Genomic DNA, 124,485 nt, shown 5'->3' with positions numbered 1-124,485 from the left:
ATTTTTCTGTGTAACAGCTCTGGCTGCCCTAGACTCGCTTTGTAGCCCAGGCTGGCCTTGTACTCCTGGATCCGCCTGCCTCTGCCTCCAGAGCGCTGGGATTAAAGGTGTGCGCCACCACGCCCCACCTAAATGAAGCCTTTAGCTGCATATTTGGGCATTTAAAAACTTGTTTTTCCAATTGTTAAATTATCTGGCTATTCAGTGTCATGTCTGAGACTGAAGGAGGCTAATGCCCTGAGTTGGGATTGAGTTTGGGGAGGGCGGAAGTGCTGTAGTGGTAGTGATGCTTTTCTTAGCCCTCCGCTTTACACTGATCTGAGGTGGGCAGCTGTGCTGTGTCAGCATTGCCCACTTTACATAGCCGCTCTTGTGTAAGCCTTTTGCAAACATTGAACTTGAATTCTGGTTCTCAAAAATCATTTATTACACAGAAACCTCAACAAAATGTAGGTTTCAATATCTGGGCTTAGATGCTTTGTTGGTGTATTTTACAAATGCTACATGGAAGGAAGTGAAGGTGCTAGCCATGGTGGTGGGCCACACCTTTAATCCCACACAGCGCTAGGGAGGCAGAGGCAGGATTTCTGTGAGTTCCAGGCCAAACTAGACATGGTGGTACACACCCGTAATTTCTTTTAAGTTGTAGAGAGTGCCTTCCTTATAGGGTCTATAGCAAGTTTGAGGTTAGTCTGGTGTACATGACTAGTTAAGGTCAGCCAGCTAAGTAGTAAGGTGTTGTTGTTGTTTTAATATTTTTAATTTATGTGCATTGGTGTGAGGGTGTCAGATCTTGGAGTTACAGACAGTTGTGAGTTGCCATGTGGGTGCTGGGAATTGAACCCGGGTCCTTTCGAAGAGCAGACAGTGCTCTTAACCACTAAGCCATTTCTCTAGCCCCGGTGGTGGTGTTTTTGAGACGGGTTTCTCTGTGTAACTTGCCTTGTGCCCCAGGCTGGCCTTAAACTCAGAGATCCACCTGTCTCTGCCTCCTGAGTGCTGAGATTAAAGTAGTCAGACTCTTGTCTCAGAAAGCCCCAAAATATGTAGCATTATTGAAAATGCTTCAGGATAGCCAGGCATGGTGGCACACGCCTTTAATCACTGAGAGTTTGAGGCCAGCCTGGTCTACAAAGTGAGTTCAGAACAACCCAGGCTACACAGAGAAGCCCTGACTCGAAAAACTAAAAGAAAAAGGAAAAAAAAAATGCTTCAGGATGGTTTGTTGTTGTATTTTTGTTGTACATGTCTTTTGGGCAGTTTAGTGATACTCGGGGCTCTGAATTTAAGGCTGTAGGGAAGTAAAGTAGTCGCGTGAGGTGCAGAAAAGTAGAAAGACAGTCAACTTTTGTTTTTCTTTTTCAAGACAGGATTTCTCTGTTTAAAGCCCTGGGTGTCCTGGAACTCTGTAGACCAGGCTAGTCTTGAACGCAAGAGATCTACCTGCCTCTGCCTCCTAAGCGCTGGGATTAAAGGTGTGCGCCACTGTGCCCACCATGCCTGCACAGTCAACTTTTAAGAGATGAGTTCAGGCCAGGTGTTATTGACAAAGCCCTTTAGTCCCACACTTGGGAGTCAGCAGGAGGAGGATCTTGGGTGAGTTTGAGCCCAGAACAGCCAGGGCTGCCCAGACAAACCCTATCTTGGAAAACCCAGGTGGGGGTGGTGGAGGATGAGTTCAGGAACGGCTGGGCCAGGGAATTGTGAAGGAGGCTTTGGATTGCATGCAGTGAGCAAGACTCCATAAAGAAACTGTTGCTTTTGGATGAGGGACTACTTTCTGATGGGAAAAGAAAGGCCCCTTTTGTTCTATCTTAATGGCAGTACTGTCTTTAACACCAAACAAGATGCCTATTCTTGTAGAGAGAAAATAATCTGGTAGAATTATTTTTTAATTGCTCTGCCTTTAATAAAAATAATACCCAAAGCCCAGTGCAGTGGCATATGCCTGTAAGCCCAGCTTTTGGCTTTGTTGTTGTTGTTAAAGTTGAAATCACTTTAGGTTTTTAAAAATGGCAATAATGAATCTAGAGTAATTTTTTCCCTACACCCATTAGTGCTTTTTACTCCTTGCCAGTCTTCACAATTCTATTAGCCTGGTTTCGGTTGTATGCATATGCTTCTGGAGTTGGAGCCCAGGGCGTCCACAGTGCCAGGTTATAGGCACGGTAGTAAGAGTGTACAGCTGCCACTCAGGTACGCCCATCCTTTACTTCGGCTTCACTGGGGTTCTAGCTTTCTGTGACATGAAGATATGGCTGTGACAATAAGCCCTTTTTAGGGGTTGAGCGTGGTGGCAGATGCCTTTAGTCCCAGCACTTGGGGGGCAAGGCTACCCTGTCTTGAAAAACCAAAATATAAAAATAAAAATCAGCCCTTTTTAGAAATAACTGTCAGTCGTGTTTTGTGTCATTCTATCTCACTGTTCCTGTGCTCACTCATGTCGTTCCAGCGCTGGGAGGCAGAGGCAAGTGAGTCTGAGTTGGAGGCTGTGTAGAGACCTTGTGTTAAGACAACAAAGATACTGGTCGTGGTAGTGCATGCCTAGTCCCGGAGTGGGAGGTGGGTGGCAGAAACTAATGAATCCCTGAGTTTTAGGGAAGGACCATTTATTTATATGACGTTAAGGTTGATGCTGTTTGTGGTCTTGGTTTCTATTAACCTTAAGATAATGATCACATCTTTGAATTGCTCTCTGGTGGTTGAGATGTTTATGGTCATAAGAATATGCAGCATATATGTAAGTTATTCCTGCTAACTCAATTGATCTTGACCCCATCAGCTAGCAGCCATGTTCAGACTTTGTGTATTTTACTGGCTTAACTTAATTGGTTTGGTGTTGAGAGATGTGCTGTGCTAACGGGGACCTGCGACTGTGTGTAGGTCTACTCTAAACACATAAGAATTATTCCTGCCTGAATTCCATCTGTCTCCCCTTTCTTCACTGGGTTAATATTTTTTTTCCTTGTTTCTTCTAGATTATAGTACCTACAGCCAAGCTGCAGCCCAGCAGGGGTAAGTCAACCTTCTGCAACAATACTTTTCTTTGGTTAATATTTTAGAGTATGACACCTTTTGTAATTGTAAAGGTTATAGTAATACAGTCAGTGTGTTCTGTATTCAATTCTTGTGTTTAATTCTTTCTGCAGCTACAGTGCTTATACCGCCCAGCCAACTCAAGGATATGCGCAGACTACCCAGGTAATCCCAAAGACAAGGATGTAAGCATGTGTAGTTAAATCTACAGAGAGATATTTCAGTTGGCCACTGAAACAGTAGCTAGCAGATCTCCCCCCACCCCCACCCCTGAGACAGGGTCTCTCTGTGAAGGCTCAGCTGTCCTGGACTCACTTTGTAGACCAGGCTGACCTCAAACTCACAGAGATCCGCCTGCCTCTGCCTCCCAAGTGCTGGGATTAAAGGCGTGCATCACCACACCTGGCTAAAAACTCAAGAATTTCAATCTTTCAGAATGAGGATTTTAAGTGAAAACCTTTAAAACCTGGAAATGGGCTTTTTTAACTTCTTAGGCTAACAGTAACTACTTCACTGCAGTCTTGATCTTTCTGCATATTTTATTCTTAATTTAATGATCATTGTTCTTCAAAGGAAGATATATTAGGACTTCTAAAAAAATTGCTTTTATGTACATTTGTGTGAAAGAGAGTTGGGTCCACTGGAATTTGAGTTACAGGCCAGACAGTTGTGAGCTGCCATGTGGGTGCTGGGAATTGTACCAGGATCCTCTGGAAAAGCAGCCAATGCTCTTAATCACTGAGCCATCTCTCCTCTCCCATATTAGGACTTTTTTTTTTTTTTTTTTAAGATTTTTTTTTTATTTATTATTTATACAGTATTCTGCCCACATGTGTGCCTGCCCACCACAAGAAGGCACCGGATCTCATTACATACAGATGGCTGTAAACCACCATGTAGTTGCTGGGAAATGAACGTTTGGAAGAGCAGATGGTGCTCTTAACTGCTGAGCCATCTCTCCAGCCCCATATTAGGACCTTTTGCAGATGGAAAAATTGTACTGCATAGCTATTACATAACTTGCACTAGTTAATGTGCAACCAGTCGGTTTTGAAAATTAGTTTCTCAGTTGGGCGTGGTGGCACACACCTTAATCCCAGTACTCAGGAGGCAGAGGCAGGCGGATCTCTGAGTTCATGGCCAGCTTGGTCTACAAAGTGAGTCTAGGACAGCCATGTCTACACTGAGAAATCCTGTCTTGAAAAATCAAAAGAAAAGAAAATTAGTGTCTCAGCTCTTGCCAATATGTAAGTCTATGTTTAAAGACCTAGGCCAGTGACTAGAGAGATGGCCTGAAAAAAAGTTATTGCCACTCAGCCTGACAGCCTGAGTTTGATCCCCAAGTCCCACATGTAGAGAGAACCAACTCCTAAAAATTGTCCTCTAACTCGTACATACATACCATGGTACATGTGCGATTTTCCATCGATCAAATTAGCAATTAAATACTTAATCAGTGATAGAATGTGTACAAGTACTGCAGAAATAATTGAGGGGTGAAAATTGATCAGGAATTGGAAAGTAATCGTTGGTAGAATGTGTGATATGCTGGCTCCAGTCACCAACATCTCAAAAAGCCAAGGATGGCATATTCCAGAAAGTAGTTCCCTGTGTTATCAAGAATTACCTCAGCTGGGTGTAGTAACTTATACCTTTAATTCCGTGGCCAGGAGACAGAGGCAAGTGGCCTCTGATTTTTGAGGACAGCCTGATTTACATAGCAAGTTTCAGGCCAGGAATACACAGTATATATATATATATATATTTTTTTTTTTTTTTTTTAAGAACAAGAAACTCTTAATTCTAAGACAGGCAGGTAGTCATGTTTCTGGTAGGTTTTACTTTTAGTTGGCCTTTCAAATAAATCTATAATAGAAACATGTTAACATTGAAAGAACAGCTTATTCTTTATCTGGTTTTAAATGTGTTGATGTTCAAGTTTAAAAACTATAATCTTGATATGCCAACAATCGTAAGCAAACATGAAGTGCTCTGGGTTTTTTGTTGTTGTTTTGGGTTTTTGTTGTTGTTGTTGTTTCTTGTTTTTTTGTCTTCCAAAATGGAGTTTCTCTGTGTAGCCTTGGCTGTTCTGAAACTTATTCTGTAGACCAGGCTGGCCTTCAACTTATCTCTGCCTCCTGAGTGCTGGGATTAAAGGCGTGCACCACCACTGCTTGGCCTGGTTCATTTCCTTTTTTTGATTTTTGTTTTGTATGTTTGTTGTTTGAGGCAGAGTTTCTCTGTGTAAAGCTGTCCTGGAACTCTCTTTATAGACCAGGCTAGCCTCAAACTCACATCAATCCGCCTGCCTCTGCCTCCTGAGTGCTGGGATTACAGGCGTGCGTCACCACACCAAGCCGCCCTGGTTCATTTTCTTAAAGGAGAGTTAATAGCTTTTATTTTTGTGTCATGCTAAAAATTTGGGTCTCAAATCTGGCAAGATAGCTGGCTAAATCTTCCATTATCCTTCTGTGTTCATTTTGTGCTGCCAAGTTACGTACTTGTGTCCATATTGCTCTTGAGGGCATTTTGGTTTTGGTTTTTCTTTTTCTTTTTTGGTTTTTCGAGACAGGGTTTCTCTGTGTAGCCTTGGCTGTCCTGGACTTGATTTGTACTCTGTGCCTGGCTAAGGGCATTTTTTTAATCTCTCGGTTAACTGAGATTTTGCCTAAGTTTTTTGTTTCTAGGTTTACCAAAACATAAACAAATTTGTATAAACGTTCATAGTTTTTAAGCTAATTTGACTTGTTTTTATGTCTTTGTTCTTGTAATTTTTATACCAGAAAGCAGTATTTTCCACTTTGATTCTCCAGTTTATGAACTAATAAGTCAGTTCCTTAGTTTGCTAAGTTACATAAGTTCTCTTGTGAAGCTACTGTATGCATTTCTTTGGAGCAGGCATATGGGCAGCAAAGCTATGGAACCTATGGACAGCCTACTGATGTCAGCTATACCCAGGCTCAGACCACTGCCACCTACGGGCAGACTGCATATGCGACTTCTTATGGACAGCCTCCCACTGGTAAGGCCAGCCTTCAAGAGACTAGGTGATAATGTTAAGGGGATTTGCTCAAAGGACTATTACTCTTATCATGGTCTGTACATTGACATCTGGAGATCTTTTATTCTAGGAAGTTTTTTAATTTTTCCTTGCTCTTAATTCTGCTTGCAGACTATCCAATATAGTGTGGGTGGAATAAGTTCTAAAAGAGAAAGGCACTAAACTTATACACTGTAATACACAACAAAATTGAACTAATGTAAAATATTGTGCTAATGCTAAGAATGAGCCTTTTAAGTTGAGCTGTTTAAAAATCAAAATGGTTTTCATATGTTTGCTTCATCTGATAGTGTACCCTCTACTTTTTGTTTTGTGCTTTCCACAGTAGAAGGGACCAGTACAGGTTTGACTATCCTGCTCATTCTTGCATGGGAAATGCTTTCCATCTTGTCTTACCCTGTAATGTTAACCCTTAGGTGTTTTCATTTGTTTAAACTCCAGACTTTCTAACATCATACACAAAGGTGCTAATGAAAAAAACTGCTTCAGGTACCATTTGCAGATCCATGCCCTTATAATTTGGGGAAGGTTTTACTGTTGAACTTTACTTTGGTCAAGCCTTAATAATAGTTATTTGCCTTCCCAAAGGTATTACTCCAACTGAATCTCCCTGCTCCCCGAAGACTGGATTGCATGATTAAATTTATTTAAGGGAACAGACTGCCACCCTGCATGTACATGTTTGTCTGTTCTATAGCACAGGCACATTTTATTTTCTGTTTGAGTGTTATGAATTGTCTTAATCCATTTTCTGTTTTAAGTGTTACGAATTTTTTTAATCCATAGTGTTTTAAACATAAATAGCATTCCAAGACACTAAAAAGAGCAACTGGTCCATATATTATATGGAACATGTGGAAAATGTGATAATTTTTGCCTGCAGAGTGCTGTATGATATAAGAAAGTGATAGAAATGTAAAGACTTCATCTTCCAACTATCTGAACTTCTCTGGATTATATTGGTGATAGGAGAAATACATGGCGTGTATCTCATTGTCATGGGTTTCATGGGAAGAACTTGCTAGCCTATCTTAACGACTCTGTAGGAATTAAAGTTTTTATCTAACCTAGTACAGGTGTGGGGAGGAACTAGGACTGTAGATTTAGAGCATCGTGACTTAGATCTAGCTTTTGCTATCCCTAACCCACAATCATAAGAAAGTGGGGTTTTTGTTTTGGATTTTCGAGACAATTTCTCTGTTTGCACTGGCTGTCCTGGACTCACTTTGTAGACTAGGCTGGCCTTGAACTCACAGAGATCCACCTGCCTCTGCCTCCCAAGTGCTGGGATTAAAGGCGTGTGCCACCACTGCCTGGTTGAAAGTGATTTTTTTTTTTTTAAATCAAGAGACAAAGGTCTAGGCACTCACCTTTAATCCCAGCACTCAGGCGGCAGAGAGAGACAGGTTGCTCTCTGAGTTCAAGGATAGCCAGGGCTGCACAGAGATGCCCTGTCTTGAAACCCTCCACCCTGGGAGTGGGGACAGAGTTCAGTCCTGATTGTGAGCTTAGAAAGTGTAGAACATTGTAAGCAAAAATAAGTGTGGCTTTGAGTCAGGGATTTATGTTTCATGGTAATAAGGAGTTTGTGCACACTAAGTGATTCTAAGCACGTCTCATACCTCATGTCTGCCAACTACTTGTAGACTGTAGCAATCAAAATTAAACCTAATGGTTATAAGTAAGAGCCAATGGATAGGAAGCAGGATTAGGCACACTTTGCTGTACCCCTTGCTGCCTTTACAGCTGAAAGTCAGAGGGAATGCATAGAAATAGACTGTTTTCTTCTAGGATTCTAAATGAAGCTCCAGAAGAAAGGTGCTATAAATACATATGCATCTTACTTACACGATTCAGTTGATTTGGGGGGGGGGGGGATATTCCCGTAGATCAGGCTACCTCGAACTCACCGATCAACTACCTCTGCCTCTCCTGTGCGCTGAGATTAGTGTGCACCACCACGCTTGGCAATTCGAATAATTCTTAGGCTGTAACTTCTACTGTTCACTGTAAACAAAATTTCTTTGTGCAATGTTTCTTACCACTCTTTGCTTTGAAGAAATCACATAAATGTGCGTTTAGTATCTTGTCACTATTCTGGTTTTTGTTTGTTTGTTTTGTTTTGTTTTGTTTTTTATTTATTTTTATTTATTTATTTATTATGTTTTGTTTTTTGTTGTTGTTTTTTGTTTGTTTTCATTTTGCTTGGCTCCTTATGTGGATGCTACAGATAAATTAAAAGACTGTTTATTAACCCAGTATCTATTCCTGTGCTATTACTACAACACTGCAGTTTAGAGATAAAAGTTACTGTCTTGATCAGTTTGATTTTGTTTGACTTTTGTGAATCTTACAAGTAGGGGAAGACCTTACAAAGATTAATTGGACAGATGGACTTTAATTGTAGTTTAAATGTGTGCTGTGTATGGTTAACTTTAGAACTTTGCAAAGAACTTAAAAATAAATAGGGCTGGAGGTGTTGCTCATTACTTTGCTACCACGTATGTGAGGCTCTGGGTTCTATACCTAACACTATAAAACAAAAAAATCCCATTTCAAGTGAACAACATGCCAACTCAGTTGTTTTAGAGTTCTTTTGTGAAATATGTTTTTATTAGTTTTCACCAGTTCAGATGGGAAACTGCCTTTGTATATAATTTTATAATCTTTGAATGTTTGAGAAGAGTGGAATGTGCTACAACAAGTGATACTTTAAATTAAAAAAGAAGTTAAGCCAGATGTGCTAGCACAGGCCTTTAATCTTTAATCCTAGTACTTGGGAGGCAGAGACAGGCTTGTCTGTGTGAGTTCAAGGCCACATAGCAAGTTGTAGGAACTTGAAGCTAGTCGTGGTGGTTATATGTCTGTAATCCTAGAAATCTGGCAATTAAAATGAAAAACAAGGGATTGCAGATAAGCTTAGGCAATTTAATGATACTGGTTCTTGAGCTCTCTTTGAGAGTGTGTGTGTTGTTTGTTTGTTTGTTTGTTTTTTAAGATTTATTTATTACATATACAGTGTTCGGCCTGTGTATATGCCTGCATTAGATTCATTATAGATGGCTGTGAGCCACCATGTGGTTGCTGGGAGTTGAACTCAGGATCTTTGGAAGAGCAGTCAGTGCTGTTAACCTCTGATCCATCTCTCTAGCCCTGGAGTGGGGGGGGGGGGTGTGTGTGCGCGCGCATGCGTGATAGTCCTAAATGCAAACTAAATTAAATGGTCTTAGTTCAAGATATGTTTTAAATACTAAAACTCTGTTTTTGTTGGAAAGTTTTGGCTTGTTATTTCAAGACAGGGTTTCTCTGTGTAACAGCCCAGTCTGACCTCAAATTTTACAGAGCTCTACCTGCCTCTGCCTCTGGAGTGCTGGGATTAAAGGTTTGTGCCACTGTTACCCAGCTGATGTTTTTTGGTGGTGGTGGTTGTTGTTGTTTTGAGACAGGGTTTCTCTGTGTAGCCTTGGCTGTCCTAGACTCACTTTATACACCAGACTTGCCTCGAACTCATAGCAATCTGCTTTTGCTTCCCGAGTTCTGGGATTAAAGGCATCACCATGCCCGGCTCTTTTGTTGTTGTTGTTGTTGGGTTTTGTTTTTTTAGTCAGAGTTTCTCAGAGTAATATCCCTGGCTGTCCTTGAACTCACAGAGATCTGCCTGCTTCTGCCTCCCTAGTGATGGAGTAAGGCCCTGCACCACCACACCAGTCTGCCTGCTGATTTTGTTATTGTTGTTTGGTTTGTTTTTGTGTTTTGTTTGTTTAGGTTGGTTTTTTGTTTGTTTGTTTCCAAGACAGAATTTCTCTATGTAGCAGCCCTGGCTGTCCTAGAACTCATTCTGTAGACCAGGCTGCTCTCAAATTTAGAAATCTACCCACTTCTTCTCCCCCAAATGCTGGGATTAAAAGTGTGTGCTGCCACTGCTGCCCAACTGGGTTTGGGGTGGGGAATGAGTGAGTGTGTTTAACAAGATTCTCCTGTGTAGGCCAAATTGGTTTGGAATTTGTGATTCCAGAATGTTGGGATATTTTTTTAGATATTATTTATTTATCACATGTACACAATGTTCTGCACACCAGAAGAGGGCCTCAGATCTCATTTTAGATGGTTATGGGCTACCACATGGTTGTGAGGAATTGAACTCAGGACTTTGGGAAGAGCAGCCGGTGTTCTTAACCTCTGAGCCATGTCTCCAGTCCTAGAGAATACTTTTGTGTGTGCGTGAACTTAGGTTCTTTGTGTGTGGATCTAAGCATCTGAGCCAAGCTTTTTTAGTGCATCGCGTCCTTGTGCCTGTTGATTGTGAAGAAGGCAAAGGCCCAGGTCCAGGAAAAGTGTGACAACGTGCACTAAGTGGCAGACTTTACTGCATAATCTAGTGCTGCTGTTTGCCTTTCCCTCCCTTTCTGGAACATCTTGCTTCTTGTTTTCAGGGGTTTTAATTTATTTTTAGTTAGTTGAGACGACGGCTTTATAATCAGCAAAAACCAACATCGTCTCCTGTCTCCTCCATTCATGTAGGGGCAGAAGGAAGCCTGTTTTCCATGGCAACTTTTGTATAGGGGTAGGGAATGTAGCTTAGTAGGTAGTTCTTGCCTAGTGTTCATGGAGCCCTAGGTTCCCCAGCACCACATAATCCGGGTGTGGCGTGGTGCCTGTATTCCCAAGGCTGGAGGCTTGACGAGGGGATCAGAAATTGAAGGTTATCTTCTGCTGCCTAAGGGATTTGAGGCCAGTCTAGGCTGTATGAGACCTCTGTGAAAACAATAAACTCACTTCACCTGTCTCATAAATACATTTTGAAAGCGGTACTTAAGACCTCAAATACTTGGGGTCAGTGAGATGGCTCGGCACTTGGCGACAAACTTGACCAAAATCCTTGTAGTGGAAGCAGAGAACCAACTCCCACAATTTGTCCTGTGTTTCCATACATGTGCCATGATGAGCTCCCATGTGCACACACTTAGTAAGTCAATGAATGTGGTAAAGATGGTTTAAAGCTGGGCATGGTGGCACACGCCTTTAATCCAAGCACTTGGGAGGCAGAGGCAGGTGGATTGCTGTGAGTTCAAGGCCAGCCTGGTCTACAAAGCGAGTCTAGGACAGCCAAGGCTACAGAGAAACCCTGTCTTGAAAAACCAAAAAAGGAGGGAAAATAATTTAAACTCTCCTTTGTTGCTACTTTTTCTATAAGAATAATATAGATATTCAATTTTGTGATGCTTTAAAGTGGTCAGTTTATACGTTGTTTTGCTGATAAATGACAAGATATTATTCTGACAGAGAAGACCTGGAATCTGATCCAATTCTCCTTTGTTGTAGGTTATACCACTCCAACTGCCCCCCAGGCATACAGCCAGCCTGTCCAAGGATACGGCACTGGTGCTTATGACACCACCACTGCAACAGTCACCACAACCCAGGCTTCATACGCAGCTCAGTCTGCCTATGGCACCCAGCCTGCCTACCCAGCCTATGGCCAGCAGCCAGCAGCCACCGCACCTACAAGGTAAGGCTATGGTTGCCTTTTCCTTTGAAGGCAAAAGTAACTGTACATTTAGATGGCTCTTCACACACACTAGGTAGTGACTGTTCTCACAGTCTTTAAGCATCCAAAGTGCTGGTGCACAGTATACAGGTATTCTGATGAAGAAATGATGCTATCCCAGGGCCAGAAATGAGAAATGTCAATTGCTTGGTTTTAAAACCTACTTTTGGGAGGAGATAGAAGCTGTTTTGCTTTTCTAAACACAAGAAAATTGTTTTTCCACATTGTTTAACTACCAGTAGAATCATACTTTTGAGCTCTCTTTTAGAGAGAGAGAATACTTAATCTTTGCTTTCCTGTAGGAAATGTGTGGTAGTTACTAGATAGTATACAGTGGGCACAAGAAGTAGTGTATGACCCACTTGTTAGTAAAGGATATTTCCTATCTGGAGAGAGTCAAGAATTACTACCTTAGTTGAAGCAGTTGACATGATTTCCCCTACATTATGTAGTGGTTTGGTAACCAAAGTCATGGACAAATAAACTCATAATTAGGTACCCAGCTATGTGGTAAATATTAAGAGTCCAATAAAGTTCATGCTCCATGGCTGATTAGTATGTAAGTGGTATATATTATTACTTCACAGAAGATTTCAGGTCTTTACTTTAGACAGTGCACTTAGGTGGCTTCTGCATACAGTCTTGAAGGAACATTGAATTCTGATTTGAATGAAGACTTTTTAGGGAATAAACGAGATCAGCTTGTAACCTAGACTTTTTATCTACTGTAGAGGTAAGAAATTAGCTCTGGCAAACACTTGTGAAATTACTTCTAAAATGCACAGTGAGTAATCAGAGCCATTTGTAGTTGGTATCCAATATACAGCCTGTACAGTAGCTGTATTTAACTGGCTGGTTCCTAGAAGGCAGTTGACTTAGGTATTGAGAATTTTATCAGATGCACAATGCGATGCTTAGTTAAGAGTAAGCGTAAGGTCAAGGCGGAAGAGTTTCATGTATCAGTTGCTGGGGGTTTGGTTTTTCAAGACAGGGTCTCTCTGTGTAGCCTTGGCTGTCCTGGACTCACTTTGTAGACCAGGCTGTCTTCGAACTCACAGAGATCCGCTGCCTCTGCCTCCCGAGTGCTGGGATTAAAGGCGTGGATATCAGTTGGGTTTTGATAAGTCATTTTGCTTCACCCCTACCCTATCTTACTTTTCTCGGCTGACCACCTGTAAAGCAGCTGGCTGTCTAGATCACCAGTGGTTACTCCTTTCTCATTGTAAAGGGAGTCTGTAACTATAACCCATTTCATCTCAGTGGAGAAACAGTACTTCTGCTTCTGCTTTGGTCACCTGCAGATTGGGCTTTGCTTCAGATAGCCCTAACTTAGCTCTGCCACTGCCTTGGTGTAAGCTGTTGGGGCCAGGAGGAAGTGGGGATTCCTGAATTGTTGGAGTTGGGATTGATTTTTATTGTTTAGTGAGGGTATTCACTCATTTGTCTGATCACAGGGTGGGAGCATCCACATCCCTGTCTTGTGGAGACTGCTGTGGAGGAACCCACAGATACACGCCGTGTATACATCTGTGACCTTACAAATTACTCTAAACTCTAATTTATATTGTTACCAATTTTCTTGTCTTCAGACGCTCACTTTGAAAAAAGGAAGGTGTTGTCTTCCTTCCTCCCCCAGAACTTACTCATTGGCAACACTACCTGATGAAGTCCCTTAGTAGCTGTTAGTTACAGAGCAAGCGAGGAGCATGGGTAACTCCCTTAGTGCTCCCTTCCAGTAAATATGATGGATTGATAGTGGGTTTAATGTACTTTATTGTCAAGTTGGGTCTTAATATTTTACGCTGCTCACAAAACTGTGGGGTTCCTAACTAGATGTTTGAGGGTTGTTGAAACTAAGTCTTACTGTTTTATATTTCTTTTTAGACCACAGGATGGTAACAAGCCCACTGAGACTAGTCAACCTCAATCTAGCACAGGGGGTTATAACCAACCCAGCCTAGGATATGGACAGAGTAACTACAGTTATCCCCAGGTACCTGGGAGCTACCCGATGCAACCAGTCACTGCACCTCCATCCTATCCTCCTACCAGGTCAGTCACTTCTTTGTGGTCACGGATCAGTAATGACAGCATAAGTGTTTTTCAGGTTGTTGATGAGCGAGCATCGGCTCACTTGGGTAAGACTTATTTGTTTTCTGGCCTTTTGTTTTTGTTTTAAGATTTATTTGTTACACATACACTGTTCTGCCTGAATGTATTCCTGTAGTCCAGCAGAGGGCACCAGATCTCATAGATAGATGGTGTGAGCCACCATGTGGTTGCTGGGAATTGAACTCAGGACCTCTGTAAGAGCAGACAGTACTCCTATCCTCTGAGCCATCCCCCAATTTCAGTCAGTGTCTGTCTGTCTCTCTGTCTCTCACACACTCACTCACTCAGAAAACTGCAAGTTTTCTGACCTATGTCTTATTTGAAGTAAGTTTCATATGAACTAACAGAACGGTGTCTTAAAAGATTAGTTTAATTTTAAAATAGATCCTGTTCCCTTGCAGAACAGCTCCAGTACCTATTGTGCTGAACAGTTGTTCTGACGAGTTGAATCAGTGCATGATTGATTTCTAACAGCTGTGGGGCGCTGTAACAAATGCTTAGTTTGGTTCTGCATATTTATGGTTCATCAAGTCTTTTTTTTGGGGGGGGGGTCCTTCCTAGGCAGGGCTTCTCTGGGTGGCCCTAGCTATCCTGGAACTCACTTTATAGATCAGGCTGGCTCTGAACTTAGAGATCCACGTGCCTCTGCCTCCTGGGAGCCAGAGTCCTGGGATTAAAGGCTTGCCACTATGCCTGGCTATCAGGTCTTTTAAGGTTTATTTTTAGTATTATGCATAGACGATCTGCTGGGTAGTTTCACAAAAACTTACCACCTAAGGTTTTGTTACTAGTTTTGTCTTTATTCCTAGAGTCTTAGTGATAAAGTATGTGTTTGAAAGGTTGAAACTGTAACAAAGCGATTTTTGAATCTGAAGGAAAATGCCATGGCATACATACACAGATGTGTTGACTCTGTATTACCAGACAGCCATTTCTCAGGGAATTGTAGTCATCACTCAACTTACTAGATGACTGGAGTAGAACACTGACCTAGCATGTGAAGCTATAGGTTGGAGCCTCAGTACTGCAAAAAGAAAGGAAGGCATTCTTAGAACTGAGTTCCTTCCTTGACTCTTTTTCCTTACTTTTTGGTTTTTTGAGACAGGGTTTCTCTGTGTAACAGCTGTAGCTGTCCTGGACTTGCTTTGTAGACCAGCCTGTCCTCGAACTCACAGATCTGGCTGCCTCTGCCTCCCAAGTGCTAGGGTTACAGGTGTGCACCACCACGCCCAGTGTCCTTACTTTCAATGCGGTTCTCCTCCCCCCTTCATTGGTTTCTCTAAGTGTACATATTCTGCCTGTCTGCATTCCTGTTTGTCTTAATATAGTTGGAAATAAACATTGTTGTAAATGGGAATTCTAAACTGCAACTCTGTGCACATGGGTTGTTTTAATTTTCTCTCTTTCATTTAAAGCTTTATTAATGTAAAAACAAAAATATTGCCTTGCCAGGTAGTAGTGGCATATGTTTTTAGTCCTAGCACTTGGGAGGCAGAGGCAGGCGAATCTCTGAGTTATAGGGCAGCCAGGTCTACACAGAGAAATCCTGCCTCAATGGGAAAAAACACTCCAAAATGTTGCTTTAGCCAGACAGTGGTACACACCTGTAATCCAGCACAAGAAGCTAAGGCAGAAAAGTTGTGTGTAGGTGGAGAGACCCAGCTCAGTTAAAAAAAAAGAAAGAAAGAAAGAAAGAAAGAAACTCTTAGGATGGATACCTGTGAATGTCTCGGATTTGGGGTCTTGACAGAAATAAAGTGCTATTTCTCCTTCCTGAAGACTTTTGTTTTTTCTTTCAGCTACTCCTCGTCACAGCCGACTAGTTACGATCAGAGCAGTTACTCTCAGCAGAACACCTACGGGCAGCCGAGCAGCTATGGACAGCAGAGTAGCTATGGTCAACAAAGCAGCTATGGGCAGCAGCCGCCCACTAGTTACCCCCCTCAGACTGGATCCTACAGCCAGGCTCCAAGTCAATATAGCCAACAGAGCAGCAGCTACGGGCAGCAGAGTGAGTTGCTGAGAGAGACAACCAAGTATGAGTGATTGTGCTTGTAGTTTCTGGAAATGGGGAGTGCGTGCTACCACTGCTTGTTTCTAGAGTCTAGGGTGCAAGTGTGAGCCCAACATCCTGGGTGACAGTGTCAGTGCCCCGGGGGCGGGCTACAGAGAGCAAGGCTGGAGAAAGGGGGAAGGTGGCTATAGAGGGGGCTACTGTGGATTTTGATAGCCAAGGAAAAACTCGGTGCTTTGATTTTTGTGTGACTTCATAAAGCACAGGAAATAGTCCTCCTTACAGAATACTGTAGTTTGGGGGACTTTTTTTTTTTTATATATAACTTTTAAAGATGATTAGGGGTGGAGTTTTTGTTTTCTGCTGAGGATTAAGACCCCTCAGTGCTTAACGTTACATTGGAGTAGTAACTAAAAACCCGGAAATGTTTTCACTTACTGTTTAATTTGTGCCTCGGTTGTTGCACTTTTAAAATTGAATTTCATTAGCCGGGCATGATGGCACAGGGTTTTGACTCAAAAAAAGAAAGAATGCAAGCTAGCTGGGCGTGGTGGTGCACACCTTTAATCCCAACACTTGGGAGACAGGAGTTCGAGGCCAGCCTGGCCTACAAAGCAAGTCTAGGACAGCCAAGACGACACAAACCCTGTCTCGAAAAACAGAAAAAAGAAAAAGAAATTAATCTGTGTGTCTTTTGGGGGGTGTCAACTGGGGTTACTAAGACTACTTGCTGTAACTCAGCTTGTCAGAGCCCTTGGAAATTTGACTCTATTTTTGTTTCTGGGAGGTAGTACAAAGAAGAAGCTTTTGGAAAGCGTGTTTTTCCCAGAGGAAAATCTTTTGGAAGTAGTTATTATAGTCTGGCTGTGGAAGGCTGTGCTTGCTTTGGTGAACCAGTGGTTCTTTAAGAGAGCCTTCTGGCAGAACCACGGCTACATATGTGCAATTGCAGTTGAGAGTTCGGTGATTCTAAGAGAAAGGATGTCAGGCAGTAGTGTAAATGCTGGCCCGCGGTTTACAGATGTGACTCTTTCCTCAGGTTCATTCCGACAGGACCACCCCAGTAGCATGGGTGTTTATGGGCAGGAGTCTGGAGGATTTTCCGGACCAGGAGAGAACCGGAGCATGAGTGGCCCTGATAACCGGGGCAGGGGAAGAGGGGGATTTGATCGAGGAGGCATGAGCAGAGGTGGGCGGGGAGGAGGACGCGGTGGAATGGGGTAAGAGCAAACCTTTTCTCCTTTTACCTAACTGTGTTTCATCCATAGGGTTTTCAATGGAAAGAAGGGACTGAAAGACATAGAAATTTATTCGATATTTCCATGGGCAATCTGTTGAGGTCAAGCCATCTTCTAAAACATGGAAATGTCATTTAAGTGGCAGCTTGCTTTTTTCCCTGCCAGTAACCTTTGTTGGGTTTGGGTGAACAAAGAATTGTTTTGAAACTAGAGCTTTCAGTCTCCTTCATGGTTTTCAGAGGTGAGAGCCTCTTTGGGTAATAGATTTGGGATGGAACACACACAACCCTTCTAACAACCCTAGGTTTTAACTAATGTCCTGAATGGTTGTCTTGAAATACCTGGTGTATGTACTGCAGAGAAAGAATGCAGCTGTTTTCCAGTGTTTGTGCCCAGAATTGTTGAACATGATGAAGACTGGCCCCATAACCCTTAAACCATGGCCTGAGGTGCCCTGATACATAGTTAAGTTATAGCACAGAACAATTTTAGTAACTTCCTTACAGAGTAATGTGTATGAATATAGCATCACTCCCTGTTGCAGGTCTCAAAAGTCTAAATTGGTTTGACCATTGTGATTGATGGCACGATCTGGTTTAGAAAATTGTTTAGATCAGTAATGTGACCCTGCCGCCTCTGCCTACCCTTTCCCCCCTCCCTCCATCCCTCTTCCCTTTCTGGTGTCTAACTTTGATGAAGGTGAGGTATGATGTTGGTGGTTAACATAATCCAGATTTAGTTATGTGTGTGTTCTGTCCCTATATAAACTAGTAAAGAAGTTATGCAGAATGTGGTAGTGACTAAATTTGATTGGGGTAACTGCTAAAAGAAAAACAAGCAATTCTTATTTATAGAAACAAACTTCAAAATATTAAATTGACCTAGTCACTTACTCATAAATTTCTATACTGCTAAAAGATAGTTTTTTTTTATTCTGCATAACTTTAATTAAAAGGTCTTCAGTGAAATCTTTATTGGAAAAAAGTCATTTAATAACATGCAAATTTTATGAGTATTTTTGACAAAGTAAAATTGGTCTTCTGATTTGGAGAATATTGTTCCATTTTATAAAGGTTTCACGATTTTTATGGGTGTTTTAAAATAGACATAGACACTTGAAATTACTATCATCACGTCTCAAATCACCTAGAATTCTTAGTATTTTTCAATTGCAAGAGCAATTTGAAGTTTATTCATCTTAATACTCCAGAAGTAATGATTCTACTGACTTTGTTAGACTGCTATTAGAGGGGCCCATCTTTCTGGATGAGAAGTCTCTCCTGGAGCCATAGAAGAGTTGATGGCCTACCCCATAGGTTGTTAACAGACTGTGAAGCAGTCTGTTGGATCCTGTGGGGACAGGACACGGGGCAGTTCCCTTTCCCCTTTTTATTGTGGTGTGGTGATGGTTTTCAGTGTCTGCTACAGGTAAGGCGCTCAATGTTGTTAACATGCCCTTTTTCATTGCCTCAGTATTTTGATATTTTCATTGGCTGTTAAACGTGGAAACTTTTTAACATGCTTTGTCGCATTTATATGCTACAGGTTACAAAGTGAGAGCCTTGTATACACTTCAATACTTAAAAAGTACCCGTACTCAGTACTCAGCCGGCAGCATAATGAAAAGTGGGACTAGACACGGTGTCCATATGGAGAGGAAAAAATATACATAGAATATTTTAAACAAAATGTATTCATTGTATAAATGGAATCCTTCTGTAACTTTGGTAACTGCATACTTGTTGTTTGGTAATGAACCAGAGGAGGTATAATACTCTAGAATTGTGTAACATTAAAGTGTAAACTTTGTGTTTAAAGAGAGAGAACATTTTATGGTGTGTACTTTTAAAAAGGAAGCAAAGCTGCATGCAACAGCTTGAAAATGTATATTTAGGTATTAAAGGTGCAATACTGGTTACGAAAACCCCAGTTCTTCCCACTGGGGAGCTGCCTTTATTTAATCCTAGGAAATACCCCTTCCCCCCAAAAATAGCCACAATTCATATTCCCTCTCCCCTCTGTATAGTATGTTTATTACCATAGTCTTAACTGGTATGTCTATAAAGTTGCACCCCCAGTCTGCTGAGCCTTGCTATTTATTGTAAATTCTCCTTTCACAGTAACTGTTAAATCTACTAGGGCCCGGGACTGTATGGCTTTATGCTGAAGATTGGCTGGATGCGTCCTCTGCTGTGTGTTGTAGACATTTAATGTGGTTGTCTCCTGCTTTATTTTACTGTGACTTGTTAAGGAAGCCTAGGACCTCATTTGGCTCCCTTGAGAGAGGTTGAGGGTGCACCTTTATGAATATGGAAAGGTTCATCACAGTAATTGTCTCTGCCTTCTCATTTCTACACCAACCTCCCCTGGTGTTGGGATGAATGTTTGGGATCTAGGGGTTTTTTGTTTTGTTTTGTTTTGTTTTGTTTTCCTCTTCCTTAATTTGCCAAGTATTGCACTATTAATACCAGCCCCTGACATGAAAGAAACCAACCACACTGGTGTGTACAATCAGACAAGCAAGGTTGTATATTAAGGAAATTTGAGCAAGCTGCCCTGAAGAAAGGCATAGTGACAAGATGAGAGAGATGCATTGTTTGGAGATGTGTTTAGCCAGTGCCCTTCTTCCCCACGAGCCCTGCCAAGGCTCAGAGCGGTACTGGCTTTTAAAGGGAAAGGCCTTCATTTCTTCGTTTATCCCCCCAGCAGCGCTGGAGAGCGAGGTGGCTTCAATAAGCCTGGTGGTAAGTTTTTGAGTATTACCATGGATAGTGTTTAAAAAAAATACAGTCAGTTTTTTAGAAAACTATAATTTTTACTAGTTTCATAAGTGGTTTAAAAATGACAAAAGACACTAATGGGCACTGCCGGCATTGTCTTAGGGGTAATAAGGTTAACCTATGGTTACAAACGAAGGGTAACAAAGTATTGACCAACTGCTTCTATAATATGGGGGAAGAGTACAGCTTTAATTTGGTTTATGTGGAGGAAAATTTTTGACTTTAATTTAACACTAATTTGGCACATGAAGCATTGAGAGTGTATTTGGTTAATGGTTTAGAAACAAACGAGCAAAGGAAAAAAGAAAACCCTAGCAAACTTCACAAACGCTAAAGGGGCACTGCTCCATTTTAGCAGTGCGGGTCATTTTGAATTAATGAGTCCCCATCAAATGGTGGTCTAGTAGATAGCTGTGTGTGTTTGTAAGGTTTGTAGCTTGCAAGGCTTGCACTGATAATGTTTTATATGATCTTTCCTGGTTGGCAGGACCCATGGATGAAGGACCAGATCTTGATCTAGGTAACTTTAAATTATTTTGGTTTTGGTTTCTGAGAGAGGGTTTCTCTGTGTAGCCTTGGCTGTCCTGGACTCACTTTGTAGATCAAACTGGTCTCAAACTCACAGTGATCACCTGCCTCTGCCTCCCAAGTGCAATAATGCCCAATTGCTTGAGAAGCCCCTATTATTAGTTGGCTCTGATGGGACATGCCTGGGAGGTTGAAAGTGAGAGTTAGGAGTCTGGTTGAAGGGCAGCCTATATCCAAAAAAGCCACTATTAACACAGGGCAGTAAGTAATTCTGTTTTATTTTCTCTGGAAGGCCTTCCTATAGATCCCGATGAAGACTCTGACAACAGTGCAATTTATGTGCAAGGATTAAATGACAATGTGACTCTGGATGATCTGGCAGACTTCTTCAAGCAGTGTGGGGTTGTCAAGGTGAGCTTCCCCTGCTGTTTTCTGGGTGGTGGTGGTGGTTGTTTGTTTTTTGAGACAAGATCTCATGCATTCTGGCTTGACTAGCCATAATAGCAGAGGGTGGCCTGATACTTCTGCCTCCATCTTACAGTCACAGTTTTTATAGATGAGAAATGCTGAGCAAGTCTGCTGTTCTCTTTACTTATAAATAAACTTGTTTTTTTCTGTTGTAAAAAAGGTAGGTTTGTCTAGGTATTCTCTGAATACTTAATACCTTGGAAAGTTTTTTCCCCAAATCATCAGTTGTTAAAATGCTTACTAAAATATATTGTATAACATAGATGTTTATATGTTGATATGTTTATAGATTTCCCAACATAAAAATTGAAGTTTTGTCAGGGGTGGTGGCTCACACTTTTAATCCAGTGCTGAGGGTGGGTGGGTGGTTGGTTGGTTGGTTGAAGACAGGGTTCTTACTATGTAACTCCAGCTGTACTGGAACTCCCATAGATCCACCTGCCTCTGCCTTCCTAATGCTGGGATTAAAAGATGTGTACCATCAGGGCTGGAGAGATGGCTCAGTGGTTAAGAGCACTTGACTGCTCTTGAAGAGGACCAGGTTTCAATTTCCAACACCCACATGGCAGCTCACAAAGATGTGCACCGTCACACCTGATTTGGGAGTATCCTCTAATCACTTGGCATATTACAACTTAATTCATCCTCAGCCTGAATTTTATTTTCATCTCCAAAAGATGTAGTTTTGTTTCATATTTCTATTTAGCAGCCAAATTCTGAGGTTAATACACTAGTGAATAGGGCAGGTATAGTGATTGCTACACCTTTAATCCCAGCTCTCCGGAGGCAGAAGTGGGCAAATCTCTGATTTCAAGGCCAGCCAGCCTGATCTACATACTGAGTTTCAGGACAAACAGACTACACAGTGAGAACCTATCTCAAAAACAACAAAAAGATTTATTATTTTATGTGTATGTGTTGTTTCCTGCATGAATATATGTGTACTCTGTGCATGCCTGGGGGTTAGAAGATGGTGTTAGATCCCTGGGACTAGAGTTACAGACTGTTGTGAGTGGCCATATGGCTGCTGGGTTCTCCAGAAGCATAGCAAGTGCTCTTAACTGATGAACCAACTCCAGCCTGGCATAGATTGGACGCTAATCCTGTGTGTTGGAAGTACCTTCTTCTAGCCTGTACCTTGTTCATGAAGTATTTGTTTTCTTTTATGACTATAATTGTGTTTTTGGTTGGTTGGTTGGTTTGGTATTGTGGTGGTGGTTTGACACAGGGTCTGTATAGTCCTGGGTGGCCTGGTGCCAGTCATATAGACCAGGCTGATTATCCTGTCTCTGTCTCCCCAGTGCTAGAATTAAAGGCATATGGTACCACACCCTGCTGCTCTTGGTTTGGCTGTCTGGGGCACTTGGGGTTGATAAACCCTGCATCTTTATTCTGAGTCTCCATAGCCAGGAAGTCAGGTTCTTCTGTGTTTTTGTTTTCTTTACTTTTTTTTAATGTTTGTGTGAATGTGGGAGGGGTACATACATGATCCACAGAGTGTCTCTGGAGTTCAGAGAGCAACTCGTAAAGAACCAGGTCTCTCCTGTGTGGGTCGGCACACTGATGTGCGTGGCAATTGCCTGACTAACCTTCACACAGCTGCTGTCCACTCTTTGCAGTACAGGTTACTATAAAGCAGCTTGAGAATAAATATTTTCTGATCATTAAAGCCTCAAAGGAGTACAATTGACTGTTAAAAATAGATCTTCTGGGTATGTGTTTCACGCCCGAGGAGGCCAGAAGAGGATGTCAGATCTGTCATAGAACTGGCCCTAGAAGCAGTATTGTAAACTAAGCATAGGTCTTCTGCTAGAATACCAAGTGTTCTGGTTGGTTGGTTGGTTTGGTTTGGTTTTTCGAGACAGGGTTTCTCTGTGTAGCCTTGGCTGTCCTGGACTCACTTTGTAGACCAGGCTGGTCTTGAACTCACAGTGATGCACCTGTCTCTGCCTCCCAAGTGCTGGGACTAAAGGCGTGCGCCACCACACCTGGCTCAAGTGTTCTATAAGACCTTTCTCTACCTGTTTGTGCATACATACACATTTACCATATAGTGTTAGTGATTTTCTATTGCCTTAATTACCCACTCTGGGCAAAAGTGAAACCTCGAATTTCTATTCTTACGTTTTATGCTTAAAATGTTGATTATTGGCTGGGTGTGGTAATATGCATCCTTAATCCCAGGCAGATCTCTTGAGTTGGGGACAGCCTGATCTACGTGGCAGGTTCCAGAACACAGGGAAATCATTTGTGTGGGGGGTGGTGGTGGTGGGTATTGGGGATGGTTTTGTTGTTTAGTTTATTACATTTAGACTGTGTCTCAGTGTGTATATGGAAAACTTGCAAATTGGTTAGTTCTACCATGCTGGAGACCCAACTCAGGTTGTAGGTTTGGTAACAAACATAACCTTTATCTGCTGGAATATCGTGCCAGCCTCTGTGTGTTTTAGGAAGGCCTTTTAACCAAGGCTAACCTGAAACTAACTCTGCTCCCATTCTGGCCTTGAACTAAAAATAATTCTACCTCCACATCCCAAGTACTGGGGTTATATGCATGAACCATCACATCCAGCTGTTTTTTTAAAGATTTGTTTATTTATTTAGTATGTGTGCAATGTTATCTCTGCATGTACACCTGAATACCAGAAGAGGGCACCAGATCTCATTATAGGTCGTTGTGAGCCACCATGTGGTTGCTGGGAATTGATACTGTGCACATGTGTTACGCCCACGCATTTATAAACAAAGTCTTTTTGCTAGTCTTTCCTGCTTGTTTTTATTATTTTTGGTTTTTTTTTTTTTTTTGAGACAGGGCTTCTCTGTGTGATAGTTCTGGCTGTCCTGGATGCTTTGTCGACCAGGCTGACCTCAAACTCAGATCCACCTGCCTCTGCCTCCTGTGGGCTGGGATTAAATGTGTGTGCCACCACCACCCAAATTTTTTTTTTTAAATAGTATTGGTACATGTATCCTTTTAGTTTTGGGTGGTGGGTTGGTTTGTTTTGTTTTGTTTGCGATAGTATTCCACTCTGTACCCAGTCTGTCCTGAAACAAGTGATGATCCTTCTGCCTCACCCTTTTTCTGAGTGCTGGGATTACAAGCATGAGCGACTGCCCAGTTTGTCTCAATATCATAGAGCTGGAGAGGTGGTTCAGTAATGAAGAGCAGTTGCTATTCTTTCAGGTCACCCAGGTTTGTTTCTCAATATCCACGTGGTAGCCTACAGTAGCAATTCAAGTTCCAGGGGGTCTGATACCCTCTAGTCTCTGAAGGCTAACATATACACATATTTTTTTTTTTTAAAGATTTATTTATTATGTATACAGTGTTCTGCTTGCATGTACACCAGAAGAGGGCACCAAATCTCACTATAGATGGTTGTGAGCCACCATGTGTTTGCTGGGAATTGAACTCAGGACTTTTGGAAGAGCAGGCAGTGCTCTTAACCTCTGAGCCATCTCTCCAGCCCTACACATAATCTTTTTAAGTCTTAATGCTAATTGTGTCAAAGGTGACTCAAGATAAAAGTGCTTATTACCACCTAGTCTAACAACATATATGTTAATATATGTGAGTGTTTGGCTCAGAATCTTTTTAGATACTCTCTTCCTTACTTTTGGGTCCTATAAAGAACACTCAGCTATTAGTAGATACTATGCATATGGCTGTATAGATTGCACATTTTTTGTGTGCATGTTTATTATGCAGTGTGATTTCTGGATTCAAGCTGACCACATGTAATGCTCAGCTGAAAAATCAAGAATTTGGGTAGTGCATGAAAAAAGTTTGTATAGTGTATTCACAACCTTATTGTCATTGAGGAAGGATTTTTTTCTTTCTGTGTCAGAGAGCTAGGGAATAAAACTCTGATTCTGTTTGTGTCTTCCAATGAACTGCATCCCTGGGAGTGACTTTTTCTTTTTTTTTTTTTTTTTTTGTTTTTTCGAGACAGGGTTTCTCTGTGTAGCCTTGGCCATCCTGGACTCACTTTGTAGACCAGGCTGGCCTCGAACTCACAGCGATCCGCCTGCCTCTGCCTCCCGAGTGCTGGGATTAAAGGCGTGCGCCACCACGCCCGGCTGACTTTTTCTTTTTTTTAAATAGTAGTTACGGCTCTAGTGAAGCCAGAGCCTGGCTTGTGGGTGCCTTTTAGGGTATATAGCTTGGGACTGCTGCTGCACAGGCACCAAGACCAGGATGGTTTGGGCCAGAGGTAGGGCCTACATTGCTTGCTTTAGATTTTTCTTTTTGTTTGTTTGTTTTTTGGTTTTCGAGACAGGGTTTCTCTGTAGCTTTGGCTGTCCTGGACTCACTTTGTAGACCAGGCTGGCCTCAGACTCACAGTGGTCTGATCCACCTGCCTCTGCCTTCCGAGTGCTGGGATTAAAGGTGTGTGCCACCACTACCCAGCGCTTTTGATTCTTTAATGAGCATGTCTGAGGTGCACAGTTTACCTAAATACCTATTTGTTATAGATGCTGAAGAATTAAGTATTAAATCACTTAAAGTTTTGAGACCCCCCAAGGAAGATTTAGTCTGTGGATGAGACTGTCTTTGGGGGAAAGGGGGAAGTCTTGCTGTGTTGACCTTGGCTGCCCTAGAAATAGATCTGCCTGCAGAGCACTGGGATTAAAGGTGTGAGCCTCCACACTCTGACTGCCTGTGGCATGTGGGAATGACTGTGAGCTTCTTTAAGTTTATATTAGAGTCAGGTATTTAATTGTTGCTTTATGTGTAGATGAACAAGAGAACTGGGCAACCTATGATCCATATCTACCTGGATAAGGAGACAGGAAAGCCTAAAGGTGACGCCACAGTGTCCTATGAAGATCCGCCAACTGCCAAGGCTGCCGTGGAATGGTTTGATGGTAGGATGTGCTCCTTGTCATTCTGAATTCTGCTTACTTAAGGACAGTTAGGAACTTAGAACAGTTGCGTATGTCACCTTCCAAGAAAGATTGTGTCAAAATACTGTTTTTTGCAGTCTTGAAACAAGAAGCAGGCCCACTCTAGAAGGAGGTTGCTCACCTCCTGCCCTTTATTAAGTGTTTTACTGCACAGCCCCCATGCTCAGGCTCTAGGTGCTTCGCTAAGCAGAGAGAAGAAAGTTAGAAAACCTTTCCAAATAAACATGTCAGGAGCCAGGCAGTGGTGGCGCACGCCTTTAATCCTAGCACTCAGGAGGCAGAGGCAGGCGGGTCTCTGTGAGTTTGAGGCCAGCTTGGTCTACAAAAGTGAGTCCAGGACAGCCAAGGCTACACAAGGAAACCCTGACTCTGAAAAACAAAATAAAGAACATCGGGGATAGCTGCGTAGCCAGTGATACAGTACTTACCTAATATGTTCAGTTTCTAGTGGCACAAGGGAAACAAAAACATTTGGTTGTTTTGGGTCCCTCAGCTACCACCAAGTAGCTGGGGCAGTTGTGTGCTAAGCAAGCACTCTACCACTGAGTTATATCCCCAAGCCTTTGTCTTTAAGTAAAGGTTTTATTATATGGGTAGGCTGGTTTCGTATCTTACAGCCCTGCAGAATTCTAGAATTACAGACATCTGCCACATCTGTAGTTTAAATGAATAGCTTTTGTGTTCTGGCCTCACCAGTGAGGTTACTAGGTGTTTTTTTGTTTCATTTTAGTTTTCTGCTTGTTTGGTTTTGAGACAGTCTCATGTAGTCCCCAGGCTGGCCTCAAACTCCAAATGTAGCTAGTGATGGCGTTCTTCTGCTTCCCAAATGTTGAGATTGTAGGCCTTGGCTGATTGGCTACCGTGCCCCGTTTTATGCTTCAGGAGGTGGGATCTGTTGAAAAGCAGCTGCTTGGAGAAGGAGGAGTTAAATGTGAGGGCCACTGACTTTCTGTTATCTTCTAGGGAAAGACTTTCAAGGAAGCAAACTTAAAGTTTCTCTTGCCCGAAAGAAGCCTCCAATGAACAGCATGCGGGGTGGCATGCCACCTCGTGAGGGCAGAGGGATGCCACCACCACTTCGTGGAGGTATTGGGCACTTTCTTCTGGCTGCTTCGGTGTCATTTTTAAAAGGGTTTATTAAAACTGATGTTAGACCATTGAGAACCAACATTGCATTTTTGGGCAATATGGGTAACTGGTTGGTTAGAGCAGGTGGAGACTCCCAGGAACCTCTGCCTGGATGACAATTTCATTCTATGAAAATGTCATAGTTGGAGAACAGTGTGCATGGCAGCATGGAAGAGTTTCCTGTATCAGATGCTAGAAAGAGGTGACTGTTTGTTATTGCAGGTCCTGGTGGCCCAGGAGGTCCTGGAGGACCCATGGGTCGCATGGGAGGCCGTGGAGGAGACAGAGGAGGCTTCCCCCCAAGAGGGCCCCGAGGTTCAAGAGGGAACCCCTCTGGGGGAGGAAATGTCCAACACCGAGCTGGAGACTGGCAGTGTCCCAACCCGTATGTACTTCTCCTGGCAGACTGATAGCATGCTAGTGTCATCACTCCATTCCCACTCTGGGACAGGACTTTGGGGAGTGGGGCTGACTGAGCACGCTGGGTGCTTCTGGGGTGCATTACTGCCTGTGCTTTGTGCCTAGAACCCCATGATCCTTCCTAGAGTGCGATGTGAATCTCTCCACCTTCCACAGTTCTGTTAGTGATTTCTGTTGTGATACAACTTGATGCAGGGGCTGTGGGAACCAGAACTTCGCCTGGAGAACAGAATGCAACCAGTGTAAGGCCCCTAAGCCCGAGGGCTTCCTCCCGCCACCCTTCCCACCTCCGGGTAGGTACAGGTTTTCTGGAGTACCTCAGCTTCCTGGTGATTGAGTAGTGTCTGCTCTAGGAGAAGGCTTAGCAGATCCACCACAGTGTGTCCTCCCGCCTCAGCTCCTACTGCTCTGACTCACCTGCCACTCTTCCCCCGCCTTAGGTGGTGATCGAGGCCGAGGTGGCCCTGGTGGCATGCGAGGAGGAAGAGGTGGACTTATGGACCGTGGCGGTCCTGGAGGAATGTTCAGAGGTGGCAGAGGTGGAGACAGAGGTGGCTTCCGAGGTGGCCGTGGCATGGATCGAGGTGGCTTTGGTGGTGGAAGACGAGGTGGTCCTGGGGGGCCTCCTGGACCTTTGATGGAACAGATGGGAGGAAGAAGAGGCGGACGTGGAGGACCTGGGAAAATGGATAAGTATGTGGTGGGAGAGCACTGCCCCTTCCCAGCCTTTTGGTGCAGTGAGTCCTGGGGCATCTGGAGGCTCTGTCAGGGTTCTCTGTCCTTTCCTCATTCTAACTAAAGAGTTCTTTTGCCTTGCAGAGGCGAGCACCGTCAAGAACGCAGAGACCGGCCCTACTAGAGACCTGCAGAGCTGCATTGACGACCAGATTTATTTTTTAAACCAGAAAATGTTTTAAATTTATAATTCCATATTTATAATGTTGGCCACAACATTATGATTATTCCTTGTCTGTACTTTAGTATTTTCACCATTTGTGAAGAAACATTAAAACAAGTTAAATGGTAGTGTGCTGAGTATTGTTTTCTGGGTTTTTTTTATTTTTGGCTTTTGGTTTTCTTTTTTGGTTTTTCTTTTTTTTTCCTTTTAAAGATGGTTGTTTAAGACTTAACAATGGGAACCCCTTGTGAGCATGCTCAGTATCATTGTGGAGAACCAAGAGGGCCTCTAATTGTAACAATGTTCATGGTTGTGATTTTTTTTTTTTTTTTTTAAATAAAATTCCAAATGTTTATAAACTCTCATCCCTCTCTTCCTTTGTTCTGTCTCGCCCTTGCTGGGTGGATGCAGGGGCTTGATGATGCCCTTGAAGAGGTGGCCCACTGGACACCTGTGCTTTTCATCCACTGGCTCTTCCAGACCGACAGTGAGCTTTACTAGGTTATTTGCTCCCTTCTAGAAGGTTCTGAGCCTGCTTTCAGGCCCTTAGCCATTCTAACTCCACCTATCTCAATGCACAGGGCCACCTTGTGCCTTTACTGAGACAGTAGGCCTCTGCTATGCCAACCAGTCATTCTTGGTTCCTTTGTAGCCCTCTTCCTGGCTCTAAAATGGGCCTTTCCTACCCCAGTGATTTTTGCTTTTTGAGACAGGGTTTCTCTGTGTAGCCTTGATTGTCCTGGACTTGCTTTGTGGACCAGGCTGGCCTCGGAACTCAGCGATCCACCTGCCTCTGCCTCCCGAGTGCTGGGATTAAAGGCGTGCGCCACCACACCCAGCTCCTCATCTCCTATCTTATGCTATTTTTATCTTTGGTTTTTCAGACAGTTTCTCTGTACTCCTGGCTGGCCTGGAACTCAAGCTCTCTGGGCTAGGCTGATCTTGAACTCACAGCCTGCCTCTGCCTCCCAGAGTAAATGCCACCTTGTGCTTTTAGCTGGCACCTTTTCCCAAGAACTGTCTGTTTCAGTTGACAGGAAGTAGGGCTTGGTTCTGTCAACAGCAAACAATATACCAGCCTCCATCTTACTGAGTTTAGTGTCCACTCCTAGATTGGTTTTTTGAGACAGGGTTTCTCTGTGTAGCCTTGGCTGTCCTGGACTGGCTTTGTAGCCCAGGCTGGCCTCGAACTCCGGTCCACCTGCCTCTGCCTCCTGAGAGCTGGAATTACAGGTGTGCACCACCCTTGCCCTGCTTCACTCCTAGACACTGCAAGGCTGACTGCCCTCTTCCCATCCACCATTTTCAGAGGCCAGGGCAGCAGTTGGCTCCCCTGCCATCCCATTCTGCCGCCCCGAGGGTGAGGATGAGCCTTCTGCTGTGCTTTTGTTCTCTTGCACGACATAAACTCATCAGGGTCGTTGGTCCACAGCACCTTGCTGGCTGCTTATCCGGCAGACAGTCTGAAACTTGTGAATTTTTGCCTGGTACTGGACTGCACTCAGCTCAGATACAAGTTGATTCGGCTATTTTATCTTGGATCTGCAAGAAACCCAGGGCTACATGGGGGCCCTAAGCTACTACCTTGGTCATGGTCCTCCTGGGCTTTAGTCACACCAGTGAGGTCTAGTCCCATATGCTGAGCTAGCTGAAAGGAGACTTGAGACCAGAGGACTGGAAGAGGTTTAGGGCAACTGAAGCACCTAGAAAGACTGACATGTTGAGCTGCCTGCAGGCTACGCAGTGTGCTCATGTCCCTAGCTTTGTGAGCTGTCACTTGGTCATTTTTGCAGCTGCAAGTAACTAATAGAAATGGGACTTTGTGGCATCTGTACTTTAGTCATTGTTTTCTTTATCTGGGATGAACAGATGTGTGTGGCATCTTTCCAGGAGGCTTGTCACATAACACCTGTGACCAATAAAGAGAACCTAGAGTCAGCCTTGTCTCATGTGTCCAAGTGCCTGACACCTGGTGGGTATAAGCAGGAGTCAGATACAGCTGCTGGCGGCAATTGCTACCTCAGCCTCCCTGGTTCTTTGTTTCTCTAGATCTACAAAACTATCATATTGGGTTGGCAAAATGGCTCATGGAATATGGGTACTTGCCACCACACTACTATACCCAGGATCCCACATGGTGAAAGACAGAAAAAAAAATCCCAAAAGTCTGCCTTGCATATATACCTTCATATACACAAGCAAATAAATAGATGTCATAAAAAGTACCAGTGTGGGGGCTGGAGAGATGGCTCAGTGGTTAAGAGCACTGCCTGCTCTTCCAGAGGTCCTGAGTTCAATTCCCAGCAACCATATGGTGTGGCTCACAACCATCTATAATGTGATCTGATGTCTTCTTCAGATAAAGCATTCATATACAAAAAATAAAATAAATCTTTTAAGAAAAAGTACCAGTGTGAGATTTTTTTTTTTTTTCCTCCAGGGTTTCCCTTTTTGTTATCTTGGCTGTCCTTGACTCACTTTGTAGACCAGGCTGGCCTTGAACCAGAGTGCTGGGATTAAAGGCGTGCAACACCATGCCCAACCTCTTGAGGATTCTTGCTGGGTATAACAAGCTTATTACTGCTTGTTCCAGGCTAGGTCATTTCTCAGTTCCTTCACTTAGTATTTAGTCTCCATATCCAATTTCCCCAACCTCCTCTACCTCACTCCCTGCTGGGCGTTATTTAGCAGCTCTTCACCACAACAGGCAGAGGAAATCCAGCACCTTTCTCACTACTGACTAAGCCTGACTCTCACTACCTGACTCCCTCTGAGGCTTTCTGCCCCGCCCACCACAGCCGTTATGGAACCCTTAAGACTACTAAGCCATCCTTGCCTGCTCTGAATTCCTCAACAGAGGAAGCAAGAACCTGTAATCCCAGCAGAGAGATCAGGGTAGTAAGTTCAAAGCCAGCCCAGGCTACATACCAAGACTGTCTCAGAATGTAATAAGGGCCAGGCAGGGATGGTGGACCATGTCTTTAATCCCAGCACTCGAGAAGCTGAAACAGGCAAATCTCTATGATTTTTGAGGCCAGCCTGGTCTACATAAGAAATTCCAAGCCAGCCAAGGCAACATAGTGAGATGCTGCCTCAAAAACAACAAAAATCAAAAAACAAAACAAAACAAAAAAAATTCAATGATAGTAATTCAGCAATAATAAATAAGCCTCTCTAGCTTCCACGTTCTTTCAAAAGCATGGTCCGCAAGGCCCTGTGTGACCTGCCCTATTGTCTCCACCACTCCAACCTTGCGAGTCTACTTTTCTTTTTCCTTCTTTCTTCGCTTCATTTTTGAGACAAGATTCCTCAGTGTGGAAAACTCTCCCTCCAGATATGTTCCAGCTTCCTCCTTCACCTCCTTCCTTGATCCGAGTTAACATTACAGTCTTTGCACACACCCACAGATTCCAGACTCGCCCCCTCAGCACCTCATTCCTCTCTCATGCCAGGGTCTGCTTTCCCGACAGACAAACGTAAGCATTGGGCTGGCTTGTTGGGTGAGACTTGGTTCACACAGTAGGTGCTCAATAAGTGTCTCTGGTCCTTAAGAGTGTTCCCATAACCGTCACGATCTGCTCCCTCAATTGCAGTCCTGAAGATGAAGTCTCTCCTAGAGATGATTCTCCAGTCTCTTCAGGTCTAGGGAGCATTGTGCAAGCTCTGAACATCCAAGCAGCTGGCGGTGCCCCGCCCGTCGGGCGTCAGCAGGGGGCAGGATTCCCTAGATCTTCCACACTCTTCCTCGGGCGTGAGGTTGCCCCTGCCACGCCCCCTCCTTTAACCCAACCCGCCTTCCGATCCCTGAGCTTCAACGTCCTTCTCCCCCTAAGCTACTTACTGTCCAAGGGCCATTCTAGAAGAAGAGCACCCGGTTATCTGGCCTGCAGAGGTCCACCCGGGACGGAGGTGACTCTGCAGTCCCCGGCCACTATCGCTTCCGGGAAGGCCACTATCGCGGAGGGAGGACAACCTAAAGGGTCTGAAACCCTTCTCGGAAGATCCAGGCGACTAGTTAAAGGTCTGGGAGAGGCGTCTTCTCCAGGCTCGGAGCCCAAGGCCCAGAAACGCACGGCTCCTTTAAGAGCGCGGCCCCGCCCCTTCCTGGCCGGATCCGAATTCCAGGGGGGCGGGGCGGAGCGGGCGCCGGGATGCAGCGAGCTCGGGCGGCGCCTGTGTGCGGCGGCGCGGCCCGGCTCCGGCCCCGCCGGGGCGATGCTCCCCGAGGCGGCGGGGTGAGCCAGGTGAGCGTGGGGACTCCCGGAATCAGTGTCCAGAGTGCCCGGAGGTGGGCCGGGCGGTGCGGGGTCTCCGCTTCCCAGGGCTGTGTGACCTTGACGGGCCGCGCACCCTCTCTGGACCAGGCCGCGAGCACTGCGGAGGCTCGCGGGGGGCCGTTCGGAGCCCCCGGCCTTGCAGGCACCGGCTGGAGGCGGCTTCTCGCTGAAGGCGGGGCCCGGCTGGGAGACCCGATTCCAACCCCTCCCACTGCTCCGCGACCTTCAGCGAGCCGGTACCCTTTCTGCCCCTCAGTTTCCTCATCTGTAGAATGGAGATGCGGTAGGGAAAGGCGGGGACAGCGGGCTGTGGCCTGAGCAGTGGAAACAGTCCCTCCGTGATCCTGGGCGAGGCTGCTCTCCTGTCCCTCCCTGCCCACGTGTCCTCATGTTTTTAAGTGGCATTTCTTCCTCGTGGGTGCCAACCTGTCCCTAGCCGCCGCCGCCGCCGCCGCCGCCACCCCCACGGGCCAGATGGCAAACATAAACACTTTAAGAGGGTGTAAAATTTATTGAGGCCTTTGAAGCAGGTTACGGCACTGTGAGGACAATGAAGTTTTGCTCACAGCCTGCTCTTAAACTCAGCGTTTGCTCTGTCTGAGGGGCAGGCTGGTAGAGGGTGGACCATTCTGAGCCCTTGCGTGGTCTTCACGGCAATCCTGACCTGTGTCCCCACAGTGATTCCACTGGCTCCGGGCATGGCGGACCCAGTGGCCTGCATCGCAGGCTCCGCGGCCAAGAGTGTGCGACCCTTCCGATCCAGCGAGGCCTACGTGGAGGCCATGAAGGAAGACCTGGCCGATTGGCTCAATGCCCTGTACTGTCTGGGTCTACCCGGCAGTGGTGATGGCTTCCTCACGGGCCTGGCCACAGGCACAGTCCTGTGCCAACATGCCAACGCTGTCACCGAAGCTGCCCGGGCTCTGGCTGCTGCCCGCCCAAGCCGAGGTGTGGCCTTCCAGGCACACAGTGTGGCGCCTGGCTCCTTCATGGCCCGAGACAACGTGGCCACTTTCATCGGCTGGTGCCGGGCAGAGCTGGGCGTGCCTGAAGTGCTCATGTTTGAGACAGAGGACCTGGTGCTACGCAAGAACGAGAAGAGCGTGGTGCTGTGCCTGCTGGAGGTGGCCCGCCGGGGGGCGCGCCTCGGCCTGCTCGCCCCGAGGCTGGTACAGTTTGAGCAGGAGATTGAGCGGGAGCTTCGGGCTACCCCTCAGGTCTCCAGTGTCCCTGCTGCTGAAGAGGATGCCACTGAAATGGCCACTGCACAAGGGGCCGCCACCCGCACACCCCGCATGACACCCAATGACCTCCGAAACCTCGACGAGCTGGTGAGTCTCCTCATGTACACATCGGGGTGTACGCCCTGCCCGCTCCCCCAACCTGGGGGCCGGGTGGCAGAACTGATTCCCACCCCATCCCTTAGCCTCCCGGGGCCCACCCTCTGCAGCCTGCCAAATGTATGCCTGGCCCAGAGAGACAGATAAAACCCCAGCTCTGTAGGAGCTCAGCAACAAAGTTCAGTGCATTCCTTCATTTGGAGGCCAGGAACTTGGGGCGGGTGGGGCGGGCACCTTTTGGCGCGCAGGTGCTAGACAGATGCATTAGCCTGGGCTGCATGGCTGCCACCCCTGAAGGAGACTGGATGTAGGAAGCTCTTGGGAGACCCGATGGAGAAAAGAAAAGCCTAGCCCCATTACCGCTGATCCTGGGAACAGGAAGTGCTGTTGGGAAGATAGGAGGTACAGGCCTCCCGCTCCCTCTGCCTTTCCCGAGACCTAGGTGTCCCTGCCACCCCCGCAGCTGGACCAAGAGTTTCTTTCTTATCAGTAGCTTAGGACTATGATGTGCTTGCCCAAGAGTCACTTGCCTGATGATGTGGGCAGAACGAACACCTTGTCCCCACCCATCCCCAGCCCCGGGCCTCGGTCACCCAAGGCCCCACTTGCTCATTCCTTCTGATGCCACCCCACCGTGGTAGGGAGGCGGGTAGGCATAGTCAGCCTGCCATCTCCTACCTCCGTTGACATGTGTGCAGTAGTGTGCTTGCCACTGGGGAGGGGAGGGGAGACTTTGTAATTGTTGGGGGGGGGGGTGCCTCGGATTTGTATGCTCGGCTGGGAGCATAGGCGCCCTGCACTCATTCTGGACCTGCCTGTTGGTGCTGTGGACCTCAGGGGTGTGAAGAGGTTATGAATGGCTCATGGGCTTAAGACCCTTCAGGGTGGCCGGGCAGTGGTGGCTCACGCCTTTAATCCCAGCACTCGGGAGGCAGAGGCAGGTGGATCACTGTGAGTTCGAGGCCAGCCTGGTCTACAAAGCGAGTCCAGGACATCCAGGACTACACAGAGAAACTCTGTCTCAAAAAACCAAAAAAAAAAAAAACAAAAAAAAAACCTTCAGGGTGTTTCTTCCAGGGGACAGTCCTTGGCTTATCCTCTCATTCTGCTTGGCTTCCAGTGCCCAGTGCTCCTACAATGAACAGGCAAAAGGTCCTGTGTGGGAGGGAGTGGGTGTTTCCTCCTGCCCAGCAGCTGATGTTAAAACCTCTGGAGGAGGAACTTGACCCTTGACCTTCAGCCATCTTTTTCTCTGGCTTCAGGTGAGGGAGATCCTGGGCCATTGCACCTGCCCAGACCAGTTTCCCATGATCAAGGTCTCAGAGGGGAAGTACCGAGTGGGAGATTCCAGCTTGCTCATCTTCGTGAGGGTAAGCGAGGAGAGGAAAGACCCGGTGCAGCCACTCAGGGGTGGGCTAGGTGGCCCACAGTGACCTGCCCTCCTGCCCGCAGGTGCTGAGAAGCCATGTGATGGTGCGTGTAGGTGGCGGTTGGGACACACTGGAGCACTACCTAGACAAACATGACCCTTGCCGCTGCTCCTCCACTGGTAGGTGCCTGGCAGGAGTGTGGGCAGGGCAGGGATGGTCTCTCAGGCCCTGCCCCTCACTGACGGCGTCCATCTCCACAGCCCACCGTCTGTCCCAGCAGAGGGCAGGTACTTTCTCTCCGCAGAGGGGATCACCCACTCCTACCCCCCGCCCTAGTAGCCCAGTCCCTGGGTGTGAGCGCCGCGGCTCCCGGCCTGAAGTGACCCCCATCAGCCTGCGAAGCACAAAGGAGGGGCCTGAGGCCCCACTCAGGTGAGATGTCGGGAGGATCACTTCAGGAGCTACCAGGGCTGGTGGGGGTGGGGCGTCCGCCTGGGCGCGGTGACTCACACCCTGGGAAAAGTTTCGGCGTGTGGGGGCGGGCCTGGCTTTCCTTCTCCATGGCAACCCAGACAAAACCAACAACACAGCTAGGGCGGGCTCCCGGTGGTGGCCTGTCCAACCCTGGCGTCGGAAGCCTGGGGCGGAGAGTCACGGCCTCAGCCTAGACGCTCGGTTGTGCTTGGAAGTCCCCTGGCCGAGCCCACGCCTCACCAGCTCGCTGCACCCGCGCCAGTGATGCACATCTCTCTCGCTCCCCGCCTCAGGCCCCGCGATCAGCTGCCCCCCCTTCCCCGCTCCCGCCGCTCCTCCGGGGACAGTGACTCCTCAGCCTCCTCAGCCCAGAGCGGCACCCTGGGTGCCCGCAGTGACGACGCGGCCTCTGGCTCCCGGAGGGAGCGGCCCAACCACCGGCTGACCTCCGGTGTCCCAGCCTCCCCGAGACGAACGGCCGCCCCTCGCAGCCAGTCTCGAGACCGGCTGGACCGGGGACGGCCCCGCATGGCTCCGGGAGGCCGAGGCGCTCAGCTGTCGGCCTCCAGCCCAGTGCGACGCGCCCGCAGCCAGAGCCGCGATGAACAGGCGGTGCTGGTGGTGCGCAGGGACCGAGACGGGCAACACTCATGGGTGGCCCGGGGCAGGGGTAGTGGTGGACCTGGGGGTTCTGGAAGGAGCACCCCGCAGACTCCACGTGCCCGCAGCCCTGCAGCACCCCGGCCTTCCAGGGTCCCGAGCCCAGGCCCAGAGCTGGCTGCCACACCTGCCAGCGCCTTTCGCACACCCCTGCAGCTTGACCCACAGCAGGAACAGCAACTGTTCAGGCGCCTGGAAGAGGAATTCTTGGCCAATGCCCGCGCCTTGGAGGCTGCTACCAGCCACACCCCCATGGGATCAGCCCCTGACCCTCCAGCTCCGGACTCTGCTTACTGTTCATCCAGCTCCTCATCTTCATCACTCAGTGTCCTGGGTAGCAAGTGTGGACCACCCGGGGAATCAGGCCGCACAGCCAATGGGCTGCCTGGGCCCCGCAGCCAAGCTCTGTCCAGTTCTTCCGATGAAGGCAGCCCCTGCCTTGCAGTAGGGGGGTCACTGGATGCAACCAGGAGCTCTCTGCCTGGCCCAGAACCCTCATTGGCCTGGGCAAGGGGGCGGATAGACACACAGCCAGACCGTAAACCCTCACGCATCCCCACACCTCGGGGACCCCGCCGCCCATCAGGACCCATGGAGCTTGGGGCTTGGCATGCCCTGCAGTCGGTCACCCCAAGGACCGAGCCAGATTCTTCAATGTGATGGACCGGCTCAGCTATACACACACACCCCATTCCATTTTCTTTTGTGGCCTTAACCTACCCTCTGCATCAGGGACGCCCCCCTTCCACCTCTTGAGCACCAGACCTCATGGGCCCAAACCCCGCAGGACCACATGGCACCATGGGAAACCCGTTGTACATTCCGGTTTGGGGGGTGAGCATTGCTATTTAATTACTAATATTATTGAATGCCTTACAGGAGACCGGGCCAGGCCGGTGTCCTGAGGACTTGCGGTCCAGTAAGCAGAACCTCTGACAGTAAAGTTTTGCTCCAGCTCCTGTTTTTGGGGGGGACTGAGCCTTCATTATATGTTGGAATTCTATTTACTGACTTGGAGGGTGCCAGGCCTCCACATTCTCACCTGCCTATTGCCAGAACAAGAAACCTTTCATGTGTGCGTTTAAATTGTTTTTATTACCTGGTAAGGCATGACTTAAAAAGTGTCGAGCAGTGGAGAGGCAGGTGGGTCTTTGTAATTCGATGATAGCCAAGGCTACGTAGTGAGACCTTTTCTCAAAATGTGTCTCCGGTAAAGCTCCAAGGGCTGTACTAACGCTTTCCACCACGCTTATATATCCAAGTCTTCTCCATCCGTGATTGTGACCCAATAAGGTCTCAGATAAAACTGATATTGTCCAATGATTGGGAGTCGGCTGGGTCCAATCAAGGTCAACGAAAGCCCATCCGCACAGATTGTGGGTGGGAGCCTGCTTTCATGAGATTTCTCTGTCCAATCGGGTCACATGAGGCTACAGCGCGCTGGATGCAGCGCCCCCTGCAGGCGCAGGGCCGGGTGCGCAGGGCGCGTGCGCACCAGAGCACACCGCAGAAGCTCTCGGAAGAGACGCAGCACGTGCCAGTTGTATTTGGCTGAACACTCGAGGTAGCCGCAGCGCCAGCCCCGGCGAACTAGAGTTGCCAGTGCACGACGAGGTCCGAAGCGCAGCCGCTGACGGTCCCGCTTGTTGCCTACCACGAGGATGGGTGCCTCTGGCGCGCCCGCCGGCCTGGAGGCCAGATGGATATCAGAGAGACACTGCTGGAGACTCCATGGCCGGAGGAAACCCTCCCCACGTGTACAAATGCAGGTGGGTCCCCTCCTACAGCCAGAGCCTCTTGGGTGTGCCTCAAACCTTACACATCAAGAGACCTTCAGATGGGTACAAAGTATGATCCAGAAGCGCCCAGACCAGACTACAGCATCCCCAGCAAGACCTCCCCCTCTAGCCCAACCCCTCACCTTTTTTCTGCTATGCGCTGTCTCAGGGCTTTCACATAATCGAAACTGTCCGGGCTGCAGATGTCGTAGACCAGCACAAAGGCGTCTGTGTCCTGCAAGCTCCAGTCTTTAGGGTCCGGCCACTCCTAGGGGTAAAGTCTGGGGTTTGCAGCAGACCCTCCTACTCCAAAAACCCGATGGTTCATCCTCAGACCCCATCACCTCTCAGAACTCCACGCTCCCTCCCACAGGCCAGATTTCCCAGCTGTGTCTTGTCAGTCCCTATGTCTTGGGCCTCCTGTCAAACTACTGCCCTCCCAACCTATGCTACTAGCTGCCAGGTACTGGCTCTGCCTTTCACAGGCAGATGGTGACTGTGACTGTCCTGGAGCAGTTGTACAGGCGAAGTCTCTGGCCTAAGCACCTGATACTCTTTCCCCCTTTCAATAGTCTTACAGCTTCTTTTCCCCAAAACTTCATTCAGCCTCCCAGGTGCTGCTCAAATGCCAGCTCCACTGGGAAACCCTCAAAGGCACCCTGTGCCAAAGATTGGGAGTCTGTCTGGACTTTGCACCAATTACTAAGTTTTTGCTCCAGGGCACAGAAATGAGGGCGCAGTGGCCCTCTATAGAAAGGATACTCCTGTCCTGGTCTTGACTGTCACAGCGGTGCAGCTCTGGCAGTGCTGTGCCACAGGCTGGTTCAGACGCCAGCTTAGGCAGGCAAGGAAGACTAGAAACAGCTACAGGACGCCTCCAGGCTAACGTAGAAGCTCGCATGCAATACACCTAAACACACACTCGCCTAATCCCAGAACAGGCTCTGGCGTCCTGGGTCAGTCCACGTGGACACACACGTGGACACCAAGTGCGCACACACACACACTCCACATTTGAACCGCTACCTCGAGACTTCTGGGGCTTGAGCCGGGGCCAGCGCCGTCACCATCGCGGATACTCAGGTCGTAGACAGCGCCGTCGAGCAGCACGGCGGGCCGGTAGAGGCGGGGACCGTCCGTGGGCCGGTGGCGCTCGGGGTAGTCACCGAACAGGAACTGGCGGATGATGGCGGTCTTGCCCACTCCCGGAGCACCCAGAACAGCCACACGCAGGCTGCCGCCCATGGCTGGCCCGCGCTCCCGCGCTCGGCGCCAGGGAGCTTCATGAGCCGGCCCCGCGCCTTGCCTGCCCTGCCCGGGACACCCGCGTCGCGCCGCCTACAGCACCTGGGCCGCAAGAGGCCAGGACCGAGGACCCAGAGAGCGGGCGGCGGCGGACGGACCCGCAGCTCCGCAAGGAGAGCGTACCCGGAGTGGTGCAGACTCGTCCCCGCCCGCAGCTCCGTGTCCTCCTTGCTCAGGCGCCGGGAGCCGCCGCCTCAGCCAGCCGCACGGGGGGGGAGCAAGCGAGCAGGGCCTCCGGGAGGCGGCGATGAGGTAACCATCCGCCCCGCCCCTCCCGGGGAGGGTCGCGGCTCAGTGACTGCCAGGCGCGCCGCCAGCCCGGCTAGTGGCTAGTTCCCCAGGTGGCAGGTGCTCCCCTCAATGGTTCCAAAACAGAAGCCTCTGGGCGCCACTTCCCTGCTCCTCCAATACTGCTGGCTGTTGACCAACTCCAGGACCTTGGAGTCAGGCTATCTGGGGTCAGACCCAGCCCAGGGCGGAGTGACCTTGGGCCAGTCTGCGTGTTGCGCTTTGGGTCTGTGTCCCCTTGTCCAGCTAAGGTCAATGGCTTCAAGGCTTCCTCCTGTTTCGTGAGATCCTAAGCGCCAGGATTCTTTTCTGGGCTTTCCCTGTGTCATCTTTGAACCTGCAGCCTCAGCCTAGTATTCTTGGTTTACGGAGGAGGAAACTGAGGCTGGAAGAGAGGTGTCTCAGAGTGAGAAGGGCGGTGGGACCCTGGCCTGGGCCTCCCTCTCCTCTGGGAACTTTCTCACCTTCATTACAGCCACAAGGACAAATGGCCAGAAGAACTGTCTCAGAGGACCGGCCTGGAGGGGAGGTGGGGGGGGCAATCGGGTGTGAGCTCAGCATCTCAGCCCCAAACCCATGGGTCAGTACATAGAGTCCCTCACAGGACTGCATCACGCCCCTCCCCCTTCCTCTTACAGTTTGGAAAGTCTGGGTTTGCCCAGCTTCCATCTGGTTCTTCTGTCTACTCACTAGGAGGGCTCCCATGCCTCTGCCCTCCACCCAGGTGCTGTGATGTGCAGACATCTGGCTTTGCGCTAACCAAGGCTCTCGTGTATTCATCTGTTCCACAAACACCGCATTTCAGCGTGCTGAAACGAATTTAAGAAGAAAAAGAACTGTCTCCCCCTTAGGAGGGAGGGAAGGCTCTAGGGCTGCTTAGCTCCAGGCCTCTAAAGGCCTGGCCTGGGACTAAGTGGAAGAGAAGGCAGGAGCGTGTGAAGGGGCCAGAAGGCACCCTCCTGCAGGGAGCAGGTGGCAGCGGTGCGGGGGTGGGGGGGGGGGAGGTTGGTGCGGGAGGGGGGGATAGGCCTTGAAGACTGGGTTCTCTTCCTCTTCCCAGAATGGACAAAGAGCCTGGTCTGATTTTATTCCCCACTTCAGCCACGAAAGATATTCTAGGCCTTTAAGTTCAGAGGAGGCAGCTGGCCTTTTTATTTTTATTTTCATTTTTTTCTTTTTCCCCTCTTGCTGAGTTTCCCTAGAATGACTTCTGTTGTTTCCAGGTTCCCAGGCTTCTGAGACTTGGAAGCTGCTTTTCGCCGAAAGGAAACTGCGATTTCACGGTCATTGGGCACCAAGAGTCAACTCAGGCAATGAAATGGGGCCTTGGGGGTCAGACCCTTCCTCCCACAGCCATGTCATCTATGCTGATTGCTTAGATTCTAGAGCCTCTGTTTCCGGTCTCTATAAAAGAGGGGGTACCCAGGCTGGTAGTATAACATGCATGTGTAACCCAGAAGACCAGGGACTGCAGAGCAAGACCTTTTCTCAAAATAATAGTCTGGACCTCATAGGGCGGTTGTGGGATACATGGAGTGACATGGCGAGGAAGACAATGAGGCTGGGAAAGGAAATCTGTAAAGAGGAATAATTTGTTGTTGTTGTTTTGTTTTGTTTATTTATTTATTTATTTATTTTGTTTTTGTTTTTTCGAGACAGGATTTCTCTGTAGCCCTGGCTGTCCTAGACTTGCTTTGTACACCAGGCTAGCCTGGAACTCACAGTGATCTGCCTGCCTCTGTCTCCTGAGTGCTGGGATTACAGGTGTGCACCACCACACCCAGCAATAATTCCATTTTTTAAATTTATTTTTTGTGATTTTTTTGGAGGGTTTTTTTTTGGCGGGGGGGGGGGTGGGTTTGAGGCAGGGTTTTCTGTGTATCCCTGGCAGACCTGGATCTCCCTTCGTAGACCAGGGTAGGCTCGAACTCACATCGATCCACCTGCCCACGCCTCCTGAGTGCTGAGATTAAAGGTGTTCACCATCACTACCTGCCAATAATTTCATTTTCTATGGAAATGAAAAGATGCCATGGTGGGGTAGGTGTGTCCACATTGTAAGCGGGCATATGTGTTTTCTGTGTGTGTCAGCTGTGAGGACTGGAGGAACACCCCTGAATAACAGCAAGTACATTCAAACCCAGGTCTTGGTTTGGGACTCTATGTCCAATGACAGGAACCAGACTCTTTGAGAAATGGCCAGCCGAAAGGTTGGGACAGGACAAACAGCCCAGAATAGCCTGGGCAGCCAGGACAAAGAGGAAATGCCAAAACAAATAAATTAGCACAAGGATGGTGTGTCAGAAGGACAGGAAAAGGGCTTCTGATGGCTGGAGCTGTTCCTGCTGCAGCACTGTTACAGCCTGGTGACAGCAGACCCGCCCGGCCACCGTGGTGTGCTCCTGTAATCCCAGCTCAGAGGCTGAGGCAAAAGGATGGAGCATGAGGCCTGTCTAGGTTGTGTAGTAACCTTGTCTCCAAAGTCAGTAAAGTGCTTGCCTGCTGCGTGATCATGAAGGCCTGAGTTGGGATGCCTGGCACCCACATAGACAGTGCATGGAACCCCAGCTCAGGGAAGGCAGGCATAGGAGGACCCTGAGACGTAGACACACCGGCTCAAAGGAAAAAAAAAGAAAAAAAAAAGAAAAGAAAAAAAAATGGAGCATGACCTTCACATGTATGCATGCTCACCCACATACATGCACACACACAAATGAACATGCACACACACACACACACACACACAACAACCAAAAAAGCACAAAAACTAATCCATAGGTCCAAATTGATAAAAATGATTGAATGCAGAAATAATCCTGGAAGAATAAACAAGAAACGTCTGGGGGCAGAGGACAGAACTTCCCAGGCTAGGGATGGCTCTGCCCACAGCACCTGCCTCCCAAGGGCCAGGCTGTGTCCCGAGCTCTGGAAAGAAAAGAAAAATTCGAAGGAAGCAGGGCACGATGTTGACTCAGGCCTGAATCCCAGCACTGAGGCAGCAGAGGAAAGAAATTCCAGTTCAGGCCCAGCCTGTGGCAAGAAAGGCGGGGGTGGGGAAGGAAGGCGGGAGAGAAGGAAAGTCAGGGCTGGGGATTGCTTGCCTAGCATGTGCCAGGTCCCCGCTTACGCCCCAGTGTGGAAGACTGTATGCATGAATTTATTTATTTATTTGGTTTGAACTCAAAGTGTCCTTTGGCCTTAAACTCATGATCCTAAGCTGGGCGTGGTGGCACACACTTTAATCCCAGCACTCGGGAGGCAGAGGCAGGTGGATCTCTGTGAGTTCGAGACCAGCCTGGTCTATAAAGTGAGTCCAGGACAGCCAAGGCTACACAGAGAGACCCTGTCTTGGAAAAAATTTAAAAAACAAAACAAAAAACCCTTCATGGTCCTCTCGTCTCAGCCTCCTGAAGCTGGAATCAAACGCATGTGCCAGCATATCCAAGAAGTACTTCCTTTTCCCTTTTGAGACAGAGTCTAAATATAGAACATTGACTGGCCTGGAACTCACTATGTAGACCAGGCTAGCCTTGAACTTGTGGAGTCATCTCACCATCTGAATCCTGGAATAAGCAGCATGCGTCCTTTACCAAGCACACTTTTTTTTTTTTTTTTTTGTTTTTTTCGAGACAGGGTTTCTCTGTGTAGCCTTGGCTGTCCTGGACTCGCTTTGTAGACCAGGCTGGCCTCGAACTCACAGTGATCCGCCTGCCTCTGCCTCCCGAGTGCTGGGATTAAAGGCGTGCGCCACCACACCCGGCTTCCAAGCACACTTTTACTTACTTAGGTATATGTGTCGTAGGAGTATTGTATGTGCACACGTGCATGCTAACGTGAGTACCTTACATGTGCACTGGAACCAGAGGAGGATGGAGGAGGTCCTCGCCTCCACTTTCTGAATGACTTTTTTTTTTTTTTTTTTTTTTTTTTTTTGGTTTTTTTGAGACAGGGTCTCTCTGTGTAGCCTTGGCCATCCTGGACTCACTTTGTAGACCAGGCTGGCCTTGAACTCACAGCGATCCACCTGCCTCTGTCTCCCAAGTGCTGGGATTACAGGAGTGTGCCACCGCACCTGGCCACAAGTTTTGAATTTCAAGTGAGACATAGATGGGTGGTTTCTGTGTGTGTGTGGCTTTTTTTTGTTTGTTTTGGGGTTTTTTGTTTGTTTGTTTTTGTTGTTAGGTTTTTATTTGGTTGTTTGGTTGGTTTTGGAGACAGGGTTTCTCTGTGTAGCCCTGGCTGTGCTGGCCTCTAACTGAGAGATCCTTCTGCCTCTACTTAAATTAAGGTGAGCTCTGGCAAGGTACAGTTTGAAAGGGCAGAAGACAAGTAGTGAGGTTCCCTGGTGCAGGATGGAAAGACGTCCAAGTGTATGTGTGGAAGTTTCAGTATGTGGCATAGAGGCGGCTGGGGAGCTAGGGGGAGGGGAGGCTGGATCCTACGCTGTTCCTACACAGCCAGATGGAGTGGGAGTGAGATGCAAACGCTCACATCAGACAAGTACTAGAGAGAAATATAAGAATGTTACATAAAAGCCCAGCAATGGTTGAGAGCCGAGAGCACTGGCTGCTCTGGCATTTTCAGCAACCATGTTTGTCAGCTTACACAGAGAAACCCTGTCTCGAAAAACCAAAAGAAAAAAAAAAAAAAAAAGAAAAGAAAGAAAAACCAAAATAAATAAATAAAATACAGTATTGGGGCCAGATGGGGCCAGCCTGGTCTACATAGTGAGAGATCCTACCTCAAAAACAAAACAAGGGGCTGGAGAGATGGCTCCGAGGTTAAGGGCATCGTCTGCTCTTCCAAAGGTCCTGAGTTCAATTCCCAGCAAACCACATGGTGGCTCAAACCATCTATAACGAAATCTGGTGCCCTCTTCTGGTGTACATGCAGGCAAAACACTATACATAATAAATAAATCTTTAAAAAACAAACAAACAAACAAAAACCAGCCAGGTGGCATTGGCACACACATTTAGCCTAGCACCCCAGAGGCAAAGGCAGGTGGAGCTTCTTAGTTCAAGGTCAGCCTGTCTAACAGAGTGAGTTCCAGGATAGCCAGAGCTACATGGAGAAACCCTGTCTCGAAAAACCAAAACAACAACAAAAATATAATATTGAAGTTGGAGAGATGGCTCAGGGGTTAAGAGCACTTGTGGCAGAGGACCCAGTTTCAGTTCCCAGCACCCAGGTGATGGCTTCCAACCATCTGTGTAGCTCCAGTTTGCAGGAATCCGACACCCTCTTCAGGCCTCCATAGTCCCCACCGGGTGCACATACATACACGCTAGCAAAACACCTTAACAGGTAAAGTAAAATAAACACGTCTAAAAACTGTTTTTAAACACAGTGTTGAGGGCTGGAGAGATGGCTTACTGGGTAAGAGCATCACCTGAGTTCAATTCCCAGCAACCACATGGTGACTCAAAACCATCTATAATGTGATCTGATGCCCTCCTCTGCAGATAAAGCACTCATATGCAATAAATAAAAATAAAAATAAGCAGGGCGGTGGTGGTGCACGCCTTTAATCCCAGCACTCGGGAGGCAGAGGCAGGCAGATCGTTGTGAGTTCGAGGCCAGCCTGGTCTACAAAGTGAGTCTAGGACAGCCAAGGCTACACAGAGAAACCCTGTCTCAAAAAACCAAAATAAATAAATAAATAAATAAAATAAACACAGCGTTGCTGGTTAGCACTTGGCACATGGAGGGACGTGGCTCAGAAGTTCAGCTATTCTTGGCTACATAGTGACTTTGAGGCTAGCCTGATCTATTTGAGACCGTTAGGTCAAAGGTAAAGGAATGTGATCCAAGCCTGAGGACATGAGCTCCACTCCACGTGGTAGGTAAAGAGAAACAACCCCTCTAAGTTGTCCTCTGGCCCCTACACTCACTACACAAACACAATATATTTTTTAAAATTTAATTAAGTAATTAAATGAAAACAAACACAGTAAGATGACATTCTTCACCTGCCAGTTTGGAATAAGCTGTTGCAGGGACATGGAAAGCCTTGCTCCTGGCCAGTGGGAGTGTGCATTGACATTTTAGCTGTAGCTGTCAGAATTTCAAAGGTTCCTGCCTGCGGGGTTGAGATCTATCTACGTGTAGTGCTCTCTGCTCTCTGCAGACATGGCTGCCACTGTTTGTCTCGGTTGGCAGCTTGGCTGGATCTGAATCACCTGAGAGGAGGCCTGGGCACACCTGTGAGGGTTTTCTTTTTTTTTCTTTTTCTTTCTTTCTTTTTCTTTTTTTGTGAGGGTTTTCTTACTTCACTCAACTGAATTGAAAAAAAGCTACCTTAAATGTGGGAGGCCCCGCCCATCGGAGGCCCAGCTGTGAGGAGGCTTTTGCGGTTTGCCTGCACGCTCTCCTCTCTTGCTGGTGAGTACAGACGCAGTCACCCTTTGCCACCATCAGAGCCTAGTTTCCTCAGCTTTCTAATGAAGGCTAGTAGTGCTCCAGGAAGCCTCTAGGCCTGTAGCACCAAGTTGGGCTGCTCAACATTCTTTTATGTTATGTGTTTGGGTGTTTTGTCTGTGCGCCACATTAGTGCCTGGTGACCTCAGAGGCTAGAAAGGGCACCAGGTCCTCTGGGACTAGATTCACAGATGGTTGTGAGCTGCCATGTGGGAAGCAAACCGAGACCCTCTGCAGGAGCAGCCAGTGCTCTCCACTGAGCCACCTCTCCAGCCCCCTAAATCGATTTTTTAAAAAATAAACATCTTTAAATTTGTTTTGTTTGGTTTGGTTTTATGATTTGTTTTGAGACAGGGTTTCTCTGTGTAGCCTTGGCTGTCCTGGACTCCCTTTGTAGACCAGGCTGGCCTTGAACTCATAGAGATCTGCTTGCCTCTGCCTCTTGAGTGCTGGGATTAAAGGCGTGCACCACCGCTGCCCGGCTTGGTTTGGTTTTTTGAGACAGGGTTTCTTGTAGTCTTGGCTGTCCTGGACTCGTTTTGTAGACTAGGCTGTCTTCAGGCTCATAGAGATCCGCCTGCCTCTGCCTCCTGAGTGCTGGGATTAAAGGAGTGCGCCACCACGCCCGGCCACTTTAAATTTTTTAATTTATTTTATGTGTAGTGGTGTTTTATCTGCACTCATGTCTGTGTGAGGGTGTCAGATCTCCTGGAAGTATGGTTACAGACCGTTGTAAGCTGCCTGTGGATGCTGGGGGAACTGAACCTGGATCCTCTGGAAGAGAGCCGGTGCTTTAATCATTGAACCATCTTTCCAGCCCTGGCCCTATGGGAACCAGGCCTGACTGGGCTGCCTGCCTGTCTTGCTGTTGCATGTCCTGGTTTTAGCAGCTTCCGTGTCTATGTTTATGTTGGTCAGCTGGTCATGGTTACTGTCTGAGAACACACCCCCTCCCTTCCTTGGGACCCTCCCTTGTGTGCGCAATCACCTCTTGAGGGATTTCACCTGCGAGTGGCATGCCTGCTTTGCTGCCTATAAAAAGGCTCTTTGGATGCTGACTAAAGGCCACTGCTCTTAGTGCGAAGGACCCGCTGTTTTATTGTGTGTTAAATCCGCAGTCCCTCACTCTTGACTTGGTACCGTGGTGGCGCAGGCACCACAAGTGGAGGTTCCACCAACATCAGGGAAAGAAGGGAGGAAACTGACGATCGCCCGGGGAAGCTGGCCAGCGCCTCACAGAGGTAGGAAACGGGTGTATTGGAAATGGGTGCTGCAAGTTCGTCCACGGTTCTGGTGGATCAAGTAGTGAGATTGTTAGAGGATCAAGGCACCGGGATTAAGCATAAGACTGTTAAAGATTTCATAAAAACAATAGAATTGAGTAGTCCTTGGTTCATGGTATCAGGAGAGCTAAATATCCAAGATTGGGATCAGGTGAAGTCTGGCCTCCAGAGGATTTCACAAAAGGAAGGGTCCAACAGTGTTCCTATGGCTACCTTTTCATTATGGCATCTCGTTAGAGATGCACTTAGAAATGAAGATGAGAAAATAAGAAAGCAGCTAGGAAGTATGGAACTTGCCCTGAATGAAGTGCAGGAGGAGCAATCTGTAAAATCTTTGGCCCCATCTGAGATTGCCTCTGATATATCTTCTTTTAATTCTGAGGAGGAAGAGGCAACTTTAACCCCTGAGATACGGGCCCTAAAGAAGAAGTTGAGGGAGTGTAAGATCAAAGAAAAAGAAACTAGAGGAGAGTGACCCCCGGCGTATAACCCAGATTATCAAAGTAAATTATCTCTGGCAGAGCCTTCTGCTCCCTTTCGGGGAGTAGTCTTTCCAGTAGTTGAAGTGCCTCACCCAACTAACCCAGGGCAAACGCAGAGACAGCATGAAGCCCTCCAGTTTAAAGACATAAAACAGCTTAAGGAGGCAGTTATGGCTTATGGTCCACATGCCCTTTTTACGATTGCCATTTTTGAATCCTTCACAGGACGATTAACACATAGTGATTGGCAACAAATGGGTAGAGCAGTCCTCAGTGGGGGTGACTATTTGCTCTGGCACAGTGATTATCAAGAACAGTGTATTCCGATCGTTGCACGTAATGTGGCAGCTGGGGTTCCACAGAGAAACGTGGATATGCTAGCAGGCATGGGTTTGTATACTGAACTTAGTGCCCAGATACAACATGACCCAGCTGTGTATGCGCAGATTGCAACTTGCGCCCTGAGGGCTTGGAAGTCTTTACCTAATAAGGGGGCAGGAGAGCGGCTGTCTAAAGTGGTCCAGGGACCCTCAGAGCCTTTCCAGGAATTTGTTGATCGCCTTATGCAGTTGGCAGGAAGGATTTTTGGAGATGTGGAAGGAGCCACAATTGGCCTTTGAAAATGCTAATGAGTATTGCCAGGAAGCCCTTAGGCCTTATAAATATAAAAGTGTGAATGACTATCTGAAAATTTGCCGAAGTATAGATATTATTCATATAATGGGACAAGTAATAGCTTCTGCTGTTTGGGGACAGTCACCTTCTGGGGGAGTCCGGCCAAAAACATGTTTCAAATGTGGCCAGACAGGACACTTTAAGAGAGAATGTACTCAGAGGGAGACTGGACAAGCTCGAGATAGAGTTGATCATACTAAGCCAGGTTTGTGTCCTTGTTGCCAACGAGGGTATTGTTGGGGAAACGAGTGCTGCTCTAGGACAGATAGGCAAGGGAGGCCATTGCAGGGAAACGGGCCTCGGGGCCAGCTCTGGGCCCCGTCAAGACAGGTGTGCGGAGCCTTGCAGACACCTGCCCTTCAAGTGATTCAACCTGTGCATTTTATCCCACAACTTTTCCTTTTTGTTGTTACTAATGACTCCCTTGAGGGGGAGACTTTAAATTGTTCCCCGCAGGTTTGCCATTTAAGAAGTTGCTGGGATGAGAAGACTGCCGTGGTGGCACGGCACGGACACCTGGAGTGGTTCCCCTTCTTGTGGCACATGACGGCAGGCAAGGCCCGGTGATCTATTGTAAAAGAAGAGATTTTGGAATTACTGCCGCTGTTACTGTCACCATTGCTGTGGCAACCACTGCTGCGGGCATTGTCATTTCCTAGTCTGTTACTACTGGGCACACGATGGATAAACTCTCAGGCAGGTGGCCAGTGCATTGGTTATTCAGAATTCCCTAAATTCTATGATACAATTGGCTATCCAAAATCTTAACCAGCAAACAGCCTTATTACAGGAGACTAGAGTTCCACCCATTATGGAGGATGCCCTCATAAAGGGCCTACAGATGTGGGAAGCTTGCTAAAAAGCTGAAGTGATGCTATCGCGTGTGACATCCTGCTATGTGGCTTAGGAGGTTTTCTGTTCTGGAGCCTCTGCTGCATAAGAACGCAACAGGCATTTCAACAGTTCCATGCCCCTTTGGCAGGGGATAACCCCACTGCCCAGACTTGGCTGAGCCTTGATAAGTGAGTATCCAATGACAGGTAAGACCATGGAGGTTCCTATGGACCTAAGACAGGAGAGTTTTGAAGAATAAAGCCTTTCCAATGACAGATAAGATAGGAAACCTATGTCCTGGCAACCTAAGACAGGAGCTCATTTGTATTTTATACAAAGGGGGGACCTGTGGGAACCAGGCCCGACTGGGCTGCCTGCCTGTCTTGCTGTTGCATGTCCTGTTTTTAGCAGCTTCTCTGTCTGTGCTTATGTTGGTTAGCTAGTCATGGGTACCAATCTGAGAACGCACCCCTCCCTTCCTTGGGACCCTCCCTTGTGTGCGCAATCACCTCTTGAGGTATTTCACCTGCGAGTGGCATTCCTGCTTTGCTGCCTATAAAAAGGCTCTTTGGATGCTGACTAAAGGCCACTGCTCTCTTAGTGCCAAGGACCCGCTGTTTTATTGTGTGTTAAATCTGCAGCCCCTTGCTCTTGACTCGATACTGGTACCGCGGTGGTGCAGGTGCCACACTGTCCCTAAATCCTTTTAATATGTACTAATTTTATCAGTTGTTTCTTTAGAAAACCTTGGCTAATACAGTTGTCCTGGTGACACCCATGACATTTCAACCTGAGTCACCCTCAGCTGGTGTGTGGTACTACACTGTTCGTCTGGAGAAGGGCACAGGTTACCTTGGTAACGTGTCAGTAACAGGAGAACAGGTTTATTATAGTGTGGAGTAGTGTGTTCCGTTTGTTGTACTTGACTGTTCTGAGCCAAGCAACCTCCACCTGAGTTTAGCTGTGGCCTGCAGAAGGAGGGTCCCAGCTGGGCTGGCTGTTTATACCCTCTCAGGGAGGGGGCGGGGCAGGCGGCCTTCCCAGAGCATCCAGATGCTCTCTGCCGCTAGCTGTTTGCAACTTTTCCTTAGTTGCATGTGGAGGGGCTAGACTGGACAGGCTGGGGAGCACTGGGGGATGCCTCCATTGTGCAGCTATGGGAAACCAAAAGCCTCCAGGGTGGCATTTTAAGGAGGAGCACCCACGCCCCTGAGGGATGCCCATCACCTGTGCTCTGTGAATAAGCACAGTACACTTACTTGTCCCCAGGTTGAGCTTGGCTGAACTGTGCCTCACCTGGTGTGTCATGGGACCCTGGGAGGAGATGTTCTTGCCCTCGCCCAAGGCACTTTAGCAGCACCATTCGTATGCAAGATCAAAAACTAAGCCAGGCTCGGTAGACATTGCTTTAATCCCAGCATTCGGAAGGCAGAGTCAGGCAATCTCTGTGAGTTCAAGGTCAGTCTGGTCTACATAGAGAGTGCCAGTCTGTCCAGGGATACAGAGTGAGACAAAAGAAAAAAAAAGCCAGGTATAGTGGGGCATGTCTTTAGTGCCAACACTCGGATGGCAAAGACTGACAGATATGAGTTTGAGGTCAGCCTAGTCTACATAATGAGTTCTGGGACTACATAGTGAAACCCTATCTCAAAAGACTAAAGGCAATAACAATTTAAATTTAAGTTAAAAAAAGAAAGAAAAAGAAAGAAAAAATTAGATACTAGATAACCAATCCCATTGGTTCCCTCGTCTGAGGAGAGAAATGGTTTCCTGTTTTAGTGCTGTAATGGAACCCAGAGCTTGTGCCTCCCAGTGCACCCGCCTACTTTGCCTCTCCTAGCCCCAAACCACAGTTTCAGATGTAAATTTCATATTCCCTTTATTGCAGGCACCTGGACTGAGACCACATATCTGCATTGTGCCAGTGGCTGTGGGTGTGAATGGTGGGGTGTGGCTGCAGCATCCTTGGGACTCACGCAATACAGGACTATGCCCTCATGTTCATCCGTTGACAGGGACTGGCCCAGGAATCCTGAGGTGAGTTTATCTGCATGTACACGGAATGAGCTCCAGAAATTACTATCAAACAGAAGTAGCACCAGGGGTGTGGAATTACTCAGTGGAAAGGTGCTTGCCTTGTCTAACTCGGGAGGCCGACCCTGAGTTAAAATCTCAGCCTGAGAAACCGACAGCAAAAGCACTGCAGCCAGGAGCCAGCAGTGGTCAAATGCAGGCATTTGTTCGGGGTTTGCTTGGAGACATGAACGCTCTATTCCTGTTAGAAACCCAAATTTTGCTGGGCATTGTGATACACACCTGTAAACTCAGAAGGACTGCTGCAAATTTGAGGCCAGCCTGGGCTATATAGTGAAACTCTGTTTCAAAAAGCAAACAAGCTCCAAACAAGCAACTAATAACAACAGCCAGGCAGTGGTGGCGCACGCCTTTAGTCCCAACACTTGGGAGGCAGAGGCAGGCGGATCGCTGTGAGTTCGAGGCCAGCCTGGTCTACAAAGTGAGTCCAGGATAGACAAGGCTACACAGAGAAACCCTGTCTCGAAAAATAAACAACAACAACCACCCCACTTTATCTTCCAGGAAAGTAAGGCCTGAAAAATACGGGAGGGAACACTGGCATTGGCCTCCCTGGCACAGTGATACGGCAGAGCCCACGTGCATCATGGGAGGCTTGGAGAACTGAGTCCCCTGCCTTAGTTTCTCCCTGTATGATATTAAGCCTCTGCCATTGCAAATATGCCAAGGCCTTTTCTTCCTCCATTTTTTTTTGTTGTTGTTATTTTTAATTTTTTCCTATTAGTTTTAACATTTTTATATGTATAGGTGTTTTGCCTGCATCCGTGCATGGTGCTGTGGAGGCCAGAGGAGGGTGTTAAATCCCCTGAACTGTAGTTACAGATGGTTGTAAGCAGTACGTGCTGCCAGCTAGCTCCCACCCCCGTCTCTGGAGCCCGTTTTTGTTTTTTCATTTTTGGCTTTTTGAGACAGGGTTTCTCTGCGTAACAGCCCTGGCTGTCCTGGACTCGCTTTGTAGACCAGGCTGGCCTCGAACTCAGGTGATCTGCCTGCCTCTGCCTCCCGAGTGCTGGGATTAAAGGTGTGGGCCACCACGCCCTATATATGATGCAGGCTGATACTGTTTGCCCCTACCCTCCTCCCACTTTGTGCCTTTTGTTTAAGTGTTAAGGAGGGCGCACCTGCATGGGTGCAGAGCTGTTCAGCAGAGCAGGCCAACTTAGCAGCTACACACTGAAGACCTGCCTCCCTCCCCGCCCCCCACCTCCATAGCCAATAGTTGTGTGTGTGTGTGGGGGGGGGGTGGGCCCAGGGCAGTTGTACCTCTATCATTCAGGACCAGATGTTAACAGGGCCAGTCTTGTGCGCAGTGTTGGCAATTTCAGCTGCCATGGGTTCAATGATTGCAGCAGTCATGTCTTGCCCAGAACACAACTTCTTGGCCCTCATCGCTATCATCCAACATTTAAAAGAATGATGTTTAAAAACTGTGTGCATGTGTCAGTGTGTGGGTGTGCATGTGTCAGTGTGTGGGTGTGTGCATATGTCAGTGTGTGGGTATGGCATTTGAGTGCAGATGCACATGGAGTCCAGCTCCCCCTGCATCTGGAGTTACCGACAGTTGTGAGTCTCCTGAGAAGGGTTTTAGGAACTAACCTAAGGTCCTTTGGAAGCCCAGCAAGTGTTCTCCAGCCCCCACCACCCTGCTCTTACGGCCTTTCTGCTCCTCCTTTTCTGACAGTCCCTGAGTCATAAGATGTCCCACTCAGAGCTGAGCACTTGACAGTCATTTATCCTCAGTACCCTGAGCAGCCATGCATCTGCATGTATCACTGTTTGCTGTAAAAAGAAGCCCCCGGGCTGGAGAGATGGCTCAAGAGGTTAAGAGCACTGTCTGCCCTTCCAGAGGTCCTGAGTTCAATTCCCAGCAACCACATGGTGGCTCACAGCCATCTATAATGTGATCTGGTGCCCTCTTCTGGTGGGCATTATCATATACATTAAATAAATAAATCTTTAATAAAAAAGTCTCTCTGATCAAGGCTGAGAGCCACACATCCCTGCTGGCTTGGCAATGTACTCTTTTAACAAAACAAAAGCAGTAGGTTCACTCTAGTGCCTGCACCTCCCCAGCCACAGGCTTGTGACTAGGCCCACGGTGCCACGTACATCCATCCTCCTCCTGTGCAGCAGGTCTCAGATCCTAAGTCATGCCACTATCGAAGATCAACCCCTGACAGACTGGCCCACACAGGCCATGAGGTTTATTCAGTTGTTGAATACCCAGGGCCAGGAGACAGGAGAGAACAGGCATTACTGAGGGCGACAACAGTGTGTAAGACCTGGCAAGATTGTGACAACAGGAGAGTCCAGTGGGCTCGGCAGGACTTTGAGCCTTCAGTGGCTTTACTAAACCCACAGCCTTTCAGTCTGGGTCAAAGAGGCCCTGTGTGATCTGGGCTGACAGGTCAGGATCATAAAGTGCTAAAGCAACTGAGAAGGGAAAAGGAAAAAGGCAACATAGAGGCCCATTTGGGCCACTTGAAAGCAAACAGGCCAAGATTTGTGTCAAACTGAAGTTCACAGGGAAAAAAAATGGCCAGAAAGGCAAAATGCAGTGTTCAGGAGGCCCTGAAAGCTCCAGAAAACAGCTCTTATTTCTTTTTTGTTTTTTTGAGACAGGGTTTCTCTGTGTAGCCTTGGCTGTCCTGGACTTGCTTTGTAGACCAGGTTGGCCTTGAACTCACAGTGATCCACCTGCCTCTGCCTCACGAGTGCTGGGATTAAAGGCGTGCACCACTATGCCCAGCTCAGCACTCGCTTCTAATGGGCTAAAGGAACAGTGCAGAAGACTGATGTGCCAGAGAAACACTGGGGTTGGGACCATTCATATGCACATGCGCAGGCACACACACAAAACCTAAATGACATCACCACTAGACATGTCTCTCCACCAAATGAGACCTCCAGTGGCAGGAATTGTTACATCTAAGTGAGCGGTTGACCAAAGGGGCCCCGTGGAAAACTCAACCAACTCAAGCTTTAGTCAAGGCTATTGGTTTATCTGCTTTTTAAATTTTGGCTGTTTGTTTTCTATAGAGAAAGAATGCATGAAGTTGGATGGTGGGGGAGGATCTGAGGAGAGACGAGGGAGGAGAAACCATGATTGGAATATAAAAAAACTAGAAGAAAGGCGAAGAGGAGGAGGAGGCTGAAGAGATGGCTCAGTGGTTAAGAGTACTGTCTATTCTTCCAAAGGACCTAGGCTCAACTCTCGGTACCCACATGGCAGCTCACAACTGTCTCTGTAATTCCAGTTCCAAGGATTCTGACAACTTCATATCAATGCAAATAGAATACAATTTAAAAATTATTAAAAAAGGAAAAGTTACTCTGATACCTTACCACCCCCCATTTTTAAAAAATATAATGCTCACCCCTGAGTTTCTTTCAAATTTAGAGAAGCACCTGAAATAACTTGCTAGGATGAAAAATAAGTTTATCCAGGATGTAGGATCCAGGTGCAGCTACAGAGTTCTTGGGAATTTTTTTTTTCTTTTTTCTTTTTTTTTTTTTGGTTTTTTCGAGACAGGGTTTCTCTGTGTAGCCTTGGCTATCCTGGACTCACTTTGTAGACCAGGCTGGCCTCGAACTCACAGCGATCCGCCTGCCTCTGCCTCCCGAGTGCTGGGATTAAAGGCGTGCGCCACCACGCCCGGCTCAGTTCTTGGGAATTTTATGGTTAAGGCACAGATAATATTCAACAAGATGACAGAAAGCCCTACATCTATAAATGTAAAACGTTAGGGAGTTTAAACGATGAAGGTGGGGAAAGGCACATTCAGAATGTTTTTGGATGAAAATCCCAGTGCCTAGGGATTTTTTTTCTTTTTTGTTTGTTTGTTTTTCGAGACAGGGTTTCTCTTGTAGTCCTGGCTGTCCCGGACTCACCTTGTAGACCAGGCTGGCCTCGAACTCCCAGAGATCCGCCTGCCTCTGCCGGGATTAAAGGTGTGTGCCACCATGGTCGCCAGGGATGTTATTTTTCTGTAAGTTGATGGCCAGGGAGACTCTTGCAGCCTTAGAAATCACAAAGGCAATTGCCATTGTTGCTGATTGCACACTAGAACTGGATGGTAAGTCCTTATTACCAAAGACATGATAAGCTATGTTGTAGAGCATGGAAAAGTATGGCAAAGGTTGGGCTGGCAGGTTCTTCCCTGTTAGCTGGCTTTCATAGCACCAGGTGGTAGGCAGGCGTATAACAAAGTGCTACCAATGGTCTTTCTCAACTGTGTACATAGGCATCATGTTAACATCAGCCTGCCAAGCAAGATTTGCTTGGTGGTACAATCGTGGTACAAATGTTATGGGTGCAACCAGTTGCTTTCTAATTGGATTGAGAGCCTGCTCCATAGCAGGGAACCCTCATTTACTGTAAGACACAAATTTGTGGTTGGTGAGGCCCTAGCCCCTAGTGGGCATGCTATTGCTGCTGAGATTCTTGCTGCTGTAGACCTTGGTTAGGGAAGCTTCTTTTTGCAGTGGGCAGTGCTTCCTGCAGAAGACTCATAATTGGCCATAGTACTGAGAATAAATGAGTATTGCTATGGCCTACTAGCACCAGCTCACCCCCAAAGAGCTGAAGAAAGTGGTAGGTTACCGTGGAACCCTGTTCAGGCATATACCTGACCACTACTGTGCCAGAGTAGTTGTGATTAATGGCACAAGATCATCACAAATTTGGGCCACCAAGTTAATTCATGGAAGCGGACCACAGGAGACCCTTCCCTCTCCAAGGGTAGTAAGAGGTTGGCAATGCTGAGGTGCTGCTATTCTTGGGTGGTAGAACTTTCTGTAAGTAGCTATGTTTCTTGGGTGAACTGTTTCTTTGGTCTATTGTGAGTTCTCTTCCTGGGTGAGTCTCTCCTCAGGAAGAGACATGCAACACTGCCCAGCCCTCTCCTGTGCACCTCACTCAGTCATTCCTATTGTTCCAAGATGACATGAAAGAGGAGGAACCTCAAATGGACAGCGATCCCTTCCTTGGGCCAAAGGGGACACAGCATCAGCTGGGGAGGACTTGACATCAATGACAGGAAGGTGGCAGGGACACCAACAAGCCATAGTAGGGCACAATGAAGAAGGAAAGGCACAGTCCTTGTAGAATCAGAGCAGGGACCACAGTCAGGTATTTATGGCTTCAGCCCGGGACCCGGGACCTGACACAATGGCCAGGGACACCCCTGATGTCATCATTTTTATTCAGTTTCTCTTTTTGAAAATAAGAGTAAACATACAATATATATTTTCTATTTATACGTATTAGATATAATTACTGCAGGGGTCAGACATTATCCCCAGCCATCCAGAAGCAGTTTCTTAGGCTGGTCTGTGTTTGTAGAGGGAAAGAAGTGTGCATGACTGCCAAAAGCAGAATCTCTTTATTATCAAACAGCAGTGACAGGAAAACCTATCACTGTCATACACACTGAGACTGGGAAGCTGGGGAGGGCAGCGGATGCTAGAGAGGCCATGGGAGCCCCACATTGGAAGCATTTCCACTGCCCCTTGCTCCACTTTTCACCCTCTTTCTGTTCTAAGAGTCCTGGACTCACAGAGGGGACACCGAGGAATGTTTTGTAGGCAGTGACCATCCTGCAGGGCATGAGGGAACAGAATTCCAGATGGGCTCTGGACCATGCAGGCGGTCACAGCGCACCAACTGGTGCACACAGGGTGGACGGTGCTTGCTGGCCCAGCTTGCTGCTTTGGGCTCATATCTGCCCATTACCACCTCCAGCCTCTAGAGTCCCAAGACCATGACAGAGCAGTAATATTGGCACCCAGAGGGCTCTACCCAGGACAGGCTAAGTGGGAAGACAGGGCAGGGATTATGGGCTGGGACCCCAAGGGGAGTTCCATGCTCACCCCAGGCAAAGGGAGAAGGAAGAGCACCCTGAGGCCTCTTGTCCAGCTTCTGCTGCTGTGCTGGCGCCATTTCCTTTATCCCACATCAACAGCAATAGAAAAGAGCAGCCACTGGAGATGCACTGAGATTTCACTCCAGAACGGGGCATGGCCCTGCTCTGGGCCCTCAGTTACGACAAGGGAGCCGCCTGGATGGTCAGGAGCCCACCTGGCCTTTCCCTAAAGAAAGGAGGAGGTACTGCTACCCAGAGGGCTTCATTACAGGGCTGGCAGGAGGCTGGGGTGGATGCTGGAGGGACTTCAGTTCTTGAGGATAGTCTCGTAGGCCTGGTATACGTGCTGGGACACCTCCGGTGCGCGACACTTCAGGGATAGCTGCAGGAGAAGAGGGCAGGGAAAGAGCTTATTCCTGGGGCTCTTCAGTAAAGGGATGGGAGAGAATGGGCACCAGATGGGAAAGCAAGCATGAGTACATGTACATGCACACACGGCAGGGTGGAAGCTCAGTGGGGCAGATGTGAGGTAAAGCAGAGGGGGTGGCGTCACAGGCGGGTGGGAACCAAATATATTTGCAGCCCCCACACCTGCTGTCAGTTCTGCCACCAAACCAGTGGCAGGCAGCATGATTCACAAGCTGCTGGGAGTACCCAGCCCACCCCCCTTTCTGGGCTGTCTGCCCCCCTATAACCGCTGGAGGTCTAGGTCAGGAGTTATTCTGAAATATAGTCCTGGTGGGTGAAGGGTTAAGGAGGAACAGATCTCTGCTGGGGAATGCAAGGTGTGTGGGGCTTGCTCTGGTTCCTGCACAGAAACAGGTTTGTGTGAGATCTGAGCCCTGAGAGTCCAGGCACAGGAGACAGAAGCCAGCCAGCCTTTCCACTAGCGAGCATCAGGTCTGTCTGAGGCTGTAATTAGGAAGGAGTGCCATGGAAAGCCCTGGTGTTGGTGGCCTCTGTGCACATCTGCTGGGCCTTAGCCTCAGGCGGAAACAAGGCCAAGTGATAGAGGGAAGCAGGATGCACTGGGGCCAGACCAGGAAATGAGGCATGCGCAATACTGCTAGGAAGGATGGAGGTGGGGCAGAAGAAGAGAGAAGCTGTCTGCTAACCTCCAAGTCCTGAGCCATGGCACCAGCAGGGAAGGTGGACATGCAGCAATCAAATAGGGAGATGGAAATTACCACCACCTCAGCTACCACCACAGCCCCACCCACCAGCGCCAAGGTCACCAGCCTTGGGAGGCAATGTCTACAGGGCCATGTCTGGCAGGCAAGGGTGCATGGGGAGGCAAAGCCTGGACTCTAGGCCTGGGAACAGCACTGCAGTTTGCAGAGTACCCAGGCCTCCCTGGAAGGTTGCTGAACTCAGTGCACCCCTGGCCAGGTACTCAGGCACCCACATGGCAGCAGGGCCAACACCTGTAGCCATGATACTACTTCCCTGCCTGGGGATTTGTGTTTGTGTTCCTTGTCTTGGTAACCTGACAGGGTTGAGTTGAAGTTTAAGAAGCAATTCTCGCCAGGCATGGTGGCACACGCCTTTAATCCCAGCACCTGGGGAGGCAGAGGCAGGCGAGTCTACAAAGTGAGTCCAGGACAGTCAGGGATACACAGCCAAGGATAACCCTGTCTCAAAAAACCACAAGGAAAAAAAAAAAAAAACAAAAAACAAAAACCAAAAAACCTCTCACACCAGTCTCAAAGAGACCTTGGCATAGACCTTCAGAGTCTCCTAACAGCCTGGACTAGGAAGGCTGATTTGGGGAGGTGCCACCAGGGCAGGGAGGTGGAGGGTCAAGACCCGGCAGTGGGTACAGAGGTTCTCACCGTGAAGCTGGGGTTGCCTGGCTGGATCCGCAGCTCGGCCAGCACCCAGATGCCGTTGGTCAGCTTCAGGGACTGGTAGAGCATGTCCTGACCCTCCACATTCCTCTTGGCGACGGTGAAAATGTTACTGCTTTGCAGCTTGTTGCTTGCAGCCTCTGCAGTATCAGACACCCAAGGAAGGTCTACATTCAGTGGGTCCCGGGAAGAGAACAAGTGGAATGGTGGGGGTTGCGGGGGTCTCACCTGTGTTGAGTGGGCAGTCCCTGATCTGGAACTGGGCTTCATTCTCGTTGGGAATGTCCTTCCAGGTAGCCAGGAACATCTGCCGGTCTGCAGGGTGAATAGGATGGGGTGAGATGAGATCCTGGTGAACCATGGCCCCACAGCATCACATGGCAGGAAATGGGCTGCTCTTCAGCGTGCCACCTGGGAGCTGAGGGAAGGCACTGCTCCCCAGTTCCATCTGCATCAGCTCAGGACACAGGCTGGTTCCTAACTGCCCTCTGCTTCCTGCCTCTCCTCTCCCCTGTATCTGACCTCATTTTCTTCCACCTCCGTGCAAGGAGATGACACAGGAGTCCAGACTGAGCCCTTCCCTGCAGCCTTCTCGGGGTTCTGGCCCCAGCACAGAGATGGACAGCAGGTGACTGACCTGGTTCTTTGCAACATGGGGGACAAGAAAGAGTGAGCAGCAGTCCACAAGTGAGGTGGCACAAGCCACCAGCAAGCGAGAGAAGGGCCCCCTAGGGTGTGCCGACGATCCCATCATAAGGCAAAGCTGCCCTGTTAACCCTTATTTCAGGCACTAGCTTCCCGGGTTCCCTAGCTACAGTGTGATTACATAGACGCCCAGGGCCCTTCCCGACTCACCCATCTTCCCATCCTCCACAAAGAGGACATGCAGCGGGTACACGGTGCTGAAGTAGAAGACATCGATGTTGTTCTTTACAGCCACCTAGGCGTGGGCGCCCCAGTCAGTCCCCAAGGCTTGGCACCCCAAGGCTTGGGCTTGCACCACCTCTGAGGCCCCAAAAGCAGGGTGTCCTGAGCAGGCTTCCTCAGAGACCCTCCCTTGTCCCTCTGTCCCCTAGCCCAGGTCCACCTGCAGCCAACAGCACAATGCTCTCTCAGACCTTCTGCAGGTATGGCTAGCATCCATCCCATAGCTGAAATGAGTGGAAATGGGGAGTCTGGCCCTGTGGGGACACACCTGAAGATTGTTTAGGGGCTCCATCTTCATGACTGAGCCCACTGTGTTAAGAGGCAGGGAGATCTCCACAGTCTGGTTAGGGCTGAGCGGTGCATGCACCTGCAGTGGCGCGGCAGGGGCCAAGCCAAAGCTGAAGAAAGAGAGGGTTGTAGTGAGTGGGTGGGGCATGTGATATGTTGGCTCTTTCGTGCTCTGGAGTTAGGGGAGGGGTGAGGGGTGATGGGCACAGAGCTCCTTCATCAAGTAAGCCTTTCCCAAGCTCATGGCCATGAAGACAGGAGGCAAGAACCTAGGATCAGTATTCTACCCCAGTCTGGCTAATCTATGCTGCTTTCTCTCCTCTGGCTTAGATCCTGGCTGGCCAAGGTAGCATAGCTCTGCCCTTTCCCTTCAGGACCTCCTCCCAACACCAGGGCCCTGGACTTCATGCTTGTTGATGGAAAACTCTGGCAGCCTAGGTATTTACTGCTAAAACCCATAACCTAGGAGGGATCTGACTACTCTAGCAAAGACAGATTTCACTGTCTGGACTAGAAGTGGCCATGCTATACAACCGTCACAGGTTCAGGAAAGCCCTGCACCTCAGGAAGACCACTTCAGTAGGATAGAAACTTCTAGAAGGTGAGTCACAGTGGTCTGGAAGGGAACCTGATCTGAGCACTCAGTATATCCAGGGCTGTATATGGCAATATGCCAATTTCTATACTGATAAAAACCAGAAGTACATACAATTCCTTCTTCCTGATGAGGACAGGCTTACACCCAGCTTCCAGCTCCTATAAGGCCAATAGCATTGCTGCTGAGAACTGAAACGATGCTCTCTATTCAGACTTGCCTAGAATCCAGAGGGGAACACCAGGCCTGCATGGTGGCTCTGCACTCCATCCAGACTTTGCTGGAGTGCCATCACTGTCATCTCGATGACCTTGGGCAGGGCCCATTACAAGGAGGAAATAACAGTTGCTCTACTGGACTGCCAGGTAGCTATGGAGACCAAGACTCTAGAGCCCTTGGCCTAGGATCTGCTACCTAGGAATGTTTACCGCACAGAAGGTTGGTTGTATGCAGTCATGCACCTGTGACCTCTGGCGTCCTGTGAGGGGAAGAGGCACAGCTGCCTCAGCCTCCCCAGTCTGTCTAAGGCTCTACTGAGGAAGCTGCCCCTTCAGTCAACTTCTTAGAGGCTCAGTTTGCTCATCACTGGAGCCGCTCAGGAAGAGGAATCATCAAGAGGGGCTGCCAAAGTTCCCAGAGAGCCTGGCGTTGCTGGCTCGCGATGCTAGCAGACTTGTTTACTCACCAACATGCAGGACCAGGAACATGGGGGCAGGGGGCATCGAGGAGCTTGGAGCAGCCACTCACTCTCGGAGGGCGTCCTTGTCTGATACCTCTCTGGCTCCCGGGGGAGTCTGGCTAGCAGGCCTACTAACCAACCCACTTTTTCAGAGCTGCTTCCGAACAGAAAAGTGACTCAGGCCTGGGAGGGGAGGCAGGGTACTTCCAGTGGTGGGTTGCTGGCTTGGAACTGTCCTCTGGGCAGCGGCAGACAAGTTAGGGGAGCTGCCCTATCCACTCTTTCTGGAACTTTGGAGTCCATATAGTGGACAAAGAAGTTACCGCTATTGAGTTCGGCCAGGGACTCACCTGTTCCGATTGAACTGGATGGCGAAATCTGTCATGACCTGAAGGGCCTTGTTAGTCAGCTGCAGATCCATAGAGATGGAGCCAACCTGGCGGGTGAAGGTGCCAGAGATTTCCAGCCCCTTGGCCTTCATGGCAGGGAGCCAGACCTGTAGGAAGAGGGCAGGAGGGGCTGTATGCTTCTTCACTGTCCCAAAGTCATAGCTTGCCTGGGATCCTTTCTCTCTTTCCTGAAGGGCCTTTGATCAACCTGCCTCTACCACTAAGGCATGGTACATGTCCCTTGATGATAAAGCTAACGCTGTAGCCCACCCAGGGGCAGCACTGGTATAGCTATATATCAGGTAACAGAGCACAGGGAGGACATCTTCAAAGAGCAAAGGTGGCGAAACTGAGGAAGACTAAAGAAAAGTGAGACAAGTGAGCCCTGCCAGCACCATGATAAGTCAAGGTCAGCTGAGTACCCAACAGCATTCTGGATCCTGGCCACAGCCTGTCCTTCCTTGCAGGAGACAGGGCTGGTCTTTCACTGGCCTGACCATAGACAGTACGGATAGTACTGAAGAAGCTCTCGCCTGCCAATATCCTGGCTGCCCTTCCTGGAGGCTCAGAACAGAATGCCTCCATCAGGAAGCCGCCCTCATGAGCTTGTATATGTCGTCTCCTCACTGCTGGCACAGAGCCCTTTAAAAAAAGTGTTTTGATGTTCCATCTCCATGTGTAGCTCAGAGCCTGGTGTGCTGCTGCTGTGCACAGGGTGTCTACTAAGTAAATGGCAGGAACCGATCCTACAAGTGCCCCCTTCAGGTATGCAGGTGCCTCTCGGGCCCTTTGTTTGCCCTGACTGGCTAACTGACCACCTGACATTAAAAGGCTACAGTTGTATCAGACAGCTCTAAAAGTATCCCAATGTGTCTGTCCTGCACGCTAGAGATACACAGCCCAGATCTCTTCAACCCCTCTGCCTACACCTGCCCTGAAGGCTTCCGCTGCTCCACCCAGCTGGCTGCCCACTTTCTCTTTCCTCCTCTTCACAGCGGGAATCATCTTGTAAAATGCAAACATAATCATGAACCCTTGGAAACCCTTTCCTACCCTGAAATTGGAGTTCATAGCCCAGGGCCCACTCCATGCTGTCTCCTACAGCTGGAAAACGCTTCTCTGTCCACACACTTGGCAGGCTCTGACCACCCTGTGTCCCACCAGCACTGAGTCTCCAGCCAAGGCTTGGAGTGTAAGCCTAGCCTAGGTATGACTCCCTCAGACCACGCTCATGATTCTGTGCAGTAAGGCTCTTGTGTTTGCAAAACTGGTCCTCTTCAAACCACCACATCACGTCTGACCCTGTACTCTGAGGGTCACCGTGGACTCCTGACAAAGTCCCAAAAGAACTAAATTTCACTGACCGGCTGAACCCCTCAACTGTCACTAGCTGCTAATTCATGCTGGACCAACCTGAAGTTCCCATATACAGGGAGCTCCGTGCTCTGTGTATAGGGAACACAGTATGCAAGGCAGGTGGGGGCAACCCCAGCAGTAACAGCGTTGTGATGGAAGACAGAGAACCTGCTACTGCTTCTGAAGGAGCAGTGACCAAGGAGGTGCAGAAGTCCTGTGGCAAGTACTCCTCCTCGAGGAGCCTTCCTGGTTACTTCTAGCCCAGTCCCTGAGAGGCTTGCATGACCAGCACAAAGTGTGACCAGGTACATCATCTCTACCAGAGTAGCAGTGATGTCATCAGTTAAAACCTATACACACGTGGAAGGCCAGCTCATGGCTTCTGCGTTTCCAGTGAGTACCAGGCTGCAGGACCCCGCCCTGTCTCATCCCTGCGTCATCAGCAGTCCTTGCTTTGAGATCCTCCTCCCTTTTAGTGTTGGGATTAGAGATGGGGACCACTCTGTCCTATTGATCAACTTTTTAAAAATCGGCTGGCTCTCTGTTTACTTCATGCGTGTGTATATGCAGAAGCCATGGTACGATGGCAGGGGACTTGTGGGAGTTAATTCTTTCCTTCCACCATGTGGGGCCCAGAGACTGAATGAACTCCAGTCATTACCCTCTGAGTAACCTCACTAGCCTCACTGAGTATTTGTTTGCTTGTTTTGATTTCACATAGCTGAGGCTGGCCTTGAACTCCTGAGCTGCCTGCCTCTACTTCCCAAGTACGGCTGCTGTTAGGCTTTAATGAGTATGGTTTGGCCTGGTGTTCGGTGTCATCAGTTTGTGCAGTAGGCAACTAACTGCAGTTTATGTCACAGTCTGTACTCTCTGGTCCTGCTGACTGTGACACTCGAGACCTTATAAAGTATGTAACCAGGCATGGTAGCTGTCGACAATTCTAGACTCTGAAGACTGAGGCAGGAGAATTGCCACAAAATGGAGACCAGCTTGAGACTTCATAATGAGACCCAGGCCTGGGAGGCACACAAGCATTCTCACTTTGGGCACAGTGACACAGAAGTTGAAGAACAGGCTACAGAGTCACTGCTCTGCATTCAACTCCAGATTCTGTCACTTACCAGCTATGTGGCCCCAGGCAAAAGCACTCAAATTTCTCAACCATAAAATGAATAACAGTAACATATGGCTGTAGGAGGACCCTGTAGGCTGCTGCTGTGGAAGGCTGCTGCGTGCCTGGCAGCAAGCCTGCCATCGCAGGCGGCAGAGCTGCTGTCATGTGGTCTTCTCAAAGCCCAAGCCTGTAAGGGGCCTGCCTGGGGTCCTGGCCACCACCTCTACATGTGAGGCCAGGTCAGGAAGTGCAGGTGCTCGCTGTCTTCAGTTCCCACCACAGCAGACTTCTGGGGTGGACCCCTAAAGCCCCAGAGGTGGGAACCCCAGAAGATGAGGGTTCAGCAGCTGTCTAACCTTGTTGTGAAAGGCCATGCATGCCCTTGAGGAGCATCCCTGGCACAAGTGACATGTGCTCCTCTTCGTCCAGGAACAAACATTTACTGTCAAACTTTGCTATTCTCACCCACGGCTTCAACAGGCCCTATTCCTATCTGGCTGCCTACATCAGAATGGCCTTAGCCCTTCACATCCTGCTATTTAGTCCTAGTGCTGAGGAAGTTTTCATGCCACAGTCTTTGCCTGTGTTCCCAGAGCTGCTGCTGTTGTCTAGGCTGCTAGGAGCACATTGATAGTCTCCTTTGGGCGCTATGCAACTCCACACCTTTCCCTAGGACCAAAGCTCAAATGCTGTAGATCAAACCATTTCACCTCAGTTTAGAACTCTCCAATGGCTATCACTGACCTGTATCATGAACAAGCACTTAGCCTGGCTTGGCTTTCTGCCTCCAGAATCTCTAGTCTAGCAAAATGTCTTGGTGGGTGGTGATCCCCTCAGGTCCATACGGGTACTTATGGGCTATTCTCCAGGAAGCATGGTGAGGTAGGGAGTGAGGTACTATGTACTGGGAACTTGAGACAGGATTCTGAGCATTCTGCCATAGAACAACTCCAATTTCCCTGCATCCTTAGAGCACTTTTTTGTATTTTGTTTTGTTTTTTTGAGACAGGGTTTCTCTGTGTAGCCTTGGCTGTCCTGGACTCGCTTCATAGACCAGGCTGGCTTTGAATTCACAATGATCCACCTGCCTCTGCCTCCCAAGTGCTGGGACTAAAGGCGTGTGCCACCACACCTGGCTTTTTTTTGTATTCTTTACATTTAAAAAATATATACAAACACACAAACTCCCATGGGTGTTTTTCTTTTCATTTTGAGATAGTCTCTCTGTTATACAGCCCTAGCTGTCCTGGAACTCACAGAGATCCACTTGCCTCTGCTTCCTGAGTGCTGGGATTAAAAGTGTGCACCCCCATTGCTGGCCACTTTCCCCCTCTCCCCAAACAGGGTCTCACTATATAGCCCTAGCTGGCCCAGAGCTGACAGAGATCTGCCTGTCTCTGCCACCAAAATGCTGGGATTAAAGACATGCAGCACCATGCCTGGTGATACTGAACTTTTGACCCCCTGCCTCTACTTCCCAAGTGCTGGGATTAGAGGGTTACATCCCCACACCCCTTATCTGTTCTGTTGAGACCTTTACCGACAGTTGGCTGCTTTAGAAAATAAACAGTTCCACTAGCTACATCACTCATGCTGAACTACCAATGCCACCCGTGCCTGCCATGTCACCATAACCTTCATATACTGATGGAGACATGGCTATTTTTTAATTTCCCTGTGAGGACAGGGCATATGGGCCATCAGTGTTCTTCAGAGACAAGTGCTCTGTATCTAAGGCACTGGATCTAACAGTATGGAAAGCTGTGCTCTGACAAGACCACCAGCTCTCCTCCAGGCTTCACCACATGCACCAGCCTGCAGTGCAGTCCCCATCTCTGCTCAACAATGCTGACTGTAGCAGCTGGACAAGGGCTGCTGTCACGGGTAGGTAGGTCAGGACACTAGCACAGCTAGAGCCTGGTAAGCATGAAAGACTGATAGCAGAGATGAACCTTCAGGCTCATGACCCATCCTCACAGGGCTGAGTTCAATGGAGGCCTTACCAACCCCAATTCAGTTCCTTTGCCCTGCTCCAGCCAGGAGAGAAGATGAAGGACTTACTGCTTTGGGAGCTACATAGGATCCTGAAAGGGTGCCCACGCCACTGGTCAGGTCAAAGAGGTCATTGAAGCCACTGCTCATGGGTGCTCCAAGTCTGGCTGTTGCTGTTGCTGTTGCCACTGCTGCTGGAGGTGCCCCAAAGTTGGTGTCTCCAATCTGGCAAACAGACCAGAGACATTCAGAGAGGTAGGGACATAGGGGTCCAGGGGGAATAGTCACCTGGCTCTTTAGAAAACACTAGGGTAAGAACAGGACCACCCTCCATATAAACTTAAGTAGCAGAAACAAGACAAAGTGAGGTAGGTGGAGAAAAGAGGCTGAGCACTCCTGAGTCCCACAAGCCTTGAACCTCAAGGAGTGACTTCTGGGAGAGGACTCAACCCATACAAGGGGGAGCCAATGTATACTGCTAGGAGGGAAATGCTAAGCATGTAAGGGGCTCTCCTCTAGGAGAGGCGCTCAGGGGCTGAAGGTCAGCAGTCTTTAGGATGACAAGGCATCATTGTCATGGGGTGGTAAGGATACTGAAAAATTTGTGGGCATGGGGGCCAATGACAAAGGAGGTCAAAGGTTAAAGCAGAGACTGCTCAAGCACTGGACCACTGGCCACGGTTCAGCACAGATGGAGAATTGGTGACAGAGGGTTGAACCATACCCCTTCAGGCTCATCCCCCATCTCCAAGCAGAAGCAGGCAGGGTGACGAGACAGGCAGCAACATGCAGAGAGAAAGGCAAGGAAAGAATGTGAGACAAGAGAAAGAGGTTAGTTGACTGGGCTCTAGTTTAGGTGAGTCTGTTCTGAGGCCCAGAGCCTCATCCCTTTGAAGGATACAACCCTTTCCTCATGGCTTTGGCCCAGCACCCTCATATGCTGTGCTGTAACTTTCTGTACTTTGTCCTACTGACACCAAGGAAAAGGTTCAGAAGCTGCCACCGCCCAGCGCCATCAGGTGCCTGAGGAAGGGCAGAGACCATGGGCCAGACCTACCACACCTCTGCCCTTCTACTCCTGACCTTCCATGGAGGTCTGGCTGGGCTGCTCTCCAGACGGTAGGTTGAGTGTGAGTGGACAAAGGCCTAGTTCCTCAAAGCTAGGAACGTCCTAACAGCCTGAAAGTGACTAAGCATGGAGCTACCCAATCACCACTGAGGGCAGAATGAGGGTTCAACATACCCTCCCTGCAGAGGGGCAGCAAAGCCTGCTCCTCTGAAGATCATTAGTAACATCACCTGGGGACCTAGCACATACCAGGCTGTCCAGGCCGCCACCAAGAAGATCCACGGCTCCCATTTGCACGGAGGAGGCAGCCAAGGGTGGGCCACTCACTGGGGGCCCAAGGTCCAGGTTGAGGAGGTCACCTAACAGGTCACCCTGGGCAGGGATGACATCAGGCTGATCACCAGGGGGTGCTCCACTGGGTGCTGTCTCAGGGCTCTCTGTGCTCTCGCTCCTGTTGGACACAGAGATGGTCAGGTGGGGTGGAGGTGTTAGAATGTTCTAGGGAAGGTAAGGAGATGTTAGTCTCTAAGGTCTTTCCCTAAGACAGGCTCCGGATCTCCTCACTGCGGATGGAGATGGTGATCTACATGACTTGTCTCTTTGCTTTCCTAGGCCCATCTAGGGTGAGCCAGCTATGCATATTCTGGCTCATGCTGAAAAGGAAATGGGGTGATCTAGTGGACACCTAGTATGTAGTTAAGCATTGGTAGGTGGCTAGACTCCTAGTTTGCTTAAACTAAGGCCTTTCCTGGAGCCTCTTCTGAGGCCTCCATGCATGCTGGCCAGTTGTACTCACGAGGCAGTGCGGGGTGGCAGGCTCTTGTGCACCACTCCCCGGCCACCCTCCACAAAGGCGCTGGGCGGCTTGTGGTAGACCGAGGCCAGGGTGCCAATGCAGCAGATGAGCTCATCCAGCAGCGTAGGCTCAATAAGGTCCGTCTCCTCTGAGATGAGGGGCTTCTCAGCCAGCACCACTTCTTTGGCAGCTACAGGGTCAGTGGAGAGCAGGCGCCAGTAGATGTAACCACGGTCCCGAAGGTCTGGGTTGTCTGAGTCCTTGGGGGTGGGGTTGGAGAATCCTAGGTAACTCCTTCCCAAACAAGAGATGGCTCCCACAGCCCAGCCTTACCATCTAACAGTTCTGATTGGTTTGGCTTGTTTCTTTTTTTCTTGTTTTAAAAAATTATTTATTTATTTTATTCGCATTAGTGTTTTGCCTGCATGTATGTCAGTGAGAGGGTGTCAGATCCTCTGGAACTGGAGTTGCAGACATTTGTAAGCCGCCATGTGGGTGCTGGGAATTGGACTCAGGGCCTCTGGAAGAGTAGCCAGTGCTCTTAACCTCTCCAGCCCCTTTTTGGTTTTTCAAGACAGGGTTTCTCTGTAATCCCTGGCTATCCTGGAACTCACTATGTAGACCAGGCTGGCTTTGAACTCAGAGATCTGCCTGCCTCTGCCTTCCCAGTGCTGGGATTAAAGGTGTGTATTATCATACCCATCTCATCCAACAATTCTGAACATACCCAAAGGTCTGTCCCTAAACCACGTTAAGGGGCATATCCCAGCCCCCAACTTTAAGCTGGGCCTCCTTGGTTGTTTAGTTCAGACAGGTCACACCCACTCTTGTCTCCATTTCCCTACCTTTCAGTGAACTTCTCTCTTCAGTTTCACATAGTGATACCCATGTGGATCTGTCTGTGACTCTGACTCCTGGACGCCAGAGACCTCAGGCTACTCTGGCATCAGTCTGCACATATGCTACCCTTGAGAGGGACTGGCTCTCAGGAGTACTGCTTTCGATGCAGTGAGGAAGTTACTACCTGAGTGGCCAAACTGAGGACCTGCTGCACCAGCTCCTGAGTCTCTGTGGGCTTCTTCAGGAAGAGCTTCACAATGGCGGTCAGTAGCTGTAGCTGGACCTGCAGGGGACAAGGCAAGGAGGTGGAGTGCACAACCAACGCAGGGCTTGGCAGGTCTCAGAGGATGGAAACCAGAAACAGTTCTGGTCTTGGGGCTGCTGCTGAGGAGCTTAGGTCTGGATCTTGGCATTGGGCTCCTAGATGCTCATCAGAGCGTCAAGTCTAAGAGAGATTCCTAGCTTCAAAAGGCAACACCTGTGACTAGTGTGCCCCTTGAAGGTGCTGATAGTGCCACAGACTCAGGGGGCAGGCCAGCAGGGCCACACAGGGCTGGCCTGCCACGGAGGAACTACAGGCCTATCAGAAGGCAGGAAGCATTCCTGACCCCTCCCCATTTCATCAAGCCATCCCCAGCCTTTCAGGCACTCCCCAGCACAGCCATGCTGATCGCCAGCCCATACTTGATAGTCTTCTCTATTCCCCTCACCAGGGTCATCAGGTAGTCAGCTTTTTTTTTTTCTTTTTTTTTTCCCAAGATAGGGTTTCTCTGTGGAGCCCTGGCTGACCTGCAACTCACAGTCTCCCCAGCACAGGGCTTAAAGGCGTGCACCACCACGCTGTGCTGACGTGAGCTTTTGATGGATGGGGACATGGTCTGTGGAGCTCACTGTGTGACCCTGACTGCTTAGGCTAGTGCCTAGGAAACAGGAGGCACTAAGAAACTCATGATGGGCCCTGGTGCAAGCTGGGAGAGCATATTGGCCCTTCTAGCCACAGGTTACTGAGGTCCTCTAGGTTTTTACAAGTTGGGCCCTGCTTTGGGAAGCTGTTTGAGGTATGCTCCCCCCTTCCAGAAAGGCCTGGCCAGGTCAGGTGCCAACGGCTTAGAGGACTGGTCTCCTGAGACTGGAGAGTGGATGTGCCTCAAACTACATGCTGAGTCAGTCAGCTGTTGAATTCCTTTCCTGAGGTTCTGTGTGCCAAGAGTCCAGACCTTAGGGATCTGTTGAGTGCTGACCTTTTTTTTTTCCTTTTGAAATCCACTGTATTATTTACTTGTTTTGCTTCTGAGGCAGGATCATACTCTGTAGCCCAGGTTTTATTTTTTCAGATAAGGTTTCTCTCTGGGTGTGGTAGCTCACGCCTTCAATCTCAGCACTCGGGAGGCAGAGGCAGGTGGATCGCTGTGAGTTCAAGGCTAGCCTGGTCTACAAAAGGGAGTCTAGGACAGCCAAGACTGCTACACAGCACATGGTCCTTCCTATGCACCACCACCGCCCAGCACATGGTCCTTCCTAAGCCGTGATCTTGTTCCCTTTTTGTCAGCCTGGGGCAGGTCTATTGATGAAGGTGAAAGCAATGGCCCAGGCAGCTCTGCAGCAGCAGTGCTAGTAGGCAGCTTCTGGCCAGTTCAGCAGGAAGGCATGCGCTGAAATGCACGGCTTTATCTTCCTAGCTTGCAGCAGAGTCTGACAACAGGAGTGGGAATGGAGGATGGCCACTGAGACGGCTCAGTGGGTAAAGATGCCTGCTGCTAAGGCTGATGACCTGAGTTCAGTCCCTCGGAGTCACATGGTGCAAAGAGAGAACTAAACTCCCAAAGTTGTTTTTCATCTCCAAATGCTATAAAGCACCCTCCCACACCCCACTTAAAAAAAAGAAAACAAGCTGGGCTCAGTGGCACATGCCTATGTTCCCATCACTCTGGGAGGAAAAGGCAGGTGGATCACCAGGAGTTTGAGGCCAGCCCCTCCCCCCAAAGACCAATAACAACCCAGAAAACAAAACAAAGGAGAGGTCATTTCTTCTGGGAACAAGTCATCCACAGCTCCTTGACATCTGCTTATATATGGGTCACTGGAAGAGGAACAGCAGCTGTCTATTTCCAAGGCAGGAGTAAGCCCAACATGTGACTTGCACAGTGGCCTCCAGCCATTCACCTTTAATCAGTGAAGAAGACATGTGGCCTGGGGGTGGGGTGGGTGTGGGGAGTGTGGTTCATGCCTGCAACCCCACTACTGGGGAGTAGAAGTGGAGCCAGAAACTCAAGGTCATCCTCATCTACCTAGCAAGTTGGAGGCCAGCATAAGATGTATGGAAACCCTGTTGCAAAAAGCACTCTTCAAAACAAAACAAAAAAACCAAAAAGAGGGTCTATAGAGAGATGGCTCAGCCGTCAAAAGCAGACTGTTCTTCCAGAGGCCCGAGTCTCAAATCCTAGAACCCACATGATAGCTCACAACTGCCTGTAACTCCAAGATTTGACACTCTCACATAGACATACATGCCGGCAAAACACATATATACATAAATGTAAATAAATTGAAAAAACAAAAAAGAAAAAAAAGCATAACCTGCTTCAGGTGAGAGCTGGTGTCTTGAGCTTTGCTGACAACCTACAGCGCTTGTCTGGAGCTAGAGTAAGACCACACCTCATCTGACTCTACACTTCCTAACAGTCATTAAGGTGATCTGACTTGGGTTCCTCATCTGTAAAATGGGCATAACTCATAAGGTTAGCTGCAAGAGTCAAACAGACAACAAATGGAAACAACCCTTTGTGTAGCTGTGCTGGGATTAAACGTGTATACTGCCATACCCTGCAAGGGTTTGGTAAACTTAAGAAACACAGAGAGCCTGAGTTTAGAACTTCAGGGTTGTTTTCTTCCTTATAGATTCCTGACTCAGCTTTTCCTTCTGACTTCCCTAACCCCTGACTCTTTAGCAGGTTTATTCCTGTAGAGGAAGAGGCTACGAGATTTATTCAAATACTTGGCACTTTACAGCCCAAGGAAACACTCTGAAGTAACCCTAAGGAGGACTTGGTCACAGGGGCAGTAACCATACAGGCTTCTTGGAAGCCACAGTGAGGGGCTGATGTTAAAAGTGAAGCTTCAGGGAGGCAGGCAGCAGTGGGAGGGTAAGTGGCAGTAGAATCACTGCTAGGCTTCTGCCACGGACATGTGCTGTTTTTGCTCACTTAGCACCCACTCTTCTGGCTTCCCTTCAGAGAACTGCCGTTCTGCTGCTTTCATCCCTACAGACCAGAATGAACAGCTGGCCGATCAGTCTTGGTAACACAGACAGACTTTGGGACTTTTGCTGGACTGCTGAGGTCAAGTTCTCTTTCTGTGGGAGTTGTTAACTATAAGGACAGAGCCTAAACTGTTGCCCCATTGTAGCCCCCACTTGTGGGACTGTGGCCAAGGCAGTGCCATTTAGGATGACAGAGACAGCCCCAAGACCACAAAACCACAATGCAGGAGTGGGAGTGTGCTGCTTAGACACGTCAGCTATGGGAACAGACATATGTTAAGATGAGCATAAAATCATTAAGCAAGGGTGAGGGGTATGGGCTCTGGGCTTTCTGATTCCATTGTCCATCCACGCTTGGACTCACTAGGCTACACTTGCCTGCACTGGGCAGAAACACCAATGAGAAGATGCAGACAAAATACAGTAGCCATTACCTTCTGAGATGCTCAATCAAGTACAGAAACAGGACCATCTAAGATAGAGAGGTCAAACCAGGACAAGCTCTCTACCAAATGAAGTTAGGCAAGAGCCACCCAGACCTCAAGTGTACGATCTCTTCTCTCCAAGCTATCCATTTAAGGATTCATCCCCAAACAGTCACAGTTCCACCCCATGCTGTCTAGTCACAGCAACATGCTCACAAGAGCAGACTAGACACACAAATGTCCAATGGCCTTAAAGGAAGCATAGATTAGTGATGACATGCCTTCCAGATGTATCTTAAGGGGAGAAGACAAGGCTTTGGGCAATCTGAAGTTGGATTGTGGACTGCTATAGCATTTAAGTTCCCATAGTTGTAAAGGCTTGGTTTTATTACAAGTGTTTATTATCTTTTCATGGGTGTGGGTGTGCACCCCATGAGATGTGTGGAGACTGGAGGAGTTGCAGGAGTTGGTTCTCTCCTATTAGCACATGGGTCCCTATGACTGAACTCAAGTTGTCACATTGGTGGCAGATGCCTGTACCCACTGAGCCGTCTCACCAGCCTCAGGGGTTTTTTGTTTTTGTTTTTCCGAGACAGGGTTTCTCTGTGTAGCCTTGGTTGTCCTGGATTCATTTTGTAGACCAGTCTAGCCTTGAATTCTCAGAGATCAATGTGTCTCTGCCTATCAGAGTGCTGGGATTACAGACATGTGTCCGGCTGCTCACTAGCCTTGTTTTTATTGACAAGGTCTCATGTAGTCCAGGCTGGACTCAAACTCCCTAAATAGCCAAGGATGACCACAAATATCTGAGCAACTCCACCTCACAAATACTGGGATTACATACGTACACCGCCACACCCTGCTTCCATGCCTGTAAATCCGCTTCTTGTTGCCCCCGAAAGTCAATATTCACACGGGGCTTGTGTGATCAATGGAAACTTAGATCACCTGATGTATCCATCCAAGACAGGGCTGGACAAGGCAAGGCTGAATCTACCTTTGCTTCAGCTCTCCTTTAAAAATGTATCGCTTCCCTCATTTGAAAGGGTCCCTAAGTGTGGTGCTGTAGGTAGAAGGCTGCAATGTTCTCCATGGAGAAATATGTATGCTAGATAAATTTTAAGTCACAGTGTTGTTGGCTACTGAGTTCAATGTTAAGGAATCAATGATAAAGGTTACATGTTGACTAAATGATAAAAATGTGTCTAGACGTCACAAGATCTAACTTTGTATATCCTCTGGAAGTGCTATGTGGTGGTTATGAAACACAAATGCCAAGGCCAGTAAGAACTGGCAGCAAATGAACATGCACGTGTGCACACTTCTCTGTTGGTACACTCGCTCCCACAACCTCTGTATTGCCAAGAACGCTAGTAACCAGAGAACCATGGCCAGGGAGGCAGGGAGAGCAAGAGCTTTCATTTCGGTCTCCGTGGCGTTGCTATTCTGAACCATGTCAATGTACTACAAAGATAAATATGAAACTGAAACAAAGCCAGAAACTTCTTATCAGCGGAGACACACCACGGACTCTCCTGTGTCCTCTGAGGCACTGCTGTGGGGGAGGAAAAAAAGGCCACACAGAGCCTGTCAATTAATGTCTGTTCACACCAGCAATGCAATATGAGGAGGGGAGGCAAAGGGCCGGACAGCAGACGTAGGCCCGGCAGTCAGTAATAGGTCTGCCCACTTGAAGGCTCACCTGGGTGCTCTCGTCATGGAAACCCTCGAGGAAGCTCTCCAGCAGCTCATCTGCATTGTCAATCCGCTCAGCATACTCGCCCACTATCCAGATCATAGCAGCTCGGGCCTCAGGCTCATCCAGAGAGTCCAGGTTCTCACACAGTGTAGCTATCACACTCTCATACCTAGGGAGCAGGGTTAAGGCAGCACGTGAGCACCAGTCAAGTTTGGCTGTGTGTGTTGGAGGGCTAGGGGCAAAGGCAGATATGTAGCTTCCTAGATCTGGAGAGGTGGTGAAGACAGAAGATGGTGTGTTTGTGTGTGTGTGTGTGTGTGTGTGTGTGTGTGTGTGTGTGTGTGTGTGTGTGTTTTATTGTTGTTTGGTTTTGGTTTTTGCAGACAGGGTTTCTCTATGTATCCTTGGCTGTCCTTGAACTCACAGAGATCCACCTGCTTCTGCCTCCCAAATGCTGGGATTAAAGGCAAGTGCCACCACTGCCCCACAAAGGAGTATAGCTATTCTTATTTTGGCATGGAGGGCCAGCTTGGGTAAAAGAAAAAAAGTTTCTTCTGAGAAAGCTATCTGTGAAATGAAAAGGAAAGAGGAAGGGGAGGGGTGGGCACCTACTTGTTGGGGTACTTGCGGAAGATGTCCTTAATGACCACAATGGCTTCCTGGACCACGTAGTTAACCTTGGTCTGGATGAGATCGAGCAATGTGCTCACACAGCGCTCTGCAGATTGCTGTGTGGGAAGAAGAGGCAGTGTGGGCACACAGCTTCCAATGGGCACCCAAAGTCCAACGGTGACCCTTGGATTTCCTGGAGCATGAACAACTGCTGGGATCAGACTCACTTTTTTTTTTTAAAACACCACCTCTCTTCCCTGGCTAAGAGTGGGATCCCAGAACCTACTCACCTCCACCTTGATGGCACAGCGGCCGATGGCACGCACGGCCTTCCGTACAAAATCCACATCTACTTCTGTAGCATACTCTTTGAGTTCCGCCAATACCTGTGGTCCAAAGAGAAAAATGGGTTGGACGGATATGATGGAACAACCCGTTAGAACTCATGGGTAACAGGAATGCACAAACTCAAAAAGGGATGGGACTCTGCTGTCTGCTCAGCACAGCACAGCAGAGTACCATCAGCTTCCTCAAAGGGAAGGCAGAGGGTGACTAGGTGGCAAGGCAACAATCCTTGCTTGACACTGACAGCCACTCATCCAAGGACCTTGTCCTGTGTGTGTGGCGGTGGGGCTTGAACCTGGGGTCCTGAGTGTGTGCTAAGTAGATACTCTAACCACCAATTCTGACAGTTGTGCATATGCTCATGGAAGGCAGAGGACAGCTTTGGGTGTTATTTCTCAGGATCAATCCATTTTTGGTGTTTTGAGACAATCTCTCACTGGCCTGGAGCTTGCCAATGAAGCTAGGTTGGTTGGCTAGCCAGCCCCAGGGATCTGCCTGTCACCACCTCTCCAGTGTTGGAATTACAAATGCACACTAACAAACTCAATTTCTTTTTTTTAAGATTTATTTTTATTGCTCTTTCTGTGTGTGTGTGTGTGTGTGTGTGTGTGCGCGCGCGCGCCCCCAAAGGACAGAAGAAGGCGTCAGGTACCCTGAAGCTGGAATTACAGGCGACTGTGAACTGCCTGACATAGGTGTGTAAAGCTAAACCTATGTCCTTTGAAAGAGTAGCAGGTGCTCTTCACAACAGAGCCATCTCTTCGGCTCCCACACTCAGCTTTTTATTTTTTTAATTTTAATTTTATTTTTTTTGGTTTTTCAAGACAGGGTTTCTCTGTGTAGCCTTGGCTGTCCTGGACTTGCATTGTAGACCAGGCTGGCCTTGAACTCACAGGGATCCACCTGCCTCTGCCTCCCGAGTGCACCACCGTGCCCGGCTCAGCTTTTTAAATATAGGTTTTGGCCATCACTTTGGGCATGACTGCCCCTAGTAAGTGCTTCAGCAGCTGAGAGATGTCCCTAGGTGCCCACTACCACTTTTCAGTGACTATATGACAGGTTACACTAGGGAGAAGGGGCTCGAGTCTGTGGAGGGAGTCTAATTATGTTGCCCAGGATAGTCTTGATCTCAGGGTAAGTGGTTCTCCTACTTGAGCCAACCGAGTATCTGGGACTTCAGGGTGCATCTGTGTGCCCAGCCTGAGAGCATTCTTCAGTAATAAAATATTAGTTGTTTTTGCTTGCTTATAGAGCTCTGCCCCCAGGCTGAACTCTCCATGAGTTAAACCATCAACCCTGAGCATGCCCAGCTGACCTAGAGACGCAGCTACAGGAAGTTCTCTGACACCAGCACACTGCTTGCCTGGGCGATGTTGGCCTGGGAGGCCAGGCGGATCATAATGTCCAGCTTCTCCAGCTTCACGTAGATGGGGTCGTTGTACTTCACAAAGAACACCTTCATCTCGTGCTTCAGGATCTCTGGCCTGCGGGCGGGAAGCCAAACAACAAAACAAAATCACAAGGCCCAGGAGGAAGCCACTGCACGCCTGCTGGGGAATTCCTGGCTTTAGGTGAAGCTTCACTTATAGGGAGGCAGAGGCACCACTGAGGCAGTGTGACTATACAGAGCGGCTCTGCCTGGCTACCTATGACTCGCTGGGAGGGGTTCACAAGGACAGCAGGCAGCAGGCCAGGGTTTTACTCCCGACGGATGACCTCAGCCTGTGATGCATGACCTAACCCATCAGATGAGAATGAACTGTGAAGGACAATTACCACCACAGGTCTGAATCTGCTAGTGTTAGACCTGCTGTGTATGGACTCAGAACTCAGGGAACACTCACCCTGCTCATTCAGTGATAAAAATGGCTGACTATGCCTACGCTCTTGTAAACAATATGGTTTATGCCCAAATCCTGCTTTCCTTCTGGAGTCCTGAAATACTGGAGTGTGCCCCCAATGAACTCCTGAGGTGCCTGTCTCTCTCAGGCTCCTCGACAGAAACATTCCACGCCTGCTGCTGCTCTCTTGTGACCTCCAATAGAGGGAGAGCCCATGAAGAAGATGTTCCCAGATTCTTCCACATTCTTCTTGATGACCAAGCTGGAGGTCACTCTAGCAAGTCTTAGGTAGGAGCACAGCAACCGACAACTGGGGAACGCTAGCCGGTTTCTGAGCACAGGGCTCATCTTGTGGATGCAAACACGAACTCTGGCATCTTAGGTCAAATGTGGCAGAGGAAACATCTAGCACGATCAATGCCTGCTTTATGAAGGCACTTGCCCATAGGAACTGTCCCCTGCTGCTTCCTGCCCTCACATGGTACCACAGGACACATCTTTCTAAGACGAGGAAATTCAGAGGTTACAAAGCTTGCATCTGCCACACTCTACACGGCTGACAGCAAGATAAGAGGCGCCATGCTGGGGAGGCTACTTCTATGTCCAGGACAGAAGTTAATACTTTTTAAAAATTTATTTTTATTTATTTATTTTATTTTACTTTACATTGGTGGTTTGCCAGCATGTTTGTCTGTATGAGGGTGTCAGGTCCCCTGGAACTGGAGTTACAGAGAGTTGTGAGCTGTCATGTGGGTGCTGGGAATTGAACCTGGGTCCTTTGGAAGAGCACTGCTCTTAACCACTGAGCCATTTCTCCGGCCCCGAAATTAATATTCTAAAACAAAGTTACAGCCAGGGATGGAGCTCTGTGATGGGGGCCAAGAGTCTGTGCTGTGAGACACACTGGGAGAGCCTGGCTGAGCGAGGGGCTTTCGTGGTGCTCTGTGGAGGAGGCAGCACAAGGATGTCCTCTACAATCAACACTTGACAAAGGCTGCCCAAGCATATGCCAGGTTGGCACCTGGCTGTGCCTGGGTGACACAGACATCTTCTTAAGAGATTATCATGTTAAATATAGCACAGAGATCCCTTCATGCTGACCTAGTTCCTGTATTCTAATAAATGCCGTGACCCATGGGCACTGGTATATAGAGCCTGCAACAGCAAGGCCCAACTTTCATCACATTGCTTAGAGACATGGAACACTTTATTCATGTTTACCTTCCAAATCTTAACAAATATCTCAGCTTAATAAGTATCTCTGGCCCTCTAAGAAATATCAAGAACCAGACAGATGCTGTGATGACGAGGGTATGTCACCTTCCTAGGGCATGGCCACTAGGGTCCCTGTTCACTGTGGTCCTGCTTCTTGGCAGCAAACAGCAGGAATGAGCTGCCACTGCCAAGCCTGACTACAGAGAGATCTATCTGGCCTACGGCTGGGAGGAGAGTTTAGGAGGGCGGTTCCACCCCAGCTGCACTGTGTCCTCATTCAGAGCTGTCCTAGTGGAAAGACAAGGTCCTCCAGGGACACTTCAGACCCAGTGATGCTAAAGGCTCATGGGCGCGTTCCCATCTGGCACTGGACCCTTTCTTACGAGCGGTGACTTCCCGAGTCACCCCTCAGGAGGCAGGAAGCAGGCTGCCCAGCCTTCTGTTCTACTTCTCCCCCTAGGCCTTGTGGTTGATGCCAAGTCCTTGATCTCTCACCATCTTTAAGGTCTCCAAATTCAAGGATTTCGATGAGACCTATGGACTTTGTCCCCAAGCAAATTGCACACATACAAAAATTTCAGACAACCCTGAAGGACACTACAGGCTCTGAGGCGCCCGATGTCAGGGTGCAACAGCACCATGCTTGCCTTTACTTATCAGCTCTCTCTAAGGCTGAGTCAAGGCTTCATAGCCTGACCTGGGCCAGGTAGTTTCTTGTTGTGAGGGACTGTACATCACTGTAGGATACTGAGCAGTGTCCATGGTCTCTCTGTCCACTGGATGCCAGTAGCAATCTCTAGTTGTGAGAACCAAATATGTCTCCAGACACTGTCAAGTGTCCCCTGAGGAAAAGGTACTCTGGTGGAGAACCCCAACACTCGTTAAGCTTCCTGCATGGTGGCAGGTGAGTGTTCCTTGAGGACGCCTATCTCTAGCATGTGGCAACCGTGTGTGGTGGTCTCCATACCTTTTCTGCACGATGAGGTTGATGTTGCGCAGAGCCACATACTGCAGCTCTGGCTCGGCGGACAGCAGTGTGACCAGGGGCGGCGCCAGCTTCTTGAGCAGCGTGCCATAGTAGTCCAGGTCCTTGGACAGCATCTCCATGAACTTCATCAGCACCTTCACAGCAGACAGCACCACAGCAGAGTTGGCATGGGAGAGCCTCGGAGTGACCCTCTCACAGATGCTGGGGTTCAGCCATTCCGGTAGAGCAGAGAGAGAGAGACAAGGGCAAAGTCCTGTTTTCACTTATCAAAACAGCATGCCTTCTTTTCTTGAGACAGATGTAACCCAGATGGGCCTCAGACTTGCTATGTATCCCATGAACGGCTCAAGGCAAAGGTTGTCCCCTGCCCCCACCCTTTCCTTTTCTTCTAGTTCTAGCACTGACCCTAGGGCCTCATATATGTGAGATAGTGTTCTACCGCTGATTCTAACACTTCTGAGCTTGCCTCCACCTTTCAAGTGCACACCACTGTGCCTGGTTTATGCCATGCTGGGGCTAGAACACAGGAATTCCTGTATGTACCAATCACTCTACCAACTGAGCTTGTATCTCCAGCTACAACACCATGTCTTTTATAGGAGGAAGGCCTTGTCTGCTGCCCACTGGTTCTAGCGGGCCCAAGACACTGTTAGCCTCAGTTTCCTCATGTAAGAGTTGATGTAATGACATCTACTTCACAAACTTGTTGGAGTCTTAAGCGAGAAGAATGAATACAGAGCTTGGCCACGTGCCAGCTCTTTCCCTTTCCCTACTGCCAAAGCCTTCATTCATGCTGCTCAGGACAGATCCAGCTGGGTGAACCACAGAATTCTTTCCACCTCTCTAATTCAGCCTCCTTGTCTGTAAGATGGTTGGTGGTGACAGGACACATTTCGCAGAGCTGCTTTGAAGATTACCTAACCCTGAAGGAAGGAACACCTCAGCAGAGGCCAGTTACCTAGAGAATTTAGTGGTTCTGAAGCTATAAAGCTCTTGATTCAGCACAGATGGATTCCTGTCAGTTCCTGGCCAGGCCCCATCTATGTTCACAGCAGGAAGCTCACTGCCTGAAGCCATACAACTGACAGGACGACTGACAGCATGGCTCTGGAGTAGCTGGCTGGCTCCCTTAAAGTGTGTCTGATGCTGGGAAGAAAGGTCTTAGCAAGAGGCCCATTCAGAGAGCCCTGTGAGGACCACATCCAGCTAGGCTGGTAAGCAAGGGGTTTCTCTGCTCACCTCTGGGCCTCACGATCATCCTTGGGCATGTAGTTGGCCAGACAGTCCAGAATGAAGATCTGGCCCCATTCAGTGCATTCATTGAGGGCTGTCAGCAGCTTGTTGATGGACTGTGGGTTCAAGTCAAGCAGGTTGCTACTGGGGTGAGACTCCGCGATCTCCGAGAGGGCAGCCACTGCATTTGCTACCACCTGGTTGAGAGGGTGGAAGGGGTAGAGGCTGGAGGTACTGCTCAAGTCAGGAAGCACAGGGGATAATGACACTAGCAGATCATGACGGGACATTCTGTAAGGAATATGTCCCTATTGGAAGGTTCTAGAGCCTCAAGAAGGTCTGACCCATGACAAACACTCATCCCACTGACTCCTCTGTGAAGCAGAACTAAAGTAAGTATGCCTGCCATTGGAAAGAAAGGTCCAGCTCCAGGCCCCTAACAACAAAAAGCAGTGCCTGCTACCAATCCAACCTTCCTCTTTTGGCTAGAGCGCTCATGGCAGTGGTTGTCAGCTGCATCTCAGAAGTAGAGGAATCTTGCATATCCCTTCAAGGCTGCTGGAGTGCACGGGTCTAGGCTGTAGAGGCGTTTCCACCAGGTCAGCTCCTTTCATGTACAATCTACACTGTTTCCGATTTTCCTCTATGAACCAAGTTCTAGTTGTCAGTCTTTATGAGCAATCAGTGTTTCTGTGGATATGGAGTGGGAGTTGTGCCCAGTGTTTGAAATATCTCATCTTTTCTTACATATTTTTCAAATTTTAGGAAATATGTGTTATGTAGCACAGGCTGGCCTTTAACTCTCAATCCTTCTGCCTCAGCCTCCTGATCGTGGGAATTACAAACCCTGACAAACTTCACTGCAAACTCCTGTCATCACAATGATGCGGGAGCTGGGGTTCCCACCTAATATATCCTGGTGGCCTGTCTTCCACACTGCAGTACTGTAAGGTGACACTCCTTCCACCCTACAAGAACAAGGACTCCATGCTTGGGACTTATGGGTGGTCTTGGTTAGGAGCTGACATGACAGCGACTGGAGAGGGAAGGACACTAGCAGTGACTATGGTCACTGCTTGCCAGGTCAGGCCAGCTGAGGTTAGGTAACAGCTTTCCTGAAGTCAGGTAGCTAGGCTGAGAGGGCCAAAGGAAATCAGGCGTAGTTCCCTGCGAACCACCGCAAGGAAGAGGCACACCTAGACACTCAGTAAGATGCTAACTTCTAAGAAAGGGGCGAGCCAGGTGGAGGGTCACCCCAGGTCGTCCTCTCAAGCAATCCAGCAGTCTGTGGAGGCATGACAATGATGACAGCAACTTACCATAGGGTTAGAGTCAGAGATGAGGTCTTTAAGTGTGTCCAGGAAACCCTGGTCTTCGACCAGCTGGGCGTTGATGTCATGGAGCTTAGCTACACACACAGCAGCTGTCTTGCGCACATATGGATCTTCATCCTTCAGGCACTTCCGGAGTGGTTCACACAAGTACTCTGTGATCTTGTCAACTCGGATGCAGCCCATAGTCCTCACAGCCAGGGCCCGGATGAGGGGGTTGGGGTCCTCACAGTCCTGAAGGGAACCAGTCATTGGGCAGGGGGAGGGGTAGGTTGAGTCATCTGTGGCTTCCTATTCTTCCTGGCCTCCAGATCTGAGCAACATCAGGCAGCTGCTGTGGGATCCACACTGACCACAGCCAACAATACTCAAAGCAGATGCCACAGGATGGAGGCCAGCACTTGGCAGATTCTGTGTGAGGGGCTGGCTCTGCACACTTTCTCTGCTGTTTCCCGAGGCCCTGTTTCACAACCAAGGAAGCTGAGGTTGTGAGACCACTCTGTGCTTACCTGGTCAGAGCAGAGCAGCGAAACAAACCTATGTGTCCCTAGTAGCACAGTCCTTACAAACCTATGTGTCCCTAGTAGGACAGTCCTTACAAACCTATGTGTCCCCAGTAGCACAGTCCTTACAAACCTATGTGTCCCTAGTAGCACAGTCCTTACAAACCTATGTGTCCCTAGTAGGACAGTCCTTACAAACCCATGTGTCCCCAGTAGCACAGTCCTTACAAACCTATGTGTCCCTAGTAGCACAGTCCTTACAAACCTATGTGTCCCTAGTAGCACAGTCCTTACAAACCTATGTGTCCCTAGTAGCACAGTCCTTACAAACCTATGTGTCCCCAGTAGCACAGTCCTTACAAACCTATGTGTCCCTAGTAGCACAGTCCTTACAAACCTATGTGTCCCTAGTAGGACAGTCCTCATACTTTTTCGTTTTTAGATAGGTCTTGCCATGTTGCTCAGACTGGCCTGGAAATTTTTACGTAGCCTCGGTTGGCCTGAACACATAGCAATCCTCCTTCCTTGGCCTCCCAAGTGCTGGCATTACAGGCACATACAGTCACAGAAACCTCTAAAATTCCTGTATATGAGCATCAACTGGATAGGAATCAGTGTCCAAGTTCATGCTTTGCTCCTCATGTGGTGACAAGAAATACAGGGAGAAGTCACATGGAAAGGGAACAGAGCTGCTCTGTAGTGTTTGCTGAAATCTGCCCTGGCAATTAGACACAGGGATGACTGCCCAGCCCAGGAGAGTGAGAAGCCAGTAACCCTGGTGCCACCTCACAGGGAATGAATGAAGCAGTCTTTAGCTCTGTGGTTCTGGAGAGGGAGGGAGCCCTCTGCTGGAGGAACAGGCCCTCAGCCTGCCCAGGCAGAAGATGTCTGCAGGGTCTGCAAATGAGCCTGAGTGCCAAGCACTGAGCCAAGCCAGAGTGCCCAGCACTCCAAAGACACAGGGACAAGAGACAAAGGGCAGCCCTTGCCCCCATTCCCACTTCCACTGGCTCTCTACTCACCTTCACAAAGGTGTTGACGGCCATGATGGCCATGTCAGGCTGACTCTTGGCGTAGTTCATCAAGTACAGGTACACCAGCTTCTTCAGCTCCAGGTTGTCTGTCTGCATGCAGTTCACCACATCAGGGAAGAGAGCACTGCAAAACCAACACAGCATCAGTAGAGGCTGAAGACAGAAAAGCAGGCTTTTCAGGCAGCTAACTGCAGGCAAGGGAAGGGATGACAGTGAGAAGTAGGGAAAAGTTTGAGTTTCTCATTTGTAAAGATGGTGCAACAGAAATGGCTTTGAGGCTGGGGCCTGGGCTTAGTGGTAGAGCACTTGCCTAGCATATACAAAGCCCAGGGTTCAATTCCCAGCACCCCACTTCTCCAGGCCCTTGTGATACTTAAAGAGACAGCATTCCTAAAGCATCTGGTCTTCCCTGGGTTATCACTCTTTTCCCTTCCATAGCACTTCATGTGGTCCCTTATATTGGGCTGCTGCTGCTACAGCACCTCAGGGAAGCAGGGCTGGAGGGACCGGTTTGGCAACCACTAAGAACCAGTAAGGTATACTGGGCATTTACTCTGTGCCAGGCGTGGTGCTAAGGGCTGGACATGCTTCATCTCAGGAGCCAGGGAGTGTTCCCTTTTCAGATAACTCTGAGGTTAGGAAATGTCAAACATCCAGGCAGTGGTGGCTCACTTTTAATCCCAGCACTCAGGAGGTTGAGGCAGGTGGATCTCTGAGTTTGAGATCAGCCTGGCCTACTGAATGAATTCCAGGACAGCCAGGGTTGCACAGAGAAACTCTGTCTCCAACTCACACTGCTCCCCATCCCAAAATGGCAAACAACATGAGAAGCCAGATCTATGACCTTTGCTATACTTGGTAAGACTCTTCCCAACATGGTACCAGAATGATTCCAGTCACAGGCCTTGAAACGTGGAATACAAAGATCAGTTTTCTGGAATTTGAACCATCACCCTCTGTCTTGATTCCTAGACTTTTATTGCCAAGAACAAGGTAGCATAGAGCATGAAGGGGGAACCCAGCAGGACAGGTTGCCTCAGAGCTGCAGTGGATAAAGTCACCTGCAAAGATGACGCACAGCAAGAACAGTCACTGTGGGGAGGGGAGAGGTGAAGAGCTAACCCTGAGTGGCTCTCAGGCTTTGCCAGCAAAGCAAGCTCTTTTGAGGAGGAAGAACCAGGGTGTTTCCTCTGTTAGGAGCTGAAGGAGAACGTTTTTTCTTTCTAGAAAGTATGAGGCTTACAATGGCCAATCCTTTTAACATGTCTTAACATCATAGTTTATTAAGTGTGTGTGTGTGTGTGTGTGTGTACGTACACATGGCACCAGGCCTCATGTGTACCATAGAACACATGTGGAGGTTGGAGGACAACCATGTGGACCCTGAGGATTGCACATAGGTCATCAGGCTTGGTGGCAGACACCTTTACCCACTGAGGCACCTCATAACCCAGACACCCAAACCTTTTATAATCTGTCCTAACAAGGTCTCTGCTAAGGACCCTCCTACACTGGCTATAGGAAGCCCTTGCTAAGGTTAGCAATGGGGTAGGCAATCTGTGTGGAAGCCTGGACAGTGGGATTGTTCTGCAAAATACAACCAGGGAGCAGCGGAACCTTTGTGGTATGTACAAGGTAGCCTGACATAGAGAGGACAAAGTCTGGATTCTGGAGGGTCCAGACTCAATTTCTAGTTGTGCATTAGCCATGTGACTGTTAGGGAGTAATTTTCTTTATTCTTTATCTCATTTATTTGGCAGGCAAAAAAATCATTGCATACAATGGGAAGTGTATAGAACCCCTGAGAAAATGTATCTGAAGGTGTTCTGCAGACTGGCTAATACACATTTGGAGTTGTCACTTGTATCAATCCAACAGGCAGCTAAACACAGCTATATACAACATGAAGACAGCCTAGACCAGGTGCTGAGTGTCACAACAGAGAAAAATAAAAACAAAAACACATTTCCTGTTCTTAAAAAAACAAAACAAACAACAAAAACAAGCAAACCAAAATGCCCAGCTGTATAGGGTTCATTCTCCTTAAGGGAAGCAATCCTTTGGAGCTTCTGAGAGGGTTTCTGCCACACCCTCTCAAATGTCTGCTGCCCCTTCAACCCAGTCTGCTTCACTTAATGCCTGAGCCATTAACATTTTAGCTTGTCATCCATGTGCAAACAGAATCCTGTGTTTGGAAATGAAGTTTGTCAAAAGAGTCAGATGAGGGAAGATGTAAGAAGAGCCAAACTGGACCCGAGCCTCATGTTAGTCAGCACCTGGCTGTCACAAGCTTACTCCTGCATACCTGACATCTTTGCCCACAGTCATTGATGCAATCACTTTCTTTACTGCTTCCTTCTTCTTCTCCTTCTTGTCACTGTTAAGCTCTGCTTTCAGCTCAAAGATCTCCCCTAAAGAAAGAAGACAGGCATGAGCAATCCATCCTCATCCTGGTAAGATGACTTTTTTTAAACTTAAAAAAAAAAAAAAAAAGATTTAATTATTTTATGTATGTGAATGCTCTATCTGCATGTACACCTGCATGCCAGAAGAGGGCATCAGATAACATTACAGATGGTTGTGAGCCACCATGTGGTCACTGGGAATTGAACTCAGGACCTCTGGAAGGGCAGCTAGTGCTCTTAAGCGCTGAGCCATCTCTCCAGCCCTGGCCAGATGATTTTTTGCACCAAGTTCCCAGAGAACTAGGTGGAGGCAGAGAACAGCTTTAGGCCCTTGGCTTCAGGTAGGTTAAGTGATAGTGAGGAGAAGAACTAAGATGATAGAAGCCTGGAGGCCACGTTGGACTAAAGAATTAGGAACCAAGGACTTGAAGGCCTGCTCAGCTTGACTGATAAAAATGCAGAAGACAGCAAGCTCTCCTCAGCCTCCTCATCTGCCCTGATTCCTCAAGGCTGAATGGAACTGGGGCACTGGAGGGTGGGGGAGTCGGCTGATCTCACACGCAGGCTTTTCCTGTTTTCCCAGAACTCTAGGCTCAAACAGCTTGCTCAGGGTTTCACTTCCTCAGCCTGGGGACGGGAATTCAGCTGTTCTACAAGGGCTGAAGCATGTAATAAATTGTTTGCAAGAACTTGATGATGCAGAAAAAGGAATTGAGGGTATGTGGTTGCCCCACCTCCATCCCATGGAGACAGGACATGCCAACAGATTAGGTGGTGGACGATTCCCGAGCCTTTCTCCCTGCTTGTCCTCATCTTACAGATGAGCAATGGAGGCTGCTCCATAACAGACAAGACAGGCTAAGATTGAAAACCAGGTCTGCTCCCTCCAAAGCCTAGGCTCTAACTAAACCCCTCTGCTTGTTTGGCCCTGCCACGGACACTGCTTGTTTGGCCCTGCCATGGAGACTACTTGCCTCTCTGACCCCATTTTCTTGCCTGTTCCTCTCTCCAGACTGGGCAATGAATTCTCTCACTTGCTCTTGGCTGTGAAATGTACATCTCAGTGCCTGGCACTTTGTTCTGCATGGAGGACAGCTGCTGACCTGATATTAATTAGCCACACAAAGAATTCTAGTCTTAGGTTCTTTTTCAAGTCACAGTTAGGACTGTTATGTGTGGCAAAGTGAAGAAAAAGTTCTAAGATTCATATTGAGAAAAAAGAAAATGAGAGTCTTTTGTTTGTTTGTTTGTTTGTTTGTTTAAATCATGGTCATAAAAAGAAAGTAAACACGGTTGGCTAAGAACAATGACCTAAAGCCACCTACAGATGGTGGTGCATTCCTGTAATCCCAGCAATTGGGGAGGCAGAAGCAGGGGGGATCTCTGTGAGTTTGAGGCCAGCCTGCTCTACAAAATAACCAAGGATAACCAGGGCTACACAGAGAAACCCTGTCACGAAAAACCAAAAAACAAACAAACAAAACAAAACAAAAAAGAATAATGACCTAGCAAAGTCTGAACAGAGTCAATTAAGGACACTGCTTAATGGCACCAGGAATAATCTGTAGATCTCGTGGTTCAAATTTATGAAGGAACTCATCTTCCTCCTCCAAGAGGCACCTGGAACCAGCAGGCAATGACCTTGACCTCCACAGAGATGGCACTGCTTTACTCAAAGCATATGGCCAGTTGATGGATGGAGGCCCCAAGAAGGCTGGTGAGGTGAGCTCAGGGTAGACTGCTTCTGAGATGTCTCCTTCCTCCAACAGGTCCCAATGCAGCCAGTAAGTTCTGGTCCTGAATCACATACAAGGAAACCCATTCCCCCCACCCCCAAGACCACACCCCAGACTCTGATGCTCTTGCTGCATCTCAGCAGAGCTGTGATCCTGCTCTCCCTAACTCCCTCAGTCTTTTATTACAATCTGCCTGGGATCTTCCCTCACTTATAAAATGATCCAGGAGCCAGGCAGTGGTGGCACAGGCCTTTAACCCCAGCACTCAAGAGGCAGAGGCAGGCAATCTCTGAGTTCAAGGCCAGCCTGGTCTACAGAGTGACTTCCAGGACAGCCAGGGCTACACAGAGAAACCTTGTCTTGAAAAACCAAACACCCAACAAACAAGCAAACAAACAAAAACAACCCAGGATATCAGATTTAGATTTGAATCTAGGTATCTCTACTTATAGTCTTTCAATCTGTCTTTCACAGTGAGGGGGACTCATGACAGGTTTTCATGCTAAGCAGGTTCAGCTTGGTCTTGCTATATATCCAAGCATGGCCTTTAACCCTTCATCTTTCTGCCTTTTCCTCCCAAAGCTGAAACTTCACACACCTGGCAAAACTGTCTTACCTAATTAAGCATCTGCTGGACCAATAAATAAAATGCTTCCTGACAAACAGGCTTTGGGATCTGACTCAGTGAAACAACAAGATTAAGAATTTATTGAAAATGAAGTTTTTTGTTTTTTTTTTAAATTCATTTTTATTTTATTGATTGCATATGAGTGCTTTATCTGCAGAAGAGGGCATCAGATTACATTATAGATGGCTGTGAGCCACCACGTGGTTGCTGGGAATTGAACTCAGGACCTCTGGAAGAGCAGGCGGCGCTCTTAACCATTGAGCCATCTCTTCAGCCCCTGGTTTTTGTTTTTAACGTGATCATAAAAAGGGCTGAAGAGATGGCTTTTTGGCTAAAAGCACTACCAGAGGTCTGGGCTTTGACTTCTAGTAACCACATGGTGGCTTACAACTCTGTAATTCTTGTTCCAAGGATCCAACACTCTCTTTGGCCTTTCTAGGCAACAGGCAAAGACATGCAACAAAAAAAAAATCCATACAAAAAACCGTGTGTGTGTGTGTGTGTGTGTGCGCGCGCGCGCGCGCACACGCACGCACATCTTGTCAGCAGACACTAGAAGGGAGAGGGTAAGGAAGGGCTGGCCAGAGAGGTTAAAGCACACCTGCCAGCCACAATTTCCACTGTCTTTTAAAAGCAGAAAAGAACAGAGTCTCAAAAGATATTATCCCAGCTTGGTAAACTTCAATGCCTCAACTTAACTGGCTTAATACTGAGTCATAAGAAGTGAGGGGAAATGTTTATGATAATGAATAACAGGATAAAAACATTTGCTACAAGAAGAAGAAGAATGCCCAGAGATAAGGCCCAGCCTCCTCCCACAGCAGAGTTGCTGACAGAGTGCATGCTTTCCCCGGGGAGGGGGGTGGATTTAACTCTTTGAAGCCTCTTCCCCATGCTTGGTGCCAATGCTCTTTCCTGGGCTCTAGAACAAATGCTTAGGTTCTTAATCATCAGCTGTGAACAGTTTCTGGATCACCATTCCTAAAGGTGCTTCCAGACCTTCACCCTCCCCGTGGTCCCAACACAGCAGGGAACAGGAGACCTGGGGATAGAGCTCAGGTCCCTGGTGAGGCACACAGTACCTTTCTTGGTGGTTGTGAAGTATTTTGAGTCAGTCATTTTGGTCCTCTATCTGTGGCCGGAGCTGCAAGACAGAGAAGAGGGTGGGTCTGTGTTCTATTCCACTGTGTTGAGGGTGTACATGGGGAGGAAGAGAGGGGTTCAGAACACACCCAGCAGGGCAAGATAGCAGTTTATCTCTTTTTCCAGGCAAGTGAACTGTTAGATCATGGTGGGTCTTATTTTGGAAGGTAACTGGGGGAAATCGATCAGTGTTTTGATTGTCCATATTTTTTGACCCAAAAAGTTTCCTTCTAGGAATCTCTCCCACAGAATAGGAGCCTGAGGGCATCTGGCTTTTTCATTTTCATTATCTCTGACTGTACTGACCATACAGACATCACGGTTGTTAGGAAGCAGACAGTTACAGAGTGACTACCTAGAAATAAGAAGCCTGTGACAGTCAGTCATAGCAGGCCCCTTGTTCACCCTGTCCAGCGCGCTCTAAATACCCACTCAGCTGCCCGGCTCAGCTCACCAAAGCTCATGGGGTTCCACCTTCACCTCATGTATGCAAATGACCTTGAGAAATGCAAAGTTTAAGAAATGGGGGGAGGGGTAGAGGGACTGGAAAGATGGCTCAGGAGTTTACAACACTTGATACTCTTGGAGAGGACCCCAGATTCGGCTCCCAGCACCCACATGGAGGCTCACAACCACCTCTCACTCCAGTTCCAGGGGATCCAAACACAGTCTTCCGGTCTCCAAGGACACTGCACACATACACACACTCACTTGGGTATACTCTTGCCAATAAAATAAATATATAGTTTTGAATTGTTATTTATGTGTACTAGTGTTCTGTCTGCATGCACACCTGTGCACGTGTGTCCCTGGTACCTGTGCAGGAGTTACAGGCAGTTGTGAGTCACCATGTGGTGCTGAGAATTAAACCTGGGTCTTTTGGAAGAGCAGCTGATGCTCTTAACTGCTGAGCCGCCGCCCACCCCCTAAATAAATGAAGCTTAGAGCAGCAAGGCAGGGGTGGGAGTTTCTCCTTTCCACAACTTCCATCAAGTTTCTAAAAATCTACAGTTATCTCTAGAAGGCTGAGCTTGGCACATTGTGACTGTAGTATTTCTCAAGTCTGTCTGGCCAGGGTTTTTTGTTTTTGTTTTTTTAAATATAGCATCTCTCAAGATATTACCCAGTGTAAACCTCACTAGTACAAAGCACTGTTGCAGTCAGGAGGTCAGAGGACACACTGAAGCTCCCGCGCTCATCTAGCACCCACTTTGCTCTTCACCAGAGCCTCTTGATCAACAGACTAAAGACGAAAAGGGAAGTGGGGGAGACACTGATGAGACGGCTAGCAGGGAAAAGCCCTTTGCCATGAAAAATTGACCAGAGAGCTATAGAGGACGGAAAGAACTAACTCGTTAAAACTGACTGGATCTCAACATTCATTCATTCCTTCTCCTTCCCTCCCCCCTTTCTCATCTCCCCGCCGCCCCCCACCCCAATAAAGTTTAAAAAAGCAGCCACATGGTATGGCATGCCTGCGATCCCAGCACTCAGGGAGGCAGAGGCAGGCGGAATTCTGTGAGTTCAAGGCCAGCCTGGTCTACAGAGTGAGTACAGGACAGCCAAGGCTACACAAAGAAACCCTGTCTCAAAAAACAAAAACAAAACACCCAAAAACCAAAATCAAGCAGCTAATAAGCAGGGCATGGCAGCACATGCTTAGAACCCCAGCAGAAGGGTCAATGAGTTTAAGGTCAGCCTGAGCTACTAAAACTCTGTCTCAAAAGGAAAAAAAAAAATCTCTCTCCTCTTTCTCCTCTCTCTTCTCTCTCTCTCTCTCTCTCTCTCTCTCTCTCTCTCTCTCTCTCTCTCTCTCTCTCCCTCCCTCCCTCCCTCCCTCCCTCCAGGGGCCACAACACCTGCATAGCAGCAATTTCTGGGAACTGCTCTGACATTTAATAAGAAGTAATCATTTATTGGCGCCTCTACTAAAATTAGAGGTTTACAGGGCCAGGGAGATAGCTGGTGGTCAAAGTGCTTAGCAATTAAGCGTGAAGCCCAGAGTGCTCAGAACTCACGTAAATGAGGTATGGCAGCCTGCCTATAATTCCAGTTAGAAGGTGGAATCTCCAGACCAAGGTGCTGAGCAAGACTCAGCCATACTGCTAAGCTCTGAATCTGATGAGTAAGGTGAAGAGCAATCCCAGATGATTTTGGACACCACACATACCCCGACACACATGCAAACCCACACACATGTGAGAATGGGGAAAATACAGGCACTTTTTTATTCAGTCCTACCAGTGGGCTACAGCCTTTTCCTTTTCTATGTTACAGAGGTTCAAGGGTGCTGTGTAACCTGCTCAGGGAACAGCTTGTAGGCAGCTGAGTGGGAGCATCTCAGTTTTACCTGAGCTCAGGGCGTATGGTCTCTTGAATGAATTCTCCCCCATTGGGAAAGGACAGGACTCTACAGCATTAAGAACTTTGAGAACTTAGCCGGGCGTGGTGGCGCACGCCTTTAATCCCAGCACTCGGGAGGCAGAGGCAGGCGGATCGCTGTGAGTTCGAGGCCAGCCTGGTCTACAAAGTGAGTCCAGGATGACCAAGGCTACACAGAGAAACCCTGTCTCGAAAAACCAAAAAAAAAAAAAAAAAAAAAAAAGAACTTTGAGAACTTAATCAAAGGGGAACTTGATAATCTACCTGTAGTTTTTTTTCCAATTACTCTTTTTTTCCTCCAATATTTATTATATAAATAGTCATCTGCCTGCATGTACACCTGCAGGCCAGAAGAGAGCACCAGAACACATTATAGATAGGTGTGAGCCACCATGTGGTTTCTAGAATTGAACTCGGGACCTCTGGAAGAGCAGACAGTTCTCTTAACCACTAAGCTGTCTCTCCAGCCAATACCTGCAGTTTTTCATGGCAGAAAAAACCCACACACCTGCTAGATGTAGTGGAGGTACATCAGTAATTTTAGCACCCAAGGGCTGAGGCAGAAAGATCATAAGGTGAATTCAGATTGGGCTATAGAATGAGACCTTGCCTCAAAAACAAAAGCAAGTCTGCCACAGTGGCACACACCTTGGGAGGCAGAAGTAAGTGGATCTCTGAGTTCGGAGGCTAGTCCGTTCTACAAAGTGACTTCCAGGACATCCAAGGCTACACAAACACAAAAAACCCTTCTTAACCTCCTGCCCCCAAACAAAACCAAACAAATTTCCAAAGAAAACTCCATACAGCTAAAAAAGATACCTAAGGTTGGTGGGCTAATAGCTCAAGAGTTATAGGTGCTTGTGGCAAAGTCTGACAACATGAATTCAATCTCCAGGTCCCACATATTGACAGGGCCAACTCTTAAAATTTATGCTTTGAGCCTGGCGGTGGTGGCACACACCTTTAATCCCAGCACTTGGGAGGCAGGGGCAGGCAGATTGCTGTGAGTTTGAGGCCAGCCTTGTTTACAGAGCGAGTTCCAGGACAGTCAAGGCTACACAGAGAAACCCTGTCTCAACAAACAAACAAACAAACATTTACCCTTTGACCTCCATAAGTGCAGGTTTAAGAAAGACAGAGGGAGGGGGAAACAGGCAAAAAAGAAAGACATCTGAATGCAGCAAAGTCACTTCATCTCGTCCATTCAGTTGCCTCTCAATGGAAGGGACTCAAACATGTAGCCCTAAATGTGACCTTTGTATTCCCTACTAGGAGGAGGCAAAAGGAAAGGCCATGATGTCACCAATGTGAGCTGTACAGTGTCTTCCCAGCCTGACTGTATTTTTTTCCCAAGCTCAGTTTGTATTACGACAGGATGGCACTAAAGCTGTCCCCAGCTGTTTCCTCCCCCCCCCCCCCCCAAGACAAGCTTTCTCTGTGTAGCCTTGGTTGTCCTAGACTCACTTTGTAGACCAGGCTGGCCTTGAACTCACAGCAATCTGCCTGCCTGTCTCCCGAGTGCTGGGATTAAAGGCATGCACCATCCACACTGGGCTTCCCCAGCTGTTTTCAGTCATCAATGGAACACTAGCATGGATAGTCTGAGGTTGCTTTAAGTCCTTATGGATTCCACAGAACAGCAGTTATCATTCTTTGGGTCATGACCCCTTTGTCAAACTCTCCATATATATCTCCAAAAGTATTTACATTATGATTCATAACAGAAGCAAAATTAGCTATAAGGTAGCAATGAAAATAATTTTCTGTTGGGGGTCAGCACAACATAAGGAGCTGTATTAGAGGGCTGCAGAGTTAGGAAGGTTGAGAACCACTGCCATAAAAGAAAAGAACAGGGGCTTCACTAGCAACAGTGTAAAGAAAAAAAGGCACAATTCTATTTTCTTTTGCAAAGTTCAGAAATAAGGAAGGCCCCTTCACACTAGAACTTCCAGAAAGAGCAGAAGAGACACCAGATCTAATGGTGTAAGTCTTGAATGGTGCTTCAGAAAAGATCTGAGTGCTGCAGGGGAGCCTCTGTATAAGCCAGGATGGAAACAACCATAAGGGAGGGGTATGTCTGCTTGCCTCACAGCTGGCACGGGCCACCTTCAGGCCCCACACAGGGCTCTGCATAAGGCCAGGGTTCAATTGACAGTTCTTCAAAGAAACATAAAGAGGCCACTGGAGACTCCAGGAACACCTTTTCACTGGCAGCTCCGTCATGTAATGTCATGCATTCATTATTAGTAGTAGTTTATTTATATTAAATATGTTCTTTTGCACATGCACACAGCCGCTTTTTTCAGAATGCTAATGAGGTAAAAAAAAAAAAATCAAGAGTTTTCTGCTGTATCATAAAGGGCTACATGGTAAAGAAATCAATTTGAGATCATAACTACCCAAAAAGTCCAAACCAGGAGAGCTCCTGTCCCGTGCTGAGTCTAGAGAAGGATTAAGGCTGCAACCCAGAGAGCCACTGAGTGTAGCACCTAAGCCTCTCCAGCATTAAATCTAGAGGGAAATAACTGGGCATGGAGAGGCATGCCTGTAGCCCCAGTACTTGGGAGGCCAAGAAAGCATGAAAGCAGAGTGCACAGTAAGATTGCATCTTAAAGTAACAAGCTAACAAACAATCTGTAAATACTCAGTTGGAAGGAATAAAACCCACCAAGAACTACCTCAGATATCCAACATTAGGCTGTTGCGGAGTTTTTTCTTCTGCAGTGGAGGAGGCTGTCAGGGACTTCCCCTCCTCTGCAGACTCAGCATATCATCTAGGAGCCATGATTTCCCAGGACAAACCTGCCAGGGACAGATTGAGTGTTGCACGCAAGTGACCAGGAGAGGGAAGGAATGGAAAAGCTTCTTTTTATAGATAGATGGATGGATAGACAGACAGACAAATAAGATAGGTAGGCAGGCAGGCACACAGACAAGACAGAAGATGGGCACAGTCTATATCCCAGCTCCTCAGAAGGCTGAGGCAAGGACTGCTTGAGCCAAGAGCCCAGGCCAGCCTGTCAAGCCACCCCGCTCTGCAGTGGAGCTTCTGACACATCTTCTTTCATAGCGTAACAACTACCCACAAATTTGAGCTGGCCCTAATATGCTAATTTCTGCAGCATCTATTTTGCAGATCCCTCTGCAGAAGGCCCAGTGGGACAGATAATACAGAAATTGTGTTCCTCCAAAGCTGATCACGTCCAGAAATTAGAAGAAAGGGATACAGAGAAAAGTGAGAATGATTTGGAAAGCTACCCAAATGCCCAGGCTAAAAATAAAGACACCACCACTCCACTGTGAACGCAAGCCCCCCGACAGCTTGGTGATCTGCGATAGGGTGCACTCCCTGTATCCCCTCTTTAATGAGCCTCCTCACACCAGCACCAGGTCTTACTTTAGTTGTCTCTTAGCTGTCAGTGCAGAGAAGATCTTACATTCTCTCTGAAGAAATGGAAAAACAAAACAACAACAACAACAACAAAAAAACCATTCAGCCCTGAAAGCCATGGGAAAGCAGCACATTCCTTCCTGTGCCAGCTGTGGCCTGCATCACATCCCTCCTGCATGCAGGAGGCCAAAGGTGCCAAGGCCCTGTCCTCTGATGTGTTCAATCAAGTACATGAACCACATTTAAAAGTTAAGTGGCCAATTTAGACTAGCAAAAGTATAAAGGCTTAGCTTCTATTTTTGTGAGTGGCAGGAAACATGCTCAAAAGAAGTAGTTAAATTGCATGTAGTAGTTCACACCCATATTACTAGTGCAGGACATAGAGGCAGGAGGGTTGCCATGAGTTTGAGGCTAGCCTGGGCTATACAGCCAGAATTTGTCTGGAATAAATAAACAAACAAGGCAGTAATTTGGTAATAGGAACCACTCTGGTGGAAAGAGACAACATTTGGGGCTGGGATCCCCTCAATATTGCGTTTAGAAATGCCTCGAGAAGAGGGCGCTCCTAGAACAACTAACTGGCTTCCCCTCAGGAGCCATCATCCCATCTCCAGCATGATGTCCTGAGGCTCTTCCTGCCACCCCTTACCACAGGTTCCTAGTAACCCACTTTAACACAAGCACACTTTTATATTTACTTGTTCTTGGTGGCCATCTTTGGAGATCAGAGGACAAGGGGGGGGGGGGAACTGGTTGTCTTCTTCTACCATGCAGGTTCCAGGGACCCCGCTCAGATCTCTAGGCTTGGTAGCAACCATCTTCCCCTGTCAAGCCATCTCCATGGCACTAACCTCACTTTTTAAGACTTAAAGAAACCAAACACTAAAAGCTGAAAAGTAGCAATTTCCCTTAGCAGGCTGATTAAGCAGCCCTTACTAAGGACCACTGGCACACTGACCATGGGGGTGTTCAAGGACAGAAAACTACATCCAAAGGCAAAAAGAAGCCCCTCAAAAATCCACCTCATAACAATACTCCTAGCTAGGCCAGCAAGATGGCTCAGTGGATAATGGCAACTTGAGTCTCATCGCCAGGTGGATGGGAGGACTGACTATACACACCCACACGCGCGATGGCATGTGTGCACATACAAGTAAAATAAAGTTAAGACTAGGCTTAAGAAAGTCCTCAACACTTTCCAAATATTTTGCCTTCATATAATTTATCTAAATTTAAATTTTAAAATAAGAAATATAAACTATCTGCTAGGCGGTGGCAGGACTTAGGAGGCAGAGGCAGGCGGATGTGAGTTCAAGGCCAGCCTAGTCTACAAAGCAAGTCTAGGATAGCTAAGACAACACAGAGAAACCCTGTCTTGAAAAACAAAAACAAAAAATATATATATTACCTGTTTTAAGCTAATAAAATGAATTTAAATCTAAGGACGTTTTAAAATGAATAACTTTTCTCCAATGATTCAAAATTGTTAATAGTAGTATGTGTCTGTGTGTCTGTCTGTCTGTCTGTCTGTCTCACTATGCAGCCCTGGCAAGCCTGCCTCTACCTCCTGAGTGCTGGGATTAAAGGTGCGTGCTGCCATACCCAGCTACTAATAATTTTATTTATGTTTAAAAAGTTTAGGTTTATTTATTTTGTGTATGAATGTTTTGCTTGCATGTATGTATATGTACCACATATGTGCCTAGTGGCTGAATAGATCAGAAGAGATTGACAGATCCCAAGAAAACTGGTGTTATGGATGGTTTTTAGTCACCATGTGGGTACCAGGAGTTGAACCTGGGTCCTCTGCAAGAGCAACAGGTGCTCTTAACTGAGCCATCTCTCCAGTTCTTATCACTAGCAACTTTATAATAAAACTGTCTGCTCGTATGTGAAGTGCAGGCACACTCATATCTCAGCACATGTATGGGGGTCAAGGGGCCACCCTAAGTACCAATTTCTGGCTTTTATCTTACTCCCTATGGTATATCCCAGGCTCACTGGCCCATGAGTTCAGGGAATCTCCTGTCTCCACCTCCCATCTTACCAAGGGAGTGTTGGGATTACAGGCCCATACACCACATCACATCATAGGGATCTGAACTCAGGTCCACACTAGTGTGATAAGACTTTTCCCTACTCAATCATTGCCCCAGCCTAAAAGTAATTTAAAAAAAAATTTTTTTTTTTTTTGAGACAGGGTTTCTCTGTGTAGCCTTGGCTGTCCTGGACTCACTTTGTAGACCAGGCTGGCCTCGAACTCACAACAATCCACCTGCCTCTGCCTCCAACTTTAAACGTTTTAAACTGCATTTTATGTGTGTGAGTGTTTGCCTGCTTGCATTTATGTGCACCACATATGTGCTCCGAATCCCTTGGAACTGGAGTTATGGATGGTTATAAACCACCATGTGGGTACTAAGTAGCAAGCCTCTGCAACAGCAAGGTGTTCTTAACTGCTGAGCCCTAACTCTAACTCACACAATAGCAACTTTTTAGAGGAATGACTACTGTACTGAAATTAGTTAACTTCACTGCTTTTTTTAAATTGTACTTACTATGTGTACATTTATGCACATACATACACCCATGTCCCAACAGGGATGTGTAAGTCAGAGGATAACTTACAGAATTATATCTCTCCTCCCACCATGTGGGTCCCAGAGATAAAACTCAGGTTTTATCAGGCTTGGCAGCAAGTGTCTTTACCTCCTGAGCCACTGTGCCATGGTCTTAAAATGGGGAGATCAGCTGGGCGTGGTGGCGTACGCCTTTAATCCCAGCCCTGGGTAGGGAGAGGTGAGTTTGCTGTGAGTTCGAGGCCAGCCTGGTCTACAAAAGGGAGTCCAGGATAGCCAAGGACTGTTACACAGAGAAACCCTGTCTTGAAAAACCTAAAAAAAAAAAAAAAAAAGGTAGGGGTGTGTGGGAGATCAGCACCTGCTGATCTGTGTCCCTCACCTATTTCTTCTTACAGGGGACAGTATCAGAATGATCAAATGTAAACAGAAGCTGAGAAGTACCTCACGGCACAGCAGGCACTGAGCATGAAACCCTGGGTTTGATCCTCAGCATCAAGCAAAACTCAACTGACCAATCAGAGTAAATTGGTTTGTTTGGCTTGGTTTTGGTTTTTGGAGACAGGGTTTTTCTGTGTAGCCTTGGCTGTCCTGGACTTGCTTTGTAGACTAGGCTGGTCTCAAACTCACAAGAGTCAGCTTGCCTCTGCCTCCCTAGTGCTGGGACTAAAGGCGTGTGCCACCGCACCTGGCTCAGCCAGTGCTCTTAACTGCCAAGTCATGTCTCCAGCCCAACGAGCTTTTACCATGACTATCCAAGACACTCAATGGAAACGCAAGATGCAAAGTATACAAAGTATGCTAGTATCACTATTTTAAATGAAAATTAATAAAATGCAAGTGTCTTATAAGTCTGTAAATGTATCCATAATCCTTAAAAGGACACGAAAGTTATCCGTGGTTCCTTCCTGAAAGGAAACTGGAATCTAGGAATGGGATCTGAGACTGACTATTTACTCTTTGATATAACTTGGAAACTCTGTGCTGTATACCTGCTACCTGTTTAAACGTAAAGCAGCTTAGATGCATTGGTATATTTATCCCCAACACTGGCTCATCAATATGCTTTAACTCTCCTGCCCCAGAGCTTCCTTCCTCTGTAGTCAGAGGGACACAGGACTCGAGGCATAGACTCACTCCTATCTCCAACCTTTCCAGAGCCTTCTTCATACCTCTAATTTGAAACCTGTTCTGTTTAATGCTGTCAACCCAGTGACTGGCACTGTGCCTGGCACATTCCAGGAGCTCACCAAATGTTGGCTGGCTCAATGAATGAAAAGGCGGGTTCCCAAGGAAGCTACAAAACCAAGGACTCACAACAAATCAAGCTCTGTGACAAGCAGCAGACAGACCGGGAACAGAAGGCTTTGCAGTTAACTTTCAACAAATACCGCAAGGCTGAGCTGATGCCAAGATGGCTCCCAGAAGTCTGGCTTTACTACAAACAGCTGTGTGGCTTTGGGAGTAAACTTCACATTTTCCAATTGTCAAAGGAGCTTCAGACTCCCTCCCCCCACAGGTGAAAGTGCAACTTTAATGACAGAAGGAAAGCTAAGGGGCTAGATCCTGGTTCATCCAAACAAGCCCTTGGTTTCCCTCCTCACCTGGGGCCCCCAGGCAGCCCATGGTTTGAAGCACAGTTTGAAAACCAATAGGATAGCAGACTCCTCCCACATTTAAAATATTCCGATTTGCTACTCAATGTAGGAGCCATTTCCCCACCAGCGGACTTTCTTCTGGTGTCAAATAAAAGGAAGCAGTGTGTGATCTCTGTAAAACCAATAAGGTGTTTCTTTGTTTTGTTTTTTGAGTCAGGGTCTCTCTGTGTAGCCTTGGTTGTCCTGGACTTGCTTTGTAGACCAGGCTGGCCTCGAACTCACAGAGATCAGCCTGCCTCTGCCTCCCTAGTGCTGGGATTAAAGGTGTGTGCCACCATGCCCAGTGATAAGGTGTTTCTTTTCTTTTCTTTTTTTTTAAAAAAAAAAAAAAAAATCTTTATTGTATAGAAATACATACATACATACACACACACACACACACACACACACACACACACACACACATATATATATATAAAATCCCCCCAAAGACGCTATTCTCTCATTTCCCTGTCTTCCTCCTCCTCTTCAACGCCTCTGATATAAAGGACATTATTACATGATAAGGTGTTTCTAAGGGGACAAAAAAGGAAAAAAAATCAGCACACAGCCGGGCGTGGTGGTGCACGCCTTTAATCCCAGCACTTGGGAGGCAGAGGCAGGCGGATCGCTGTGAGTTCGAGGCCAGCCTGGTCTACAAAGTGAGTCCAGGATGGCCAAGGCTACACAGAGAAACTCTGTCTCGAAAAACCAAAAAAAAAAAAAAAAAAATCAGCACACAGCCAGGCAGAGACAATAAACCTTATTAGTTTTTCTTATGATTCTTTTTTTTTTAAACAATTATTTGTCTGTCGGGGGTAGGGGATGTCTCTGCCACAGCCTGAGTATGGCAGTAAGAGGACAGCTTGTAGGAGTCGGTTCTCTCCTTCCACCATGTGGATTCCAGGAACTGACCTCAGCTCATGAGGCTTGGGGGACAAGTGTCTTTACCATCTCACAGGCCCTGTTTGGATTTTTGAGACAGAATGTCCCAGTTGGTTTTTTGTTCACTTGACACAAACCTACACATTATCTAGGAAGAGATGATCTTGAGACAATGTCTCTCCCCAGGCTGCCTGTAGACAAGTCTGTAGGGCATCTTTTTCATAATGATTGCTGTGGGTGGTGCCACCCTGGGCAGGTGTTCTTGGTGTGGAAGAGAGCAGACTGAGCAAGCTATAGCTTCTGCTTCAGTTCCTGCCCTTACTTCTTTATAGATGGCTGTGATGTGGAGCTGTAAACTAAAGGAAAGCCTTTCCTCCCCAAGCCGCGTCTGATCACAGAGGTCATCATGTAGGTCAGGCTAGCCTCAAATTCAGGCTCCTCTTGCCTCAGCTGAGGACAGGATTACAGGTATGTACCACCTGCTGAGTTACTTAAGTCTTTAGTAGGAAGGAACAACATAACACTGAGGAGGCCAGGCATTGGCTGGCCAGGGCAGGACTTTCTTCCTTTCAGGGCAGTGTCTTGTCAGAGCCGTGTAGGCTCTACACTGAGAAGCTTTGAGGATGACATGCTAGCACATGCGTTGAACACTGAGGGCATTTGATGAGTTAATGAGGGTGGATCAGCAGAACAGACCGGGAAGAGATGAGAACCATTTAAGGAGTTCTGACTCAGGTGCCAGCACCAGCTCTGAACGCATGGACACTCAGGCAGGGAAAACTGACCCCTGAAGGCCAATGCCGGGGCTTCGACTGTTAAATCCTTCCCTGGTGAGAGCTGCTCAGAAACCTGCTATGTGGATATACGGATTTCAAGGACATCAGGACTAACCTACAATGGGCGCAGAGGTACAAAGTGTAAGTCCTGCCCTCGGGAGGCCAAGGAACAAGGATCACGAGTTCCAGGCCAGCTTGGGTTTCACAGTGAGACCCTGGCTCAGAAGTACAGAGAAAAGAAAGGGGAAAGGCTAAGGAAGAAAGAATGAAAAGAGCTTTCTTCAGCCAGGAGAAAAGGGCAGTTGGTTAAGTGCTTGCCAAGCAAGTGTGAGGACCTGAGTCCTCCAGAAGTCACATGAAAAGCTGATGGTACACACCTGTGACAGGTGGCGCCTGGAGCTTACTAGCCAAACTAGAAAAATTAGCAAGTTCCAGGCCAGTGAGAAAACATCTCAAAAATCAAGATGGACAGCACCTGAGGAACAGCTCAAGCTGGCCTCTGGCCTGCACAAGCACATGAATGTAGCCACACACTCATGCACCAGCACACACGTGGAAACACACACAATGGAGGGGTTAGAGTGTGGCTGCCACTTGTCCTTCACCTAAGACCGAGAAGCCACACTTTGGTCACTGCATATGCTCTGCTCTTTCAGCTCTGCCTTGAGGACAGAGACAGGCTTAGCTAGCTGATGTGCTCTGTACTCTGCCTAACTGTGACCAGCCTCTGTGAGGCTGAGTCGGGCTCCAGGCACTTCTCTCCACCTGACAATCTTTTTGACTTTTACTTTTTCTAGTGGTGTTGCTGACAGAACCTAGTGTCAAACCTGCAAAGCAAACATTCTACAAAGGAGCTACTGACACTCTCTACCCAACAGTCTTATAAAAAGTAAAGGTTCCCCACAGGTAAGCACCACCATTCACGTAAAGACAGGGAACAGGAAAGGCCAACGCAAAGATGAAAAGGTGAGTCATCAGCAGAGAAACCAGACTTTAGACTTTCTCTCTGAGACAGTGTGGTCACCAGACTTATACAGGCAGCTCAGCATCTATGAAAACAATATTCCGTGTTCTTCAGGTTTGGCATGAAATGCAGAACAAAGATGGTGATGACAGAAGTATAACAAACAGAGACACCACAGAGAGTTTTAAATCTAGTCCTCACAGGGCTGGCAGGATGGCTGAGCAGGTAAGGGTGCTTGCCACCAAGCCTGATGAACTGAGTTGACTCCAAGGACCCATGTGTGAGAGAGAATCCTCCAAGTCGTCCTCTGACTTCCACACACTTATGGCACACGCAATAAGTAAATGGACTAAAAGTACATTAATTAAAAACTTCATCTTCATAGTATCTGTGAAGATTTTAATAACACCATAGGTTCATAGATAAGGAAAACAGAAGCCAAGAGAGGGTGAGGCATTTGTTTGGAGCTAGAAATGCTAGCTCCAGAAAGGCAAAGCTAGAAAACAGCAGTGCCAACACCCCTGAGCACTATCTTATGAGGAGGTCACAATGTCCCACTCTGTCCAGAGAGGTAAATACCCTCCTTTGAAGGAAGCCCTGGTAGAAATGCACACAGGTCAAGCTAAAGGCTATGGGCTGCCACACATCCTTGCAGAATTCCTCAGATGTTGAATAGCAGGTTACTTTAGAGCCCATCTAGCTACCTGGAACAGCAGGACCATCAGGTTTGGTAACATGCCTCGTAAAAGCCTGTCTGGGTAAGCCTGCCAAGCCAGGAGTCTCTTGGGATTTGGATGAGAACTGATTAATCAAAGCAATCTCTTGAGGCTCATAGTAATTAAAAGCGTCAAAATGAAAAGGACCCAAAGGTAGAAAAGTACCAAAGCAAAAGTCCTTCATCAGCAGTGAGCCTCAAGAATCTAATTTCAGAATCAGCTGTCAGTTTCCAAGGAATCTCCAACAATAATGTGTTGAAAGCTGCTGTCCAAGAAAGAAAGAAAGAAAAAAGAAAAAACAGCCACATTCCTCTGGATTAAAACAAAACAAAAAAATGAAATGAACAACAACAACAAAACAAACCCTGCCTGTCAGGTGGTGCAGGCCTTTAGGAGGCAGAGGCAGGTGGATCTCTGAGTTCCAGGCCAGCCTGGTCTACAGAGAGTGTTCCACGACAGCCAGGGCTACACAGTGAAACCCTGTCTGGAAAAACAAACAAACAAAAGCCCTAAACAATAAGGAAAAAATAATAAAACAGAGCCGCCAGTGGTGGCACATGCCTTTAATCCCAGCATTTGGGAGGCAGAGGCAGGCGGATCATTGTGAGTTTGAGGCCAGCCTGGTCTACAAAGTGAATCCAGGACAGCCAAGGCTACACAGAGTAACCCTGTCTCAAAAAATTAATTAATTAATTAATTAAATAAAAAACAAGCTGGCTGGGCATGGATGTACACGCCTGTAGTTCCAGCACTTGGGAGGCAGAGGCAGGTGGATCACTGTGAGTTCAAGACCAGCATGGTCTACAAAGCAAGTGCAGGACAGCCAAAATAACACAGAGAAACCCTGTCTCAAAGAACTAACAAAACAAAACAAAACAAACAAGCTGGTTTTGTGGTACACACCTTTGATCCCAGCACTTGGGAGGTAGAGATCCTGTTTCAGAAAACAAAACTAATAAAAATAATAATAAAACAAAAATGACCAAATTAGTAAGGACTTCTTTATGACAATACTCACGTTAACATAAAAAGAAAGAAGCCAAAGACCACAGAACAAGGCTCACTACAGTCTGTTTTCCCACCTACCACAGGGAACACTTTCTGGAGACCTGTGTGGAGTGCCATCCACTGCCGGGCTGGGACTGTGCCCACACAAGAGTTGTACACAGTAGGCCAAAGATAGGACTGCAGAGGACAGAAGAGTCATCTGCCCTTCAGAAAACTGTCAAATCTCAGAGGGGAGTCCTGAGATGCATTGTGTATGCACCTGGAAAGTGGAGCCAATCAAAATGGAGAGTTTGAGGCCTGGGCTGGGTGACACAGCAAGAGCATATCACACAACGAAGGCCTCGGAAGAACAGATGAACAAAGAGGTGAGAGAAGGAAGCACAAGGCTCAGGGGTGGCCTTGCAGGCCAGTGTGGTGGCTCTGCCAGCAGAGGATGCAGCAGTCTTGTCAAAGATCAGGCGGCACCTGCCACTGCCGCGCAGTGCCTCCTCTTAGACACTGTCTTCCCTTGCATGGCAGGAACTCACTCTGCTTTCCTCCTCCCCACAAGAGAGCACCCTGGGGCTCGCGCCCAATCCCTCTTCTCTTGTCCTACACTGCTCCAGCCCTGGGCCCACCCTCCCACTTCAACTCCCTACTTCACACAGCCAAACCTCCTAACTGATGACATCTCTATCTGAAGGTCCCTGTAACTAGCAGGGCTCAAACTCAACAAGAATAAACTGACCTCAGGCAGGCAGCCTTTCCTCCCCAGACTAGTTGCCCTGCAGCTTCCCCCATCCACTTACTACCAATAGCACCTGTAACAACTTCCCACAATAAAACCTTAGTTTCCTGACCACATCTGCTCCCATACCCCGTATCTAGGAAATTGAACCCGGGTCCTCTGCAAGAACAAGTACTCTTAGCCAATGAGCCACCTGTCCAGCATGTTTCTATAATGTCTAGGGTCTTTGGACAATCTGTCTGCTTTGCTAGGAAGGCTTCATGTCTTGGACCTTACTTCTTTTGAGTCTTGGCTCAGATGCCACTTTCTTCTTTTTTAAAGACAGGGCTTCTCTATGTAGTCCTGGCTGTTCTGGAGCTTACTATGTAGACCAGGATAGGCTTAAACTCAGAGGCCTCTGCCTCCCAAATGCTAGGATTAAAGACACCATGCCCAGCTGTTATGCTCTGAAGGCTTTCTCTGACCACTTTTTTTGTAGAAATCGGTTCTCTCCTTCTACCATGTGGGGTGCTAGCAGAATCAAATTCAGATTGCCTGGCATCGTGACAAGTGCTTTTAACCACTGAGACATCTTGCCAGCCCTGCATTAGTTCTTTTATTTATTTACTTTTAAGTCAGAGTCTTAACATGTAGCCTTGGCTGTCCTAGAACTTACTAGTAGACCAGGCTAGCCACTCACAGAGATCCACCTGCCTCTGCCTCCCAAATACGTGGAGTTCTGGGGTCAAAGGTGTGATCACCACACCTGTCTTCTCTAACTGTTTTCAGACAAGGTCTTATAATTTATAACTGTGCTCAACTCTTGGGGAAATTACATATTTTATAAACCAATCTCAAACTACTAGTGACTATCTTGAAATGGAAAATACCAAACCACCAAGCTCATTTTACAGCCAATAAATGGAAGGTTAAACATAAACATGATTTGAGAGAAAAAATGGCACAGGGTAGATATCCCAGTGGCGACATCTCAAATGTGGAAAAACGGGCTGAGAGAAGAGCTCGTGGCTACGCTTGCCTAGCATGCGCAAGGCCCAAGGTCCCATCCACCCTCAGAACCACAAAAAGTTAATTAATTATAAATACATAATTGTGGTAGTTAGAATGAGAATGGCCCCTGTAGCTTAGATGTTTGAACGTTGGGTCCCCAGCTGTTGGAACTGCCTGGGAAGGATTAGGTGTGCCCTTGCTGGAAGAGGTGTGTCGCTGGAGTGGACTTTGAGGTTTCAAGAGCACATACCATTCCCAGTTAGCTCTCTCTACCTCATGCTTGTGGATCAAATGTCAGCTCTCAGCTATGCCTCAAGCCCCATGCCTGCCCTACTGCCATGCTACCCACCATGACAGGCATACCTCTAACCCTCTGGAACCCTGAGTCCCCAAATTACCGTATTTTTCGGACCATAAAACACACCCAGTTTTTAGAGCAGTAAAACAAGAAAAACAGTAAAAACAGCAATCAGACCATAAGGCGCCCCTGAATTCCCCCCCCATACACTTTTGGGGGGAAACGTATATCTTACGGTCCGAAAAATATGGTAAATGCTTTCTTTTGTAAGTTGCCTTGGTCATGATGCCTCTTCACAGCAACAGAAAAGTAACGGAGGAAAGACATGCTCAGGCCCTTCCTTCAATGAGGGAGGCCATAATAATGTGCTCCCACAGGCTCAAAGTGGGCAGATTATAGAAAGTGGGGAAGTGTGGCATGAGGGCTACAATGAGAGCACCTCCACACCCTCAAGGATCTCAGAGCATTAAGCCCTCAGTGTTTTGCTAGCTGTCTCTGGACCTGCTGATCTTACCAGGATTACCTCCTCCTGCTCTAGGATGGCTGCTCTGAGTTATCCTTCAAATCTCAGCTTAGATGACATCAGTTCAGAGACACACCCCCTGCTCCTACCATCTTAAGAAGGTATTCATTTGCTATTCTCGGTATTTCCCCCCTCTGGGATTTTTTGATACATATGTATACATTCACCAAGCACCTACCATGCCCTGGAAGCTGTTTATGTGCAATGAAGGAAACAGAAATATTTGCCAACAAGCAACATTAAATAAAACAAAAAGTAAACAAACAAAAATAAAGCTGCAGACACAGGCAAAAAAAAAAAAAAAAAAAAAAAAAAAAGCAGGAAAAGAGGAGGACAGCAAGCATGGAGCAGGGAAACGAGACTGCCATTTAACTAGTGGACACAGAAGGCCTCCTGGGCTAGGTATGGGTTCAGTAATGGAGCAAGAGCTCAACAAGCATGAGGTCCTGGGTACCATGCCTACCACCCCAGGGCAGATGTGGGAGTGCACCTAGTGCTTCTGAGGTGAGTGTGGCTGGATGTGCTCTGAGGATGCAGCGAATGGGACTGAACACTGTCAGGAGAGCGCCTTGCCATCACTGTACAGGTGTGCTGGCTTTACTGTGGTGTGCTGGGGCCCTGAGACGAGACTACTTTTACACACATGCATCTTAAGATGGTGTCCATTTAAACAGGCTCTGGCTGCTATGGCTTCTGCTGTTCTCACACCGCATTTGTTTTCCAATTCTGCTTTTTCTCTCCCTCGAGTGAAAACACCAATATGGTAAAAACTAGGCCCGGCTTGTTTACCTACTAGCACACCCCAGTGCCAGACTCTAGTAGGCTCAGTAAACACTGAATGAATGAATGAATGAATGCTAGACTAAGGAAGTCTCTGTTGTCAGAATCTCAACACCAAGAATTTCAACTGTTCAAGATCAAAGAATAAAGATGATGAAAGCAGACTCAACATCTGGCTATACAAAATCTGTCCTTCCACCTCAAAGAGCTTAAGACCAAAAACCAATTAAGGTGTGGTTAAAAAAAAAAAGTATAAGGGTCAGTGAGACTGAGAACCTGCATGTGAGCCCTGGGTGGAGCCCTGATGGCGGCAGAAGGGAACGCACTCCCAAAAGCTGTCTTCTGACTCTCACAGGCCACCGCAAGGACGGCCCTGACCGCACAGAAGGGTGTGGAGAAATGGCTCAGTGGATTAAAGGCATTTCTCAGTTCCTGACACCCACATGGCAGCTCACCACTGTCTGTAACTCCAGTCCCAGGGAACCTGTCAGTCTCTTCTGACTTCCAAGGGCACCACTCACACATGGTACACATACATATATGTAAGCACTCATACACATAAAATAATTACCAAAAAAAAAAAGCTTTTGAGACCAGGCGTGGTGGCTCACGACTTTAATCCCAGCACTTGGGAGGTACAGGCAGCAGATCTGTATGAGTTCAAGGCCAGCCTGGTTTACAGAGTGAGTTCCAGGACAGCCAGAGCTACACAGAGAAACCCTGTCTAAAACAAACAGAAAAGCTTTTGAGGGCTGGGGATCCAGGTCAGTGGTGGTATATTTTCCTGGTGTGTATGGGGCCCTGAGTTTTAACCCCCAGCACTAAAAATAAAACACAACAGAACTAGTGAGAATGCCCAGCCTGGCGAGCTAAGTGTGATCCCTATGGTAGGAGGAGAGAGCCAAAGCGCCATCGCACATACGTGCACACACAGAACATAAAACAAAAGATTTTGAAGTATGACTCCCAGTCATCTACCAATTCTATGTGTTATCTTAGGGTACCCTGAAAGGAACGGATTGGAACCTGGGGGATCAGTAACTACGGCATCCTAGCTGATGGACTCTGGAGTCAAGCAGCTACACTTTTGCCTTAACTAGAAGGGGGATGTCCATCTTTAGAGACTACCCTGTTAGAGGTCCAGCCCAAGGCTGAAGACGCAAGGGAGCCTCAAAATCTAGAACCACAGCCAAGCTTCTTGGCCCCACGAGCTAGTAAGATTCATCCTGGAATTAGAGGTTTGTAAAGCCAAAACAGGTCAACACATGCAGAATCCTGCACACTGGTTTGGCAGACATGAGCCAACACTACCGAAGGTTTACCATCTCCCCGCTCCTCAGAACTCTGGAGGCCCTTGGGCACTCTACAGACTGGGAACAGCGATAGCAGCTTGAGAATAGTTCAGTCCCTCTACCAGTCACACTGTCCCGTCTCTGGAGACAGGAGACGCTGGAGACACACTCAATTCAGACAAATTCTTGCAAAGGACTAAGACTAAGAGACCTTTATTAAGAAGGCAGCCAATTAAACAGAGAATTACACTCATTCTGATCACTGCCACAGTAACCCTGAGGGGCAAGAGCAAGAGGGGTGGGGTGCAGAGAGAGAGAAGAGCACAAGACAAAGACAAAGCACAGGTATAGCTAGCAGAAGTGGCAGCAGCAAACTGGGTAAGGTTGTGCACTCCTATAACCAGCACTCAGGAAGCAGAGGCAGGTGGATCTCTGTGAGTTCGAGGCCAGCCTGGTCTACAAAGCGAGTCCAGGACAGCCAAGGCTACACAGAGAAACCTTGTCACAAAACAAACAAAACAAAACAAACAAAAAACCCAAAGAGATGGGAAAATAATTATGGAGAAAATATAAACCAAACAGTTAGGGAAATTGAGAACAAAAAACAAAAACAAAAACAAAACTACTTGGTCAAGTGTGGTGGCAGAGGCAAGCAGATCTGTGAATTTGAAGCCAGCTTAGTTTATAGAGTGAGTTCCAGGACGGCCATGGCTATAGAGAAACCTTGTTTTGGAAAACAAAACCAAAAATAAAAAATAAACCCTACTTGAAAATCCATCAGTGACTCCTCCTTTCCCTGAGCTGGAGCTAACTTTGAGCGCAGCACCCAAGCCCTTCCAGGCTCCGACCTCCGCCCGGCTCGCCATCTCCTCCTCCCACTGGACTCTTTGATCTCCTCCCAGGCAAAATCAGCTGCTGCCACTTTGTTGTTGTTGTTTTTGTTTATCGAGACAGGGTTTCTCAGTGTAGCCTTGGCTGTCCTGGACTCGCTTTGTAGACCAGGCTGGCCTCGAACTCACAGTGATCCGCCTGCCTCTGCCTCCCGAGTGCTGGGATTAAAGGCGTGCGCCCGGCTCCCATCTCTTTGTAAAGTGATAAAGATCAGGGGTAAAATATGAAGACAGAAAAAAAGACCTGTTGAGAAACACACCAAAGTATAAAGCCTAACCAAAACCGTGCCTGCTTCCTGTTAGCGCCTCGGGCTCTGGTGTCAGGCTCGAGGGGTTTCTGGGAAGTGAGCAGTAAACCATGCAGAAGATGAAAGGCCAAGCCCAGTCCCCATGCGACTCACAACAAACTGTTCTCAAATACTTTTAGGAAGTGAAGTAAGAAGCACGGGGTGGGCTTTAGTACTTAAAGATCTAACTGGAAAAGGAAGCAATGCCCTCACACAGCAGCCAGCCTTCCCCAGACGCAGGCCTGAGCAGTAGCACGGCCTAGGGTCAACAGCAGCACGCTCTACCGGAAACCCTCATCTAACCCTACAGACACTGGAAGGGGCTCGATAGTGTTTCCCTGTGACTATTTTGAGTCAAGGTCTCTTTATGTAGTCATGGCTGAAACTCAGTACATACATCATGCTGACCTTGTCCTGCCTCAGCCCAGTGAGTGCTGGCTGGGTTACAGGCATGTGCCACACATTTTTCCAAAAACGTTTATTTTTCTCAGTGCTGAGAATGGGACCAGGGCCTTGCAAATGCTGGGGAAGTACTCTACCACTTAGCTATATCTACATATTTTAGTAGGTTAGAAATCCAGTTTAAGTGAATTATCCAGGTCACACTACTAGGAAGCTACTGACCTGGAGCTGGAGCCAGAAGCCGGCTGGCAGGGAGTCAGTGCTCTTTCCACTGGACCTCTGAGCCTTTGAAGCCACCCAGTGTGAAGCGTCCACTCAGCCCACACTCATTAGATCTCTGCATAGACTCTGAAGGCCTGGTTCTCTGGGATTAGCAAAACCCTCTTGACAGTTCCTAAGATGCAAGGGGACTGGTGCACTCAATTCAGGACAGAGCCCCAAGCTTTGCTTATGCTCCTGCAAGCTGCTTTAAAACAATTATCCCGTGGAAGAATAAGGATAAGGTGATACTATTACGTTCCTGTGAATTCAGTGGAACTAGAAAAACAGATCGCAGAGCTCATAATAGACAGACAGATAAAAGAGCTGAGTGGGGTGGCTCAGGTCTGTAATCAGCTGCAGAGCTTGGGAGACTGAGGCAAGAGAACTGCTGTGAATGCAAGACACAGCAAGAGCCTGGCCAGTCTGGGCTACAGTGAGAATGGCTTTTTAAAAAAGGGGAGGGGGTTCCCAGCACTTGGGAGACAGAGGCAGGCAGATCACTTTGAGTTCAAGGCCAGCCTGGTCAACAAAATGAGTCTAGGACAGCCAAGGCTACATAGAGAAACCCTGTCTGGAAAAAACAAAAACAAAAACAAACAAACAAAAACAAAAAAAGGGGGTGGGGTGGGTGGGTTGGGGGAGACAATTAATGTAACACTTTTACTTACTGCTTTTTTTTTCAAAAATGCAAAGAAACCTTCATAGGGTCACTATGCTCCATTGTACTCAAGAGGAAGTAGGAAGGCACTTAAATCTTTTTTGTGCTGCTGTCAGGGAAACTAAAGCATAACGGGAGTAAGAAAATGTCTACAAAGGAAGAGAACGTCACCCTCCAGCCACCAAATCACCTTTCCACCTGCCAGGCAGGCAACTCATCCCAGGCACCATGACACAGCCAAAGCCCCTTTTCCTTTGGATATGTTCTTCTAGAACATATTGCCTCTCTTTACTGCAAAAGCAATGACGCTCAAACACAGTGGTATTTGTTTCAAAAATAGCCCATTTGGCTGGGCATGGTGGCGCACACCTTTAATCCCAGCACTCGGGTGGCAGAGGCAGGTGGATGGCTGTGAGTTCGAGGCCAGCCTGGTCTACAAAGCTAGTCCAGGGCAGCCAAGGGTACACAGAGAAACTCTGTCTCGAAAAACAAAAAGGAACAACCCATTTGGTGTCTTACAGTTCCCAAACAGCCAGGAAAAACTTCAGCCCTGAAAGTCAAAAAACACTGACAGCAACAGTCTGCGACAGAACAGCCTCCTAATGGACATGGATTAAATGCTTCTTATGTAGATCAGACCAGGCCAGAGGCCAGAAGGCTGCATCCTGACACCAACCCAGACAATATAATGGCGACAATATACAAACTTCTAGACCCCAAACTGTCTCCAGGTTCCTTTGTCCCCGCGCTTTGATGGTCCCTGGACACTTGCATCGGGCGTCTGGTTATGCCTCTACTACTCAAATGACCTTCCACGTGAGATTTAACCTCCTGTGCCTCCGTGTCCTCGTGAATGAAATGAGTAAAGCAATAGCAGCTACCTTACAGGGGCTGCTGGGAGCCCAGTCTACAAAGTGCTCAGCACTGAGCTGTGAAGTCATTAAGGGCTGGATAATCAGTGACAGACACTCTTGTTGTGTTAGCACTGGTACAGGTGTCCCCCCCCCCCTTCTGTCAACTTGTCCCTGAGGGCTCAAAGGACGAGGGGGCGGGAGGCACAAGGCCATTTCTAGACTTTTGCCCCATTTAGGGGGCGGTGGCTGAGAGAGAAGGCCCTGCACCGGGAGGCCCCAGGTTGGCCATGGAGTGCGAAGGGGGAAGCGGAGCGCAGGAGGGGCCTAAGTCCAAGAAGTCTCTCCAGCCGGCCTCTCCAAAGGGGACTGCGGCCCTGAGGTGACGGGTTGAGGCCGGCCGCCACGCCGGCGTGAATGAATGAGCACGCAGCCCTTTTGGCCCAAACTCGGCTCGCGCCCCCCCAGCGCAGCGTCCTCTCCGTGACCTCTGACCTCGCAGACCCTCCCCTCCCCACCCCACCCCCCCGCCTCACCTCGGACCCCTTCCGTTCTTCTATCTCGCCGGGCTGCCTTTTTTATCTCGCCCGCAGGTCCAAACGGCTCCGGGTGCCACGGCTCGGCTCACTTAAGCAGCAAAATGTCCGCAGCCTCCGCCTCCCTCGCCGCCGGTGCGTCGCTACAGCCGGCAGCTCCAAGACCCTTGGCTGTCACCTGCCGAGCGGAAGTGAGCTGCCCGCGCGCGGAACTTCCGGTGGACGCACACCCCGGGGGCGGGGTCAAGGGTGCAACCCGGGGAGGGGCTGGGGACTGGGTAGGGCGGGGCCTAGTGTGGGAGGGGCGGAGCCTTGGCAGGGAGAGCCTCTGTGACGAGGGAGGGTCTGGGGAGGGGGTGTGCTGTGTACTTGGTTCTTGGGAGAGTGGGAGATTTTTGAAGTCCACCTCTTTCTGAGTTGCAGATGGAGAGACTGAATCCAACATCATTAGCTCGGTAAATGGGAAAGCCAAAACCGGAGCTGTAATTCTGATCAGCCGCCAGACTGCGCCTGTCTGCTAGGCTAAAGCTAGACTTTTTCTGCAGTCCTTGGAAAATTCATCGTTCTGGCGCAGAAAAACACAAGCTACTCCCTAGACTTTTCATCCAAGGGGGAACTTCGGAGTGAGCTAAGGCGAATAACATCTCCCTTTGGCCAGGATCTCAACTGATACAGCCATTTCATTCCTGACTTTGCTATTAATTTTCTCTAATACATAATTTGTGTTCTCCCGCCCCCCCCTCACGTAAACCATTATAAGACCTCTATTCTAACATTTTTATCAAACTAATAATATCTGCATTGCAGAGAAAAAAGTATATTAGTAACAAAAGAGAAGACAAAAAAATATATATATATATTAAGTAGGCTTCTGAGACAATCACTTTTTAACACTTGGCTATCTCCTATATTTGATATGTCTAACTTTTTGTCCTTTATTATTTGTGTGTTATTAGTTTTGAGACAGGATCTTGCTATATAACCCAAGCTGGTCCCAGTGTTGAGATCACAGTAATGTACTACCAGCCCTGGTTTGTGTAGTACTGCACTCTTATTAACTCAGGGCTTCCTGGGCCTATTGTAACAAGTGAGTTGCCATCACCTGGGCAGACCTGGAACTCCCCGTGAAAACCAAGATCAGCCTGCCTCTGTCTCCCTGTGCTAGGATTAAAGCTGTGCACAACCGCACCCAGCCATTTTTACATCCTTTAAAGCTTTGTCATAACTGTAGAGTCACAGCAAATTGTTTTTTAAAATATGGACAAAATAGAATCCCATACGCTGGGCCGGAGAGATGGCTCAGCAGTTAAGAACGCTGGCTGCTCTTCCAGACAACCTGGGTTTGAGTCCTAGCACCCATATGGCAGTTCACAGCCATCTGTAACTCCAGTCCCAGGGGACCTAAAATGCTCCTCTGACTTCCACAGGTATCATACATGCACATGGCACACATACACACCAACATAAACAGCTGGGCACTCGGGAGGCAGAGGCAAGCAGTTCTCTGTGAGTTGGAGGCCAGCCTGGTCTACAAAGTGAGTCCAGGACAAGCAAGAAACCCTGTCTCAAAAAAACAACAAAAACCAATAAATAAATAAAAATTTAAACAAACAAAAATCTCCACGCTTTTTAATCTCTGAGTTCAAGGTCAACCTAGTTTACATTTAAAAGTTCCAGGCCAGCTAAAAGTTACATAGTTAGACCCTATCTCAAAACAAACAAACAAAACAACAAAAAGAACACCATGTACCTTCCCCCAGCTTCCCTCAACGGTGACTTTTATAGATGTGTATAGGATCTCACGTCAACACCAGGAAGTTGTCATCAGTAAGATAACTTTGACAGACTGCCTTGGTTTTAAAAACAGGATTTGTATGAGATCACAGATGACCTTGCTCACCCCAGAGAAGAACGATGAAGAGACAGCCTGGAGAGATGGCTCAGCAGTTAAGAGCACTGTCTGTTCTTCCAAGGGTCCTGAGTTCAATTCCCAGCAACCACATGGTGGCTCACAACCATCTATGATGAGATCTGGTGTGCAGGCATATACACAGGCAGAACACTGTATATGTAATTAAAATAAATAAATCTTTAAAAAGAAATTATCTGTGTTGCTTGAAGCTGACCAGTTCAGGAAAGAGACCATAGCCCTGCACATAGCCCCCACAACTGCATCGACTTCCTCCCTCCCACACCCCAGTCTTTCTAAGAGAAGGTCGCCCCCCCACTACTGTGTGACCATAAAGCGTGGTCTCACTAGCTAAGGTCAGCCTCTAGTCTCTTTCAGCCTTCATTTTGTCTCTTCATGCTGCCTGCGAAGTCTAATGATCTTTACCTCAGTCACAGACTTTATTCCATTTTTAAATCTTTTTTTCCCCCTAAAACTAAAAAGAGGGAAAAAACCTTTTTGCTGCAGCAGCATAAATTTATTTTTCTCACAGTTCTGATGGCTAGAAGTCTACACAGCTAGAAAAGTTGTATATGAACATAGCATGCTGACTGCTCACCTGTCTGGAGGAGACGTTTCTAAGGAGAGATTCTGGCAGTTGTCAATCACATAGAAAACCAAATTTATTGGGAATGTGAAATTTGACAATAAAAAAGCTGTAAAGTACCCTGCTGGAGAGAGTTCCTAGTTAAGTGACAAATAGTAGAGGCAGAGTGTAACATGTGGATGTGGAGGGGCACACCTGTAACACACACACACACACACACACACACACACACACACACACGGGAGACAGAGGCAGGAGAATCATCAGCCACAAGCTAGTCTGGACTACGGAAGGAGATTTGGTCTGAAAACAAACATTTCCAAGGAAACAGAGGCCCCAGACCTGCCTCATAAGTAACGGCCTGCAAGGGTAGGCATGCCTCTTCTGATTGAGAGTGGGGTTTCTTCATAGGCTGAGACGGGAACCCCAGGGGGGGAAACACTACTGAGGCAGGGAGGCTTGCAAGGAAAGTCCTGTGGAAGGTCCTCAGCGGGTGAGCATTAGATGACCAGATGGGTTCGGCAAAGGCCTGCACTCTCAGTGAGCCGGTCCCCAGCCCCCGCTGCAGCAGCTGTTCATATAGTATCTAGGCCGCGTTCCGTCTTATGTAAATCATGGAGTAATGTCTTTTTTTTTTTTTTTAATTATTTATTTATTATGTATACAGTGTTCTATCTGCATGTACACCTGCAGGCCAGAAGAGGGCGCCAGATCTCATTGTAGATGGTTGTGAGCCACCATGTGGTTGCTGGGAATTGAACTCAGTACCTCTGGGAGAACAGCCAGTGCTCTTAACCTCTGAGCCATCTCTCCAGCCCCGGAGTAATGTCTTAAAGTACACAGAATGATATATGTAGGTCCTGTGCAAATACCATATTGCAGTATCAAGACCTTGGGCCTCCAGGGATTTTTTTTTTTTTTTTGGTCCTGGTATCAATTCCCGGTAGATAGCAAGATAGACTTAATTTGGACAACTTAAATAGCGCTCTTCGGGCTGGAGAGATGGCTCAGAGGTTAAGAGCACTGTCTGTTCTTCCAAAGGTCCTGAGTTCAATTCCCAGAAACCACAACCAACTATAATGAGATCTGGTGCCCTCTTCTGGCATGCAGGCACACATTTGGGCAGAATACTGTATAAATAATAAATAAGTAATGCTCTTCCCCTCTTTGTCCACTAGAGGGCCCTCAGGTGCCACTAGTGGCCATCCTTTTCCTGCAAATGCCCTTCTAGTCCAAGTTACTAGACTTCTCTTTCCATATGGTTTTGAAACTCCAACCCAAGACTCTGCTTACTGCTCCTTGTTGCTTTGAATCCTTTAGATCCCTAAAAGTTGCCACAAAGTGACTTTGTTCACAAGCCTCACTGACAACAGCTGCCTCCTGCCTGCCTCTGCCTCCTGAGGGCTGGGATCACAGGCTTGTGCCACCGTGCCTGGCAGGCAAAGTCCTTAAGACACAGCTAGCCAGTACTCAGAGTATTGACTGCGGTTTCTAAAGGCTCCATGTGCAACAAGTGGTGCACATCTATATTTTCAGAAGGTATACTGGACCAGCCTGTACTACTGATGGAATTCAAGTCCAGCCTGGGCTATGTAGGAAGACCCTGTCTCTCTCACACACACACACACACACACAAAAAGCAAAGAACCTGTCTATCATATGTAAGGCCTTGGATTCAATTTCCAGGAAAACAAACAAACAAACACAAAAACTAAAGCAGGTACAAAGGGCAGAGCCGTGAGTTCCAGTGCTGTAGGGATCGCTCATGCTCTAGGTTCGCACACTACTTGCACATTACTGTGCAGCGCAGAAAGCAGGCAGAAGGCTGCTGTTGTCAGTGAGGCTTGTGAACACAGTCACTTTGTGGCAACTTTTAGGGATCTAAAGGATTCAAAGCAACAAGGAGCAGTAAGCAGAATCTTGGGTTGGAGATTCAAAACCATATAGGAAGAGAAGTCTAGAAACTTGGACTAGAACGGCATTTGCAGGGCCTGTTTGGAGGAAAAGGATGGCCACTAATGGCACCTGAGGGCCCTCTAGTGGACAAAGAGGGGAAGTGCACTATTTATTTATTATTTATACAGTATTCTGCCCACATGCAGAACCATCCTTTCTCCTCTCATCCTGAAACAACATGCTCAGTGACCACTAGCGCCCAGCGCCTTCTCACCCCAGTCCCTGGTAGCCAATTATTCCAGTTTTCCTTCTCCATGCGTTTGACCACTCTAGCTACGTCGTATAATGGTAAGCCAGTGTGCCCGCAAGCTGGACATCCACTTGACGCAAGCTGGAGTCATCTGAGAGGAGGGAAGCTCAGTTGGGAAACGCCTCCATTGGATTGAGCTGTAGTCAATGTCTCCCTAGCGCTGGCTGTGTGGTTTTTCCTTATCATGAAGAGCAACATCTTCCAGGTCCACACATGATGTAGCCTATGTCAGAATCCTGTTTGTTTTGCAGTGCTGGTATGGAAATCCAGGGCCTTGTGTAACCTAGTTAGCTTCCAGACCTCGTGTGTGTGTGTGTGTGTGTGTGTGTGTGTGTGTGTGTGTGTGTGTGTGTAGTGTCTCTGTGCATGTGTGTATGTGTACGTGTATGTACACAGATTTACAGGGGAGACAGAGGAGTCAGTTCCCTCCTCTGCCATGTGCATCCGAGGGATCAAACCCAGGTCCTCAGGCTTGATGGGAAGCACCTTCTACGTGCTGAGTCATCTCACTACGTGCTGAGTCATCTCACCAGCCCAAGCCTTTTTACAGCTGAGTAATATTCTAATATACACACATACGTCACATACATATCCCATCATTATTTATCTCATTTGTCTCAACTCTACAGAGTTCTTTTAGGTTGGCTTCTTCCAATAAACTCTCTCTTTCTCTCCTTTCCTATCTCTCTCTCTCTCTCTCTCTCCCTCTCTTTTTTCAAGACAGGGTCTCTCTATGTAGCCTTGGCTGCCCTAGACTCTCTCTGTAGACCAGGCTGAGCCTCAAACTCACAGAGATCCACCTGCCTCTGCCTCCCTAGTGCTGGGGTTAATAAAGGTGTGCACACCACCACCCCACAAGCCCCCTCCCCCCCGCCACCCTGCACAACATTATTGATGAGACTAGGTCTGGCTGTTTAGTCCAAGGTAGCCTTGAACTGGAGTTTCCCAAGTGCTGGGATCACAGGTATGCGCTGCCAAGTCCAATGGTGTTCTATTATTTACTTTATTTTTTCATAGTACTTCCTTACTTTCAGGTAACTCACGATGGCCCAGCCTGGTCTTGTTCTTCCCCTGATCACTGCCATTATCAGTCATTTTTTTTCAATTGTTTTTTTATTGAGAATGATTGTAGACCCAGCACTTGGGAGGCAGAGGCATGCAGGTCTCTGTGAGTTCAAGGCCAGCCTGGTCTACAGAGTGGGTCCAGGACAGTCAAGGCTACACAGAGAAACCCTGTCTTGAAAACCCAGGGGAAAAAAAAAGAGGGGGGGAGGAGAGAGAGAATGGTGGTAGAAATCTAGTGCTGAGTGCTAGGTGTACTCATTGCTCTGAGGCACTCTGTCAAGTCACCTGACCATATCATCGACTATAACATAAACTGAGGGCAAGCCCCACTTCCTCTGAACCACTTAAGAATGGGAGTTGTCGTCTTCCATTTATAGCATTTCTATGGTAGTGCCCTCACCTTGTTTCCAGTGTCCAGAAGATGGAAGCAATGGTTTGGACTGGGTCCTCTCAGTCACTGGGGAACGAACAGGACATGGTCCCACTGTGTTTGCATGACAGGTGCTCACTTTTACCTTTCAACCTTCAGGAAAATCCTGATGGGACTGGGAAGCCAAGGGGCTGAGCCTGGGGGCCCCCAGATCTGCCTCCGGAGCTCCCTCAAAGTGTTTGATCTTTTGGAGGCTGTTAAACTTCTCTGAGCCCCTTCATCAGAAAGTGAGAAGTCCAGCCGGGCGTGGTGGCACACGCCTTTAATCCCAGCACTCGGGAGGCAGAGGCGGGCGGATCGCTGTGAGTTCGAGGCCAGCCTGGTCTACAAAGTGAGTCCAGGACAGCCAAGGCTACACAGAGAAACCCTGTCTCGAAAATCCAAAAAAAAAAAAAAAAAAAAAAGTGAGAAGTCCACGGGGGTTTAAAGAGTTAGCGACCTCATAGCAAATCTGCATTTGTTTTCTTTTACTGGGCGACAAATCACCACTTACTTAGCAGCTTTCAATGGCATCCACTCATTAGTTCACAGTTTTGGAGGCAAACATTCATCATCGCTTGCCTGGGTCCTTTGCTGAAAACCTGGCCTGGGCTGAAGCCAGGTGTTGGCTGCCTTGTCTGCTCTCTCCGACCTCCTTCCCAGGCTCCTCCGCTGTGGGACAGCTCATCTTCTTTTGGTTGAAAGCCTGAGGTTCCCATTTTCTTTCCTGTAGGCTTCAACTTTTCCAAACCTACTTTATTTGGGGTTCTTTAAATGCTTATACCTCCCTTCCAACCCACCCACCCTAGATAGAAGAGAAAAGAAGTTTAGGGGAACAGGAGTAGACCTTGTTGGAATTAGTTCCTGGGAGCGATTCCCCTGGCGTAGTCGGCAGGAATTCAACCAAAGTTGCTGCTTGAACGTGGAACCGCAGCCGGAGCCCGCTTCGCTTGAGCAGTCTCTCTAGGAGTGTCTCTAAGTGGAGTGGAGGACAGCAATACCAATATATGTAGTTATGTGTGTATGTGTATATATGTATATCTGTGTATTGTGTACACACACACACACACACACACACACACACACACACACACACACACACACACACATATCCTCTCAGAGCCTGTACTAGGATGTTTTTCAGCTGGCAGAATCTGAGTCCCCCCCACAAAGTGGTTCGACTTCTAAGTGGATAAACATCACCTGTTCTCTCACAAGTCTGCTCCCCATCCTATCCCCATCCCATACTTGGAATTAAAACAAAAACATGTTTGTATCCACTAGAGTAGTTTCCCTTTGTCAGCAGAAGACTAGTCCGAGGCCGTGCTCAGGGCCTGCCCCATGGTCCTCCTGCTCAGCAAATGAAGACCCTACCTCCACATCAAATCTCAGGCTCAATTCTCCCACTTCTGCTATCAACTGGACAAAAGCCTCTGCTTTAGAAGGCTCCTATAAAATAACCCGGAGAATCTAGTGTGTGTGTGTGTGTGTGTGTGTGTCTGGGGGGGTGTGTATGTGTGTCTGGGTGTGTGTGTGTGTGTCTGGGTGTGTGTGCCTGTGTCTGTGTATATATGTTCTTGTTGGTACGTGCACATGTATGTGTGGGTGTCCACACACATGCATTCTTTTGTTGTTGTTTTCTTTGAAATAGAGTCTCACCCTATAACACTATGTAGACCAGGCTAGCCTCCAACTCACAGAGTTATGTATCTTGCCTATCTCCTAAATGCTGGGATTAAAGGCTTGCACCATCAAGCCTGGTAAACGCATGTTTTTGTGTTTGTGACAGCCAGAGGTCAACATTAGGTGTCTTACTCTGACCCTCACCTTATCTTTTTGAGACAGGGTCTCTCACTGAACCTGAGCTAATTGACTAAGCTGACTAGCCAATGAGCTCAAGAGATCTACTTGCCTCAGCCCCACAGTAAAGTGTGGGGGTGGGGCAGGAGGCTTTGAACTCTGGCTTTTATGTAGAGACCGGAGAGCCAAACTCAGGTCCTAATTCTTGGGCAGCAGGCACTTTACCAGCTGACCTATCTCCATAGCCTCAGTAATCTATCTTCTTAAGGTCCATTGAGCTGGGCATGGCGATACCTGCATTTAGGCCCAGAACTCAGGAAGCAGAGGCAGGCTGATTTCTATGAGTTCAAGGACACCCTGGTTTATATAGAGAGTTCCAAGATATGTCCATGGCTACATAGACAGACCATGTCTCAGAAAAAAAGAGACAAACAAAAAAGTCCATTGAGCCATATAATATAATACACTTATAAGAATTCTACCCCACCCTAGCCCAAGGCTCCAGCCACATTCAAAAGATAGAGAATTAGAGTGTGTGTGTGTGTGTGTGGGGGGTGTTTGGGGGTATCCCCCGTCCTTCAAGAACCTGATGAGGCATGAGGAGATGGCTCCAAGGGTTGGTCACCAGAAAAGCAGATCTGCTGGTGCACAATGCGGCCCTACAGCAAGGTGAGAGGCAAGGACTGGAAGAGCGGCTGATGGGCCAGTACACTGCTGAGCATCAGAAATAAGAGAGACCCTGCTGTCTCAACAGGGTAGAAAGCAAGAACAACTTGACTCTCAAAAGTTACTCTCTGGCCTCCACATGCATGATGTGGTTCTCCCCTCCCCCACCCCTCAGCTCTGAAAAGAAAGAAAGAAAGAAAGAAAGAAAGAAAGAAAGAAAGAAAGAAAGGCATGGACTGGAGAGATGGCTCAGTGGTTAAGAGCATTTACTGCTCTTCCAGAGGTCATGAGTTCAATTCCCAGCACCCACATCACATGGCTACCTGCTGTAGCTCCAGCTGCACAGGATTCTACACTTCTGGCCCCTACAGGCACCAGCATTCATGTACACACACACACACACACACACACACACACACACACACACACACACACACACCACACACCTAAAAAGTAACAAACCTTTAAAAAAAATACCTTTAGAGTCCTTTAAAGAAATTAACAAAAGCTGTGGTCTCCTTCCATGAAAACAAACCAAAAAATACAGTCCCAAACAAAGAAACAAACACCCCTCCCCCACAGCAAGTGGGGTGGCACACGGCTTTAATGCCAGCACTCGGGAGGCAGAGGCAGAGGCAGGTGGATCTCTGTGAGTTCGAGGCCAGCCTGGTCTACAAAGTGAGTCCAGGACAGCCTAGGCCACACGGAGAAACCCCGTGTTGGAAAACAAAAAAACTAACAAATACCCCTCCACAACTCTGGCATTTACAGACTTTTGAAGAGCAGGTCAGGACCCAGCGCGCCAGGGTATCCCAGCAGACCCCTCCAGAGATATCTTCATTAACACTATTAACCAACACATGCCTATGACTACCCAACTAGCGTGCTGGGTTTCCTGCATATGTATTTTTTTCATGTTTTTATTTTTCCCAAGACAGGGTTCCTTTAAATAACATTGCTGTCCTGGACTCGCTTTTGTATGCCAGGCTGCCCTGAAACTCTCAGAGATCCCCTGCCTCTGCCTCCCTGAGTGCTGGGATTACAGGGGTGCACCCCTGGGCCTAGCTTCACATTTTAAAATATTTGTTTCGTGTGTGTGTGTGTGTGTGTGTGTGTGTGTGTGTGTGTGTGTGTGTATTTTGCCTACATGTGTATCTATGTATCACTTGCATGCATTGCCCTAGGAGGCCAAAATCCCCTGGAACTGGAGTTACCATAGTGATGAACCTCCATATGGGTCTTGGGAACCAAACCTAGGCCATCTGGAAGAGCAGGCAGTGCTCTTAATATTTGAGCCGTCTCCTCAGCTCCCTTTCATGTCTTTTTTCCCCCTATATGTATCTACCTGTATGGTTCTTGTTATATTTATCAATATGTTTTTGCAGTATGCTAGTTTTATTTTTGCACATACTAGTCAGACCCCTGGGATAGAAAATATTCTGGGATCTTACTAAGTGCATATTAAATTTATTTATTTGTTTTTACATATATCAGTGCTCTATCTGTGTGAACATCTTCATATCTAAAAGACGGCATCCTGCTCGGCATGGTGGCGCACGCCTTTAAACCCAGCACTTGGGAGGCAGAGGCAGGCAGATAGTTGTGAGTTCAAGGCCAGCCTGGTCTACAAAGTGAGTCCAGGACAGTCAAGGCTACACAGAGAAACCCTGTCTCGAAAAACAAAAACAAAAAAAATAAAAATAAAAATAAAAAAAAGCATCAGATCACATTATAGATGGCTGTGAGCCACCGTGTGGTTGCTGGGAATTGAACTCAGGATCTTTGGAAGAGCAGGTGGTGGTCTTAACCACCGAGCCATCTCTCCAACCCCACCTCTGCCCCCCCCATATTAAATGTATTAATTGAACTTTTTTCAGATTACTACTAACTGGATTACCAGCTATCTTAGATTTCTCTTTTTTTAATAACTTATTTTTATTTTATGTGCATTGGTGTTTTGCCTGTATCATATTTCTGTGTGAGGGTGTTGGATCCCCTGAAACTGGAGTTACAGACAGTTGTGAGCTACCACATGGGTGCTGGGAATTGAACCCAGGTCCTCTGGATGAGCAGCCAATGCTCTTAACTGTTAAGCCATCTCTGCAGCCCCTTCTCTTAGGTTTCTATTGCTGTGATAGAGATCATGACCAAAAGCGACCTGAGGAGGAAAGAGTTTATCTCAACTTACAGGGTGCAGCTTGCAGTCCATAGTGAAGGAAGGCAGAGCAGGTATTCAAGTCAGGAACCTGGAGGCAGGAACTGAAGCAGAAACCAAGGAGGAATGCTGCTCCTGGCTTGCTCAGCCTGCTTCCTCAAACACCCCAGGACCATCTGGCCAGGAGTGGATCCTGGGAACATCAGTCATCAATCAAGAAAATGCCACACAGACTTGCCTAGAAACCGGTCTAATGGAGATATTTCTTCAATTGAGGTTTCCTCTTACCAGATGTCTCTTGTTGGAAAAAAACTAAAACTAAAACTAAGTGGCACAGCCAGGATTTACCATCCTACATACCTTATGTACATGCATGGATATTCTCGGGCTCAACCATCCACATGAAAAACACATATCAGGAAAAAAAATGAGTCTGTACAAAACACACACGAATGCTTCTTCATTTTTTTACTCTTTTAACAGTATAGCCTAGCCACAATTTATGTATTTAGGTTTTTAAGATTTATTTATTTATTTATTATGTATACATTGCTCTGCCTTCTTGTGCCCCTGCAGGCCAGAAGAGGGCATCAGATCACATTATAGATGGTTGTGAGCCACCATGTGGTTTCTGGGAATCGAACTCAAGACCTCTGGAAGAGCAGTCGGTGCTCTTAACCTCTGAGCCATCTCTCCAGCCCTTATTTTTGTTTTTCAAGACAGAATTTCTCTGTGTAACAACTCTGGCTATCCTGGAACTCACACTGTAGACCAGGCTGGCCTCGAACTCACAGAGATCCGCCTGCCTCTGCCTCCCAAGTGCTGAGATAAAAGGTGTGTGCCACCACTGCCCAGCCTAGCCACAATTTCTATAGCATTTACATTGTATCTCTTATCATAAGTCGTGGAGAGATCAAAGTATAGAAGGGCTGGGTAAGTGTAGCTCAGTGGTAGAACCTGGGGATTAAATCTGAGTCCAGTGGGTGCCTAGGCCATTCTGTGTCCCCTGACGCTGCCAGAAGTGCATCCTTCTCTCATGGGCAGTGTAGGCACTGCTGGCTTCCAGATGGATGGAACCTGGGAGTCTCAGGTTACACTTCTCTCAGGAGCAACTAGAGCTCTCAGAGCGAGACTCTCGCACAAGGCTCCTGTTTGCACAGAGTGTTACAGTTAGCTCTTTTAAATGAGATTGCCAGTACCAAACAGTAGTGGAAACTCGTGTTCCAAAGCCAGTGATGATACCACAGGGTTACAACCCTTCAGTTAAGCTGCGGAGGATGT

General features: G+C 47.9%; 5 protein-coding genes and 1 non-coding gene across 7 annotated transcripts; 3 read left to right on the top strand and 3 right to left on the bottom strand.

The window, feature by feature from the left end:
- Positions 1-2,971: 2,971 nt before the first annotated feature.
- On the top strand, positions 2,972-17,870 carry LOC127205830 (RNA-binding protein EWS-like; the record flags this gene model as incomplete). Its single annotated transcript, XM_051165099.1, has 8 exons — positions 2,972-3,015; positions 3,150-3,201; positions 5,935-6,058; positions 6,423-6,440; positions 11,420-11,606; positions 13,530-13,697; positions 15,557-15,768; positions 16,811-17,870. Coding segments are annotated over 8 exons (990 nt in total), but the record flags the coding sequence as incomplete, so codon positions are not given.
- A 204-nt stretch (positions 17,871-18,074) lies between these two features.
- On the top strand, positions 18,075-28,286 carry Ewsr1 (EWS RNA binding protein 1). The gene is made up of 9 exons (XM_051165098.1): positions 18,075-19,753; positions 20,277-20,309; positions 20,610-20,728; positions 25,525-25,654; positions 26,657-26,779; positions 27,044-27,206; positions 27,437-27,534; positions 27,682-27,934; positions 28,061-28,286. The coding sequence occupies exons 2-9, from the start codon at positions 20,282-20,284 to the stop codon at positions 28,098-28,100; spliced, it is 954 nt and encodes a 317-aa protein (XP_051021055.1). The 5' UTR covers positions 18,075-19,753; positions 20,277-20,281; the 3' UTR covers positions 28,101-28,286.
- A 4,006-nt stretch (positions 28,287-32,292) lies between these two features.
- Positions 32,293-36,920, top strand: Gas2l1 (growth arrest specific 2 like 1). Its single transcript, XM_051164782.1, has 6 exons — positions 32,293-32,383; positions 33,095-33,747; positions 35,019-35,126; positions 35,209-35,305; positions 35,387-35,558; positions 35,894-36,920. Exons 2-6 carry the CDS (start codon positions 33,115-33,117, stop codon positions 36,918-36,920), a joined length of 2,037 nt encoding a protein of 678 aa, XP_051020739.1. The 5' UTR covers positions 32,293-32,383; positions 33,095-33,114.
- A 728-nt stretch (positions 36,921-37,648) lies between these two features.
- Positions 37,649-39,405, bottom strand: Rasl10a (RAS like family 10 member A). Its single transcript, XM_051164781.1, has 3 exons — positions 39,065-39,405; positions 38,182-38,306; positions 37,649-37,948 (listed from the first exon to the last, which is right to left on the bottom strand). Exons 1-3 carry the CDS (start codon positions 39,281-39,283, stop codon positions 37,681-37,683), a joined length of 612 nt encoding a protein of 203 aa, XP_051020738.1. The 5' UTR covers positions 39,284-39,405; the 3' UTR covers positions 37,649-37,680.
- A 17,133-nt stretch (positions 39,406-56,538) lies between these two features.
- Ap1b1 (adaptor related protein complex 1 subunit beta 1) lies at positions 56,539-112,458 on the bottom strand. Of its 2 annotated transcripts, XM_051165170.1 has the most exons (22): positions 112,409-112,458; positions 89,515-89,576; positions 85,969-86,074; positions 83,652-83,787; positions 82,115-82,360; positions 80,802-80,992; positions 79,542-79,763; positions 76,882-77,002; positions 75,464-75,559; positions 75,174-75,289; positions 74,565-74,730; positions 69,363-69,461; positions 68,339-68,598; positions 67,792-67,993; positions 67,198-67,218; positions 66,543-66,698; positions 61,970-62,115; positions 60,326-60,455; positions 59,986-60,070; positions 59,359-59,445; positions 59,116-59,270; positions 56,539-57,665 (listed from the first exon to the last, which is right to left on the bottom strand). In XM_051165170.1, the coding sequence occupies exons 2-22, from the start codon at positions 89,549-89,551 to the stop codon at positions 57,591-57,593; spliced, it is 2,853 nt and encodes a 950-aa protein (XP_051021127.1). In that variant the 5' UTR covers positions 89,552-89,576; positions 112,409-112,458; the 3' UTR covers positions 56,539-57,590. The 2 variants fall into 2 exon arrangements, with proteins under 2 accessions (XP_051021127.1, XP_051021128.1); XM_051165171.1 differs by lacking the exon at positions 67,198-67,218 and having other exon boundaries at positions 112,409-112,456.
- On the bottom strand, positions 61,476-61,572 carry LOC127206050 (small nucleolar RNA SNORD125). Its single transcript, XR_007832743.1, has one exon. It is a non-coding gene; the product is annotated as a small nucleolar RNA SNORD125 (small nucleolar RNA).
- Positions 112,459-124,485: the final 12,027 nt, after the last annotated feature.

Source organism: Acomys russatus, chromosome 22 (assembly GCF_903995435.1).
Source record: "Acomys russatus chromosome 22, mAcoRus1.1, whole genome shotgun sequence".
NCBI classification, from domain to species: Eukaryota; Metazoa; Chordata; class Mammalia; order Rodentia; family Muridae; genus Acomys; species Acomys russatus.
This window is presented reverse-complemented; position numbering and strand designations above follow the sequence as displayed.

What these genes read in the sequence shown, in the direction of transcription:
- Ap1b1 (XM_051165170.1), bottom strand. Translation starts at nt 89,551, where the DNA reads ATGACTGACTCAAAATACTTCACAACCACCAAGAAAG. An exon ending in TTCCGCAAGTACCCCAACAA is followed by an intron (nt 74,731 to 75,173) that starts GTAGGTGCCCAC and finishes CCTGCTCCCTAG; the next exon opens with GTATGAGAGTGTGATAGCTA. An exon ending in CCTATGTAGCTCCCAAAGCA is followed by an intron (nt 62,116 to 66,542) that starts GTAAGTCCTTCA and finishes CTCTTCCTACAG; the next exon opens with GTCTGGCTCCCTGCCATGAA.
- Ewsr1 (XM_051165098.1), top strand. Translation starts at nt 20,282, where the DNA reads ATGGATGAAGGACCAGATCTTGATCTAG. An exon ending in GACTGGCAGTGTCCCAACCC is followed by an intron (nt 27,207 to 27,436) that starts GTATGTACTTCT and finishes AACTTGATGCAG; the next exon opens with GGGCTGTGGGAACCAGAACT. An exon ending in GGACCTGGGAAAATGGATAA is followed by an intron (nt 27,935 to 28,060) that starts GTATGTGGTGGG and finishes TTTGCCTTGCAG; the next exon opens with AGGCGAGCACCGTCAAGAAC.
- Rasl10a (XM_051164781.1), bottom strand. Translation starts at nt 39,283, where the DNA reads ATGGGCGGCAGCCTGCGTGTGGCTGTTCTGGGTGCTCCGGGAGTGGGC. An exon ending in CAAGCCCCAGAAGTCTCGAG is followed by an intron (nt 38,307 to 39,064) that starts GTAGCGGTTCAA and finishes CTTTACCCCTAG; the next exon opens with GAGTGGCCGGACCCTAAAGA. An exon ending in CAGCGCATAGCAGAAAAAAG is followed by an intron (nt 37,949 to 38,181) that starts GTGAGGGGTTGG and finishes TCTGGCCTCCAG; the next exon opens with GCCGGCGGGCGCGCCAGAGG.
- Gas2l1 (XM_051164782.1), top strand. Translation starts at nt 33,115, where the DNA reads ATGGCGGACCCAGTGGCCTGCATCGCAGGCTCCGCGGCCAAGAGTGTG. An exon ending in GCTTGCTCATCTTCGTGAGG is followed by an intron (nt 35,127 to 35,208) that starts GTAAGCGAGGAG and finishes TCCTGCCCGCAG; the next exon opens with GTGCTGAGAAGCCATGTGAT. An exon ending in TTGCCGCTGCTCCTCCACTG is followed by an intron (nt 35,306 to 35,386) that starts GTAGGTGCCTGG and finishes CCATCTCCACAG; the next exon opens with CCCACCGTCTGTCCCAGCAG.